This window comes from Rhinoderma darwinii, chromosome 1 (assembly GCF_050947455.1).
Source record: "Rhinoderma darwinii isolate aRhiDar2 chromosome 1, aRhiDar2.hap1, whole genome shotgun sequence".
In the NCBI taxonomy this organism is placed as follows: domain Eukaryota; kingdom Metazoa; phylum Chordata; class Amphibia; order Anura; family Rhinodermatidae; genus Rhinoderma; species Rhinoderma darwinii.
The window spans coordinates 447,830,830-447,975,008 of record NC_134687.1 but is presented as its reverse complement, the minus strand read 5'-3'; the positions used below and the strand labels follow the sequence as shown (position 1 = coordinate 447,975,008).

General features: G+C 42.8%; 3 protein-coding genes and 1 long non-coding RNA gene across 16 annotated transcripts; 2 read left to right on the top strand and 2 right to left on the bottom strand.

Moving 5' to 3' along the window:
• Positions 1 to 38,450: 38,450 nt before the first annotated feature.
• On the bottom strand, positions 38,451 to 40,936 carry YWHAH (tyrosine 3-monooxygenase/tryptophan 5-monooxygenase activation protein eta). The gene is made up of 2 exons (XM_075831700.1): positions 40,706 to 40,936; positions 38,451 to 39,936 (listed from the first exon to the last, which is right to left on the bottom strand). The coding sequence occupies exons 1-2, from the start codon at positions 40,790 to 40,792 to the stop codon at positions 39,280 to 39,282; spliced, it is 744 nt and encodes a 247-aa protein (XP_075687815.1). The 5' UTR covers positions 40,793 to 40,936; the 3' UTR covers positions 38,451 to 39,279.
• A 1,642-nt stretch (positions 40,937 to 42,578) lies between these two features.
• On the bottom strand, positions 42,579 to 110,426 carry DEPDC5 (DEP domain containing 5, GATOR1 subcomplex subunit). 10 transcript variants are annotated; one of them, XM_075831686.1, is made up of 43 exons: positions 110,334 to 110,426; positions 110,100 to 110,197; positions 109,238 to 109,325; positions 108,806 to 108,852; positions 108,642 to 108,727; positions 108,266 to 108,349; positions 105,470 to 105,519; positions 103,098 to 103,167; positions 102,926 to 103,004; positions 101,918 to 101,979; positions 98,986 to 99,055; positions 98,507 to 98,585; positions 96,513 to 96,616; positions 96,341 to 96,415; positions 96,101 to 96,235; positions 95,324 to 95,385; positions 92,555 to 92,628; positions 92,396 to 92,465; positions 92,224 to 92,260; positions 91,941 to 92,061; positions 90,004 to 90,218; positions 82,118 to 82,321; positions 81,840 to 81,975; positions 79,138 to 79,238; positions 79,000 to 79,059; positions 77,083 to 77,266; positions 76,778 to 76,938; positions 76,574 to 76,691; positions 64,344 to 64,511; positions 64,044 to 64,263; positions 63,825 to 63,946; positions 63,638 to 63,737; positions 63,398 to 63,460; positions 55,229 to 55,362; positions 55,063 to 55,146; positions 52,142 to 52,274; positions 51,950 to 52,058; positions 51,633 to 51,860; positions 50,303 to 50,472; positions 50,033 to 50,204; positions 46,255 to 46,315; positions 46,083 to 46,165; positions 42,579 to 43,723 (listed from the first exon to the last, which is right to left on the bottom strand). In XM_075831686.1, exons 2-43 carry the CDS (start codon positions 110,155 to 110,157, stop codon positions 43,428 to 43,430), a joined length of 4,773 nt encoding a protein of 1,590 aa, XP_075687801.1. In that variant the 5' UTR covers positions 110,158 to 110,197; positions 110,334 to 110,426; the 3' UTR covers positions 42,579 to 43,427. The 10 variants fall into 10 exon arrangements, with proteins under 10 accessions (XP_075687801.1, XP_075687763.1, XP_075687776.1 ...); XM_075831648.1 differs by having other exon boundaries at positions 51,633 to 51,863; positions 76,778 to 76,941; positions 110,334 to 110,415; XM_075831661.1 differs by having other exon boundaries at positions 51,693 to 51,863; positions 76,778 to 76,941; positions 110,334 to 110,415.
• On the top strand, positions 50,171 to 76,899 carry LOC142656797 (uncharacterized). The gene is made up of 3 exons (XR_012849754.1): positions 50,171 to 50,460; positions 72,834 to 72,958; positions 76,672 to 76,899. It is a non-coding gene; the product is annotated as an uncharacterized LOC142656797 (long non-coding RNA).
• Positions 110,409 to 139,254, top strand: PRR14L (proline rich 14 like). Of its 4 annotated transcripts, none has more exons than XM_075831614.1 (9): positions 110,409 to 110,503; positions 111,767 to 112,183; positions 118,758 to 118,842; positions 120,281 to 124,370; positions 124,706 to 124,783; positions 124,909 to 125,416; positions 128,305 to 128,414; positions 135,481 to 135,552; positions 136,857 to 139,254. In XM_075831614.1, the coding sequence occupies exons 2-9, from the start codon at positions 111,815 to 111,817 to the stop codon at positions 137,146 to 137,148; spliced, it is 5,604 nt and encodes a 1,867-aa protein (XP_075687729.1). In that variant the 5' UTR covers positions 110,409 to 110,503; positions 111,767 to 111,814; the 3' UTR covers positions 137,149 to 139,254. The 4 variants fall into 4 exon arrangements, with proteins under 4 accessions (XP_075687729.1, XP_075687752.1, XP_075687737.1 ...); XM_075831622.1 differs by having other exon boundaries at positions 110,484 to 110,553; XM_075831630.1 differs by lacking the exon at positions 110,409 to 110,503 and adding an exon at positions 110,567 to 110,920.
• Positions 139,255 to 144,179: the final 4,925 nt, after the last annotated feature.

Here is a 144,179-nt window from a genome sequence, read left to right as displayed (position 1 = left end):
GTTGTGGCAGCGTATACGTTGTGGCAGCGTATACGTTGTGGCAGCTTATACGTTGTGGCAGCTTATACGTTGTGGCAGCGTATACGTTGTGGCAGCGTATACGTTGTGGCAGCGTATACGTTGTGGCAGCGTATACGTTGTGGCAGCGTATACGGTGTGGCAGCGTATACGGTGTGGCAGCTTATACGGTGTGGCAGCGTATACGTTGTGGCAGCGTATATATGTTGTGGCAGCGTATACGTTGTGGCAGCGTATACGTTGTGGCAGCGTATCCGGTGTGGCAGCGTATACGTTGTGGCAGCGTATACGTTGTGGCAGCGTATCCGGTGTGGCAGCATATACGGTGTGTCATCATACCAAGGGAGGGCTGTGGCAGCATTTACAGTGTGGCAGCATTTACAGTGTGGCTGAATTTACAGTGTGGCTGCATGTACGGTGTGGCATCATACCATTGGAGGCCTGTGTCATCATACCAGCGGAGGCCTGTGTCATCATACCAGCGGAGGCCTGTGTCATCATACCAGCGGAGGCCTGTGTCATCATACCAGCGGAGGCCTGTGTCATCATACCAGCGTAGGCCTGTGGCATCATACCAAGGGAGGCCTGTGGCAGCATTTACAGTGTGGCAGCATTTACAGTGTGGCAGCATTTACAGTGTGGCAGCATTTCTAGTGTGGCAGCATTTACAGTGTGGCAACATTTACAGTGTGGCAGCATTTACAGTGTGGCCGAATTTACGGTGTGGCTGCATTTACGGTGTGGCAGAATTTACAGTGTGGCAGCATTTACGTTGTGGCAGCATATACGTTGTGGCAGCATATACGTTGTGGCAGCTTATACGTTGTGGCAGCGTATACGTTGTGGCAGTGTATACGTTGTGGCAGCGTATACGGTGTGGCAGCGTATACGTTGTGGCAGCGTATACGTTGTGGCAGCTTATACGTTGTTGCAGCGTATACGTTGTGGCAGCATATACGCTGTGGCAGCGTATACGTTGCGGCAGCGTATCCGGTGTGGCAGCGTATACGGTGTGGCAGCGTATACGTTGTGGCAGCTTATACGTTGTGGCAGCGTATACGTTGTGGCAGCGTATCCGGTGTGGCAGTGTATACGGTGTGCCAGCGTATACGGTGTGGCATCATACCATTGGAGGCCTGTGTCATCATACCAAGGGAGGGCTGTGGCAGCATTTACAGTGTGGCAGCATTTACAGTGTGGCAGCATTTACAGTGTGGCAGCATTTACAGTGTGGCAGCATTTACAGTGTGGCAGCATTTACAGTGTGGCAGCATTTACAGTGTGGCTGCATTTACGGTGTGGCATCATACCAGCGGAGGCCTGTGTCATCATACCAGCGGAGGCCTGTGTCATCATACCAGCGTAGGCCTGTGGCATCATACCAAGGGAGGCCTGTGCCAGCATTTACAGTGTGGCAGAATTTACAGTGTGGCAGCATTTACAGTGTGGCAGAATTTACAGTGTGGCTGCATTTACGGTGTGGCATCATACCATTGGAGGCCTGTGTCAGCATTTACAGTGTGGCAGAATTTACAGTGTGGCAGCATTTACAGTGTGGCAGCATTTACAGTGTGGCCGAATTTACGGTGTGGCTGCATTTACGGTGTGGCAGAATTTACAGTGTGGCAGCATTTACGTTGTGGCAGCATATACGTTGTGGCAGCATATACGTTGTGGCAGCTTATACGTTGTGGCAGCGTATGCGTTGTGGCAGCGTATACGTTGTGGCAGCGTATACGTTGTTGCAGCGTATACGTTGTGGCAGCGTATACGTTGTGGCAGCGTATACGGTGTGGCAGCGTATACGTTGTGGCAGCTTATACGTTGTGGCAGCGTATACGTTGTGGCAGCGTATCCGGTGTGGCAGCGTATACGGTGTGGCAGCGTATACGGTGTGGCAGCTTATACGTTGTGGCAGCATATACGTTGTGGCAGCGTATACGTTGAGGCAGCGTATCCGGTGTGGCAGCGTATACGGTGTGGCAGCGTATACGGTGTGGCATCATACCATTGGAGGCCTGTGTCATCATACCAAGGGAGGGCTGTGGCAGCATTTACGTTGTGGCAGCATATACGTTGTGGCAGCTTATACGTTGTGGCAGCGTATACGTTGTGGCAGCGTATACGTTGTGGCAGCTTATACGTTGTGGCAGCGTATACGTTGTGGCAGCGTATACGGTGTGGCAGCGTATACGTTGTGGCAGCGTATACGTTGTGGCAGCGTATCCGGTGTGGCAGCGTATCCGGTGTGGCAGCATATACGGTGTGGCAGCTTATACGTTGTGGCAGCGTATACGTTGTGGCAGCGTATACGTTGTGGCAGCGTATACGGTGTGGCAGCTTATACGTTGTGGCAGCGTATACGTTGTGGCAGCGTATACGGTGTGGCAGCGTATACGGTGTGGCATCATACCATTGGAGGCCTGTGTCATCATACCAAGGGAGGGCTGTGGCAGCATTTACAGTGTGGCAGCATTTAGAGTGTGGCAGCATTTACAGTGTGGCAGCATTTACGGTGTGGCAGCATTTACGGTGTGGCAGCATTTACAGTGTGGCAGCATTTACAGTGTGGCAGCATTTACAGTGTGGCTGCTTGTACGGTGTGGCATCATACCATTGGAGGCCTGTGTCATCATACCAGCGGAGGCCTGTGTCATCATACCAGCGGAGGCCTGTGTCATCATACCAGCTGAGGCCTGTGTCATCATACCAGCGGAGGCCTGTGTCATCATACCAGCGTAGGCCTGTGGCATCATACCAAGGGAGGCCTGTGGCAGCATTCCAGCGTAGGCCTGTGGCATCATATACAGGGATATTGGGTGTCATCATATACAGGGATAGTGTGTGGCATCATCTCAAATGAGCTTGTGTGGCATCATATACAGGGATATTGTGTGGCATCATATCAAATGATCTAGTGTGGCATCAAATACAGGGATAGTCTGTGGCATCATCTCAAATGAGCTTGTGGGGCATCATATACAGGGATAGTGTGTGTCACTTTTTGTACATCACTTTATCTAATCCCACCATGTGTGTGACTTTTTGTACAGCAGTTTACCAGGAGGAGAGGGAGCGCGCCAGTGAAAACACGACCGTGAGGAGTGTATTCGAGGAGCATAGATACTTTGAACAGGTGCGGCAGCAAGGGGACTACCCTAAAGTTACAATAATTGCTAATTATGGTCTTTTATATATATTATTGTAATTATTTTATTAGGAGGGAAAGCAACGCGATCAGATACAGACGACGACAGCAGCAACCGGAGCGGATTACCACCGTGGAGACGAACAGGCCATTCTGAGCAGCATAAGTAACGAATTATAGAAAGTAATACGCTGCCACAACGGATACGCTGCCACAACGGATACGCTGCCACACTAGAAATGCTGCCACACTGTAAATGCTGCCACACTGTAAATGCTGCCACACCGTAAATGCTGCCACACTGTAAATGCTGCCACACTGTAAATGCTGGCACAGGCCTCCGCTGGTATGACGACACAGGCCTCCGCTGGTATGATGACACAGGCCTCCGCTGGTATGATGACACAGGCCTCCAATGGTATGATGCCACACCGTATATGCTGCCGCACCGTAAATGCTGCCGCACTGTAAATGCTGCCACAACGTATAAGCTGCCACAACGTATAAGCTGCCACAACGTATAAGCTGCCACAACGTATATGCTGCCACAACGTATATGCTGCCACAACGTAAATGCTGCCACACTGTAAATGCTGCCACACCGTAAATGCTGCCACACTGTAAATGCTGCCACACTGTAAATGCTGCCACACTAGATATGCTGCCACACTGTATATGCTGCCACAACGTATATGCTGCCACACCGTAAATGCTGCCACACCGTAAATGCTGCCACACTGTAAATGCTGCCACACTGTAAATGATGCCACAGGCCTCCAATGGTATGATGACACACCGTATATGCTGCCACACCGTATATGCTGCCACACTGTAAATGCTGCCACACTGTAAATGCTGCCACACTGTAAATGCTGACACACTGTAAATGCTGGCACAGGCCTCCGTTGGCATGATGCCACAGGCCTCCAATGGTATGATGCCACACCGGATACACTGCCACAACGGATACGCTGCCACAACGGATACGCTGCCACAACGGATACGCTGCCACACCGGATACGCTGCCACAACGGATACGCTGCCACAACGGATACGCTGCCACAACGGATACGCTGCCACACTAGAAATGCTGCCACACTACAAATGCTGCCACACTGTAAATGCTGCCACACTGTAAATGCTGCCACACTGTAAATGCTGCCACACTGTAAATGCTGCCACACTGTAAATGCTGGCACAGGCCTCCGCTGGTATGATGCCACAGGCCTCCAATGGTATGATGCCACACCGTATATGCTGCCACACTGTAAATGCTGCCACACTGTAAATGCTGCCACACTGTAAATGCTGACACACTGTAAATGCTGGCACAGGCCTCCGTTGGCATGATGCCACAGGCCTCCAATGGTATGATGCCACACCGGATACACTGCCACAACTGATACGCTGCCACAACGGATACGCTGCCACAACGGATACGCTGCCACACCGGATACGCTGCCACAACGGATACGCTGCCACAACGGATACGCTGCCACAACGGATACGCTGCCACAACGGATACGCTGCCACACTAGAAATGCTGCCACACTACAAATGCTGCCACACTAGAAATGCTGCCACACTGTAAATGCTGCCACACTGTAAATGCTGCCACACTGTAAATGCTGGCACAGGCCTCCCTTGGTATGATGCCACAGGCCTACGCTGGTATGATGACACAGGCCTCCGCTGGTATGATGACACAGGCCTCCGCTGGTATGATGACACAGGCCTCCGCTGGTATGATGACACAGGCCTCCGCTGGTATGATGACACAGGCCTCCAATGGTATGATGCCACACCGTATATGCTGCCACACTGTAAATGCTGCCACACCGTAAATGCTGCCACACTGTAAATGCTGCCAGACCGTAAATGCTGCCACACCGTAAATGCTGCCACACCGTAAATGCTGCCACACCGGAAATGCTGCCACACCGGAAATGCTGCCACACCGTAAATGCTGCCACACTGTAAATGCTGACACACTGTAAATGCTGGCACAGGCCTCCGTTGGCATGATGCCACAGGCCTCCAATGGTATGATGACACACCGTATATGCTGCCACACTGTAAATGCTGCCACACTGTAAATGCTGACACACTGTAAATGCTGGCACAGGCCTCCGTTGGCATGATGCCACAGGCCTCCAATGGTATGATGCCACACCGGATACACTGCCACAACGGATACGCTGCCACAACGGATACGCTGCCACAACGGATACGCTGCCACACCGGATACGCTGCCACAACGGATACGCTGCCACAACGGATACGCTGCCACACTAGAAATGCTGCCACACTACAAATGCTGCCACACTAGAAATGCTGCCACACTGTAAATGCTGCCACACTGTAAATGCTGCCACACTGTAAATGCTGGCACAGGCCTCCCTTGGTATGATGCCACAGGCCTACGCTGGTATGATGACACAGGCCTCCGCTGGTATGATGACACAGGCCTCCGCTGGTATGATGACACAGGCCTCCGCTGGTATGATGACACAGGCCTCCGCTGGTATGATGACACAGGCCTCCGCTGGTATGATGACACAGGCCTCCGCTGGTATGATGACACAGGCCTCCAATGGTATGATGCCACACCGTATATGCTGCCACACTGTAAATGCTGCCACACCGTAAATGCTGCCACACCGTAAATGCTGCCACACCGTAAATGCTGCCACACCGTAAATGCTGCCACACCGTAAATGCTGCCACACCGGAAATGCTGCCACACCATAAATGCTGCCACACCGTAAATGCTGCCACACTGTAAATGCTGACACACTGTAAATGCTGGCACAGGCCTCCGTTGGCATGATGCCACAGGCCTCCAATGGTATGATGACACACCGTATATGCTGCCACACTGTAAATGCTGCCACACTGTAAATGCTGACACACTGTAAATGCTGGCACAGGCCTCCGTTGGCATGATGCCACAGGCCTCCAATGGTATGATGCCACACCGGATACACTGCCACAACGGATACGCTGCCACAACGGATACGCTGCCACAACGGATACGCTGCCACACCGGATACGCTGCCACAACGGATACGCTGCCACAACGGATACGCTGCCACACTTGAAATGCTGCCACACTACAAATGCTGCCACACTAGAAATGCTGCCACTGTAAATGCTGCCACACTGTAAATGCTGCCACACCGTAAATGCTGCCACACCGTAAATGCTGCCACACCGTAAATGCTGCCACACCGTAAATGCTGCCACACTGTAAATGCTGCCACACTGTAAATGCTGGCACAGGCCTCCGCTGGTATGACGACACAGGCCTCCGCTGGTATGATGACACAGGCCTCCAATGGTATGATGCCACACACCGTATATGCTGCCACACTGTAAATGCTGCCACACTGTAAATGCTGCCACAACGTATAAGCTGCCACAACGTATATGCTGCCACAACGTATATGCTGCCACAACGTAAATGCTGCCACACTGTAAATGCTGCCACACCGTAAATGCTGCCACACTGTAAATGCTGCCACACTGTAAATGCTGCCACACTGTAAATGCTGCCACACTAGAAATGCTGCCACACTGTATATGCTGCCACAACGTATATGCTGCCACAACGTAAATGCTGCCACAACGTAAATGCTGCCACACTGTAAATGCTGCCACACCGTAAATGCTGCCACACCGTAAATGCTGCCACACCGTAAATGCTGCCACACTGTAAATGCTGCCACACTGTAAATGCTGCCACACTGTAAATGCTGGCACAGGCCTCCGCTGGTATGATGCCACAGGCCTCCAATGGTATGATGACACACCGTATATGCTGCCACACTGTAAATGCTGCCACACTGTAAATGCTGACACACTGTAAATGCTGGCACAGGCCTCCGTTGGCATGATGCCACAGGCCTCCAATGGTATGAATCACTAGTCAGAATCCTGACACGTCTGAATCTTTTCTGTGAGGTTTACAGCAACGGATACGAAATCTCGTTTACCTCGTAATCTCGCGAGATTTCGTATCCGTTGCTGGAATCTCACAGAAAAGATTCATAAGTGTCAGGATTCTGAGTACACATGACGTCCAGGCTGGATGGTCATGTCTATTCATTATCAGGACACTGTAGTAATGTTAGGGTTTGTGTATGTAGCTGCACATAGTGATATAACTATATCGCTAGTGCAGTCTAAATGAATGGAGAGGAGTGCATGATGCCGATTGGTCAGCGTCATACACTCCTCTGTACAACGCCCACTTGGTTAAAAGAAAAAATACGCCCACTTGGGCATTAAGAAAGCTCATTAGCATAAACGAAAATCGCTCCTAACGTTGTGAAAATAGATCGTTTTTTAAAATAAAAAGCATTACTGTCACCTACATTACAGCGCCGATCTCCTTATATAGGAGATAGGGCACTTATAATGTGGTGACAGAGTCTCTTTAAGTGTCATAAACATTTCATTATTAGTTTTTCAATTAAACTCATAGATGGTATTGTGTCTTAGGGCTCTTTGGATCATTGTAATCAATCTCAGACACTTGTGATAATTAGTTTTCCAGGTGTGCCCAATCAAAGGAAAACTACTTAAGAAGGACGTTCCACATTATTAAGCAGGCCACAGGTTTCAAGCAATATGGGAAAGAAAAAGGATCTCTCTGCTGCCGAATAGCGTGAAATAGTGCAATACCTTGGACAAGGTATGAAAACATTGGATATTTCAAGAAAACTTAAGCGTGATCATCGTACTGTGAAAAGATTTGTGGCTGATTCAGAGCACAGACGGGTTCGTTCAGATAAAGTCATAATGAGGAAGGTTTCTGCCAGACAAATTAATAGGATTAGGAGAGCAGCTGCTAAAATGCCATTGCAAAGCAGCAAACAGGTATTTGAAGCCGCTGGTGCCTCTGGTGTCCCACAAACCTCAAGGTGTAAGATCCTCCAGAGGTTTGCCTGTGTGCATAAAGCTATTATTCGGCCACCCCTAAACAATGTTCACAAGCAGAAACGCTTGCAGTGTGCTCAGAAATACATGAAGACTAATTTTCAAACCGTGTTGTTTACTGATGAGTGCCGTGCAACCCTGGATGGTCCAGATGGATGGAGTAGTGGATGGTTGGTCAATGGCCACCATGTCCCAACAAGGCTGCGACGTCAGCAAGGAGGTGGCAGAGTCATGTTTTGGGCTGGAATCATGGGGAGAGAGTTTGTAGGCCCCTTTAGGGTCCCTGACGGTGTGAAAATGACCTCTGCAAAGTACGTAGAGTTTATGACTGACCACTTTCTTCCGTGGTACAAAAAGAAGAACCGTGCCTTCCGTAGCAAAATTATCTTCATGCATGACAATGCACCATCTCATGCTGCAAAGAATACCTCTGTGTCATTGGCTGCTATGGGCATAAAAGGAGAGAAACTCATGGTGTGGCCCCCATGTTCCCCTGACCTCAACCCTATTGAGAACCTTTGGAGCATCCTCAAGCAAAATATCTATGAGGGTGGGAGGCAGTTCATATCAAAACAGAAGCTCTGGGAGGCTATTCTGACATCCTGCAAAGATATTCAAGCAGCAACTGTCCAAATACTCACAAATTCAATGGATGCAAGAATTGTGAAGGTGATATCAAAGAAGGGGTCCTATGTTAACATGTAACTTGGCCTGCTAAGTTTTTTTTGATTGAAAGAGCTTTTGATTTCTGTAAATATGACCTCCTGATGCTGCAAATTCAACAAATTACCATTTTAGATCTCTTTACAACATTTAAAATATTTTGATCTCTGTTGTGCATAATAATTTGAAACAGTGCATTTTGAGTTTTTTTACTTCTAAAAAAAAATCTGTTATCATTAGGAGATTTGTTCAATAAAATTTTCATTATACTCCAACGGTTGATGGCTTGAAGATTATACTGACTGTCATTTGCATCGACTATTTAGGAAAATCAGCGAAAAATAACATTTGCATAATAATTTGGAATGCGGTGTATAACTGATTCAACTGGGAGATACTGCCCTGATAAGCAGCCCAATACTAACTCCCCCAGAAAAGGACCTACCTCAGATAACCCTCACGTAATGATCACAAAGATATGGACACAGATAAAAAGAATATTGCATCAGACTGTGAATAAATAGTAGTGAAGTGAAGTGTCCAAACAGAGGGGTTATGGAGGTATAAAGCGCCCCATGCGTATCGCCACAGCGTGGCTTCCTCAGGGGTACTGAAGTAGTGAAGTGAGGAGTATTATATAGGGTAGAGTTTTAATTATAATGATTGTAAGTTGTGTGATAGGAGGAAGGAAGGGGCGCACACACTTAACTCTTCCTTATCACTGCCTATTGAGAAAAAAAAAAAAACACAATGGAGTAAACAGACCTCTGTCCGTGCGCTATGCGCATGTGCAGGAGACCAGCGCCCAGTGCTGTTTGAAATTTCCACACTGCCCGCACACTATGCGCATGCACCAGGGCCGTGTGATCACGGCCCCACACGCATGCCCAGAGCGAAAGACAGGGGAGAGACCCAATAAAACGGCGACCATACTCCCACGCACGCGCCAGGGCCGCACCAAGCACTGTCAGTGTGATATTAAAATGTGTGAAAAAATAAAGATTATGGTGAGATAAAATGACTGTGAATAAATATACATATAAATTAATGTGAAACTAAATGGAAAAATTAAATATAATAATAAAATAAATAAATGTACAAGTGCTATAAATGAAAATAAACATATATAAATATATAGATATATATTGTGTATAAAAATTCAAATTCATACTCAGGCAAACCATGTATACCGCACTCATACAATAATACACTATAATGCAAATAAATCAAAGACATCTCAACGAACTATTGAAACGTAGATGCATGTGTATAAAATGCTATATAGAGGCGAGGTGTCTCGTGTAAGAGAAAGGAAGAGGCAAGCGTAATGACATGGCTAGTAGACAGAAGGCAAGTAACCAAAAGAAAAATATACATTAAATGGAAATATATATATATTATATATATATATATATATATATAAAAATTGTCAGTGTGTTTTGTGCAACTTTATAATTCGTTTTTATCAAAAAATCTTTTTACTTTTTGAGATGCAGCTGCTCTGTATCCTGTATACAGAGCAGCTGTATCTTATGCTGAATCCTGCACACGTCAGGGACTGACGGGTTCAGTGTCAGCGTGTCCTGTGTGTCTCTGACAGGCAGGTTCCACCTATAATAGATCACATCTAAGTTACTTAAATGTGATAGACAGTCGACTACTCTATTGATTCTGCCCAAAAATTTAAACCTTGCGAAACGGAGACAAACGGAAACCATTAGCAACGGAAGCATTACCATTGAAATCAATGGTATTTGTAATGGAAAGCTATGGTTTCTGTTTGGTTTTCGTTCGTGGGTTCCCCTGACGGAAAAGTCTAATGGAACCCTTGAACGGAGCCCCGACGCAGGTCTGAATGAAGCCTAATTATTACTGTATGATCTGTACAGATGATGGAGGGTACTATTTTTCTAGGGTATAAGCAACTCCCAGTATATCATTACCATTGTTCAGGTCATAGTGGAAGCTGCTAACCTGACTTTGCAAATGATCTCAGTACTGAAATGTATTTGTACTGAGCTTGGTCCTGGTGCTGTATATATGTATGAGCTTGGTTATGGTGTTTTAGATATGTACTGAGCTTGGTTCTGGTACTGTATATATGTAATGAGCTTTGTTCTGATGCTGTATATATGTAATAAGCTTGGTTCTGGTGTAGAGCAGATGGCATTGTTGCAATTCATTGTATGTTTAATCAGAACCTGTCTGGTAGTTTTAACCCCTTGAACCGCCACCATGTGGTAATACATGACCTGAAAATATTTCCAAACATTCCCCTGTATGTTTGTTTCAGATGCAGCAAAATCTTTAAAATCAACTTTTCAAATAGTGCACGCTATATGCTAATTACTCTATAAAGGGTCATGGGTCGGTGCCGCTATCCTGTAGACTCACACAGTCCTAACTGCAATCCCACCTTTCCATGCTTGGTTGACATCCCCCTTGGCTGTTATACATCACTGCCAGTCTCCTCCAACTTTCTTGGATGCACCATTGCCTTGTACTCCATGAACACGCACCGTTCAGCGAGTTGTACTCTGCCCGGCTTCATCACTGCACCGCGCATGCCAGGGGAGTACAAGGCAAAGGAGAAGGCTGGTAATAATGTAGAAAAGTCAGGGGGATGCCAATCAAGATCTGGGGGGCATCATTTCAATTTTCGCCTCAGGCAGCAGAAAAGCTAGAATTGGCCCTGGGGCGGTGGCGCCACTGAAACCAGCTGCCGCCACCCCCTCATGCACTAATTGTACCTGCCTTACAATGACGCTGATTGGCAGGGCAGAAAGACTTGCTCTGCCAATCAGCGCCTTTCAACGATGCTAGCGGCGCGATGACGTCATCGCACCGCTTCTGTTATTGAAAGGCGCTGATTGACGGGGCAAGTCATTCTGCCCTGCCAATCAGCGCCGTCATTCAGCCCCTGCAGACCTGCTCAGAAAAGAGCAGGCCTGCATTGACAGGATGACGTGGGAACGGGATCGAGGTGAGTATGTAAAGTTGTGTTTTTTTGGTCTTTTTTTTCCACTTAAAAGTGTGAGCGGCATTATATACGGGGGGGAGCTATATGTGGGGCACTATATACAGAGGAGCTATATGTGGTCCACAATCTGCAGGAGAGGCTATATGTGAGGCACTATCTACAGGGGGGGCCATATGCGGGACACCATATACAGGGGGCTATATGTGGGGCACCATCTACAGGGGGGGCTATATATACAAAAAAATCCTCTAGAATAAGGAGCATGTACATTATTCTCTTGGAAAAGCAGTGGATTAGTTGGAGTTGGGGCTATCAAGAACTATTCCTCTTTTCATTTACACCTGTTTAAATTAATCTCCCCATGTCTTGTATAGATGAAAGGTGGTCCCATGTACTCCAGCCCAACACTGGTGGCTGCGTATTGCCTGCAGTGGATGCCAGGGCTGATTATAAGTCCCAGCCTGGCCCTGAGTGCATGTATACTAATGCCAGAAAAATTGATAATGCTGGAAGAGAATTATGACATAGTGGGGATAAGTAAGACATGGCGGGATGATAGCTATGACTGGGCTGTTCATTTGCAGGGTTACAGTCTGTTTAGAAATGATCGTATTAATAAGATAGGGGGAGGGGTTTGCTTAGATGTAAAATCCTGCCTAAAGTCCATCCTGCGTGATGATATCTATGAGGGAAATGATCATGTGGAGTCCCTATGGGTGGAAATAAGGGGAGTGAGAAAGAATAATAAAATACTGATAGGGTTTTGTTATAGGTCTCCAAGTATAATGGAAGAAGCAGAAAATCAACTAATAAAGCAAATAGATGAGGCAGCAAATCATAAAGAAGTCATTATTATGCGGGACTTTAACCTCTTCACGCGCTGCTCCGCAACTGTACGTCCTGCAGAGGGCTTGCTTCCCGCATCAGGACGTACAGTTGCGGAGTAGTTCTCGATGCACACTGTCCTAACGGACAGTGTCCGGGAACCGGGACGTCAGCTGTCCCCAACAGCTGACACTCCAGTCTTGCCGGTCAGCGGACCATCGCCACCGATTTCGGCAATTAACCCCATAAATGCGGCGACAGATTGCATTCGCCACATTTAAGGGGTTTGAAGCACATTGGCAGCCCCCACTAAGTGATTGTGGGGGCTGCCGATGCTTGTCGTGGCAAACGGAGGCCAGACAATGACATCCGGGTTGCCATGTATGGAAGCCTCGGAGGAGCAGCCTCTGGCCGGTCCTCCGAGGCTTCCTGTCAGTGTGACTGTCACGTCACAATGACAGTTGGAATGCATTACACTATGTAGGTAGTGTAATGTATTCCAGCAGCGATCAAAGCTGCAAGTCTAAATGTCCCCTAGTGGGACAAGTGAAAAAAGTTAAAAAATAAAAATAAAAATGTTTTCAAAAAAAGTGTAAAAATAAAAGTTAGAAGTTACATAAACAAACACTGCTTTTTTTCCTATAATAAGACTTTCATTATAGGAAAAAAATGAACACGTTAAAAAAAAAAGTACACCCCAAAAAAAATCAATAAAAAACAAAACCGGAATCGCTATTTTTTTGGTCACCACCCCTCCCAAAATAGAGAATAAAAAGTGATCAAAAGTCGCATGTACCCGGAAATAGTACCGATGAAAACTACAACCCGTCCCGCAAAAAACAAGCCCTTACACAGCTTTTTTGACTGAAAATTAAAAAGTTATGGCTCTCAGAATATGGTGACACAGAAAAAAAATGATTTTATAAAAAAGTGATTTTATTGCGCAAACACTGCAAAACATAAAAAAAAAGTATATACATATGGTATCGCTGTAATGGTACCGACCCGCAGAATAAAGTAAAATTGTCATTTATAACACACGGTGAACGCTGCAAAAAATAAACTCAAAAACATTGTCAGAATTGCTTGTTTATGGTCACCTGGCTTGCAAAAAAATGTAATAAAAAGTGATCAAAAAAAATCGCATGTACCCCAAAATGGTACCAATGAAAACTACAGATTGTCCCACAACAAATAAGCCCTCACACAGCTCCGGTGGTGAAAAAATAAAAAAGTTCTGGCTCTCAGAATATGGCGATGCAAAATGTGCGGAGTGTCCAAAAGCAGATAAGATTGGGCACCATTTATCAGTGCGACACCGGCCACACATCTATGAATTATTATTTATTTACCGCATTATTATACGCCCTTATTATGCCCTGATGTTTTCTACACAGATTACATATACCCTGATGTACCCGCACAGATTACATATGCCTCCATATTATAAACTGAGATACCAGTAAAACCCCAAACAGAACAACTGCCAAGCAAAATCTGCGCTCCAAAAGCAAAATGGCGTCCCTCCCTTCTGAGCCCTGCAGCGTGCCCAAACAGCAGTTTGCGCCCACATATATGGCATCGCCATACCCGAGAGAACCAGCTTAACGCTTTTTGAGGTATTTGTCTTCATTGGCACAAACAGGGCACGACATATTATACACTAAAATGGCATATCAGTGGAAAATTGCAATATTCACACCATCCGCTGTGCATTAACCCCTTTGCGCACTATGACCTAATAGCACGTCACGGTGCGGGGGTTGATGTATGGAGCCGGCTCACATGCTGAGCCCGCTCCATACGCTACGGGTGTCAGCTGTGTATTACAGCTGACACCCAGGACTAACGGACAGGAACAGCGATCGTGCGGTTACAGAAACCTGTAAAGATAACAATATACTGCAATACATTAGTATTGCAGTAAATTGTACCAGCGATCCAATGACCATTGGTTCAAGTCCCCTAAGGGGACTAATAAAATGTGTAGAAGAATTAAACTTATTAGTAGTGAGAAAGAAAAAAGTTCAAAGTTAAAAAAAAACTTTTCCCATTTTTCTTCTAAAGTAATGTAAAAAAATAAACAAAATTGGTATCGCTATGTCCGTAAAAGGCCGAACTATTACAATATACTATTATTTAACTCGCATGGTGAACATTGTAAAAAACTTAAATAATTTAAACCGCCAAAATCGCTGTAGTTTTCATTTTTACCGCACGGCGAAAGCTGTAAAAACAAAAACCCCAAAAAATGGAATCAGATTTTTTTTCCTATTTTTTTCAGTCTCCCAGTACATTCTACAATTCCTCCCGCAAGAAATAAGCCCTCACATCACTCTACTGACGGAAAAAGAAAAAAGTTATGGTTGTTGTGGTTCTTGGAAGGCGTGGAGTGAAAACAAAAATAAGAAAGCAAAAAATAGATCAGTCCTGAAAGGGTTAATTAATTTTGAATGAGAAAAAACTTTTGACCACATGTGGGGTATTTCTGTACTCGGGAGAAATTGCTTTACAAAAATTGTTTGTTTTTTTTCTCCTTTATCCCTTGTGAAAATGAGAAAATTCAACATTTTAGTGGAAAAAAACTGTGATATTCATTTTCACGGCCTAATTCTAATACATTCTTCAAAAGACCCGTGGGGTCTAAATGCTCACTATACCCCTAGAAAAATTCCTTGATGGGTGTTTCCAAAATGGGGTAACTTGGGGGGTTTCCACTGTTTTGGTCCCTCCAGGGCGTTGCAAACGCGGCATGGCACCGAAAATCAATCCAGCAAAATCCGTGCTCCAAAATCCAAATGGCGCTCCTTCCCTTCTGAGCCTTGCTGTGGGACCAATCAGCAGTTTATTACCACATATGGGATATTTCCGTAATCGGGAGACATTGCTTTACAAATGTTGGGTTTCATTTTCTTGTAAATATTAAAAATTTCTATGTTTTTTCAGAAAAAAATTTAGATTTTCATTTTTACAGACTAATTCTAATAAATTTAGCGAAAAATCTGTGTGGTCAAAATGCTAACTATACCGCTAGATAAATTCCTTGAGGGGTGTAGTTTCCAAAATGGGGTCACTTTTGAGGTGTTTCCACTGTTTTGGCACCACAAGACCTCTTCAAACCTGACAAGGTACCTAAAATATATTCTAAAAAAAAAGGAGGCCCAAAATCCACTAGCTGCTCCTTTGCTTCTGAGGCCTGTGTTTCAGTCCATTACCACACTAGGGCCACATGTGGGATATTTCTAAAAACTGCAGAATCTGGGCAATAAATATTGAGTTGCATTTCTCTAGTAAAACCTTCTGTGTTACAAAAAAAAATGTATTAAAAATGAATTTCGGCAAAAACAATAAAATTTGTAAATTTCACCTCTACATTGCTTTAATTCCTGTGAAACGCCCAAGGGTATGTTCACACGCACTAATTACGGACGTAATTCGGACGTTTTTGCCCCGAATTACGTCCAAAAATAGCGCCTCAATAGCGTTGACAAACATCTGCCCATTGAAAGCAATGGGCAGACGTTTGTCTGTTCACACGAGGCGTATTTTACGCGCCGCTGTCAAATGATGGCGCGTAAATAGACGCCCGCGTCAAAGAAGTGACCTGTCACTTCTTTGGTCGTAATTGGAGCCGTTATTCATTGACTCCAATGAATAGCAGCGCCAATTACGTCCGTAATGGACGCGGCGTTCAAGCGCCTGCACATGCCGTTACGGCTGAAATTACGGGGATGTTTTCAGGCTGAAACATCCCCGTAATTTCAGCCGTTACGGACGCCCTCGTGTGAACATACCCTAAAGGGTTAAAACACTTTGTGAATGCTGATTCAAATACCTTGAGAGGTGCAGTTTTCAAAATGGGATGACTTCTGGGGATTTTCTAATATATAAGGCCCTCAAAGCCACTTCAGAACTGAACTGGTTCCTGAAAAAATGGCCTTTTGAAACTTTCTTTATAATATGAGAAATTGTAGCTAAAGTTATAAGCCTTGTAACGTCCTAAAAAAATAAAAGGATGTTCAAAAAATGATGCAAACATATAGTAGACATAAAGGAAATGTTAACTAGTAACTATTTTGTGTGGTATTACTATCTGTTTTACAAGCAGATACGTTTAAATTTTGAAAAATGCTAATTTTTGCTAATTTTTTTCTAAATTTTGGTGTTTTTCAGAAATAAATACCAAAATTATCGACCAAATTTTTTCGCTAACATAAAGTACAACATGTCACGAGAAAACAATCTCAGAATCGCTTGGATAGGTAAAAGCATTCCAACGTTATTACCACATAAAGTAACACATGACAGATATGAAAAAATCGGCTGTGTCCTGAAGGCCAAAACAGGCTGGGTCCTGAAGGGGTTAACTACCCTGTTTGAGGGATTTAGCATCAGTGGAGCGAGGCAAGCGAGTTCACAGCAGTATGAGCCAGGACGTGATGTCTATTTAGAATCCTGACACTAACGTTTGTGGTTGATTTACAGCACAGCAAGCGTAATCTCGCTGTAAATGACAGTTTACAGCGTAATCTCGCGATACTACGCTTGCAGTGCTGTAAATCAACCACAAACGTTACAGAAGTTTCAGGATTCTGAATAGACATCGCGTCCTGGCTTGTAGTGATGTCTATTCACTGTCCGGACACTTAAGTAACGTTAATGTGTGTGTATGTGGCTGCACATTGTGATTTATGTGCTGTGTAAATGAATGGAGAGAAGTGTATGACGCTGATTGGTCAGCATCATAGACTTCTCTGTAACACGCCCAGTTGGGTATTAAGAAAGTCATTGGCATAAAGCTAAAATAGGTCATAACTCCATCAAAAATGATTGTTTTTCTAAATAAAAAACACTGCTGTATTCTACATTACAGCGCCGATCACATTATGTAGAAGATAGGCCACTTATAATGTGGTGACAGAGCCTCTTTAACCCTTTAGGCGTTTCACAAGAATTAAAGCAAAATAGAGGTGAAATTTACAAAAAATATTTGCAGAAATTCATTTTTAATAAAAAAAAATCAGATGGGGGCGTGGCCAGCTATGAGAGAGTGAAGACTTGCAGTCCTGAGCTCCTCCACAAACTTCACTTAAATCGGCTAGCATCCAGCAAACAAAATGGGGAAAGCTCACAAAAAGACTAGGCTACCGGCCCCTCTTCTCCCCAAAGCGACATTGGGGCATATTTTCGCAGGATGATGCCTGTACAGCCTCCGGCCTTGCACCAGGACGAGGCCCAAAACCATGATGGCCATTCTGACTACATCTCTTCATCACCCGAGCGCCCCACCTATCCTGCCACACCGGCTGATGCTGTTAGCCTCATAGTACCGGCAGAACCGTCACCGATAACATGCCTTCCACCTCTGCCCGCCGCTGATGGAGCTTGTCCGGCGACAGCGTAGATCGCCATCCAAGATGGCCGCCGTAATCCTTCCGGGCCCGAGACTCTGCTTACACGGCAGACTGGAGCCACTCTGACGGCAGCCTTGCCTGGGGAACTCATGGGAGCAGTGACACTGCCTTCCACGCTCCCTTCAGACTCCCCGATGGAGGACGCTTTCTTCCCGGCCGCATGTGAGCCCTCACAAAATGGCCGCCGGCCCTTCACACCAGAGACTCAGAAGGGAATACCTCCCTATGCAGCCAATCTCCGCGGCCATGCGGTCCTCGTGAGGCGGCCTGTATGGTCGGACCTAGAGGGGGCAGCCTTTCCTCTGGCATAGCCACATCCATGGAACAGGACCTTATCGACCCTCCGCCACTGGCCTTGGCTGCTCCACCAACCATCATGCTGCAAAGCTCCCCCAGTCAGCTGGACGCTATAAACCGTGAGTACAGGGGTCACGGGCCCCATACTACTCTTACCACTACAGATCCACCCCAACTGCCCCCTCCAGCACCTATAGGACTCCGAGTGTGGTGCAGATTGGTGTCTCCTCTCCCTGGTCCTCCGGTTCCTCCTGGAGCAGCCCCCCTCAACCTCCCTCAACCACTCCACCCTTGGCCCACACAGGATTTCATCCCTCTCATTGGACTTCACCTCCATCTTGTGGTAACAGTTTCGGTCCTCCCTCCTCATCTACTAGACAGGAACTTCCTCAGAATCCGAACGATCTCCCAGCTATTTTCAGATTAAGTCCTCAGGTCTCTACAGCTCTACCTGTCTGTGAGACATCATATTCTGGAGAAAACAGGTCAGCTACTCTTTCTGATATATAGATGATGGTTCAATTGTTACCCACAAGGGCAGATATGTCCTCCTTTCCCAAACAGATTGTAGACGAATGTTAACAGGAGTTTACCCAGTTCCGGCTGAACTTTCCTCGCTCTCTGCCAGGGTAGACACACTTGACCACAACCGCATTCCTGATATGGCCGCCTTTACGTTTCTACAATCCACTGTCCAGCAACACTCTGCTCAATTATTTACACTTCAGCAACATCTTGACGATATTGAAAATCGCAACCGGAGAAACAACATACCTATCTGTGGTCTCCCTGAATCAATCCCTACATCTGACCTGTTCTCCACACTATCCGTCATCTTCAATAACCTCCAAATATACAACTCAGCTCTCTACTCACTGAAATATCTCAACAAGGAGATGAACAACCGGAGCAGGTAAAAAAGAGGTGAAATCCTCAACACCACAAAAAACAGAGACAAATTGATAGTTTTTTTTACCGCTCAGACGGTTGTAGATGTAAAGTCTGAAGTGTCCATCAAGGGTTTGACCTTCCCCCAGCTAGCATGCAGAAAAAACGATCCAAGTTTCCACTGGTGTGTGTATCTCGCTGGTACTTGTGGTTCCACACAGAAATGAAACTGCAGAAATGCAACTGCTTGCGGTGTATATCCTCGTACTTGATGTTCTAAATCTCCAACAAGGGAGAAAAAGAAGATAGTGCACTACCTTTTGCAAACTACAAATTCCACGAGTTTATTCCATACTTACAAAAACAGAATCACTTGGATAGGTAAAAGCATTCCGGAGTTATTACCACATAAAGTGACACGTCAGATTTGAAAAATCGGCTTCGTCCTGAAGGCCAAAACAGGCTCAGTCCTGAAGGGGTTAGGCTGGGTTCACACGACCTATTTTCAAGCGTAAACGAGGCGTATTATGCCTCGATTTACGCCTGAAAATACGGCTCCAATACGTCGGCAAACATCTGCCCATTCATTTGAATGGGTTTGCCGACGTACTGTGCCGACGACCTGTAATTTACGCGTCGTCGTTTGACAGCTTTCAAAAGACGACTCGTAAAATTCCAGCCTCGTCAAAAGAAGTGCAGGACACTTCTTGGGACATTTTTGGAGCTGTTTTCTCATAGACTCTATTGAAAACAGCTCCAAAAACGGCCGAAAAAACGGCACGAAAACGGCGCGAAAACGGCACGAAAAACGTGAGTTGCTCAAAAAACTTCTGAAAATCAGGTGCTGTTTTCCCTTGAAAATAGCTCCGTATTTTCAGAAGTTTTTGGCTCAGCGTGTGAACATACCCTTAAAGAGAACCTTTCACCTCCCCATACATGTGCAGCTGAGTGCAGCATGTAATGAGCAGGGCTGCACAAACCCTGGGGCACTTTACATTTTTCTTCTACCCTCCTTCGTTATTTAGATATCGGTGCCGTTATATTTGGTGCCCGATATTTAAATAACCCCATGAACTGTCAATGGGGTGTGACTATGGCTGTGACACTGTCCAATCAGATAGGGACAGTGTTACAGCAAGAGCGATGATAGAGGAGAGAGGGTGCGCGCGTGCACGCTCTCACTCTCACTCTTCAGCTTTCAACATCGGTCTTCTGCCGAACCAGCAAGGGGGAGTGTCACTGCTACGGACAGTTTAAGAGCTGTGGAGAGGAGAGCACGCACGCGAGAGATCAGTCTTGTACTTTGTCTGCCGAACTGGCAAGGGGCGTGTCCCTGCTACGGACAGTGTAAACACTGTTACATGCATCATCATTTCATCCTGTACATACCATACGTGCTATTCCTACAGGCCAATTTTTGAGAGCAAGACGGGTCTGTGATTCCAAATAAAATTTTGAAAATGAGGCATACCAATTGAAAAATCATTCTTACAGCGTGGTTACCACAGACGAGATATTGAAAAGGGATATCAAAGAGCATGTACAACTGATCGGAACAATATTCTGACTCAACACAAACTAAAACATCAGGATTCTGTGGTAAGACTGATCACTACATATAATACACAGTGGAGAGAAATGAGGGATATTGTGGCTCGTTTTTGGCAAATTCTGCTATCAGATCCTGATCTTAAAAAATGTATACCTTCAACAGCCAAAATAAGTAAAACCTTGAGGGATTATCTGGTCCAAAGCCATTACAGTGCTCCGAAACCAGATACATATCTATTTGGTTTTAAGGGACCAGTTTGGGGTTGCTTCTCTTGTGGTCGCTGTTCTATTTGCCAATAGATTGTGAAAACAAATACGTTTTCTGACTCTGATAATGAGAAGTCTTTCAAAATTGTACACTTTATTAATTGTAGCACTACGGGGGTGGTGTATATGGCGACCTGCCCCTGTGGTCTTTCATATGGGGATGACCACAAAGGAAATGAGACTATGAACTCAGGAACATGTGAGGGATATTAAGAAAACAGGCACAATTGATTGTAATGATTGGAAGAAGATTGACAAATTGAAACCTATTCACAAGCATTTTCGAGAACATCACAACAACAGATGGCAAGACCTAAAAGTTTGCGGCATAGACAAAATCATCATTGGATCTCGTGGTGGTGACACCTTTCGTAAATTGTAACGTAATGAATGTAAGTGGATTATCAAACTAAAGACCAGCTCTCTGTGTGGGCTAAATGAAAAGATGTCCTTTGCATCATTTCTTTAACGATGGGTTCCTGCAGTATCTGTGTATATGTCTTGTCTATATAATTATTTTAATGCCAGTGAGGAATATGCTTGAGGCACAGATTTGGAGCCCTTTTGGTCTTCATTTCTTGTATATCCTTATAGATGAATTTTGGGTCGTTGACTCATGTAAAGAAATTATTTTCCATCTTTGGTCATAATAATAATAATCTTTATTTATATAGCTCCAACATATTACCTAGGACTTTACAATTTAGAAGGAACATGAAACAAACAATATCAGACATTACATAGTGACAAAGATCATTTACAGTTCAAACATGGAGAGTGAGGACCCTGCTCGCAAGAGCTTACAATCTATGAGGAAATAAGGGAGACACAAAGTGTAACAGTGTTTGTTCTGTACAATGGTCCGGCCATTTTTATACACATGAGTGGTAACATAAAGCTGCATGAGCCGGTCACCAGCCAGTATCCGTGTATGACGGACATGAAGAGAAGGAGTGTGAGGGAATCTTATTCTGATGACTAATCTAGGAGGGCCATGGAAAGGAGTCAGATTAGGGAATCTTATAGGCCTGTCTAAATAGATGTGTTTTCAGGGCACGTTTAAAACTGTGGATATTGGGAATTAATCGGATTGTCTGGGGTAGCGCATGCCAGAGGACGGGTGCAGCATGAGAGAAATCTTGGAGACGGGAGTGGGAGGTTCGGATTATGGAGGATTTTAATCTAAGGTCGTTGGCAGAACGTAGAGCCCGAGTAGGATGGTAGACAGAGATGAGGGAGGAGATGTAAGGAGGTGCAGCACTGTGGAAAGCTTTGTGGGTGAGAGTAATAAGTTTGAATTTTATTCGGAAGGGGATGGGCAACCAGTGCAGTGACTGGCACAGATTAGAGGCATTGGTGTAGCGGTTGGTCATAAAGACCATAGGCCAGTCATCGATATATCTGCTTTCCAATACCTTGGAAGGACTCCGTTGGATGTACAAAAATCTTCTTGGATGTGGAATGCACAGTGTTACACTTTATAATATGAGAGAGGAGAGAAGAGAAGACAGAGGAGAGAGAGTCTTTGCCTTTATCCGTCTGTGATGCATGTGAATCTTCGTTCCCTCCTCTTCTCGGAGTGGCTGGTTTTTCGCGTCCGTCACAGATGGATAGATAGGTACACAAAGTAGAGTGAAAAAACACGGCGCCACATGTGTGTATCAATTATGAATTTGATGGGCAAAAGATCGTAACTGCTCACCTGTAAAGTTAAAAGTAATCCGCGAGTTCAAAGCTGCTGCCGATCCCAACGCAAAACTCCAAAGAGATGCCAAAATTGATTGATAAAGAATAAAAAACGGGATACTGAGGCGCTGCTTGATAAAGAGTTAATACATTTAATTGAGGTAGTATAAATAGACAATTGCTACGCGTTTCAACGCCGGACTGGCGTCTTCCTCAGGCAAGTTAAGATGACAGCAAGGAGGCACATATTTATACACATACGGAATGCAGGGCTAATTAAGCCTAATTCAGACCAGAGTCCTGAAAAAACCGCCAAAACCAGCGGGTCAGAGTTCAATCCAAACGTAAAGTGTTAAAACAATTCATTGTTGTCATATCTTAACAACATTAATGGAATTAAAATGATCAGACAGTACATAACCGCATAATTGCATAATTATATAGTAATTAAATCATTTAAACGAAATGGCATAAAATATTTGCGCAAAAAGGCAATGGATTATGAAATTGCACATTGAACATAAACTTAAAATAACACAAGAATTGAAGTAAAATAAATAAAAATGCATTTGCAACTGCTGGATACATATAGAAATAATTGTACAAAAATAATTAAGCAATATTAATATTCATAAGAAGAAGCTCATATGTAAAAGTGCTTTAAAAGGTGCATTTTTTAAAATTAGTAAAGGGTATCAGTCCAATGTAGATTCTGCGATGTCATTGAGGCCATTTGGATACAAGGTCCCCAATTTGTAGATCCAAAAATTTTCCCTTTGTTTTAACCTAATGAACCTATTGGATATATCTACAGGAATATTCTCAATAGGGGTGACAGTTATGAGATCAAAGTTACATTTGTGCTTTAAAGCAAAATGACGTGATACACTATGTTTGGTGTATCCACTTTTAACATTGAACCTGTGTTTGTTGATCCTGTCTCTGAGGGTTTGGGTAGTACGGCCCACATATAGGTACACAGTCCTGGCAACTTTGCCCTGCTGTAAGATGGTCGCACATGTCTACGTAATGTGTATGCGCCGCTAAGCTCTCTCACTTTAGGCGCCGTGTGGCGATGTAGTATCCGCCTCCCCGCTGCTCCGGGATGGCAGGATCATGGCAGCGCAGCATGTTGATATTACAGCTATTCATAAAGTGCGTAAACTTGGTTGTTGGCCTGTGTATCCAATTATTTACATGGCACCTGTTTGTGAGTTGGATGACACACTCTGATGGGAGTATAAGATCCTGTCTCTCCTATTTATGACCAAGATTCCTCATTGATCATTACCCCTTGAGAAAGCTGACGGCGAAACGCTCATCGGGGTGTCTGTTTGTGGTCTGTGGTTTGTTTTGCTGGGGGATCAATATGCAAAATACGGGTTGGTGTTTGTACTCTGGATCTATTGTGTCTATATATGTCTTTATAGGTATTCATACTCTACAGACTGCCTGTGTAGAACTGGTATCTGACCACTGTATGGCGGTATTATTGGTTATATTGGTGCTTGTTTAATGATAGCGTACTGAAATAGCAAGTGTCTGCCTATCTTTGGCCTGCTTCACATGGCCGTGTGCGGTCTGTGAGATACGGACCGTATGTCAGCTTGTATTTACGGACCAAACATGGCCGTATGAAGCAGGCCTTTGACTGTGTGATAATATATTTTGATGTTCCACTTTTATTTTCCATCTTATATTGAAAATATGTTCTGTAACCTATTGAAGGGAGTGGTGTGGCCAAATAAAGTAAAATTTGCCACTATTTTTCCACCTCCCCTTAGATTACAATCCGGGATTCGTCTCTGGTCTTGTCTGGGGTCTGAATAAATTTCGGGCTATGAATGAATAATAGGTTATAACATTTTTTAACTGTTATTCCAAAACAGGTAAGGGCACACTGAGCGGTCTATCTTCATGCAAGACTTGGCTTTCGTTTATAGATATTGGGGTGGGCAATATTGTATGTGGGCTGGTGGGGGCTGCTTTCTAGTCCCAGTCTTGCCCTGATCCAGCCCCATCGCGACCTCTGGAATGTCCTGAACAGAATGTAATGTAATAAAATCTAAGCAATCTGAAAACAGGTCCTTCTCTGCGTTGCCATGAAGGGTTTAGATGTTATTTCTAACCTCTCTTCTGGCAAGTGCAGAGAGACAACAGATAAGGTATCAAGGATATATGTTTAGTTCACAGTTTAAGTTTCACTGCAGCGCAACTCCATAGGAAAGCAGAAGGATTGAGCCGTGCTGCTAAATGCAATAAATCATTCAAGCTGCTCTGTCACTGATCAGTGTGGAGCCGTCCTATTCAAGTCTGGGTGAGTGCAGGACGTAGGCCAAAAGAATGCACATGCTCAGAAGCTGTGCTCAGTTATTTAAATCGGAGCCGTCAGTGCACATTAAAGTCCTGCATCTGTCTGCACTGCAGGTGGACAATTCCACAAGCAACCAATTCTACAAACTCTCCACCATTGGCTGGAAGTGCTACTTTATTCATGAAAGGACACATTTAAAATAATACATTGCATTTAATAAAATTAAGTTTGAAGCATAATGCACCATCTGAGATGAATTCACTGGGACGAGACAACCCCTTTAAGTTTGTAAGCACAAAAAATTGCCCCCACGCCTCTGGAAAAAAAATGTTATTTCACGGATTGTGTTTTCTGCAGCAGTGTGAACCAACCTGTGCCCAAACACGGAATGGAGCGGTCGTACTCTGTGCTCTCTTGATGTCATGTAGGTGTAACATCTATGGCCGCGGACCGTCGTCCAGACTGACCCCCTGACGGCCACAGACAAGTGATGCCGGGCGGCATCTCCCTCCTGGGAGACATCGGCACTCTCATCTAGTACCCGCATCTAGGTACTGGCTCCCGCAGGGTGCACGCGCATGCTCGGCCTTAAAGGGCCAGTATGCACACATGCAGAATATCTGCAAATTTGCCCAGAATGCCTCAGGACTAAAAAATGGCTATGCCCTTCTATTTATTGCCTGAGCGTTGTTGTTGTGTTACTTTAGTTTGTCTCTGCAAATGGTCTCCTAGTGTCTTCCAGTTCCCAGTGTGCCCGTTCCCTTGTGCCTTAAAGTGTTAAAGTCATGTAGTGCTCTCTGCTGCATCTGCTGTGTTGCGCCCCGCCTGGTGCCTGCCTACTGCAGGAGCCTCATCTTAGCCTGAAACCACCGCTACTGTCTACGCTGCCTCAGGTATCCTTTCCAGAACTATAGACATTGCTTATACCCGTTTGGCCAGCTGCTATCCCGCTACGCAGTACGGCCCAGTGAGTCCACAGTATGTATTTTTTTTTATATGGAAAGAATGATGGACTGAATTCCTAGACAGAAATATTCAGGTGCTATAAGGGTTTGGGACAGATATCCCACAATATAGTATAATAGACAAACCCAATCACTCTATAGTAATGATGGACGTAGAAATAGTTTCTCAAATAATGTTTTATTTATTCAAGGTAATTCAACTTTTTGTTATGTCATTTTTTTGTCAGGCGATTTTCAAATGACGTTTCGGCCCATCCCAGGCCTTTGTCACAATTGCTGTATAAGAGAAGGTTGGATATGTCCTGTTATGGCGTCACTTTGGAGCGTCTATCAGACGCCATAACAGGACATAGACCTCCTTCTCTTATACAGCGATTGTCACAGAGGCCTGGGATGGGCCGAAACGTCTTTTGAAAATCGCCTGACAAAAAGCAAACATAACAAAAAGTTGAATTACTTTGAATACAAAAAAACAATGATTTGAGAAAATCGATTTCTACGTCCATCATTTTTATATAGTGTTTGGGTTTTTCTGCTATACTGTATTTTCTGAATAGGCAATTTTGGTGACGTTTGGGAAGCCGCGCTTGTATCTTTGTCTACCGTCTGAGAGGTGGGTACAGGCACCACAAATAAAAATATTACTCATTCTGTCTTATTTCTAAGCTGCGACACATAAAAATATATTTCCCTCGATAACCACTTGACATTTTGCAAGAACGAAAAAAAACAGCCCCATAATTCAATATTTCTGGGACTTGCTAATGCTTTCATTGAATATCTTTGTGCCGCAACTCACATTATCCATACAGAATTAAAAAATGTTGGAACCTCTGGAAAATGTTCTATGAACAAGTGGTTTTGTCCAGCGTTCAGCCCTGGCCTTGCTGTTGTGAAGCAGGATAAAGCGTAGATATCATAACTGACCTTCAGCAGACAGAACATTCCTTTCTGACCTATCACTCTGCTATCTCTCATTGCACCAGATCGTGAGCAGCAGTGAAGGGGTAAAACATATATTCGGCACATCATAATAATTATGCTTCAGAAAGAAAGACATATTTTGCTGCAGTATGAAAATAACACAAATGCGTTTCAATTCCTCAACTGCCAGTAGCCCCCCCTTCCATTACCAGTTTCATTTTTATTATTACTAAAGATGGAAGCACAGCAAAAGGATGAAAAGACAAATAGAAAAAAACAAAAAACATCACTCTCCTTTAGGAATGTTGTTCTTTGTTCCCCAAGTTGAAACCCAGTACTTTTTTTGCCTGGGCCTTTCATTATCAAGATTTTTCTTACGAGTATGAAGCCCTTCATATAATGAGTAGATATGTGTTTTATTCATCAAAATGTACATGCTTTCACTTTCTTTTCATGCTTATGAAAGCAGAATAGCATCTTCCCAACTTCTTGAAGGGCACAGGGTTGCACTGTTGTCTTGCTGGTTTCTACAGCGCTCCCCTAGAGGTTGGGTGCTCCAACTGGTCCTGAAAGGGACATTCCACCCAGAACTAGTTTCCCACGCGTTGCGTTAAGGAATTCCATGTGTTTGGCTCTTACTTGGTTTTTTTTTGCTGCTTCTATCACTATAGATCACATTAAAGCCGTTGCATAGTAACAGTCTGAATCAAACGTCAGTGGCATTTTTTTGTTTCGTGGAGTCTATGGGGATCTACATATCACCCATACAGGCACCAGAACTTCCTGTATGATGAAGTTGTGTGGACTGTTCGGGTATGTTCACACGCTGAGCCAAAAACGTCTGAAAATACGGAGATGTTTTCAAGGGAAAACAGCACCTGATTTTCAGACGTTTTTTGAGCAACTCACGTTTTTCGCACCGTTTTTTTTAGCTGTTTTCAATAGTCTATGAGAAAACGGCTCCAAAAACGTCCCAAGAAGTGTCCTGCACTTCTTTTGACGAGGCTGTAATTTTACGCGTCGTCTTTTGACAGCTGTCAAACGACGACGCGTAAATGACAGGTCGTCTGCACAGTACGTCGGCAAACCCATTCAAATGAATGGGCAGATGTTTGCCGACGTATTGTAGCCCTATTTTCTTAAACTCGTTTTATTGAAGGAGATACATAAACACCATGATACAAGACATTTCTGGGCCCCCGCACAGCGGACATGCCCTACATTAAATACAAAAGTGCGTGTTACAATATCATATCAGCAATGCATGGCATTACAATCTCTTTCAAATTTAAACAGGTAATAAACTAAAACATAGTATACAAAAAACCTTTTCACAATCGTTCATAGTGCATGGTGCTCCATATTTTAGAAGCAATAATATATCACCATATGCAGAAGACAGAGATCCCACAAATCTCGATTCCATCTAAGCGATCTAGGGTACCTATAATATCGCATCTCATCTTAAAGCTTATACATTACCCAAACAGATAGGAGAGGCAACCTCCTCCCTTCCCTTTACAACACACATTAAGTGGGGGCTGCTTCAAGAGCCCTAGATAAAGCATTGTTGGAGTAGGATGTGAGTTCAGAATTACACCACTGATCCCACACCCTATGAAATTTATCCGGACATCTTCTATTAACATACACAATTCGTTCATAAGGTATCATGGAATTAATCATTTCTATCCACATAGATTTAGTGGGAGTACGAGGATTCATCCACCTAATAGCAATAGCCTTCCTAGCTATAAATAACGTCTCTCGAAGGCACGTACGTGTTGTATGAGCATACATCCCATCCTCCACCAATCCAAATAGACAAACTCCTGGTTCCAGTCTAACTGGAACTTCCAATACCCGGGATAACAGGTCAGTAACTTCAGTCCAGAAAACCTGAAGCAGAGGACATTCCCATATCATGTGATGAAAATCCGCAGGTTCATAAGGACACCTATGACAACTGGGGTTAGGCCGTCTACCCATTTTAAAAAGACTGACCGGGGTAAGATAGCTCTGGTGTATGATGTAGAGCTGTATAAGCTTGTTGTTAATAGCAGGAGAGACGAATCTATGTGACTCTAGTAGATCCAATCTAGAATCCTCATCTAGGGATGGGATCAAGGTCTGCCACCTGCCCATTGCTGGGAGATCCGCTTTATTTGCCTTCGCATGTATAAGGTAAGAATAGATAGATGAGATTAATCCTCCAGGTCCCTGTGATCTAATAACCCCAATCAAGGGATAGGTGGAAATAGGTGTTTCTCTTCCCCTATACTGGGTCAGTAGTGAATGGCGCAATTGTAAATACTTATAGAAAGCTCTTCTCGGAGCTTGATAGGTTTCCTCAACTTGAGTAAAGGACAGCATCACATTATTCACAAATAGATCTCCCACCGTATTTACCCCTAGTGTCGACCAAAATGTATCATCCTGTGAGGAGAGTAACTGATCTAGTGCCTCATTCTGCCATAGGGGTGTTTCCGCTATTATTTGGTCTTCTCCTGAGATCTTAAGTGCCGCCGACCAGACATTACGAGCCACCCTATGTATCGGTAAAGATTTCCTACTAAGGGGAAGTGAGGGTTCTAATACAGGCCAGAGTTTAGGAATATCTAAGTATTTTGCCAGACATAGTTCCAATCCTTCCGGTACTTCAGGTGACACCCAGGCAGCCATATACTTGAGCTGACCCGCCAGGTAGTATAAATATAAATCAGAGAGGGCCATTCCCCCTAGATCTCTGGGTCGTTGCAATTTTGCTAGCTGTAGCTTAGATCTAGAAGATCCCCATATGAATTTAATTAGTTGCGAGTCTATTTCTTGGAAAAATGCCCTTGGGATATATACAAATATGTGTTGCAGAATATAAAGACATTTAGGCTGAACCACCATTTTGATAAGATTGATACGTCCTGCTACGGAAAGAGGTAATCCTGACCAAATCTTAAATTTGTCTCGAAACATCGGTATTAGGGGAGCAACATTTGCCTGTATCATGTCAGCATCCAATCTCGTGATTTGAATTCCCAAATACTTAAAACTAGGAACCACCCTCAAACCCCCTACCAATGATCCCACCATACCATTTCTGCGCGGGGAAAAGTACATCAGACACGACTTGCCCCAGTTAATGGACAGTCCAGAAAAATCTCCAAACCTATCAATTATGGTCATTGCTTCATCTAGGGACTCATCAGGAGATGACATAAATAGCAACAGGTCGTCAGCATATAATGCCACTCGGTGTTCCGCAGAGTCTAGGGGTATACCCCGGTAAACCACATCCGATCTAAGTCGAATAGCTAAGGGTTCTACAGCGATTGCAAATAATAAAGGTGAAAGCGGACACCCCTGTCTGGTACCACGAGCCAAATCAAAGTATGGGGAGAGCTGTCCGTTTAAGAACACCGCTGCTCTGGGATGAAGATACAATAAGGAGACCCAATGACAGAACACAGGGCCAAATCCAAACCTCTGCAGAACTTGAAGTAGATATGGCCATTCAATAGAGTCAAAGGCCTTTGCTGCATCCAAAGATGCCAAGGCCCAGTCCGCACCCTGCCGCGATGCAATCTGAGAAACAATTTGGACTCTGCGTAGGTTGTCCGACGTACTTCTCCCCTGTATAAACCCGGCCTGATCAGGATGGATAATAGAGGGCATAATACCATTAAGTCTATTTGCCAATACCTTAGTTAAAATTTTATAATCTACGTTAAGTAATGCTATAGGCCGATAGGAAGAACAGTCCAAGGGATCTTTATCTGGTTTAAGTATCACCACTACTGTGGCTTCATAGAAGGAGTCGGGCAGGGACCCCGCTAACAAGGATTTATGGTAGGTCTGAAGGAGTTCTGGGAGTAACTGCTCTTGGTATTTCAAATAAACTTCTAAAGGTATTCCATCCGGTCCCGAGGCTTTCCCCTTAGACATATCAGTCACTGCCTCATTCAGCTCTTCTATCGTGATCATACTATCAAGTAGGAGACTCTGTTCATTAGTTATAGAGGGGCAGGGGACAGATTCACAATATACCTGCAACTCTTCTGCCGTTTCCGTAGTTCTAGAGACATATAAGTCTTTGTAAAAATCAGAAAATGCAGAAAGTATATCTGACGTAGCAGTGAGAATAACCCCATTAGGGCTTCTAATTTTCAAGATAGCTGGGGAGGAAGTATTCTGATGGATGAGGTGTGCTAACAGGCTGCTGGATTGGTTTCCCTGTTCAAAATACTTCTGGTTTGCAAAGAACATTTTACGCTTGCTTTTTTCCGTCAAATACAGCAAATATTGTCTTCCCGCTTTTAACCAGCTGACCCTATTGTTCTCCGATGGGTCCGAGACATAAGTGGCCTCTAGTACCTTGCAGAAGTTAGCTAGTTCCTGTTCCCTTTTAACCGATTCCTTTTTAATATAAGAAATGGAGGACTGGAGACAGCCCCTCAAATAGGCTTTTAATGCATCCCAGTAAGCTGAGTGATTTGTACCATTTCCGTTGCCCTGTGTGTAAATATGAATTTGATCGGGAATGCGATCCTGCTGGGTAAATTGAGTTAACCAAAATGGATGTATTTTCCTACAGATATGGCTCCTTCTCTGGGACGTGACCAATTTAACCATCATAGGGGAGTGGTCAGAAAACACCCGGGGTAAATGTTCTACAGATGAGAGCATCGAACATGCTCGTACATTACCGCAAATGTAGTCAATCCGGGACAATGCATTTCTCCCCGGGGTATAACAAGTATATTCTAGAACATCCGGCCACATATACCTCCATAGATCATGCCATCCCACCTCTTCCAGAAATAGCAATAAAGAAGGGGGTCTAGCTATACCGGGGGGATCTGTCCCCACATCCGGACGAAATCTGTCCAATGTAGGATTTGCTACAGTATTATAGTCTCCCATGCAGAGGACCGTAGCTTGGGGATACTCTGATGCAAATTTGGCTGCCTCATATAGTACCGCTAGGGATTGTGTCGGGGGAATATAAATACCCAGTATGACAAAAGGATGACTCTCTATCCAGGCATGTACAAAAATATATCTCCCATCTGGGTCTTTTTGCATAACTCCTGGCTCCCACCTTAGGGACTTGTGAATTAACAAGGAGACCCCCCTGGAATATGAGGAGTGCGTGGAGTGAGCTGACCATTGTATCCATGGCTTCCTCATAAATTTAATAGTGTCTGACATTAAGTGCGTTTCTTGCAAACATATTATTTGCGGGCCTCTTGCCCTGATCTGTGAGAAGATTTGATTGCGTTTACGTGGCTCTCCCAGTCCCCGCACATTCCAAGACATAACACTTAGAAACATCATGCACCGCTAAATGAACGATCCTTAAAATACAAAAGTAGAAGATTTAACAAAACAACAATAGTAGGAGGGTGAACTCAGTCGCCCTATCAAGAAAATCTTCCGAACTAGGGGAATATATCCCTTCTGAATCACGGGGGTAGCCTGTGTGAGACTGGAAACTCCACACAGACTATTACTCCAACTTCCCTCCTCCAGCGTCTCCAACCCACATAAGACAGGCATACAACCCGTCACATTAGAACCCGCAATAATATGGAGTATCTAGTCGCCTCAGATCGGTCTAGCAACCCATTCATGGACAATCCCAATCCAATATCAACAATATAAGCAAAAGTAAAATACAGTGGTTAGAGAGAGCATACATTCAATGAAAACGTATCAGATATGCATATATTATACCACAACGCAGCAACCTGGATCAACGTCAAGAGAAGAGGATAATAAAAGTTCCCGGAGCAGTCCTCAGCTCCACAAAAGTCCCAGAGTCTCCGTGTCCACGATTCTAGGTGTCGGATAGTAAAACCACAATCATGGTCTGGGGCCTAGGTTATTTCGGCTGTTCAGCCATTCGTCAGCCTCTCCCGGAGTATTGAAAAAGATAGATTTATCATGATGTACAACTCTGAGCCGTGCTGGGAAGACCATGGAGTATTGAATCTGAAGATCTCTCAACCGTCGTTTAATGCCGACAAATGTAGCTCGAGCTTTCTGGAGTGCTGCAGAGAAATCTGGAAAAATCGTGACCGTAGCGGCGTTGTGTGTGATCTGGCCTTTTTGGCGCGCAGCTCTCAAAATGGCGTCTCTATCTTTGCTGCTGAGTAAGCGAACCAACATAGGCCTAGGCATGGCCCCTGGCGGTGGTGGTCTGGCGGGAACGCGATGTGCTCGTTCAACCGCATAGGCCGCAGACAGTGTAGCATCAGGCAGCGTATCTTTGAGCCATTGCTCCATAAATGTCCCTGGATCTCTGCCTTCAGCACGCTCTGGCAGGCCCAGGATACGAACATTATTCCTGCGCATCCTATTCTCAAGATCATCCGATCTTTGCGCCCATGCTTCTGCAGCCCTTTCCAAGGCCCCGATTTGCCGCGCCACAGGAGCAGAATCATCCTCTATTTGCGAGATCCGAGTTTCGGTATCACGAACCCGGTCTCTTAGCTTCTGGAGATCCTGACGCATCAATCCAAGGTCCACCTTAACCTCATCTATTTTCCCAGTAAGAGAAGTAGTAGACTCACGTATAGCAGTCAGGAGCTGTGCTGTGACTTGTTTCAGTGATGGTTCCGGATCCTCATTTCCCTGAGGGTCCGCCTCGTCATGCTGCTGTCCAGGAGTAACGGCGCCATGATGGCTACTTGCTCTGGCGAACTCTTTAAGGCGGTCAGCGGCCGCCGAATTGCGTGTCTTGCTCATTTTGAGCTCTCCTCTACTGTGCCTGCGATTGCCCCACGTTCAAGAAGTTTTTGCGGGAAGTTTTACAGCAGGATTAATGCAGAAACACCGGAGCCGGGACGGAGCTCTCACAGCATGCGACTGCTCGCGGCGGAAGTCAGCCACGCCCCCCCTTGTAGCCCTATTTTCAGGCGTAAATCGAGGCATAATACGCCTCGTTTACGCCTGAAAATAGGTCGTGTGAACCCAGCCTTCCACTTAGACTATCCACAGGGAGGGGCACTAGCTTCTACCATAGAAACTGCTGATGATTAGACAGGCTCCTATAGTACTGTTATAATGGAGAAGTTTTCTGAGGCATCATGGGATTGATAGCATAGAGGAAGAGAAAGGAGGGTGAAAACTAAAAAGCAAGATGGTGTCTGATCAGAAGCAGACAGGAGGCTGGACTGCAGGGAAGGGAGTATAATATACAGGGAAGTCCAGAGTGTGATAGACCATATGGTGGGAGATGTACCGATAGAAAGTTGTGTTTCTGCTGGAGGTCTTCCTTAAACTCAAGGGTTCTGAATAATACAAATTCTGAGTTGACCAAAGATAACTAGTACCCAACTCGAGAAGCTGCAACCTAGAACAGCCCCTCTTCAAAACTAGTGTTTTTTTTAGTGGCCCATGAGGCCTCCACTGTACTTCCAATTTCATTCAGAGGTTTTCTGATGATTTTTTTTTAATTTTTTTATAGAGTAGCTAAACGTTTGACAAACTTCTGACGTGTCATAGTGACACGTCAGGAGTTTGGATTGGTGGGGGTCCGAGCACGGAGACCCCCACCAGTCACTAGAACAAAGCACCTGAAGCCCTCGTGTGAGCACTCAGTCGCGAACGCTTCACGTCTGTTCGGCTTTTTCCGGAAATAAATGTATCGGTGTACAGAATCAATACAAAGTCTATGAGCCCGTACTCCGATACATCAGCTTTCCAGAAAAAGCCGAAAAGACACGAGCACTTCAGATGCTTCGGTCCAGCGATTGATGCGGGTCTTCAGTGCTCAGACCCCCACCAATACAAAAACTTCTGACATGTCACTATGACATGTCAGAAATTTGTCAAATGTTTAGCTACACCTTAATCTGATCCCGGTTTGGCTGAAGGCGAAACAGAAAAAACAACCACCCCCATCATTAAGAAATTGAAGTGAGAATAAGGCCTGAAGGTGTTTTCCAGGCAAAAACACCTTTGGGCTCCTTCAATATGTAAGGCCTCATGCACATGGCCGTGCCCGTAATCACAGCCCGCAATTGCACATTTTCTTGCCGTACTCCTGTCAGGGATCATTACCATGTATATTGTTTGAAAAATATTATCCTTACACATATGTATATACATTTCAGTTCTTTGTGTAATATACTGATATATATAACAAGTTCTTTGTTCATGTTGGACACACCTATGGAAGACACCGCCCCCTGGAATGCAAGATGAGTGTACAGAAGAATTTGCAGCTGAGAAGCGGTGGGGGCTTGGGCACTCCCACATCCCTGGGGAGGAGGCATGTGTCTCCTTCTGTGTTCTGAATAAAAGTTTTCAGTCTTCCTCCTGGCTGACAGAGGGAAAGATGTCTACCGACATTTGTCTGTGTGGTGTACTTCTTTCCAGGCATGCCTTCAGCTTTCAATTTACAGAGGTGGTTATTCGGTGTGAAATGCAGACCTGACGCTCCCATACAAACTATGGGAGCAAGGCCTGTAAAAATCGAAATGTAGGACATGCTCCATAATTCCCGGCACAGACACCCTTCCGTAGAAATACGGAAAGGTGTCCGCAGCCAAATAGAACCGAGCGGGTCCCTAATTGCGGACCGTATTGCAGTCCACAATTACAGAGCTTTTTTTTTTTTTCATGGTCGTGTGCATAGGGCCTAAGTTAGCGTTACTTACATTTAGAGGGACACTCCTGCAGTCAGATGTATTGTTCCGCTGGTTTCACTGTCACATGATCTTTTAAGCCTTTTCTTTATGAGGCCAATGAAACAGGCAGGTCATGTAAGTCACAAGGAAGCCCAAAACCCTCCCTCTCCATCATGCTGCCTACACCCCTCCCTCTACTCCTCTTTTCTAATGTCAGCAACAGGAAGAGGACTGTAAGCAGGGAGATGGATTCCAATCTCATGTCTGGATGACGCGCTGACCACTGAGGGCGTTTAGACGCTACTACGGCAGAGGATACAACTTACTACCAATGAAGAAGTGGAGCTGGTGTTATGACGTGACTGTTAGTAAAACCAAGTGGACTGGCACATCTGAGACCCGGATCGACCCTCTCTATGTAAGTAACACTAGCTAACATAAAACAAGCCACAAGTGGCATTTGCCCAGAAAAACCCCTTTAAAGCCTCAAACTGCAGTTTTGGTGAATTCTTTTTTTTTTTTTTTCGGCCACTTAAGAAAATGGATAAGAATATCTGTGTTTGCATAGTGCACACAACTTTAAGCTAAAACCATGAGTAGTCCAGAAAGGACGTGTATCCAGCAAACATTTCATGATTTTTGTAATAAAAATACTACACCAGAACTGAACACAACCTAGCAGTTACTCGCTCTAGATTTTTTTTTGACTAAGATTACTTTCACACTAGCCTATTTTTCATTCATATTATGTTCCTAAAGCAGAGTAAACGTTCGTCACATACACTTACTTGAAATACTCAGCCTGCGCTACTACTTTTATCCATTTTACGGTTCTAAAATATCCATTGGAGCCTAGTATTAAGACTACAATGCATCCGTATTTCAAAAGGTCTCCTTTTTTCTGCTCCTCCCTAGGAGTTAGCCTACCTGTATATTATGAATGCAATACGGATTATATACGGTTGCTATATGATTGGTAAACACAACCGCATTGCTGAGCCATATTATTCATGTTGACAAATACGCTCAGGTGAAACTATAAAAACACATAGAAAACTCAACTGTCTAAACAGAATGTAGCAAAATTCATGGACTTGAAAAATAAACTAAGAAAGCAACATAAATAGGATTATTATGCAAAACCCAAGATAAAAAGCAATAGATAGGTCTTTAAGCAAAATTATGTTCATTTAACATTTCCCCAAATTTCTCTTTCCTATATGAGACCTTAAAAAAAAAAAAAAAAAAAAAAAAACCACAAAAACAAATGCTGCACTTTATCGAAGATGATCACGGCATTGCGTTACCATGGAAAAATGTGACATCATTCTATCCCCAAGGCAACATCTCATTTCTAGGAGAGCATTGATAAGGAGTCTGATTGGAAATGTATGGTCGTTGTTGAAGCACATTACAATGCTCCAAGACCTGAACGCTGTAAAACATAGGCCAGCCATTAAGATCTAGAATGGAGAACGTGTGTGTTGTATGGCCATCAGAAACACCTAACACCACCTTATACTGAGCAAAAAGCATTCAGAAGCAAAACTTACTCTAGTCCTGTTACCATGGAAACAGAAGCTTCTATAAATCTTACTGTTGCTGTGGAAACTGCAATAGACCTTCCCCGTTTCACCCATTACAGTAAGAATAATTCAGGTCGCATTCAGGAACCGCTCCGCAATACTGTACTTCTGTGCGCCACGCAGAATACGTCCAGGCTTTTTTTTTTTGGGGGGGGGGGGGGGGGTTTGGGTTTAAGAGATGGGTTGGAAGTCAACAAGCTTTTATAAGTTATTATTTAACCAAACTATCCATTTCAGCTGAATAGAACTGTACTGACCACTGTGAATCAATATTAAAAAATACAAAATCACTTAAAAACATGTATAGGACCAAATATTGGCTTATGAAGAAAAACAAAAAACAAGCCAATGTGTTAAACCGATAACCACAAGGCAGAGGCTGGTCCTACACCGGCTTCCCCTACGGTCATAGTGGGAATGATTAATGTTGCACATATAATATGCATAAATTACAGAATAATAATAAAATGTGTTTGGTCTTCATAGACACTAATGGTACTCTAACATATGCACACGGGGAACTGCACAATGTTGTAGGGTGAAGTTGCATTCTCGGGGAAAGACAACTTAAAGGGGTTTTCCTGTGAGTGACGTTTAGGACATATCCACAGGATATTCCAACAAAGCAGTAAGCTTGACAGCGTGCACCGCACCAGGAACTCGGGACTTGAGCTGCTTCAAAAATTTCCTATTTTTGGCTCAATATCCACACGATATGTCAAATGTCAGATAGATGCGGGTTCCAGAGGTGGGACCCACATCTATCTCTAGAACGGGGCCCCCTAAACCCCATCCTACCTTTTTCTGCACTTGCGGTCTCCCGGCCACTTCATGGTTATATGGTCGGAAGTTACGAAAACAGAGTAACTCGCTGAGCTACGCGGTTTCCGTAAGTCCCATAATAGTGAATGGCAGTTACAGAAGCAGCGTAGCATGCGAGCTACACATTTTTCGTATGTCCCATAGTAGCGAATGGCAGTTATGTTTCCTAATTCATGGTCGGAATCCAGAGGTGGGACCCGCATCTATCGGACATTTATGACTTATCCTGTGGATATGTCATAAATGTCTCATGGGAAAACCCTTTTAACCCTAATCACCACAATTTTTCCACAAATGGAAAAAATTATTGAATTGGGAATGGTAACCTCTGTAGTAAATTTGCAGGCATCACTTTTAGACCCTGTGTACCAGTGTCAGATGAATAAAATGGAAGTTACAGACATCTCGGATTCTTCCATCTTGCCTGCAATGGAAACCAGGGCTTATTGCCATGCGGCTCACACCTAGAAGATAAGGAACAGGAAATGCTCAAGTCTATTTCAACAAAGAAACAAGAAGCTTAAACAGTCATAATATCCTCAAAGCAGCATTTATTTCATCCACAGAATTCCAAAACATTTATATTGGGTTTCTGGCATTTTATTGGCATCCATCATAACAGGCTAATACACACTGTGCAGATGCAGTCAGTCCTGAGAAGGACTGGCCCACACGGCTTACAACCAAAAAAAGGACACCCTTGAAATTTTACCATAATAATTAGAATGATTAGAAAAGAAAACCAAAATAAAATAAAACCACAGGTACTTTCAGGGCATTCAAACTCATAGGAGGTGCAAAGTTATCACGACATAAGTTAAAAGGGCAAATAGAAACTTCACAAAGCTCACATTTAAACAAGAAATAAAAATCTACTGTTCGCTAACAAAAACAGGTGGACCCCCATCCTCCACTTTATCTGCAGCCAATCACAGTCTAATCTGTGAGGTGCCTCTGTGGAAAGAAAGTGGGTAGTCCTTTACATGCACAGGGAATGCTGCACAAATGGAAACTAAAACCAGTTTCTTTACTAAATAAAACGGGACCTCTTTGCATCGTTCCAGCCCGTATGTGCCCTATCGGCAAGGAGAGCGCGGGCGCCTCTCTGCAACTGCAGCTTACCTAATCCCCTGATCTACGCGAGGGCAGCCCGAGAAACGGCTGATGCACCAACGCAATCCAGCAATGCCCAAGAGGACGCCACGGTAACCCGTCTCCCCGGGCACGTAGCAATATGAGCAGTTGTGCCAATGATACGGCTATGATAAGCACAGGGACATGTCATGGGAAGCGGTGTGGGGTGGCATGTGGTGGAGGGGAGCGGGTAAGTAATGGGCTGTAGCAAGACGCAAAACCCTCTTTAATTATTGCCTTCTCCGGTCTCTTCATCTTGTTGATCACTTGTCCACAGGGTCAGGTTGTCACGAAGGAGCTGCATGATGAGAGTGGAGTCCTTGTAGGAATCCTCATTTAGCGTGTCCAGCTCAGCGATAGCATCATCAAAGGCCTGTTTGGCAAGGAGGCAGGCCTGCTCAGGGTTACCCTGTATCTCATAATAGAAGACAGAGAAATTTAGGGCCAAACCCAGGCGAATAGGGTGAGTTGGCTGCATGTGTTCCTTGCTAATCTCAAAGGCCTCCTTGTAAGCCGCTTCAGACGCTTCTGTCACGCTTCGCTTCCGGTCCCCAGAACCCACTTCTGACAGGTACCGGTAGTAATCCCCCTTCATTTTCAGGTAGAAAACTTTGCTTTCATACTGGAAGTCATTGCAATTCTTGACGAGGAACTTGTCAAGCAGGGCCAGCACTTCGCTACATACGCCTTCCAGCTCAGCTTCTATCTTCTCTCTGTAAGCTTTCACCTTCTCTAGCTTCTTCTCATTACCGTCAGCCAGCGTCTTCTGCTCAATGCTGCTGATTACTCGCCATGAAGATCTTCGGGCGCCAACTACGTTCTTGTAGGCGACGGACAGCAAGTTCCGGTCCTCGTTAGACAATGGTTCGTTAAGTTCTGTAACCTGCATAGAAGGATGAAATGTTCAGCTCATCAGGTAGAGTCAATATCAATCATTGAATGTTAGCGGAGGACACTAGACCACCATCCAGGCAAGGTCAAGTTAGGACTAGTTGTTAAACACATGGGTAAAAGTAACAAAGAGTAAAAAGAAAAAAAAGAAAATAAAACACCTAGCTCTAGATTCCAGATAATCACACAATCCACCCAGACGAGATAGACATGCAAATATGAAGCAATGGGCAGACGCAGCCAGACATATATGCCCTAGGCACTGGCATACACGCTAGTCATCTCACAATTATACATACAGCAGCCCCCAGAGCCTGACACTCATATTCCAACGTCATCCGATAATCTTACAGATATACACCAAGTGCCCACCAGTGCCATACCAACGCCACCCTACAACTGGGCACTTAATACTTATGCAGTCAGAATCTATGTCCATCTGTAAATATTTATTACGTTACTGGTGTTTTATTTGCCCAGCTCTGCCATACACTGTATTGATATGACCTGATATTCAGCGATCAGCCAAGATCCAGTTCGGGTGATTCATGAATGGACTGTTAATTTTACAATTACACCATATTGGCAGCTCTGATAGGAATAAATGGGACTAAAGTAAAATATCGGGCGCAGATTTAAGATGCTTGTCTATCCGCAGTTATTACATGGCTTCAGAAGCCCTCGCGTAGGGAAACCTGCAGAGGGCAAGATAGTGTGCCCACACCCTCCATTCCGTGCCCCTTCTTCATATGCACACTCACCGATCTCATAGCTGCTGCCATATCTTCATATCTTTCCGCCTGCTCTGCCAAACGGGCTCTCTGGAGCAACTGCTCCCGGTCCGCCATGCTGTCCCTGGGCAGATCTGCTCGAGGTGCCGGTATAAGTAACGGGTTCTGCTTTCCCTCAGCCTCGTCGCGTTGCACCCGATTCTGCTACTTGCGGCGCTGCAGCCGGGACGCACTATGGAGAGGCGTGGTCAGAGGGCGTGACTTTCGTGGCTATTTCTAGCTGACGTCATGAACTATTTATAGCCTATACTACGAGCATGCGCATTACAATTACTGCAATGCACAGCAAAGAGGTGGAGAGTGGAGGAAGCGCGGGAGGGGCGGCTAATCGCACTGGAGGAGACTTGGGGTCGGGAACGTACACACCATTCCTTTCTGCAGACAGGGCATTGAAAGTTGTCGCTTCCTATAGCGAAGCTTGCTTTAAATTAAGTAAAAACAAACAAACAGTAATTGATTGTAATATAATTTTATTTTCACGAAATCCAACTTTTTGCTAGCTCACCCTGAAGAAGAGGTGAAGTCACATTATGTACAGTGGTGGTTTTGGCACACGTTATCCCAGCTACACCTTAACTTCGGCCATGCAACAATACAGGATGATTGGGAAGAAGAAAACACACATCATACGACCCTGTGCGACCTTGACGGGATAGAAGTTACCCTACATTCGCGCAGTACAATACTTTCACATGATGCACTCCAGTACAAATCAACATAAAGAATATTGGCGAAGATCAATCAAAACTAGTGCAAAGAAAAGGGGGATTGGTTGCCCATAGCGACCAGATTCCAACTAATTTCTCTAAAGCCATTTGAAAAATGAAAGCTGCAATATATTTGGTTGCGATCGGAAACTATTATCCCCCCCCCCCCAATGATTTATACTACAGTACAAGGCGCCATGCACACAACCGTAAAAACGCCCGTAATTGTGGGCCCATAGTCTTCTATTGGCCACGGGTACCTTCCCGTTTGCGTAAGGGAAGGTGCCCGGGCCGTTGAAAAATATAGAACATGTCCTATTTCAGGCCGTAATTACGGCACGGGCAGGCCCATAGAAGTCTATGGGGATCCCGTAATTACGGGTGGCTACGTGTGTGTACCCGTAATTATGGGAGCGTTGCTAGGCGACTTACATTTTTGAATAAAGAGAAGCAGAGAAAATGGCGTCTGAGCAATCATGTGACTCTTTTAAGGGGTTTGGACATGATTGTGACATCATTTCCAGCCCCCCGTTTTTTACGGGTCCGTAAATACGGGTTAAAAACGTGTGACAAAGGACCCATATTTACAGCCAGTATTTACGGGTGGGAAAAAATACGGTCGTGTGCATGGGGCCTAAGGCCTCATGCACACGACAGTATTTTCATCTATCCAGAAATACTGTCAGTAAATACGGATCAGTAGGCATCCGTATTTCATCAGTATATACAGGTCTGTGAAAAAAGAGGGAGGATGCAAATTAGGTCATCATCATGTTGCATAACAACAGTTACATAAATACGGACGGTATACGGATGCACATCCGTATACCATCCGTATTTACGGAAGCTCCCATAGACTTCTATGGGAGAGTCCTTGCCGTAATTACTGACAAGAATAGGACAAGTTCTATCATTTTTTCAGCCCGGACACCCATCAGTAAAAATACTGAAAGGTGTCCGTGGCCAATAGAAATGAATGGGTCCGTATTTACTGATGAAAAATACGTTCCGTGTGCATGGGGCCTTAGGCCCCATGCACACGACCGTGCCCGCAATCACGGCCCGCGATTGCGGGCACGGCCGGCCGCTGACTGACAGCCGCATTTTCGGGCCGTGCTCCCATACAAAGTATGGGAGCACGGCCCGCAAAATGCGAAAGAACGGACATGTTCCATAATTCCCGGAACATTTCCACGGCACTGACACCCTCCCGTAGTGCTACGGAAAGGTGTCAGTGTTCAATGAAAGTGAATGGCTCCGTTTTTGCGGACCGCAATTGCGGTCGGCAAAAACGGAGGTTTTTTGCTGTCGTGTGCATGGGGCCTTAGTCAAGAAAAAAAAAAAAAGAAGCTATACAACCCACTTTATGCTGGGCATCACTGACAGAAGTTGTTGAGCACTAGCGAGGGGCAACCATTCCCCATAGGGGAACAGGCTGACTTATGACTGCACGACACCGGTCAGCACTAGGTTGCATGTGAACTGTCAGAGCAGATAGGTAGTCCTCACAGAGGGTAAAGTAGTGATCTTTTATTAGGAGATTAGTTACAAAAAACTTGTTTCATTGCAGCGAAGATGATTTATTTTTGTTTTAAACTGGCCGTACACATAAGATGGCTGCTGGCCGTCAACTATGTCTTCCGACCATAAACATGCACACTCAGCCAAGTTTATTTAAACGGGGAGAGCGGTATATACCCCGGAAGAACAAAGGATCAGGCTTGTTGACTTCCAACCAACATCAGGGGACAGTTGTTAAGCCCTCATACACTTTAGATTGTCGCAGACTTTAAAGGGGTTGTCTGGGCACGGGACCGTTTTTCATACTGATGACCTATCTACCGGATAGGTCATCAGTATATGATCAGTGGGGGTCCGGGTGCAAAGCTGCAATAAAACTAGTACCTTATGTAAGTCATCACCCAAATCACACATCCTATACATCAAAAATAAAGAAAATATCAGGTACAGCAAAGCAAAGACATTCAGGGTTCACTCATATTCATCTTCTCCAGGCAGCTGGCCCAAAAGGCTGCAAGTCTATTATCACGGTTGGCACAAAAGTCTGTAAAGTCCTTTAGCAAGCGGTCAGCAAATCGCTCGTCTCCTGTGCCATTAGAGCGCCAGGTTTTAGTGAGCATGGTATTATAGGCCCAGTTATATCCTATTCTATCTTCACCAAACAGGCTTTGTGTTGAGGAGCTTGTAGAATTTCTCCTCCGTCTTTGTTGGCCAGAAGTATATTTACGCTTAGAATATGGTAGTTGTAAAAACACAGTACCTTGGAGGGGTAAAAATGAAAATTAACCTGTTAAAACAAAAACTGAGTAGTGGATAAGTAAGGCTCTGTTCACATGTTAGATTTACACTTGCGGAGGTATATGTCGGGAGGACGTAAACTTGCGTCGGAAGTCTGCAACGTATCCCAAAGTAAAGTGATACAGTGGGATATGTCACCCATGCAGCCCCCTCCCTCTCTCTATAGCAACACTGCCCCTCCTTTCTCCCAGCTGCCGGACTGTGAGGGGACAGGAAGGTGAGCCCCGCACATCAAAGCCAACATAATAGTGGAGACAAAGTACAGATTTCATTCTGCACTAACCATAACATTTCCCAAGGACTTTGCCTTAGTGTGCACACAATGGGTCTGGAGGGTCCTAGCTGCCGTGGGACAAGGAGCAGGCTTTGATCTGTGTCCGTATTGCTTTCCCTGGTGTTTACCAGATAGTATGAATGAATGAATCAGTACATCAGTAGAGATGCAAACGCGCTCAGATCTCAAACCTTGCCCTTCCTCAGAACCTGGGTGCTCGATAGCCCTGATGGTGAATCATGTAATAACACTGTGCACTGCCCACGGTCCCCACTATCCTAGCTTATAGACAGCGGCATGGGCAAGTTGAGATATGCACTGAATGACAGTAAAGCGCGGTGCAGCTCTATATGTACTGCACTTAAGGAATTCCAAAAGCGGCCCACTCCTTTCCCCTCTCTCCTGAGACACCGCCTCCATCTAGCAGGTAGCATAGAGAAGTTGGAAATGTGGATTTCCGCCTGGGGAAGCTCCAGTGATAACGTCCATATATATGATTTCAGACGTGGTATCCGTCACCCATAGGATCTCAGTGTAAAAGAAAGCATACGTTTAACGTATACTTTATTTACTGGACACTGTTGTATGGAATGGCATAGTCTACTACGCTATTCCATATTTTTTTAAATTATTTTTTTAGGTAAGCTGACATATATCGGGCAGATGGAGGCCAAAGGGGACACTCCTTATGGCTGGCTGTTACCCTATGAACACTTTTAGCGTGTATGTGTACCCGCTAAACGTTGGGAAATAACGTGATGTAAACGGGGCATAAATTAACCCCTTCCCGACATTTGACGTATCCATACACCAAAGTCGGGGAAGTATGGAACGGGCTCACGGAGTGAACCCGCTCCATACGATGCGGGTGTCGGCTGTTTGTTACAGCCGACACTTCAGAGTAACGAGCGGCATCACGCTCGAGCGCGATCCCGCTCGTTTAACGCGTTAAATGCGGCCGTCAATAGCGACCGCAGCATTTAAATCGTTGGAAAGAGGGGGGCGATCTCCTCTAACAGCTCATCACGCCCCCCGCAATGCAATCGTGGGGAGGGGTAATGGTTGCTATGGCTGCCTGGGGGCCTAATGAAGGCCCCCATGTCCGCCATCTTTCTGCGCCTATTAAGCCCTGCCTCCGGCAGGGATTAATAGATACCTGTCAGAATCACAATATACTGCAATACATTAGTATTGCAGTATATCGTGCAAGCGATCTAACGATCGCTGGTTGAAGTCCCCTAGGGGGACTAAAATGAAAAAGTAAAAATGAGTTGAATAAAGTTTTTTTTTCCCATTTTCGCCCTAGAGCATAGTAAAAAAATAAATAAATAAACATAATTGGTATCGCAGCGTCCATAAAAGTCTGAACTATTACAATATATCATTATTTAACCCGCACGGTGAATGCCGTAAAAATAAAAAATTCTAAACGCCAATATCTCTATTTTTTGGTCACCTCATCTCCCACAAAAAAATTAAATAAAAAGTGATCAAACCATCGCATGTACACCAAAATGATATTATTAAAAACTACAGCTTATCCCGCAAAAAATAAGCCCTCATACCACTTAATCGACGGAAAAATAAAAAAGTTATGGCTCTCGGAATTTGGCGGCACAAAATAAATTTTCTTTTTTACACTTAGGTTTTTACTTGTAAAAGTAGTAAAATATAGAAAAAACTATATATATTTGGTATCGCCGTAATCGTATTGACCCACAGAATAAAGATAACGTGTTGCACAGTGAATTCCGTAAAAACGGCGCGCAAAAAACCATGGAGGAATCGCTGTTTTTTTTTTCATTTTCTACCTCACATATAATTTTTTTCCTGTTTCCTAGTACATTATATGGCAAAAATGGTGCTACGAAAACCTACAACTTGTCCCGCAAAAATCAAGCCCTCATAGTACTATAGCGACGGAAAAATAAAGACGTTATGGCTTTTGGAAGGTGGGGAGGAAAAAACTAAAATGAAAATCTGAAAAAGGGCTGTGGCGGGAAGGGGTTAAAGTATAAAGCAAATGTAGTATTATGTCTTAATTTACCTGTCACATGGATATACTGTGGTTTATTCTCGGATGGGAAATTGAATGCAGATGCTGAATATTTATCTTGAATAAAGCCAAATCTATAGGATAAGAAAATGTAATAGAACATTGTAGTGAGAAGGTAAAAGAAAAAAAATGAAAAACACGTACAAGTAAAAAGTATTATTACCGATATGCAATCACTTCCTGTAACAGGTGCATTCGCTCCCAATACGTCTCTGGTTCAAAACCTAGAAAAAGTAGAACATATTTGTTTCTTAATATGGCACACAATATAAAGCGGATGTGTGAGTCTTCTGTCCCCTCACTATCGTAATTAAATGGGTTGTTTAGGTTTACATACCGTCATATTAGAAATAGGTCTTTTAAAACAGAACCGTCAGGCTAGCCCAGAGGCGTAGCTAGGTTCTCCAGCACCTGGGGAAAAGATTCCGTTTGGCGTGACCACCCCCCCCCCCCCCATTTCTTTCCCGACATCGCCCATCGCCTTCCTCCTCGCCATGTTTGCTTTCTCTACCGATCAATGAGGAGTAATTTGTTTTCACATTTTTTCTATGTATCTCGGGCATAAAACCATTTGTACATTATACAAGCAATATAGTTATATAAGGTAGTTAACATAGCAATAAATTAAAAGAAAATAAATTAAAGAGGTCAGTATCTGACTAAAACAGATTTTTATAACTGAGGCCAGTGAGACTATATGGTGACTTAATGAACAGCCTCCTCTTGTAGATAATGCCACACACGCCCCGTGTAGTTAGTACTAAACACCACCCCCAGTAGTGCCACACCCTCTCTTGTAGACCGTGTAGATACTGCCACAGCCACCCCTTGCAGATAAAGCCACACAGCCCTCCTTGTAGATAGTGCCACACAGCCCCCCCCCTTGTAGATAGTGCCACACAGCCCCCCCTTGTATATTGCCACACATCCCCCCCCTTGTAGATAGTGCCACAATGCCCCACCATGTAGATAGTGCCACACACACATCCCCCTGTAAAAAGAGCTACACCCTTCCCCCCTCCCCATAGATACCGCCATTAGGGCTCCCTCTATTAGTGGAATCCCCAGCCAGAACGTCGCCAATGCTCTGGCCGGGGATTTTGCTCCAGGAGGAGCTCCTGAAGTCACTGTCCATATATGGAAAGTGACGTCAGGGTCTAACTCTAGGAGCGGAATCCTCGGCCTGAGCGTCAGCAACGCTCTGGCCGGTGATTCCGCTCCTGAAGGAGCCCCTGATGTCACTGTCCATATATGGATAGTTACATAAGGTGCTTCTCCAGGAGCGGAATCCCCAGCCAGAGTGTAGGCATTGCTCTGTCTGGGGATTCTGCTCCAAGAGGAGCCCCTGAAGTCACTGTTCATATATGGATAGGGATGTCAGGGTCTCCCTCTAGAAACAGATACCCAACCAAAGCATCGGCGCCCCCCCTACCTTTCCTACTAGTTGTGCCCCTCCCCCCCAGCTACGCCCCTGGGCTACCCTATGCTTTTCTTTCTGAGGAGTACAAAGGATAGAGCTAAAGTTGAGCATGGGGGGTATATAGTTTATAGTTTTTCTGTAGGACTTCCCCTGCCCAAAGGCTAATTGACAGCTTTCGCTGTATGATCATGCATCAACTGGTGCCTGAGGGTGGGAAGGGCACACACACATGCTCATTTAGTGAGTTCAGCCAGCATTTAACAAACTTTTTACAATAAAAAAAGGTGCATAAATATAATAAACTATATATTCACAGCTCTATGTTGCTGCCCTAGGTATCCTGAAGGTTCTGTTTTAAGAGGCCTATTGCTTAATAAGACACTCTATAAACCAATACAACCCATTTAATCATGATAGCGAGGGGAGAGAAGACTCTTGATTTTATATATATATATATATATATATATACACACATATATATATATATATATATAGCATGCTGATAAAAATACAGTATGACATTTGGTTTTGGTAGTGTTCCACACAGCAGTTACTGGTACATTTACACTCATTTTTGATCTGATCCCAGCAAAGAAAGAACATGGGCAGCAAATGCACCACAACTGTTGTGTAAGAGAGCAGCCTTAGGGCTTATTCAGACGAACGTATAATACGTCCGTGTGACGCGTGTGATTTTCACGCGCGTCGCACGGACCTGTTAGTCAATGGGGCCGTTCAGACTGTCAGTGATTTTCACGCAGCGTATGTCCGCTGCGTAAAACTCACGACATGTCCTATATTTGCCTGTTTTTCGCGCATCACGCACCCATTGAAGTCAATGGGTGCGTGAAAACCGCGCACGGCACACGGACGCACTTCCGTGTGCCGCGCGTGCATCACGCTACAGTAGTCAAAACTATGAATGAAAACCGCGTGCTTTTCTGTTTACAAACGAAAAAACAGTGTCATAATGATGGCGGCTGCGCGAAAATCACGCAGCCACGCATCATATGCTTATGACACACGGAGCTTTTGAGGAGCTTTTGCGCGGGCAAAACACCACGTTTTTTTGCATGCGCAAAACGCACACGCTCGTGTGAATCCGGCCTTACAGCTACTCTAGCTAGCAAAAGCAATAAAGTCTTTTAGCAGACATAAAACATGAACACCTCTTTAAGGCTCTGTTCACATCTGACGATGTGCCGGATCCTTCGCGCAATGAATCTCAACGGCGCCTGAAGTATCCAGTTGAACCCTTGGGGGTTCGTCATTTTGACGGCAATAATAGTTCTGAAGGCATTGCTATTCTTTAGTCAAATCTGATGGAATTGCCGACGGAGCTCTAACGCAAGGGGGAATAAGGCCTAAATCTCCTCTCAGAAACCAGACAACTCATTTGAATTATTCCCTCCTGGTCATACAAAGAAAAGATATACATATTTCTAATAAACAATCTGTATCAATTCTTCATAGTTTTCAAGATCTCGGCTTGCAGTCATTAAACGGGAGCTTTATTTATTCTCATGTGATGAACACACAGGTGCAGGACTGAACAGTTATTAGAGCTCTGTCTGGTAACAAGCCGTCGACCTGTGTGTCCGTCAAATCACCTGGACACATTTTTAACCTCTTGGAGTAAACAATAATGTTCCTATTGAATGATTGCAAGCAGGGATCTTGAAAATTAGGAGGAATTGATACAAAAAGTATATTGGAAAATTGTATAGCTTTTCATAAAACAAAAAGTAAAATTGTTTTTGCTGAAACCCCTTTTAAGGAAAACTAAATATACAAAATTAATAAAAAAAATTATAAAAAAAAAAATAGTCCAGCAATTCCTCCCTTAATCTTTTCCTTAGATCCTATTTTGTCTCATGTTGCAATTAATTCTGGGAAATATATAAAGAATTCTCATGTACGTGTTCCAGGTGATAAGCCATTGCCTCCTTCTAAGGCTTCGTTCACATCTGCGCTAGGGTCCCGTTGCGACATTTCATCGGAGCCTTCCGTCGGAACGGGCCGCTGACTGACACAAACGGAAACCAAAGGTTTCTGTTTCTATCGCCATTGATTTCAATTTTGACGTAGTCGACTACGCTATTGATTCCGTCAAAATAACGGAACCCCTGCACAACTGAGACAAATGGAAACCATTGGCACCAGTTCCGTCATTGAAATCAACGGTGATGGAAACATTTGGTTTCCGTTTGTGTCAGTCAGGGTCCTGTTCCGACGGGATGTGAACAAAGCCTTACTGTCCTGTGTCTGGCTGTAAGACAACTGGCTGCAACAGGAGCCTCCAACCTCTGCTCTGTCTGCGGTACAACACAAAGGCAAATCCTGCAGACTGACAAACGGAATGACTTTCTATCAGTTATTTCTAGGTTTAGTGTTAAACAAGGCTAAAGTTGGAATGCAAAGTTTGAATAGACTATTGCAATAATACGATTCCAAAGGACTTTACATGCAAAGTGATGGACAATGTAAAGAACATATATAATATCACACTGCCATTACATACCCTCAAATAGATGGTCACTCTCTGCTTTTATCATGCAGTTAATGTTGAGAGGAATAAAGAGTTGAGCCCTCAGTGGATCACCATACAAATAACTTGGTAGAGCAAATGGACCCTCTAGAACTGGCACAAGGAGGAAACCGCAGGAAGTGGCCTTTCTGTGCCACCCCTGCACCTACATGGAAAAGAGGAAATAGATTAAGTTTTATAACTGATAGGTAGAACAATATGACAAAGAGAAGGAGGCCTCTATGGGCAAGTCAATCTTTTCACCATCTCAAAGAGCACAGCAGCGGTTACAGCCATCCAGTGCAGCTTAACCTCAAAGGCAGCGGTCAGGGAGAAGTTTCCATGGTAATAACAGCTACACCACTCCAGCCGGTCAGTACGGTTGTTAACATCGACATCCAAAGTTACAGTCCTCTGCTCAGGTACAGTAGCAGCTATGCAAGGCAAAGACGATAAGATATGATAATGGTAGTACTACATTATTGAAGCTGTTATACCTGGTGTACACCACCAAAGAATCATGCAAGTAGTATGGGAAGCGGGGGGAAGAAGGAGAGCAGGTATAACACTAAACTAAAACACCCAAGCTATATTCTTCAGGCTTATAAAATTCATCCCTGGGTACTCTTTACATTTTATTAATACTCATTAAAAGTTATGTATTAGTTTAGTGACCAGCTCTCCTTCTTCCCCCCGCTTCCCATACTACTTGAAAGACGATAAGATAACCTTTTATTTCGGGTGAAATAGACTATTACGGACTAAAAAAGAGGCAATAAAATTGTGAAAAAAAAAAGTGATTAGTAGACAAGAAGTGAATTGCTACATGCAGCTTACTCTCTAAAGCATGCACTAATCAAAGCAAGCATGCAGAACAGACAACAGCCCGTATGCTATCATCTAGATTATTTACAGGTCACAATCAAACATGCAGTGAGTCATATTTATATGGTAGAAACACCCAGAAGTAAGAGTGTGAGACAATTGGTAACAGAGCTTGTTCCAAGGCTTTGGATGAATGCATTGTATGCGGTTACATGATACCCGCTGGGGGAGGAGCTTGCTGGAGATGGGATTACAGCCAGTCAACCAAGAGAGGAACCAATGATGTCACATGGACACAGTAATGCTGGGGGTCTAGTTTGCTTTCCATCAATAGTTACGTGAGAAAATAGACCATGTAGAAAAGATATTGATGAAGTTTAACCAGAGTCCTGAAATATGTTAAATGACGACAAAATCAGCTTTTAAAGACAAAACAATACTACTCTTTTTTTAAAGAGCTAAATCCCTGCTGAACATCTTTTGACAGATCGGCTAGACTTTGAATGCATACATTCATAATCGTGTGAAGTCTATCAACCTAATCGATAATGAATCACTTCTTGGAATATTGATGCCGCCTTGCCATTTATGGAAGAGGGCCTTTCTTATACCACTTTTTATTAGAACTATTTGAAAAATAAACAATATAGGATAATAAAAATGGGTTTATGTTAGCTGTGCCACATATTAAGGCCATAGATGGTCCACGGGAGATCATTCTCTTGGACCTGGCACTCCATCAGCTCCTCTGCCCTATACGGGCAGCTACCTAGCAGTGCTGCGGCCTGGCTCCTTCCTCCGAAGCTGCGACTGAAAGAGCTATGCCTACTTGCATAAGAGGCGGGCCGACTGGGCAGCCAAGGCAACAAAAATGGTGGGATTTCAGAATGTAGTAGCTCCTCTTCCACTAGTGCCACCTCAAACCATTTACGTTGGAAAGCAGTAAAATCTTCCATTGCTGCAGAATGCCATGTGCTGGGCTGTGTCAGGTTTGGTGCTGCTAGGACAAGGAAAAAGTAAATAAATGTTAATTTTGGTGGAATCCGCTATAGGTTTCTTACTAAAACACAAGTGCGTGATTCCTACCTTTATCAGGATCCTTTTCAGGAGAAATCCTATAAAGGTAAAATCCATAAATGAAGGTTCTTAGCGTTTCTCCAGAAGCATGCATTATGTACTGTTCCTCTAGCATCTTCTGCAAAACATAACGTGGAGGTTTGATACATAGATCATACCAAAATGACGTTACTTGTTCCTATAGAAAAACAAGTTTCGTACTTGCATGATGTCCATGGCCATCAGTTGACTCTGCACCCAGCTTATGTTATTGACCAGCCAATGCACAACCTCAGCACTGATAAAGCAGCATGGAGGCAGTCCCTTCTGTTCAGACAGCAGCGGAATACCTGTACTGCAAGAAAAACACACACACAATGCCATGCTTTCCACCATTAAACACTATTTCTTGAACAATGAGACAGCTCGTTGATCGGCGCTCGTTTGCTCCTTTCACAGGGAGCTATGTAGGGGATGATCGCTTGTCCCCATACACTTCCATCATGTCGGCAGCACGTCTACGTGTTTACACAGGGAGATGTGCTGCCGACAACGATAATATTTTAGGCTGCCTAAACTATACAATCAGCCGATGAACGAGCAAACGCAGGGCAATGATCGTGAACGAGCGTTTTCTGAACGCTCGTTTGCCTGATAATTGGCCCGTGTAATAGGTCCTTTAGTGTTTTCAATCCCATAACTCCATTTATCTATCTTCGAATAGATAACAACATTAGATGGCTTAACTACTGTGGGCAACTGTATCTCATGAGTAGGATTGGCTATTTGTGAGAGCAGAAAAAAAGGAGACATGTATGTATTTGTTTTAGTAAATGATCTAACTGTGCAGTACTCATGATATCCTAAATTTAATAGGATTGACTAAGAATGATTGAAAAACATTTAGGTGAACATAGCATACTCTCTGTGATACTTTAGTCCACAACGTATGATCACTGGATAACACCATATGTCCCCTTCATCCTTATTATTGCATATATTGACTTTATAACACGAGGGGGCTATATTATAAGAAAGTTGTTTTTTTTAATATAGGATTATTTTCCTTAGTAAGTCATCATAATTAGCAGATTTCAGCCATTAACTCTAGCATGTAAGTATTGTATGAAGCACAATTTTCGTTTCGATATGTTATCTAAGCCACAGTGACCACATATTTAGAAATGATGCTTGGAATCTAAATACTTTTGACTTTCACTTAAAGTGATTTAATGAGACAGTAATATTGATGGCCTATCCTTAGGATAGGATATCTGATCCAGCAGATATCTGGCCAGCAGAAAGATGCAACCGATTTATTAAAAGGCATATGCCTCTTAATAAATCTGTCGCATCTTACCCCCGCGGATCAGAAAAATTATACTAGTGTAAAAACCCCAGTCTTCAGAAATCTGCCCATTTATTTTTTGTGTCGTTTATTCCAAGCCGCAAGGACATTTGTTAAGATAAATTACAAGGTCAGAGTTATAGGTGTAATGTCCACCGATTTAAAAAAAATATTTGTCCAGTCCGGGGGTGTGTACATCTTGGGCCTTTCTGTATATTATTGCACTGGGCACCTCCAAGACATTGAAAAGTTTGGGGATTTTGACTCAGTATCATTGTAGAGAACGAATGGAGTGCCGCTCCATCTTTTTATTTTTTGTATACATGTTTGGAGGGGAAGTGGCGAGCCCACCCGGAACGCACACCCGAGCATTAGAAGTGATGGCAGTTCTCTACATACATTAGAAGTTCACTGTGGCACCACTTCCACTTGCTGTGCAAGATCTACCACTTCTAAATACCCCTTTGCACCACTCCAGGCTGTAATGTCTCCTCAGTCCTCCCCTTCTCTCTGCTGTGTGACATCTGAGAGCGGATGAAGCTGCAGGATCAATTACTAGAGAACAGTCTGAGTGCTGGGAGCCTAATGGTAGCTTGTACTGATAGTCCTAGGCGTATTTGATACTGGTGTACAGAATTCTGTGGTTAACTAGTAGACTGAGTCCTCTGTAGTCAGGTTCTAAGTATTCCTAAGCTCGAATTTGTCCGAAGGTGAACTTGAGCTTTAGGGTATGTTCACACGCTGAGCCAAAAACGTCTGAAAATACGGAGCTGTTTTCAAGGGAAAACAGCACCTGATTTTCAGACGTTTTTTGAGCAACTCACGTTTTTCGCGGCGTTTTTTCGGCCGTTTTTGGAGCGGTTTTCAATAGAGTCTATGAGAAAACGGCTCCAAAAACGTCCCAAGAAGTGTCCTGCACTTCTTTTGACGAGGCTGTAATTTCACGCGTCGTCTTTTGACAGCTGTCAAACGACGACGCGTAAATTACAGGTCGTCGGCACAGTACGTCGGCAAACCCATTCAAATGAATGGGCAGATGTTTGCCGACGTATTGTAGCCCTATTTTCAGACGTAAAACGAGGCATAATACGCCTCGTTTACGTCTGAAAATAGGTCGTGTGAACCCAGCCTTAAAGTCTATGTTCAGTGCCCCTGACATTTGCTAAATGCCATTTAAAACATCTCTCAGAAGCTTTCCAATGCCTCCTTGGCCACAGACTACAAAATGCCAGGTAGTCTGCACTCACTATAAAGTAAAATAAGCAAACAAGAGAAAAAGGACAGTTTGTACTCGGTTACGAGATATGATATTTGGCAAATCTCAACAATAATGAATCTATTTAATCCATATATGTCAATTTTGGTGCGAAAAACTGGTATCACCTAATCCAATCATTAGGAAAGTGTCTATTATGGCTAGCTAGATACACCAAATTTATCATACAGCATGCAACACTTTGATAAATTTGGCGCTTCCTGACTGCCTTGTCTAAGTTCACACTGTCTAAAACTTTGACAGTATTCGTAAATCTGCCCCAATGTGTGTCCTCCCTTATCATTGTAAAATGCACCATGTAAATAATGTATTGCTATCACTCTTGTGTTCAGACTGTGTTTGTCAAGTCTAATAAACTGTGCCTTTCCAAGTATGGCCCTCCATTTAGCCAAATCAAAACAGTTGTACATAGACATCTATAATCCTTACATTCCCTTTATGGATCGCCTTCTATTCAACACAAAGGCTTCTAAAATGATAAGAAAATGATTGTCTTAATCCCCCACTCCAGGCACCTACTTGGGGTGTTTCATAGCTTCCATGATTTCACTTAAACTGGCACTGGAAGGCAATGTGCTTGGACCACCAGACACCGGGGGCACACTAAGAAAGAGTGAGTGATCGGAGTTAGAAATCCGTTTTACAAGACCCTTGAATCACACATAATACAACGGTCACTTCCTACCTTGACTCGGCTGAGGGAAGCTGCGGCTCTCCAATGTTTCCAACTTGGTTAAGTGCTCTCTCCTGAAAGGCGTTGTTTGTCACAAGAGTATTATTCGCATCAAAGTAGGGAGATGCACTCTGGTCAACAGAAATCTGCGATACATGGAAGGGTTCCAGTTTTAGAATAAGCAGTGAAAATATAAATATAATTGGTCAGATTCAATTGCTAAAGAGCATGATAATCGTTTATTTCCTTTTCCACCCTGCGCCATATGTTTATGCCAGTGGGCGGGAGTTCCTTAACGCGAGCCGCCGTACATGTACTTTGCTCACATGGTGCAGGCTCAGCTCCTCAGCAGTTCTCATCAGCAGTGGGTTTAAGCTGCAATATACAGCTGACACCCTGCTGCAAAGACCAAGATGAGAGCTAGCTCCAATCCTGGCCGTTTATCCCCTTAACACAAATTGAAGGGACTCTCTTCTCTCGGTCAGCCCATCGGTACCTCTGCGATGTGATCACGAGGTGCCGATGAGTTTCCATGGCGGCAGGGGGTCTAACAAAGACCCCCATGTCTGCCATGGACGTGAGACTATTAGGCCTGCCAAAAGAATAGCGACAGGCAGGCATAATACACTGCACTATGTGAGTACTGTAGTGTATTATGTAAGCGATCAAAAGATCGCATGTTCAAGTCCCCTTGCGGGACTAATAAATATTGTAAAAAAATTAAATAAAAAAAGGGTTTTGAAGCCTAATAAAGAAAAATCCAAGTAAAAAATAAATAAATTGAGGGGCATGGCCTGCAGCCAATATGGAAGGATGTGTTTGAACTGAGCTCCCGGAGACCCAACTTCATCTTGACATTATCCTGAACCGACCTGGCACTGCCCCGCCGCTGAAATAGTCAGATTACCTCTCCTGCCTCCCTGGACCGTGTTGTGAAGCGCTCTGCTGTGGAGAAGTCCCTCAGGCGCCGTTCGCGTGAAGACCACGTGGCGATCTGCGGCCTATCAGTGGCGCTACATACCTCCATCCCCGTCATCTGTGCGGAGGTGTGCCTGAGACCTGGGTGAGCTATGGACAGCGTACCTCCAATTACCCCTGCTACTTGACTACTGTAACTGTGACAGAGCCGGACTGAGGACGCCTGGAGGGCTTCCTCGGAGTATATGCAGCGAGCCCACATTACTTAGAGCTGATAGCTTCACATCACGCTGTATTGGAACTCTGCCTCATGGCTGCTGGGGGTAAGCGAATTAGCTGCTGGTGGCGGCCATTTTCTGTAACTGTATTACAACGCACTGTTCTGCCCTTCTGCTGTGCACCTGCCTAATCATCTACTGATATAGAAGGATATTGAGCCTCATCATATCCTATCTGCCCATATGTATATACCATATGCAGAGTGGACGAGCTCTACCACTAGATATATCCTTTCTGTATACTCTATACCACGCATAATGCACAGATCTAAGCATCTGCGGTTGACAAATTTATAGACTTTGCTTGTAATGAGCAGGATGAGGACAATTGAGATCCTTACAATCCAGATATAGGGAGGATGACTCCCAATCACATAATGCGTTAGACCCTGATATTGAACTGGAACCCTCTCTTCGTCAAGTCTCTATGCAACTTCTGATGGCCATAGATGCATATAAAACATCTCTGACGGTAAAATCGATTAAATTAAAATTGACGTTAGTTTACTCCGCCAGGCCATGCAAAATATTAGTCCAATCCAATCCTCAGGTAATCAGCTTGCAGGAAACCAACCTCACCGTTGACAAATCCGACTGCCTCAAAAAACCGTGGATCCAATGGGTATGTCATTCTTATCACACCACTTACGCTAGAGGAGCTTCTTCATTAATACATAGGTCTGTACTCTGGAACCACATACAAATTTGCAGAGATCCTGTAGGCAGATTCGTGTTTGTGTATGCTGAAATTGATACCAAACCATATATCTCATTTTATGTGTTTACAGCCCACCGCAAACGAATAGATACATTCTCCAAGCTGCAATTGCATTTGCCCACCAATTCCCTACTTCCTCTGTATTGTATATGGGCGACTTTAACCAAGTTATGAACATTACTATGGATCGCTTCCCACAAGGCACTGTCCCCTCTTTGACACCTCCTACTCCTTTGTGCCGGCTGGTAGATGGTGTGGGTTGGATCGATCTATGGAGATACCACCATCCTCAGGTTTTAGAATACACTTGCCACTCAGCTGGGAGGCATACTCTCTCTCGAGAATCGATTATATTTTCGGCTCTCCTAACCTATCACTGTATGTCTCCTCGATTTTCAGATGACCGTAGAGAGATTTCAGACCATAGTGCAATTCTCATTAAATTGGAATTTCCAGGGCAGCGCTTGTTACCTAATTGGAAGTTACACCCATTCTGGTTGAAACTGATTGGCCCCTCTGATCGTATCCCAGACCAAATTAGTCAATTATTACAGGTTCACGATCTCCCTATTTCACACGCCTTGAAATGGGACACCTTTAAAGCTTACCTTCGTGGCTGTCTGCAGTCCACGATATCCTATATTAAAAAAACTACGGCCCACTCAGAACGAGATAAGGAAACATTTTTAGCTCCTGCGGAATCACTATATGTTTCTGACCCCTCAGAGGCCCATAAATCTGACTGGTTAAGCTTATCTCGCTTATACAAACATCAACTTCATCTGAAAAAGCGTAAACTCTTCTTCACAAAACAATATTATTTTGAAATGGGCTATCAATCCGGTCATTTATTAGCCCACTTAATCAGACAGGAAACGGCTAATAGCTCCATTTTAAAAATTAGAGACTCCTCTGGCCGTATACTGACGGAGGGAGATGCCATTGCCACTAGATTTAGGGAATATTACGCCAATCTATATAGCTCCTCTACTGATTTTGTCATGACTGATGTCCTAGATTATCTACATGACCTGACCTGCCCCACCTTATCACCTGAACAGGTCACATTACTTGATGCCCCTATATCTGTGGAGGAATTCCAGGAAGCCATACGAGACATGGCATCCCATAAGTGACGGACTCCTTATTGAGGTCTACAGAAGGTATCAGGAACATATTGGCCCGCTATTACTGGACACTCTTAACCATGCTCTGCTCTCTCCCCTCCACCTTCTATGATGCCTCTATCATAGTCCTATTGAAACCTGGTAAAGATCCAGAGTGTTGTGGTTCAAATAGGCCAATTTCCTTAGTCAATGTAGACTATAAAATCCTAACAAAAATTCTTCCTAAGAGGCTTATTATCAGGTTATTTTGACAATTATTCATTCGGATCAAACTATGTTCATGCCTAGGAAATCTACCACCATTAATATTAAGCAAGTACAAACAATCATACAGGTGAGCAGAGCTCATATTATGCCATGGGCTACCACCTCATTAGATACCATGAAGGCATTTTACTCTGTTGAATGGCCGTTTCTGTTAGCCTGCCTTCACGGTTTTGGCTTTGGACCAATTTTTACAGCCTGGATCCAACTACTGTATAAATCTCCCAGGGCTAATGTGGTAGTAAATGGCATCCCCTCCGACTCTTTTCCCCTTGCCAGGGGAACGAGGCAGGGTTGTCCCCTTTCACCAGCCTTGTTTGCAATAGCTATAGAGGCTATAGCGGTTCGCTTACGGTCTACCCCCACAATAACGGGTGTGCAATGAAGGGGGTAAACTAGTATAGTGGGTTTGTATGCAGATGACATGGTTCTTTTATTACGTAATCCTAACGAGTGCTTTGGCCATGCCATCAATCTACTCGATTCCTTCTCAAGGTTTTCAGGGCTGAGAGTTAATTGGCAAAAATCAGCTATAATGTATACAGCTTCTAATCCAACTCCAGATCCGGTAGTGTCTCAATGTGGTTTGGCAGTAGTTTGCAAGTTTATGTACTTAGGGATTGCAATGGTTCTGGAATACAATGGCGTGAAAACTGAAACTATTGATCCGTTATAGACTCATATAAGCCTGAAATTACAATTATGGTCTAAACTACCTTTATCGATTGCTGGACGTATCAATTTGATTAAAATGGTCATCCAACCTAAATGCCTATATATATTACAACATATGCCGATTTCAGTCCCCCAATCAGATTTCCGCTCCCTGAATTCCTTACTTATTAAATTTATCTGGGGCTCCTCTCGCTCAAAACTGAAACTCGCTACCCTACAACGCCCCCAAGACAGATGGAGGAATGGCATTGTCAGACTTGCACACTTATTACTTAGCGGGCCAATTGCGAGGCATAAGAGACTGGTTTTTGGATGAACCTTTGTTGGACTCGACTAGTTACCTGGTCTCCCTGGTGGCTGGAAACAATCTGGTTAGTTATTTAGAATACCCTCAATTTACGCGACCTACAGCATTACTCCCCTTGCATACAGTAGATTTAACAGTATGTCGAATTGCTAAAAACACGTTGCATTTTACAGATATTCTCCTGGACCTGCCTTTATGGAATAATCCCACCCTGCCATCCCTACATAGTATAGCAGACCCTCAATTCTGGCAGAACTTGTGAATAGGGAGGGTTGTTGATGTATTTGATCAGGGCTCCTTTCTCACACTCACAGTTACAAGAGACTTACAACTTCCCTCGCCTACAATGGTATTGATACCTCCAGTTTCGACAAGCCATCCACTCTCAGTTTCCGCCCAACAATAGTATTATATCTGTCTATCCTCTTATTGGTATTTTAAAGTCACAAGGACCTAAGGGCCTCATATCAGCGCTTTACACTCATTTACTCTCTTCTAAGATAACCTGGATATCCAGATCTCACCCCAGATGATAAAATTGCAGTGTTCAGTTCACATGGCAATTAATAATAAACTGATTCAGCTTTATATTATACACCAATCCTATTTGACACCCACTACATAAAATGGGTAGAATACACACATGAGAATGTCACAGATGCCATCGCCTGGATGCAGATTTCTGGCATCTTATTTGGGACTGTCCATACATCTCTGCCTTTTGGACACGAGTATGTGACTTCCTCTACTCCCTTCTACCCTCCCCTGCACCCATCTCCCCTAAGATCGCTTTATTCTGTATCTTAGATGAGGAAATATGGCCAAACTTCATGCGAATATTCTTGAAGGAAACTTTGTTTTTGGCCAGGAAAGCTATAGCTATACGCTGGATGGCTGACAACACGCCCCCTATTGCACAGTGGAAGGATTTTGTAATGCAGTAGTAATCTATGAACGACTGGTATACCAACATAGGGGTTGTCCAGATAAATTCTTTAAAATATGGAGCCCATGGTTGGACACCTCGAGACCTTTGATGCGGAAGAACCTTAACTTATGTCTTACAACACATGTGGCTAACCTTCTTCGCTTTATTGTTTTAACTATCCCCCGCTCTCCTCACACGTATGTAACTTTCTAATGGCTTAGACAACAGGTTTTATTGTTGTTTATCAATTTGTTAAAGTACAAAATGTTTGTATGTTGCCGAATGCACTCCTTTTTTGTGTTCCATGTGATGTAACATGATTTTATTTGAGCATTTGCGATACATTATTGTTTGCCATTCCATTCTGTCTGCAACATTTTAAATAAAACAAATTTTAAAAAAAATAGCCTTTTTTTACAACGAAAAATATTCATATATCATGGAAATAAAAAAATAATAATGAAAAAAAAATAAACTTTACAAAATTGGTATTGCCGCATTCAAAATGACCCCGTACTATAAAGTTCTGATGTTATTTATCCCGCACGGTAAACGCCATTACAAAATAACAACTCCAGAATTGCAGTTTTTTGCTCCTCCCACAAACAGAATAAAAAGTGAACAAAAAGTCGTATGTGCCCCAATACGGTACCAATGAAAATCACAGGTCATCCCGAATAAAACAAGCCCTCATACGGCTCTGTCGATAAAAAAATAAGAATGTTATAGGCCTTTAAATGCGGCGACACAAAAACATAATTAAAAAAAAAAATTGTAAAAGTGTTCTTATTGTGCAAAAGTAGCAAAACATTGAAAAAAACAATAAAAATTTGGTATCGCTGTAGTTGAAATAACGCAAAGAATAAACATGTCATTTAAACCGCAGAGTGAACGACGTAAAAACAAAAAACAATGGCTGTATTTTATTTTTTTTTTAACACCCTCGCCAAAAGTTTTTATATAAAAGTTATACAATACATATGTACCCCAAAATGGTGTAGTTGAAAAATACAACTAGATCCACAAAAAACAAGCCTTCATGCTGCTATGTTGACGGAAAAATAAAAAAAGGTATGGCTCCATCAAAAAGAAAAAAAAAAAACGCTAATAAGGAGTACTTTTAGGTGCATTTTCGTTTGTGGCACAACTCCTTAAAAGTGGATCGGTCACCTCTCCTGACATGTCTATTTTAGGAAATACTTGTATTCCCATGAAATAACAATTCTGGAACATATTTTCTCTACGTTATGCCACTCCTCTGTTGTTCCTCCTAGAAATTTATGAATGAATTGACAACTGGATGTTACAATTCAAAGGGGTGTGTCCCTACACAGTCTCACTCGGTCAGCACCGATTGGACATTGTCAGTATGTGTAGGAACCCCCCCCCCCCCACTAGTAAAACCCAGTTGTCAATTTAAATTATACATTTCTAGGAGGAATAAAAGAGGAAAGGCACAAAGAGAGTGCTAAAAAACAATCCTCCAGAATTGTTATTTATTGGGGAATACAATTACTGTATTTGCTAAAACAGACATGTCAGGAGAGGTGACAGGACCTTTTTAAGGCCAATACTGGCTTTGTTCTTAAAGGGGTTATCCGGGAGTTTTAAAATTTTGCAGGAGGGCAGAAAATAATAAACTAACAGGTACTCACCCTTTGAAGCACCCCCTTCTTCAGTGCTGGCACCCCATTTGCCGCCACTCCGGTACCGGAAGCTCCTGCAGTGGTCACGTGCCGCTGCAGCTGATTGATGGCCTCAGAGGTCACATGCTGTTCACGGCAGCATCACTGCTGAGTTCAGTGATTGGCTGCAGCAGCAAGTGACCGATGAACAGTACATGATAGCAGCAGAAGTTCCGGGACCGGAGCTCTGGCAAATGAGTTGTCCGCGCTGGAGCAGCAGGCGTTTCTAAGTGTGAGTACCTGTTAGTTTATAATTTTATACCCTCCTGCAAAATTTAAAAAACTACCGGATAACTTCTTTTAATAAATATGTGTAGCGACTGAACAAGTAATAATAAAACGCTTGTTAATATGTGTAAAACCACAACGGGTAATTTAAATATGTATAGTTTGATTGATAGACATGAAATTATTAAAGAGGCAAACTATTCCAATTGTCTTCTAACATACTACAGGTGTGTGAGTGTAGAGAACGACATTCGATTAAGCGATCAAACGATGAATTTAGAACAATTCTTTAGCCGATAACATTTAGTGTATCTGTAATCGTTGTTAGGTCGCTAACATTTATCTTAACAATGACTTGTAATACGAATTTCTGCTCGTGTAAGTGAGCCTTTAGTGAATAGAATACTAAAATAAAATACCTAAATGGATGTAATACAACCTACAAATGCTATGCAATGTGCGCAAGAGTAATAAGGTCCAACTTCAATTCTATTGCTATAACAAGTCACAATCTTTAAAATTACACTAGATGCAGTTACACTAAATTTTTTTCATTACTTGGAGTCTTTTTTAACTTACAGGTGGGGGTCAAGTTTATTTTTTTACTGGACAAAGTCATTTATCAAGGATGGACTCTGTCATGACGTCGTGCCTTATTTGGCGGAGGAGTACAAAAAGATCTAAGGCTGGGTTCACACGAGCACATTAACGTCCGTAATTGACGGACGTATTTCGGCCGAAAGTCCTGGACCGAACTCAGTGCAGGGAGCCGGGCTCCTAGCATCATAGTTATGTACGATGCTAGGAGTCCCTGCCTCTCCGTGGAACTACTGTCCCGTACTGAAAACATGATTACAGTACAGGACAGTTGTCCTGCAGAGAGGCAGGGACTCCTAGCATCGTACATAACTATGATGCTAGGAGCCCGGCTCCCTGCACCGAGTTCCCTGCAATATGTAACAAACTTAGGAATACTGTATTTCCTAGGCAACACATATACAAGTCCATGCAAAAACTTGTACTGACAAACAGTCCTTCTACTCAGGCACTAACCTGTGTGTTGAAGGATGGTGTGGTTCGTGGACTGCGTACAAAATCCATAAAGAAGGCCCCATCCTGAGAGGGAAGCGATAGTGCAGACGGAGGCATAAAGAAAGGTAGTGACAGATTGAGCGGACTACCATAAGTTTAAAGGACAAACAGAATTTGGACAAATAGACGGACCCAAAATGTCAAAGCAGTGGCAAAAGATATGCAAAACTCTTTTTTCATACATTACACCTTCTTACTTACTTTGCGGGGGCTATCCACATAGGTTGGAGTGACAACAGCTTCTGTGGCCTGACACAATGCCTTCCCAGCGTGCACCAAAGCTTGCTGCTCCCCATAGCTCCTGAAAATAAATGTCACAATTATTTATGCTCTCTTTGTGCACAACTTATGGGTTAGATATGATCTACAAACTAGGTGATGGATCTACTTTTGATTTGCCTCCATCTCCAGTAGAGCGGATAGTGCAGATGTTCCTTTCTTTCCAATTGGTGGTCCAGGAGGTTCTGGTGGATGAGGAGGGAGCTGTAATCCTTTCATACCTGCTCCCTTCTATTAAAAAAAAAACCAAAAAAACAAAGCAACACATCACAAAAATGTCCGTCATGTGATTATGGAATCTTTGAGGGGGAGAAGAGTTGTGCATTACCCTAATCATTCGGTCTGATCTGTGACGCCTTCGGATACGGTTCAGTCCCTCTACAAAACGTAAGAAACCATCCAACAACTGACCTTCCTCTTGTTCAGATCTAGGCCGATCTCCATACAGATCACACCGTTGTTCCCCTTCAGTGATCCGCTTTGTAGGTCCCACACAAGAGGGGAGGAGTAGGAAGCGTGTGCGCCAAAATTTTAGTGACTCAATCAGACTGAATAAAATAAGGACATTATGAGTTCATTAACATTTTCCTTACAGACAAAGTAAAAGCCTTTATTACATACGTTTTACCTGAAATCTTCTGACCCTGCAGAGCAGATGTATTGGTCTAAATAGTTCCACTTGTAGTCCTCCAGCCGCTCATGGGAGAATTCTACCCAGCTAGACACAAAGTCACTTCCAGAGTGAGAGGGACACAAGTTGTATGTATAACTGATTTGGGCGGATTCATACGGATATCTGCAAAAATAAGAACGAAAATATATAAATCACACGTCATATAATGTACACCCCTGAAATGTATGAAAACAAATAATAGTTTAGTGCAAACTCCCATACGTCTCGGAAAGCTCATCTGTAACAATTTTTGGATGCCATAAAAGTGGCTTTCGCTCTGGCGGACCTGGCCCGCCCATGTTTTAAATCATTGCCTCTCAAACGGTGAGTCGTGCCTCACCATTGCGACACCCTCTGGTTGTTTGTGGGGTGCATTTAAGGAGGCAGTTTTCACAGAAGTGATCATACCCTACGCAGTTTTCACAAAAGTGATCACACCCTAACTGCACCAATCTCTAATTTAGTAACATAACTGACTTTTTGTGCTTATTTTAATGTTACACTGGGTTACGAGATACACGAAAGGTATATAGAGCAATATTTTTTTATTTGGCATAGGTTTCAACCATTGATAGTGAGCCCCAGGCACCGCCATGGTCTGGTTGGTGAGGCCCCAGTAGAAAAAGTTTGAGAAGCGCTGTTTTAAATGATTGGTAATTCATTTTAATGGTTGGCATGCAGTACTACATTTCCCCAGCAGGGAAAATGTATGGCCAGCCACATCTTCCCTCTTGCAGTAACAGGTTATTGCTGGTGGTTTCTGTAGCTGGACCAAAGGCGATCAGCAGATCTGAAAAGGGTTACCTTTATGAGACAACCCTTTTAACCCTTGAGCATAACAACACTGATCCCTATTGCAATTTTTTTTGGGCAATGATCCCAGGGATTTTTCTTCCACCAAGAAAGTTTATTGAGTGCAGTTAATATCATTGCAAGGGATGTATTTTCTGCAGATGACTTCACAGACTCACGCTTGATCCATCAGTGTTAACTTGCCCACTGACATCTTTTCGAGTATGAACTCTAAGCTAAAATCTATATTTAATTTCAAGGATCTTCTGGGAAAATTCTCATTGTTTTTCAAGTTTATTTTAATTTCAACCATTATCATCTTGCAAGTGACATTGTAATATTGATCCTTGTACATTTTAGCTTTTATTTCATTTTTTATATATATTTTTTGCAATTTCTATACTGTTTCTCAGGTTAACGTTTGAGAAAACCTCGGTCTTTTATCCCCAGCACATTTGGTTTTCTTTAAGCGAAGTCTAACATTGGAAAATGGACTGTCATGTTTTATTTGACAGGGAGTATACATTTTTTAAGTCATACTTAGAAGTACATGACCCATTCTAAAATCTATTATAAGGAATATATTTTCCATAAAAAGTAAGCCCATTCATCATTTGGAGCAGGGAACATAGCAGAATTGATTTATGTGAATTCCATCTAATGATATTGAAATGTAAAGACGATGCTTTGGTTGAAAATTGTAGTCGCAATCAAAATATCACTGTATTCACAAAAAGCAATTAGTTGTTCCCTTGCTTCATTCCTGCCTCAAAGACCACGTTGTCCAATTGTATTTCCTTTGAAACCTAAAATATTTCCGGCTGCCAATACAAATTATGCTTACAGGAGGTCCAGACAGGGTCAGTGTCATTCTATTTGTCATGTCTAGTATTTCAGCCAATCATATGATAAGTAGGGTAGCCTAATGATCACCTAACTGGCTGAAAAGCTATACATGACAAATAAAGTCCCAGACCCAGGGCCGGCCTTAGGGGTGTGTGACCTGTGCGGCAGCACAGGGCGCATCACTCCTCCTAAGTAAAGGGGGCGCCGTCATTGACAAACATGCTGCCTGATGCTTCCGTAGATTAATCCCTCTGCAGCCCCTCTGCAACACCATATCCCGTCTCCTCAGCCTGTGGACTGCTGTGAATACAAACTACGTCCTCTTTCTCTCGTCTGAAGCAGTCGGGACAGAGAAGAGGGGGAGGGGAGAGTTCACGGCCTGAGCGTCTGCAGAGAGGAAACTCCATTTCTAGTCCTCTCCTGTATTCCCCTCCTCTCCTGTGTGCCCTTGCTTCCCTCTCCTGTGTCCCTCTCCTCTCCAATGCTGGGTCCCCCTATTCTTCTTACAGACCAACAGACCAGCTACTCTCTGCAGCTGGTAATATCTGCTGTCCTGGGATGGGGCATGTTGTAAAGGGCCCTGCTGCTTCAGGAGACTGTCTGCATGAGAGATCCTACATAGAAGGTAAGTGTGTGTGTGTGTGTGTGTGTATGTATGTGTGTATGAGTATGTGTAAGTGTGTGTGTATGTATGTGCGAGTATGTGTATAAGTGTGTGTATGAGTTTGCAAGTGTGTGTATGAGTTTGCAAGTGTATGTATGAGTGCGTAAATGTGTGTGTATGTGTGTATATATATATATATATATATATATATATATATATATATATCTCTATCTATCCGTGTGCATGTGGATATATATATATGATACTGTATGGGCATATTAACACATTGTAGTTTTGCAGCAATGGCTTAAAAACAGTTTTTGCTGTGCTTTTGTGTAAATAGTGGCAAAACTGATGTGTACAGTATATAGTGTTTATATAGTGGTATTATGTGAGTGTAGACTGTATAGCAGTATTTTGTCCATAGTGTATATTGCGATATTATAGGTGTATGCAGTATATAGCGATATTATGTGGGAGTATAGTATATAGCAGTATAAGAGGTGTGTAGTGAATATAATGGTATTATATGTGTACAGTATATAGCAGTATTTTTTTTTATACAAACAATATGTAGTGGTGTTATATGTGTGTAGAGTATAAAGTGATTATTAATTATATTTACAGCATATGTTGGACTTTATATGTACAACATATGTCAGAATTATATATATATATATATATATATATATATATATACATACACACACGGACACACAGTGCATGGGGGTATTATTTATATGTACAGTATTATTAAGGTGTACTGTATATGGCGGTATTATATATTTATATATATATACATAGATTGTAAGCTCTTGCGAGCAGGGTCCTCACTCCTCTTGTTTGAATTGTAAATTAGTTTTGTCAATATGTAATGTCTGATTTTGTCTGTACAATGTACCCCCTGAACTGAAAAGTGCTGCGGAATATGTTGGCGCTATATATGTATAAAGTAAATGGTAGCATTATTTATATGTACAGGACATACCGGTGTTATTTATGTGAACAGTATATGGTGACATTATTTGTGTGGAAGGTATGTACTATGGGAGGGGGCGGCAAAAGTATTCCGCTGCACAGAGCGCCCTCTAGCCTAAGGCCGACCCTGATCAGACCCACAGGGTATTCTCATGCAACTTTCTAAATTTTATCGGAATTTACATAATTCCCCAAAAAATTATAGACCCCTATCTCGAGGATATTCAATTCCCCTCTCTATCAGAGATACATGCTCAACTACTTGATGCCCCATTTACACTGAATAACATCAAGAAAGGAATGGCCACGAAAAAGGCCTGAGCTCAAAATGGGTTGCCCCTAGAGATTTCTATATTATTATTTGACACCCAACTCCTATCAATATATGATATATCATTTACTCAAAGCTTTAGGACTGAGCCAGTTTTGGCCTTGTGGACACAGATGATTTTTTCAAAACTGACGTGTTAGTTTATGTGGTAATAACTTTGGAATTCTTTAACCTATCCAAGCGATTCTGAGATGGTTTTCTCGTGACATATTGTACTTTATGTTGTGAAAAAATTTGGTCGATAAATTCAATATTTATTTGTTGAAAACCTCAAATTTTAGAGAAAATTAGCAAAAATTTGCATTTTTCTAAATTTAATTGTATCTGCTTGTAAAACAGATAGTAATACCACCCAAAATAGTTACTAGTTTACATTTCTCAAATGTCTACTTAATGTTTGCATCGTTTTTTTTCATGTCCTTTTATTTTTCTAAAAAAAATAATACATCCCTTGCAATGTTATAGCATTGCACTCAATAAGCTAAAAAAAAGTATTTGTGGGCTGAAATTGGAAAACTGTGATTCTTCTATTGTTCTTGGGGTTTTGTTTTTACGTCTTTCACCGTGCGGTAAAAACGACAACTTCATTTTATTCTGCGTCTCAATACGATTACACGAAATTTATATAGTTTTTTTTATATTTTACTACTTTTACAAAGAAAAGACTATTTGTTAAAACAAATTTAAATTTCTATCATCACATTCTGAGAGGCATAACTTTTTTTGTTTTTTGGTCGATTGAGCAGTGTGAGGACTTATTTTGGCAGGACGAGCTGTCGTTTTTATTGGTACCATTTTATGGTACATACAACTTCTTGATCACTTTTTATAAAATTTTATTTTAGAGCTAAGGTGACCAAAAAACAGCGATTTTGGAGTTTTAAATTCGTTATTTCTTACGGCGTTCACTGTGCGCAATAAATTACGTTTTACTTTATTCTGCAAGTCGATACTATACCATATGTATATTGTTTTTTTTTATGTTTTGCAGCGTTTGCACAATAAAATCACATTTTTATAAAATTATTTATTTTTTGTGTTGCCATATTCTGAGAGCCAGAACTTTTTTATTTTTGAGTCAAAAAAGCTGTGGGAGGTCTTGTTTCTTACGGGACGGGTGTTAGTTTTTATTAGTACTATTTTGGGGTAAATGCGACTTTTTAATCACTTTTTATTCTGTATCTTAGGAGGGGGGCTGACCAAAAAATAGCGATCCTGGCATAGTTTTTCATTTCTTTTTTTTTGCGATGTTCACCGTGCGGGAAAAATAACATTATAGTTTTATAGTTTGGGTCGTTACGAATTGGGTGATACCAAATATGTGTACTTTTTTTTAACGTTTTCATTTTTTTCCTATAATAAAATACTAATTATAAGAAAAAAAAGAAACCTTTTTTTTACTTTTTCCACTTTGCCTTTGTCTGGCCTACGATTGCCATGGCAACCCCCACAATTGCATGGGGGCTGCCGATGTGCTACAAACCCCCTAAATGCGGCGAATGCAATCGATCGCTGCATTTAAGGGGCTAATTGCCTTAATCAGCGGCGATGAGCCGCTGATCGGCAACACTGGAGTGTCAGCTGTCGGCGACAGCTGACCTCCCGGTTCACGATGCACACTGTCGCCGACAATGTGCAATCGGGAATGACACAGTGACTTCCTGTCACTCTGACAGGAAGCCTATCAGGACCAGCCGAAACCTATCATCGCTTTTAAGGGGTTAATTGCCGAAATCAGCGGCAAATGATCGCTGGCCGGCAAGAGTGGTGTATTAGCTGTCGGAGACAGCTGACCTCCCGGTTCCAGGTGCACACTGTCGCCGACAGTGTGCACCGGGAACGACTCCGTAACTATACGTCCTCGTGCGGGAAGGAACCTCCCGAGACAATGTATAGTTACTGACTCGTGTGGGTAGTGGTTAATGATGCTACAATAGTTGTCAATTTTAAAGTCAGGGAAAAACCTGGAGGAGTGTGAGTCATATAGGCCGATCTAGGTATCAAATACGTACTACAAAATCTTAACTGAATTATTAGCCAACAGATTATGCATAGCAATACACCATATAATTTATCCGGATAACATACAAGGGGTGCAGATGGCCTCGCAGATTGGCTGGTGTGAACAACAGAATTGGACCTTTGACTCGCTAGATGTGGCCGAGGCTTTTGATTGTATAGAATGGCCTTGTTTGTGGAATTATCCTAAAATTCAGCCCTTCTGGTTCTCAGATCCGTGAAATGACGGATGCTTTGTGGCAGATATCCTTGCCAGTGTCCCCCACCCTTTTCCTTTTTCATTATTGGGAGGAGGAGGAGGCGGACAATGGTAGAGTTGAGGGGAGACACCTGCCCTTGTTTCACCTGATATGTTCGGTTGCGAAGCGTTTATTATTGCAGCACTGACTGTCCTCCACTGTACCAACTATGCAAAACATATTGATTCAGTTGAAACAATGCTTGCACATAGAAAGATTAGAAACAGAATGGATCAAAACCAAAAACACTATTAAATGGAAAGCATTCATGGTGAAGAACCTGTCTGACTCTGAACTCACACAGGCGGTGTCTCCTTTCACGCTCACCGAATGGTACTTATTGGAGACATTGAAGGGCACATTGGGTCGTCTACATATTACGTGATATATACACTTTATTATCAATATGGAGTACAACTTTTCTCTTATTTTTATGGCATTGGCAGAATACGATGTGTAATTTTTCTTTTTTTTTGTTTTAAAATGTTTGTATTTTGGGTGTGCGTACCCATGTTTGTTGTATGGTTCTTAATAATTTGGTGAAAATAAATAAAAACTTTTTTTAAAACAAAACAAGAATGGCCTTTCCTCCTCAGGATTCCCAACAAATTTGGTTTTGGTGAGCGTAAATAAATCTCCATAATATACAAATCACCCTATGCCTGGGTTTAAGTGGATGGGGTGCTTTCCTCCTCCTTCTGCCTTCATAGAAGCAAGAGGCAGGGTTCCTCCAATTCACCCTTGTTAACATTTCTGTTATGAAGTTGCCATCAAGCCTTTTGCTTTGTGTATTCGACAAGATAAAGCGTATGGGTATTAGAATGGGAGCAAAAAAACGGTATGATCCAGCACTTCAGGAAGAAATCTCAGGACAATGGCTATGACTAAGAACGCAGTTGGCGTTTGAAACGCATAAGTGTACTGGTCCTTTGTCTTTATGAGCTGGGTGGATTTTTAATGTTTATACAATAAAGTCCTGAGATTTCTTCATGAAGTGCTGGATCATACCTTTTTTTGCACTGGATCACTAAAGACGCTGGACACCAGTGAGCTGGAAAAATATTTTCATTTTACTATATGTATTAGAATTGGCTCTAGGGAAGATCTAATTTGCCTTTATGCTGGCAAAATGGCCTTATTTATGGCTAACCCCAAGGCCAAACTCCCTTGTGCAATGTCTATCATAGACTAATTTGGGCTCTTCTCGGGCCTTCCTACTAACTGGCAGAAGGCCTTTCTTATGCCACATAACAGAAATGATTGTGGCTGGTTAGAAAAGTTTTATAGACTTAAAGAGGCTCTGTCACCACATTATAAGGGCCCTATCTCCTACATAAGGAGATGGGCGCTATAATGTAGGTGACAGTAATGTTTTTTATTATAAAAAAAACGATCTATTTTTACCACTTTATTAGCGATTTTAGATTTATGCTAATGAGTTGCTTAATGCCCAAGTGGGCGTATTTTTACTTTAGACCAAGTGGGCGTTGTACAGAGGAGTGTATGACGCTGACCAATCAGCCTCCTGCACTCCTCTCCATTCATTTACTCAGCGCATAGGGATCCTGCTAGATCCTTATGTGCTGTCTTATACTAACACATTAACAATACTGAAGTGTTTAGACAGTGAATAGACATTCCACGGAATGTCTATTCACAATCTATGCACTTCGTTACTCTGTCTATTGTAGTTACAGCAGAGGAAGCGTGATCTCGCGAGATCTCGCTGTAAATGACAGTTTACAACGAGATCACGCTTCCTCTGCTGTAACTACCACAGAGAGGTTAAAAGTCCAAACTATTACAATATAACATAGTTAACTCGCACGGTGAACGGCGTAAAAAAAGAAAATGTAAAACACCAGAATCATTGGTTTTTGGTCACCTTTTTTGCTCGTCTCGCAAAAAATAAGCCCTCATACCGCTCAATTGATGAAAAAATAAAAAAGTTACGGTTCTCAGAATGTGTTGACACAAAACTATTATTTTTTTAACAAATATTTTTTTCTTTGTAAAAGTTGTAAAACATAAAAAAACCTATATAAATTTAGTATCACTGTAATCTTATTGAACTGCAAAATAAAGTTAAGTTGTCATTTTTACCGCACGGTGAATACCCTAAAAACGAAATCCAAAAAACAATGGAGGAATTGCAGTTTTTTTCCAATGCCACCCCACAAAGAATTTTGTTTCTGTTTCCCAGTACATTATATGGTACTTTAAATAATAATAATTTGTCAATACAAACTACAACTCGCCCCGCAAAAACTAAGCCCTCACACTGCTCTATTGATGGAAAAATAAAAAAGTTATGGCTCTTGGAAGGCAGGGAGTAAAAAACTAAAACGGAAACACAAAAAATGGCTGGGTCTTTAAAGGGTTATGGTACATAGCTGAATGGGAGCTCTATGATCTTCACTTTTGTCCCCTTCTACTTGCAAAATCTGTGACTCGCTTCACGAATATGGTTGCTGAAAATCCTTTATGGTATAATCCAGTCCTATTTAATTTGCATGGATTATAAAACCCCTTATTTTGGTCTGAGCTTAATGTAGGGCTGGGTAATCGAAAAAAAAAAAAGGAAACCGAAATTCAGCGCAATTAACCGACGTCAGCTTTTTTATTTTTTTTCCCAGTTTCAACTCTATTTGCGTCTTCAGCACAGGCACGAGGCAGTGAGGTCAACGGGTCTGTCTGTGCCGAGCCACACAGAGTGTAGGAGCAGCAGGATCTACTCCACTCGTCGTTGGAACGGGGTTAGGTGAGCATGTATTTTATTGGGGCTGTGTGGGGGCAGCGATGGGGGGCATTATACTGTGTGGAGACAGCTATAGGGGCCATTATAGTGTGGAGGGCAGTTATAGGGGCATTATACTGTGTGGAGGACAGTTATGGGGGCATTATACTGTGTGGAGGGCAGCTATAGGGGCATTATACTGTGTGGGGAGCACAGTGGGACCAGCTATAGGGGCATTATACTGTGTGGGGGCTTTATACTGTGTGGAGGGTAGCTATAGGGGCATTATACTGTGGAGGACAGTTATGGGGGCATTATAATGTGCGTGGGCAGCTATAGAGACATTATACTGTGTGGGGAGCACTATGGGGGCATTTGTATTGTGTGGGGAGCACTATGGGGGCAATATAATGTGTGGGGAGCACTATGGGGGCAATATACTGTGTGGGGGTAGTGTCAGGGCGTATATTATATACAGTAGAAAACAGCAGGCTCAGTCAGGATATGTATAAATTCAATGGTGTAGCATGTGATTAGGGGGCGTGGCATGCAAATAGGGGTGTGGTCTAAATAATTGTTCATTAATTCTAATCGAGGCTACAAGTTCACTTAATCGTGATTCTGATTTAGGTCATATTCGCCCATCCCCCACCTCAACGTATACAGTGAAGGAAATAAGTATTTGATCCCTTGCTGATTTTGTAAGTTTGCCTACTGTCAAAGACATGAACAGTCTAGAATTTTTAGGCTAGGTTAATTTTACCAGTGAGAGATAGATTATATAAAAAAAAAAAAAAAAAGAAAATCACATTGTCAAAATTATATATATTTATTTGCATTGTGCACAGAGAAATAAGTATTTGATCCCTTTGGCAAACAAGACTTAATACTTGGTGGCAAAACCTTTGTTGGCAAGCACAGCAGTCAGACGTTTTTTGTAGTTGATAATGAGGTTTGCACACATGTTAGATGGAATTTTGGCCCACTCCTCTTTTCAGATCATCTGTAAATCATTAAGATTTCGAGGCTGTCGTTGGCAACTCGGATCTTCAGCTCCCTCCATAAGTTTTCGATGGGATTAAGGTCTGGAGACTGGCTAGGCCACTCCATGACCTTAATGTGCTTCTTTTTGAGCCACTCCTTTGTTGCCTTGGCTGTATGTTTCGGGTCATTGTCGTGCTGGAAGACCCAGCCACGAGCCATTTTTAATGTCCTGGTGGAGGGAAGGAGGTTGTCACTCAGGATTTGACGGTACATGGCTCCATCCATTCTCCCATTGATGCGGTGAAGAAGTCCTGTGCCCTTAGCAGAGAAACACCCCCAAAACATAATGTTTCCACCTCCATGCTTGACAGTGGGGACGGTGTTCTTTGGGTCATAGGCAGCATTTCTCTTCCTCCAAACACGGCGAGTTGAGTTAATGCCAAAGAGCTCAATTTTAGTCTCATCTGACCACAGCACCTTCTCCCAATCACTCTCAGAATCATCCAGATGTTCATTTGCAAACTTCAGACGGGCCTGTACATGTGCCTTCTTAAGCAGGGGTACCTTGCGGGCACTGCAGGATTTTAATCCATTACGGCGTAATGTGTTACCAATGGTTTTCTTGGTGACTGTGGTCCCAGCTGCCTTGAGATCATTAACAAGTTCCCCCCGTGTAGTTTTCGGCTGAGCTCTCACCTTCCTCAGGATCAAGGATACCCCACGAGGTGAGATTTTGCATGGAGCCCCAGATCGATGTCGATTGACAGTCATTTTGTATGTCTTCCATTTTCTTACAATTGCACCAACAGTTGTCTCCTTCTCACCCAGCGTCTTACTTATGGTTTTGTAGCCCATTCCAGCCTTGTGCAGGTCTATGATCTTGTCCCTGACATCCTTAGAAAGCTCTTTGGTCTTGCCCATGTTGTAGAGGTTAGAGTCAGACTGATTAATTGAGTCTGTGGACAGGAGTCTATTATACAGGTGACCATGTAAGACAGCTGTCTTTAATGCAGGCACCAAGTTGATTTGGAGCGTGTAACTGGTCTGGAGGAGGCTGAACTCTTAATGGTTGGTAGGGGATCAAATACTTATTTCTCTGTGCACAATGCAAATAAATAGATATAATTTTGACAATGTGATTATCTTTATTTTTTTTTATATAATCTATCTCTCACTGGTAAAATTAACCTAGCCTAAAAATTCTAGACTGTTCATGTCTTTGACAGTGGGCAAACTTACAAAATCAGCAAGGGATCAAATACTTATTTCCTTCACTGTATATGTCTCTCTCAGGTGTTGAGCTCTGACAGCACTGTTAGCGTTATAGAAAATATGATGAATCCATTTCAGATCCCACAACAGTATATCTAACTTAACATTGCCCTCAATAGTTAAATCTTGGCTCAGCACCTGCCTATCTCATCATATCCACTCAAGGTCCTAAGGGATTAATATCTATTTTTTATATATACCGGTTATCTGAAAAACCTGGTTTACTTAAAGAGGCTCTGTCACCACATTATAAGTGTCCTATCTCCTACATAATCTGATCGGCGCTGTAATGTAGATAACAGCAGTGGTTCTTATTTTGAAAAACGATAATTTTTTAGCAAGTTATGAGCAATTTTAGATTTATGCTAATGTATTTCTTAATAACCAACTGGGCGTGTTTTTACTTTTTACCAACTGGGTGTTGTACAGAGAAGTGTATGAGGCTGACCAATCAGTGACCAATCAGCGTCATACACTTCTCATTCTTCCAGCGTGATTGTGCAGTGAAAGAAGCGGGGCTGGAACAATGAGAAGTGTACGACGCTGGTTGGTCACTGATTGGTCAGGCTCATACACTCCTCTGTACAACACCCAGTTGGTAAAAAGTAAAAACACGCCCAGTTGGTCATTAAGAAACTAATTAGCATAAATCTAAAATTGCTCATAACTTGCTCAAAAATGATCGTTTTTCAAAATAAAAAACACTGCTGTTATCTACATTACAGCGCCGATCAGATTATGTAGGAGATAGGGCACTTATAATCTGGTGACAGAGCCTCTTTAAATAGAGAGCGTTAATACCCACATTGACTACAAAAGATTAGGTTGAAGCGATGGGATCACATCTATTAGTCTCCCAAGCCAAAAATAACAGATTTATACAATTATTCTATCATCCATCAATGCTCTCTCAGCCCGATAAGATTATTTCATATGGGTAGATGCACATCTACTAAATGCCATATATGCCCTGTTCAACGGGCAGACTTCAATCACCTCATATGAAGCTGTTCTTATATTAGCTCGGTTTTGTCAAAAGTGGTAGACCTCCTTTCTGAAATTATTAGAAAACCTAATCCCCTTACTCCAGAGGTCTCTCTAGTGGGCCTCCTTACGAAAGATGACAGGTCCCACTATGAGAAAATTTGCGTTTAGGAAGTATTATTTTTGGCTCGTAAAACAATACGTACAATTGCAAGACATGGGTAAAATAGTGAAGCAAATGTTAGTGGTTTTTTTTGTATATAGTATATATTTCTTTCCCAAAGTAATAATTCTTTAATTATTTATGTCACCCTACATGTGGTACCTCAGAACTATGGTATACTATGGAAGTTCAGATATACAAATGATAGTAATGAATATCATCAATTCTGCTCTTACTTTGGCAAATATCTTGTAACCGTGATTATCTTGTCTTTGAATGTCACCTTATGAAACGTCCGTCCTATACTTAGCCAGTATTGATTTTCTTCTTCTAGGCGGTTTCGGGACACCAAACCTAGCAACGGTAAATCAAAAATGAAAACTAGGCTTCTTGTGATAAAAGACAATTTGCAATCCGGAACAAATTTAAAATGTCCGTACCTCGTCTATAGAGTGGGCTGCTACTTAGTGGAACTTGAGCAGAAGAGCTAGGTTTTGGCTTCTTTGGCTGAACAATTATTTGGTAACCCTGCATGAGCCGTTGGCATATAAATTCTTCAAATACTTGGTGTGCTGTCATCTGAGTACCTTCTTCATCACGTCTACTGAATATCAAATAATAAAATGTTACCTAGGTACTGTATTTAATGCTGTTCACCCATAACTGTCCAAAAATACACAAACACTCTACTGTACGGGTGATCGCTATATTATATAAGTAGATTTTTTCTCTCCTACATTCTCACCTGTCCAAATCAGCCTCCGGTAGCAAGTCATAGCATCCTTCCATATAATCATTTTGTAGGCTTTGCCTGTCCGGAAAGTAGTCTGTGGTGAGCGGTAGGCAAGCTGGGGTAGTGAGGGATTTCCAATCCACCCCAACTGTGCAGCAAAAGCCAGGCACTATGGGGGGAGCAGACAGCATCAAAACTGCCCAGAGACCATATTGTGTGTGTGTGGAAAGGTGAAAGAGAACCGTAGCCATGAAGGAGGTAAGGAAAAGTAAGAGATATATTTCCCATTTCCCAAGAAAAAGAATGGGAACAACAAAAGAAAGATGGAAGTCAACAAAGGACAATAGTGTGCAGACAGCAAAATAGACAGATAGAATTAAGAAGTAAAATATAGGGTGAAGAAAAAAAAGAGATCATCCAAACAAATGGCACCATGAGGTATTAGAAACAAGTGTAAGAGTTTGATTGTTGTGTAATGGGAAAGTGAGGTAAATATATGTGCAAATGGTGTTAGATTATGAATTGGTGAGAAAATGTAATGGAACGGGAGACATTTGGAGGAAGAGACACAAACATTGGGAGAAAAAAGGAAAAGAGAAAGAAAGAGCAGGTTAACAATGCCATGCTTTAGCTACATCATTTCCCATCATGCATTGGGAATATTTTTTGGCGCTTAATTATAATCACCAACTGAAATTTACTCGCCACAACTTTAACAAGACCAAACACAATACTATTGAAATTAGGCAGTCAGAATAAGTTATGCAAATAGAGGGCGACAGCGTAAGCAAGACATGTGCACAGCATAGTGCAGAAAAGTCACTGCAGGTAAGAATATTACAATTTGTACTATAAAATATGATCAATTTCTTTCTGTAATGAGGAGGAGTTAGGCCCTGTTCACACAGAGTTTTTTTGCAGGAGGAAAATGCTGCCTCAAAATTCCGTTTGGGATTTTGAGGCAGATTTTGACCTGCCTGCACACCGTTTGCTGCGATTTTCATTCGCGGCCATTGAGTACTACGGGCAAAAAATGCAGCGAAATACGCTTTCTCTGCCTCCCATTGATGTCAATCGGAAGTCAGAGGCGTAAACGCCCGAAGATAGGGCATGACGCTTGTTCTTATCGCGAGACGGTTTTTCCGCTCGCAGTAAAAAAAAACGCCTCCGCCTCCCATTGAAATCAATGGGAGGCATTTTCGGACGTTTTTTTGGCGCGGTTTCCGAGTCAAAAAACGTGTCAAAAAACGCTGTGTAAACAGGGCCTAATGATCAGTTACTCCAGGGAAACACTACAATCGTGTATGCACAGCAACCCAACTCACTCATGATCATATTTTCCCACCAAACATAGTCACTACCATACACTGTACATTAGAGTATAAACAAAAAAAAACAAAAACTTAATTTATTGATGATCTATGAAATTTTTGTAATTTACTAAAGCGGTCTATTAAATACTAAACGAGTAATTAGTGTACAGTACATCACCTATAAGCAGTCAACACTGTTAACGGGCATTGTGCGGAGAAACATGTCATTTTATTCGATGTGTAAAAGTATCAAACAAACATTGTGCAGTATAAACATGTTCAACGATTGCACCATCAGCGAGAATTGACTCGTTTGTGGTTGATCACATCTTTAATGATGGCAACAAACGATCATTTTTATGCCGTTATATCGCCTCGCGTAAAGCGGCATCTGCTAGTCGTTGGCAGACGAGACAGGATGGAAAAACGAGCGATCTCAAAAGCGATTAAAATGACAAAAAACATCCGATTATTGTTACATATAAATGCATATCTTTTAAATGTTGACAACTCGCTACATCATCGATCGGCTCTCGTTAAATTTATCTTCACATGTAAAAGGACCCTAGGTCCCCCTTGCTGTCCCATAAGACGTCCTCCCATCCCCCCCACTCACTAGGTTCAGGACAGCAGGGCAGGCTCTCATCGGGAGATTCCTTCTCTTTAAAGTTAGTGGCTGTAGTAAGAGAATAGGAAAGCATTAAATGCAAATAGTTATTAACACTGTAGGTTTTTATTTCGATTCTGTGGTCACCTGTACTATGGATCTTTTGCCCATTCATTGTTATGCACGCAGAGAATTCCTCAGTGCTTCCACAGGAACTGCTGTCGAAGGGAGCCCGAGGACCTCCATGTCTGCAGGCAACAGACAGGCATCAATAAGAGATTATTCTAGTGGCTATGCCGAGAACACAGATTTCAGTTAAAAATTCCTCCAGACGTAGCTCACCAATCTGGGCAAATCAGCAGGGGATGAGCTCCAGTTTTATTTGACAGTTTGTAAATTTCTTCAATTGTGCCCCAAATTGCCACGAGCTCTTGAAAGACCTACAGTCTGACAAAATCTGAATGGTGTAACTACAGAACCTGGGTCTAAACTGTGTAATTGACCTTTAACAATCCTTTCTTTAACCCCTTAGTGACCAGCCTATTTAAAACCTTAAAGACCAAGCTATTTTTTACGTTTTTCCGTCGTCGCATTCCAAGAGCTAGAACTTTTTTATTTTTGCGTCGACATAGCTGTGTAAGGTCTTGTTTTTTGCGGGACAAGTTGTATTGTTTAATAGCACCATTTTGAGGTACATATTATTTATTGATGAACTTTTATTAACTTTTTTTTGGGGGGGGGGAATAGAAAAAACACAGACATTTTGCCACTATTTTTTGCATCCTAAATCTACGCCGTTTACCGTGTGGTATAAATAACACAATAACTTTATTCAGCGGGTTGTTACGATTGCAACGATACCAAATTTGTATCGTTTTTGTATGTTTTACTACTTTTACACAGTAAAAACGCTTTTTTTTCAAAATTATTTGTTTTTGTGTCTCCATATTTGAAGAGCCATAACTTATTTTATTGCTCCGCCGATGCAGTTGTACGAGGCCTTTTTTTTTGCGGGACGACTTGTAGTTTTTCTTGGTACCATTTGAGAGTAGATTCGACTTTTTGATCACTTTTTATCACATTTTTTTTAAGTCAGGATCAACAGAAAACAGCAATTTTTCCATTGTTTTTTATTTTATTTTTTACAGCGTTCACCGTGCGGATTAAATAATGTAACCGCTTTATAGTCGGGGTCGTTACGGACGCGGCGATACCAAATATGTGTAACTTTTTTGCTTTATTGTGTTTTTTTTTTAAATAGTAAATCATTTTGTAAGGGGAAAAAGTGGGTTTTTAATTTTTTTTTTCACATTTTTTTTATTGGTACCATTTTGGAGTAGATGCGACTTTTTGATCACTTTTTATCAAATTTTTTTTAACTCAGGATTCACAGAAAATTTTTCTATTGTTTTTTATTTTATTTTTTACTGTGTTCACAATGCGGGTTAAATAATGTAATAGATTTATAGTCGGGTCGTTACGAATGTGGTGATACCAAATATATGTAACTTTACTTTATTTTGTTTTGTTTTTTTAATAGTAAAGCAGTTTGTAAGGGGACTTTAATATGCGATTCTACGATCGCATTTATAATACACTGCAATACTTCTGTATTGCAGTGTATTACTGCCTGTCCATTTAAAACGGACAGGCATCTGCTAGACCATGCCTCTGGCATGACCTAGCAGGCATTCACTACAGGCAGACCTGGGGGCCTTTATTAGGCCCCCGCTGCCATCGGAGACACAGACACTCGGTGATCTTATCGCCGGGTGCCGGTGGGATGAGGGGGAGCTCCCTCCCTCTCTCCAAAACAACTCAGATGCGGCGCTCGCTATTGAGCGCCGCATCTGAGGGGTTAAACGGGTGAGATCGATACTAATATCGATCTCACAAGTTCGAGCAGGGATGCCCCAGCCCTCAGCTACCTCTGGTAGCCGAGAGCATGGACATTTAACGGCTCCCTGCTCTGTTTATTTATTCTGTTGCAGCCCCGTGAAAAGGCTTATGCATCAGAATAAAGCCCGTTAGTGGCCGCCGTGAAAAAGGCGTATTGGCGGTCACTAATGGGTTAATAGATTACATGGTAGTGGTCATGGCGACAAAAGTGGCAGTGACTAGCAGACTGCCCTCCCTCCAGTGGCAATACAAGGGAAGTCGTAGATGTCGCCATAGTCTAGTGAAAGGAGTGCCAGGTACACCTGGTGATGTGTATGCCTTACCACTGCATTCTAAAGCAGAGTTTGGAAGAAGAGATTGGACAGTCGCCTTCTTGACAATGATGTTTTTTAAGTTCATAGCACGCGAGTTGTCACATGGAACATATCAGGTATACACGTTCCATAGACAGCCTGGATCTTTAATATAAAATATTTAAAGGGGGCTTTATATGCTTCTTCCAGTAATAAAACTTCTTGTAACTTCTCTGTCAGATCATCCGCAGACAGAGGCTACTTCGCAATGGCAAGTGTCTGCCTCTAGAAGTGTGTTTTGGTGGTTTTTTTTCCTTTTGATAAACCTACACTTTATGTGATAGCTGTATAAAGGTCTAATCATCATGAGTACCTTGGTCGTGAAAGAATGAAGCAATCCTACAAAGTGACAGTCACGTCACTATTTACAACATGAGAACCAGACATATTCAATAATACAATATAAGCAGGCACCAGGATCATATGTGTCCACTGATAGCCAGCTGAGGTGTTAGACAATTTTGATGGCTGGACATAACGCAATGCAATGACGGTTTCTCACAGCTAATACAAACACATTTAGTGACAGTTCAGAGACAAGTTTGAAAATGGACTCGCCAATCTATACAATCTTCTGTACTGCTTTAGATCACTCACCTCCCGGTGGCTTCATGGTATGCCAGCTCAAGAAGTTCTGCTGAGGAGTGAACGAATTCTCTCTGTCCATTCCCCTGTAGATCTACCATGTTCTGACGGGTTTGGTGATGTATTTGTATGGCTTCTCCAGAAGGTCCTAAGGAGAGTACAAAAAGAGTTATGCGTTGTTATAGATATAGTAAGTAAGAATCCAACCCAAATGTCGTTTTAAAAAGACAGGGACAGTAGCAGTGATCAAAGATACAAACAATACAGAAAACAGTAATGGGTTGACATACCCACAGGGAATGTATGCATCCATCTCCGTCGATTAGAAGTTAACTTCATTGGCATGCGTGAGGGTGCAAAAGGGTTGATAAGAGCCCTCTGCGGATGGTATCCTCCGGGTCGGATATGCAGCATTGATTCTGCACTCCCTACATGGAATCTGCCAGGTGCACTCGAATCCCGCTGCTGAGATTCCATCATCCTCTCTAGAAAATCTGCAGGATGAAGACAAGAAAAATGAAATGCAAGAACCCCATATCTAGTTAATTGTCTTTTCACAAATGAAATAGATTCATTTTTAAATATTGAATAAGGTCCTGGGATAGTAATGCCCACCCCATGTCCAGGGAAGGACAGGGAGAAGAAACAGGAGAGTGCTGGCCATGTGGCTCTCTCTATGGATCTTCCATAAATATCCATTATCCTGCTACCCCTTTACAGGGGTTTTCCCTTCATACAAAATGATGGCATATCACGTTTAGGATATATAGAACAATTTGTTCCTGCACAGTTGCCATCCCTGCCACCCTGAAGCACTGTTGTGCAGGGGATCCCCACTGATCAGGATGTTATGGCACATCCTAGTGTTGGGTTCTCACGTTACAGTTTAACCCCTTCCCTCTTTGGCCGCTTTTGACCTTCCTGACAGAGCCTCATTTTTCAAATCCGACATGTTTCACTTTATGTGGTAATAACTCCGGAATGCTTTTACCTATCCAAGCGATTCTGAGATTGTTTTCTCGTGACACATTGGACTTTATGTTACTGGCAAAATTTGCCCGATACATTCAGTATTTAATTGTGAAAAACACCAAAATTTAGCGAAAAATTGCAAAAATTAGCATTTTTCTCAATTTAAATGTATCTGCTTGTAAGACAGGCAGTTATATCACACGAAAATGTTGCTAACTAACATCCCCCATATGTCTACTTTAGATTGGCATCGTTTTTTGATCATCATTTTATTTTTCTAGGACATTACAAGGCTTAGAACTTTAGCAGCAATTTCTCAAATTTTCAAGAAAATTTCAAAATGCTATTTTTACAGGGGCCAGTTTAGTTGTGAAGTGGCTTTGAGGTCCTTAGATATTAGAAACCTCCAATAAGTCACCCCATTTTAAAAACTGCACCCCTCAAAGTAGTCAAAACAGCATTTAGAAAGTTTCTTAACCCTTTAGACATTGCGCAGGAATTAAGGCAAAGTAGAGGTGAAATTTACAAAGTTCATTATTTTTTTCCAGAAATTCATTTTGAATCCATTTTTTTTGTACCACAGAATGTTTTACCCAAGAAATGCAACTCAATATTTATTGCCCAGGTTCTGCAGTTTTAGGAAATATCCCACATATGGCCCTAGTGTGCTACTGGACTGAAGCACCGGCCTCAGAAGCAAAGGTGCACCTAGTGGATTTCGGGCCTCCTTTTTATTAGAATATATTTTAGGCACCATGTCAGCTTTGAACAGGTCTAGTGGAACTAAAACAGTGGAAACCCCCCAAAAGTAACCCCATTTGGGAAACTACACCCCTCGAGGAATTTATCTAGGGGTGTAGCAAGCATTTTGACCGGCCAGTTTTTTTGCAAAAATTTTTGGAACTAGGCCATGAAAATGAAAATCTACATTTTTTCAAATAAAATGTAGGTTTAGCTAATTTTTTTTCATTTCCAAAAGAACTAAAGTAGAAAAAGCACCACAACATTTGTAGAGCAATTTCTCCTGAGTAAAACAATACCCCACATGTGGTAATAAACGGTTATTTGGACACACAGCAGGGCTTAGAATGGAAAGTGCGCCATTTGGCTCTTGGAGCTCAAATTTAGTAGGAATGGTTTGCGGAAAAATGTAGGTTTAGGTATTTTTTTTTCATTTCAACAAGGACTGAAGGAGAAAAAGCACCGCAACATTTGTAAAGCAACTTCTCCCGGGTAAAACAATACCCCACATGTGGTCACAAACATCTGTTTGGACACACGGTAGGGCTCAGAATGGAAGGAGCACCATTTGGATTTTGGAATGGTTTCTGGGTGTCATGTCATATTTGCTGAGCCCCTGTAGTACTAGTACAGTGGAAACACCCCAAAAGTGACTCCATTTGGGAAACTGCACCCCCTGAGAAATCATCTAGGGGTATAGTGAAAATTTTGATCCCAAAGGTTTTTTGCTGAATTAATTAGAATTAAGCCATGAAAATGAAAAGTAATTTTTTTTTCCAACAAGATGTAGTTTTAGATACACATTTTTCATTTTTACAAGGAATAGAGAAGAAAAAGCACCCCAACATTTGTAAAGTAATTTCCCCATATGTGGTTATAATCAGCTGTTTACGTATATGGGAGCATTCAGAAGAAAAGGAGCGGTATTTATGTTTTGGAGCGTAGATTTTGCTGGAATGGTTTGCGGACGCCGTGTTGCATTTGCAAAACCCCTGATGTACTAAACAAAAGTGACCCCGTTTTAGAAACTACACCCCTAAAGGCATTTATCAAGGGATGTAGTGAGAATTTAGACTCCACAGGTGTTTTTCAGAAATGAATACGCAGTGGATTGTGCAAAGTGAAAATTGCAATTTCTCCACTGATCTGCCCATTCACCGCACAAGATGTTGTGCCCCTAGAAAATCTTACCCAATAAATTGTTAAGCGGGTTCTCCCGGGTATGGTAATGCCTTACTTGTGGCCATAAATTGCTGTTTGGGCACACTGTAGGGCTAAGAAGGGAAACACCGCCATTTTGAGCTTGGATTTTGCTTGGTAATAGTTCTGTTTGGGGTTTTGCTGGTATTTCCGTTTATAATGTGGTGGCATATGTAATCTGTGCGGAGAACATCAGAGTATATGTAATCTGTGCGGAGTATATCAGGGCATAATAAGAGGGTATAATAATGGGGTAAATAATACAATTATCCATAGATGTGTGTTATGATGTGAAGCGATCCGTTATGCACAGGCTGGTGTCACACTGATAAACGGTTTTCTTTCTTATCCCCCTTTTGTAACGTTCTGCACCTTTTGGGGACTTTTTCTCCTTCGTAGTTTGGGAAATATTGCTGGGAAAGTTTTGCGCTGGTATAATACGGGCGCCCTCGCTTCCAGCGGATGTGCCGTGTCCATTCCCTTTCCTAGTTCCTAAATACTAGGGCCCTGAAAATTGAAGGAATGTTCCCCTCCGGCCTGGGCATTGAGATGTTTTTTCATCACCGCATTACTAGTGCCATAACTTTTTTATTTTTCAGTTGATTGAGCGGTGTGTGGGCTTATTTTTTGCGAGACGGGCTGTAGATTTTATTGGTACCATTTTGGAACACATACGACTTTTTGATCACTTTTTATTTCATTTTTTGGTAAAGGAAATTACCAAAAACAAGCAATTCTGGAATAGTTTTTTATATCGGCATCCACAGTGCTCCCTAAATTACATGTTAGCTTTATTCTGCGGGTCGATACGATTACGGCGATACCAAATTTATATAGGTTTTTTTATGTATTGCGGCTTTTGCACAATAAAATCACTTTTTTTATAAAATCATTTGTTTTCTGTGTCGACATTCTAAGACCCATAACTTTATTATTTTTGTGTGCACAAAGTGGTGTCAGGGATTATTTTTTGCGGCACGGATTGTCGTTTTTATTAGTACTATTTTGGAGTAAATGTGACTTTTTGATCACTTTTTATAGCATTTTTTGGAAGGAGATGTGACCTAATAACAAAGATTCTGGCGTTGTTTTTCATGTTTTTTTTTTACGGCGTTCACCGTGCGGGATAAATTACGTAATTGTTTTGTAGTTTGGGTCGTTACATACGCGGCGATACCAATTATGTATAGTTTTTTTTTTTACGTATTGCGGCTTTTGCACAATAAAATCACTTTTTATAAAATCATTTGTTTTCTGTGTCGCCATATTGTAAGACCCATAACTTTTTTATTTTTGCGTGCACGAAACGGTGTCAGGGATTATTTTTTGCGGGACGGATTGTTGTTTTTATTAGTACTATTTTGGAGTAAATGTGACTTTTTGATCACTTTTTATAGCATTTTTTGGAAGGAGATGTGACCTAAAAACAAAGATTCTGGTGCTGTTTTTCATGTTTTTTTTTTACCGCGTTCACCGTGCGGGATAAATTACATAATAGTTTTGTAGTTTGGGTCGTTACGGACGCGGCGATACCAATTATGTATAGTTTTTTTTATTTTTCCTGTTTTTCCCATAATAAAAGACTTACTATGGGAAAAAAGTCAGTTTAGCTTTATTTTTATTTGAAATGTGTGTGTTTTTATTGTTTTACCACCTTTTTATTTACTTTTTTTTACTTGTCCCACTAGGGGACATGAGGGCCTGATGCCCCGATCGCTACTCTAATACACTGCACTACATACGTAGTGCAGTGTATTAGCGCTGTCAGTTATTCACTGACAGCAAGCCTATGAGGACTCGCGGCAGGCGGGTCCTCATCGGCTCCCGTACAAGGCAGACTCGGACGCCATTTTCTGGCGTCCGATTGCCACAGCAACCCAGCGATTGCGTCACTGGGTTGCCGATCGGGTGAAAACCTATCAGATGCTGCGCTCTATTGAGCGCAGCATCTGAGGGGTTAATCTGCCGGATCGGAGAATAGCTCCGGTCCTGGCAGTTACAGGAGGGTGCCAGCTGTATAATACAGCTGTCACCCCGCGGTGATGGTGCCGGCTCTGCTTCTGAGCCCGCACCATCACTGCGCCGTACATATACGGCGCTTTGCGGGAAGCACCTCCCGACAGCGCCGTATATATACGGCGGATGTCGGGAAGGGGTTAAATGCTTTTGTGCCACGAAACGAGGCAAAACCTGACCATTTTGGTGCGAATTTTGCAAAATTGTATGCAACTCACAGCAAAAACGCATAAATGAGAACCCAGCCTAAGCAATTGAATAGCGATTCCAGACAAGTATCTACGCAGACACAACATTGTTTCACTAATCATCAAAAATGGATCCTTTGTTTGCTTGTTTAACAAGGTCACATATCTGCTATCAATCGCACACACATCTCCAGTTTTGATAACCTCCAAACACATATAAAGGCTATGTACACCTTTGAAAGGCAAATTTTTTTGTTGATCGGCACTCTCGTGCTATTGTCACACGGAGCTATGGATGGGGACGAGTGGTCGTTACTCCAATCGCTCGTCCCCATACATTATACATTATTATTATTGTTTACACAGGAAGATGCGCTGCCGACAACGATAATATCTAACATTTTTAAACCGATACGACCAGCAGATGATCTAGTGTTTGATCGTTTATCTGCTGATCGTTCACAATGGAGCTATATACAGAAAGGGGGGGGGGGGTGCCATCTACTGGGGGGGGGTGCCATCTACGGGGTGCTATGTACAAGGGGGCTGTGTGGCACTACCTACAGAGTGCAGTGTGTGGCATTAGCTACAGAGGGCAGTGTGTGGCATTAGCTACAGAGGGCAGTGTGTGGCATTAGCTACAGAGAAATGTGTGTGGCATTAGCTACAGAGAAATGTGTGTGGCAAAAAATTGACAAATTAAATTCATCCGTTTTTAAAACGGACAGGGAAAAAAACGGCTGCAAAACGGGTCAAAATCTGACATTAAAAACTGAAAAACGGCCTGGATCGGAAATGGAACGGATGCAAAACGGCTGAAAAGAACTGACCAAAACAGACATTTTTATCGGCCGACACTCGGACCCTGTCGTGTGAATAGAGCCTAGTGAATCATGAATCAACAGTACAAGTGAAGATAAGAAACTTGAAGAAAAGTGCCTCTCTCAAATTATAAGACCCCCCCCCTCTCCTCCTACACTGATCAGTCTGAATTTACTGGTAAAATCCGTCTTCAGTGAGGTAGTATTTGAAATGTCAGAATTTTGTTGCAGACATCTGCTCCATTGCCCAGTTAGTTGTACATATATTGTGACAGGTTGTGCTTTAACCCTTTCCCTACCAAGGACGTATCATACGTCCTTGCAGGGAGACACTTCACTAGACAAGGACGTATCCGATACTGTACTCAGGCTGGAATCTTGTCATTAAAACAAGACTAGGATCGTGGCTCAACGGCACATCAAGACAACTGTAATCGTTGGGTTGTCTACTTTCGACTACGCTATTGTTTCTGCAAAAAAAACGGAAACCTTACAGAACGGAAACAATCGGAAACCAACTGCAACAGAAGCATTACCATTGAAATCAATGGTAATACAAACGGAAGCTATAGTTTCCGTTTGGTTTTCCGTTCATCGGTTCCTCCGACGGAAAGGTCAAACGTAACCTATGAATGGGAGCCCAACGCTGATGTGAACAGGCCCTTAAAACCAGATTTTTGGCCCCACAGTTCTGGTGATTTTGTGAACATATTTAAATGTAGATATAGGCCTAAGTTGTATGTATGAACTCCGCCTATCTTTAACTTTTATTTTTAGGAGATGTTGGACATCTAATTTTCTGCTTGGTTCCCACTTTTAGCCACGAATACAAATTTTTATGCATTTTAATGAAAAAGTACACTTTATGCACCGTCATGCAATTTTGCGTCAAAGTGTTTTAATAAAAAATATAGGTATGGGATTATAGTATGATTTTTTTATTTTTATTATTTCTACATTTCAAAAGTATATAAATGGTTCTGGCTACCGAAGGTGCAAAATGTCCAAAAAACCCAGGCATCGAAACGGTTAAATAAAAAATACAGTTGGTTGTGTATTTAACCATTGTTGGTGGCTTCTTCAGGAACCATAATAAAATGATAAAAAGCTAAAAAAAAATAGCAGATGACCGTAATAAAATGATGAAAAGCTGAAACACTCCTACCGCATTGCTTAGGTAAGCCCTGAATGCATAAACCGCATGCATTGGGTCATAATGAGTGGGCCGAGGGGGTGTAAGTGACAATGTAACTATGGCAATGTTGAAGAACCTCACATGACAGTAGTGAATACAAGGTCAAAACAAACCTGGTAAACAATAATAATTTACTACTATAACTATGGGACTCAGACAGTATTTATGCAAATAATACATTCACACAGTGACGTTGAAAATGAACAGAATAAGGTTTGGTTTAATTATGTGTTATTTCACTAGTATTGATGATGAAATCACACCGGTTGGAATAGGTCTTCTAGTTAAAGGGTCACTAACCCTACAGTCCATAGCTTTCTCAGACCTAGAAACACGTGAGGTATATAAAGTGATTATTTGGCAGATTTTTCTGTAACAGTAGTTAGCCTCTCCTCAGCCTAAAATTGCTTATCAAACAGAACAACACACTTGGGGGAGACGTATTAATACGGTCTTAAAGTTAGACAGTATAAAACTAGACCAGAGAGGCAGAACTGCGCCAAATTTATCACAGTGGCATAAGCTGTATGATAGATTTTGCTTACACCACCTCATGACTGGCATACTTTACATCAACATTTTGACCAACAAAAAATGGCGCACTGGATTAACAAATCCGGTGCATTTTACAGCTCTTCCTAGCAAAGTTCCTTTTTCTAGACACTTTTGAAAACGGTCATGAAGGAGAAAAAAAGTGTCTAAAACACATAATAAATTTGGTGTAAGCCATGTACTACACTTTTTGGCACAATTTGCTGAGTAAATCTCCCGCATTGTGTTAAGGAGTCTCCTTACAGTGGGTCATTTGACATCCAAGTACATTCAAATAATGTAGGTAGATTTTTGACACCGGTAAACAATATACTGAAGGTAAGCTAAAAATTTTAATTGATCGTAGATGTACTCAGATAGTACGAAGTTAAAAAGCAGTTGACTGAAAAAAAAAAAATGGAATGTGACAACCCCCTCACCCAATCATAATAGTAATTTATAATTTTTAAGACCATGTCCACACATTGAAGCATTTATGCTTTAGACTTTACCTCTATTACTGGTATAGCCCAGAGAGCTACTGGCTTCGTACTGATGGAGATGCGGTCGAGGTATGAGCAGTATGTTGGAGATCTTGCCTAGAGAACTTTCATCTGATGTTTGACTACGTCCCTCTTCATTTGGAAAGGGACGACTCTGCTGAGATGGACTGCAGGATGCATCATAGGAGCAAGAGCTTTTCCGAGTCTGAGTCTCTCTTACAGGCCTGTGCAAAAGAATGGTCTAGAAATTAACACTTGCATTAATCATCAGAAAATGAAATGACAGATTTGACTAAGGGTCCTTTTACACAGCTGGATATGGGCCGTGAAAACGAGCGCTGATCAACGCGACAGCTTGTCGAAGGGCACTTGTTTGATCCTTTCACAAGGAGATATGAGTGGTAATGTATGTAATATATAGTTTCTACGATCGTTCATCCTCATACATTTTCATCATGTCGGCAGCATATCTCCCTGTTTACAGAGGGAGATGTGCTGCCCACTAGCGACCATTTTATTGGCCAAATAAACAAGCAGATCAGCTGATGAACAATGCTCATTCATGGTCTAATTGTTGCCCTGTTTAAACAGAGCGTTGATCAGAAACAAGTGTTCAACTTCTGCATTTATATAACATGCATTGTAAAATTTCACATAGATTTAAATATTCCATTAAAGCAGGGGTCAGCAACCTGTGGCACTGGTGCCACAGCCGGCACGTGAGGCATGGTTTGCTGGCACTTACCTCTCCATCGTTGTTGTGTGTTTGTCGGCGCTGAACACAGGGAGAGAGAGCGGCGCTTCATTATGCGCTTCTCAGCGCTGATTGAGAGGTGAGAGAGCAGGGCTTCATTGTGTTAGTTGCCGTTGAACACTTGGCAAGCACACAATACAGCACTGCTCTCTGTTCTGGTGTTCAGCATAATGAGGCGCTGCTCTCTCCTAGTGCTCAGTGCCACAAGCACGGAGCTCCTAAACCGGAGTTAGCAAAATTTGACAGTTCTCGGCTATGTGCAACCCCCACCCCCTCCGCCATGTTGGTGTTCAGTAGCCGCGGTCTCTCCTTTGCGCACTCCGTAATCTGGTATTCAGTAGCCACAGTCTCTCCTACGTGCACCACCCCAAACTGGTTTTCAGAAGTCGCTCGCTCTCCTGTATGCAGCGCCCACAAGCTGGCATTCAGTAGCCGCGGTATCTACCGCGTGCAGTTCCCCCTAGCTGGTGTTCAATAGTCAGCAACTGGTGTTCAGTAGCCTAATAACCCCTGCACTACACTAACAGATGGATCATCTTTGTTAAGAAAGTCGGAGACAAGGGTCACACTAAAATGTAATATTAATTAACTGATTGTTTTATGTCAAGTACCTTAGGGCCTGTTCACATCAGCGTTCGCTTTCCGTTCCGGGGTTCCGTCGGAGGTTTCCCTCGGGTGGACCCTGCAACGGAAAGTGAAACCACAGCTTCCGTTTCAGTCACCATTCATATCAATGGTGACGGAAACGCCGCTAATGGTTTCCGTTCGTCACTATTCCGTCAGGTTTCCGTTTTAACGACGGAATCAATAGCGGAGTCGACTGCGCTATTGATTCCGTCGGAAAACCGGAAACCTTCCGGAATGGTGACGAACGGAAACCATTAGCAATGTTTCCGTCAACATTCATATAGATGGTGACTGAAACGGAAGCTGTGGTTTCACTTTCCGTTGCAGGGTCCACCCGAGGGAAGCCTCCGATGGAACCCCGGAACGGAAAGCGAACGGTGATGTGAACAGGCCCTTATATGACTTTCATGTTCAGCTGGCACACGGAGCACTTCACCGTTGAATTTTTTTTTTCATCGACACTCCATACAAAAATGCTGTCATACCCCTGCAGTAAAGTGATATTTTGGAGGTATTCGCTATTTATTTATATTATCAATCAGAGTCAAAAAGTTTTATTGTTCACCTAAAGTTTGTAGTGCGCGGTGCTCTAGATGGACCAGGCAATCGAAACACCATAGAATCATAGGCATCATAGTCCACTTGTATGGGTAGAGCATTCTCTGTCTCTTTGGGGCTTCCTAGTGCTTCAAAAGAAGAGGAAATGATAAATATGAAGGGAAAAGGGGACAGAGTGTGTAGATAGAATTCAACCGGACATAATAAACCAAAGAATATACAAATCTAAAATTCTTACAGCAATAGTAACATACATAAATCTGCGAGAGGAAGTCAGATGCAAGACTTACAAGACTCTCTTCCAATCCTTCCCTTCTCAGTGACCACCTAAAACATAGAGACACAAAACTCAATGTACCCAGAAAAACATACGTTATATAGATCACAACAATCATATATAGAAGTTATCCACAACATAACATCACCACAGACAATGTTTATGATAAGCCCTTCGCAGGTTACCTTCCGAGCTGCCAGCTTGATGCGTGGGGTAAAGTTGTTATTCATGGGTTGACTCTGTGATGTGTAAAAGCTGAGAGGGGGAACAAGGTCAGAGAATTTCCAAAAGTCAGAAAATGCTTGAATGTGAGGCCACATAATCTCTTTATTTATGCCCTTTACCTGTGATTAATCCAGTGTGGGATGTTATAATCATCTACAAGGCGAGAGTCTCCAGAACTACTCTTATTGTGCAACTGTAACATAAAGCATGCATATAACACATTCAGAAAAAAACAAGAAGCTATATCTTAGCTCAAGGAAAAGTGTTGTCTGAAATGAAAAAAAGAAAAAAAAAGCTCTCCCAGAAACAGCGCCACTCTTGTCCATGGGATGTCTGTTATTGCAGCTAAGGCTTCGTTCACATCTGCGTCAGGGCTCCGTTCCAAACGTCGACTATGCTATTGATTCCATTAAAACTATGGAACTCTTGCACAACGGAGACAAACGGAAACCATTGGCACCGGATTCGTCACCATTGAAATCAATAGTGATTGAAACGGAAACCAATTGGTTCCGTTTTTGTCAGTATCCCATTCCGACGTAAAACTCTGGTGGAACTTTGGAACGGGACCCTGGCACAGATGTGAACGAAGCCTAAAGGGGGTTTTACATTGAGCGATCATCGGGCAGACGAGTGTTCATAGAACGCTCGTTCCCGATAATTGCCCTGTGTAAACAGGGCAGCGATCAGTAGATGAACGAGCAAAAACTCGTTCATCTGCTGATCGTATCATTTAAAAAAAGTTAAATATTATCGTTGTTAGCAGCGCATCTCCCTCTGTAAACAGGGAGACGCGCTGCCGACATGATGATGACGTATGAGGACGAGCGATCGGAGTAACGGCTGATCGTCCCCTTCCATAGCTCCGTGTGACAGGAGCAAACGAGCGCCAATCAACGATGCCTCGTTGATCGGCGCTCGTTGCACCGGCCAATTATCGGCCCTTAGACCCATACAAGTGAAAGTCAGGCACAACCCATAGACAAGAGTCATTGTTTCCAAAAACAATAAAAAAAATATTTATTACATAAAATGGAATTGAAACAATAAGATGTGATTGAAGTGTAGACTTTCAGCTTTGATTCAAAGAATTTAACAAAAATATTACAGTAACCATTTAGGAATTACAGCCCTTTTTTGGATAATTCCTCTATTTTCACAGACTGAAAAGTAATTTGACAATTGATTGCACTTTCATGGCCGGATGTGGCCTGTTCCCACTTCATTTAATGACAAATTAGTCCAGGGCTATACAGAGATGTTTTGTAACGCTACTGATTTATTTTAACTATCGAGCTACAGCTGCAGTCCAAAGCAATACATTGAGTTGCATGCAATTTTGAGGACTGCAGCTGTCATTCGATAGTTAAAACCTCATCTGTTGTACTACAAAAAGTCTCAGTGTAGTCCATGTCTTAAGAAGATAAAAGGTCTGAAGTTTATTCCAAGTGTTAAATTTGCAATTGGTAGCAGTTCATGGAAACTCTCAATATGTAGTCCAAAGAAGTGTCAATGAAAGTGAAGGAGGCCATCATTAGGCTAAAAAAATAAAACTAACCTATGAGAGAGATGGCAAAAATTTTAGAAGCGGCCACATCAGCAATTTAGTACATTCTTAAAAAGAAGGAATGAACTGGAAGTACACGGAAGACAACTAAAGTGGATGATCTCAGAAATATTTCCTTGGTTAAGAAAAATCCCTTCACAACATCTAGTCAAGTCAATAACACTCTTGAGTGGGTAGGCATATCGTTGTCTACAATCAAGAGACGCCTTCAGGAAAGTTCATACAGACTGGTAACACTTAAGAATATAATTTATCGAGGTTTAGCTGGCACCAGGTCCTCAGGTGGGTGCATACATAGGGGCCCAACCCAGTAATATATGAAGAAGGTACAATGCACACCAATGGTGATTTTCAAAATTAGATATTTATTATTGTAATATGCTGGTTCCTGCGAGATGGCGCTTAGGTAGACGCGGCTGGCCGCAATGAGAGGCGCCTCTCATTGCTGCCAGCCGCGTCTGCTTAAGCTCCATCTCGCAGGAACCAGCATATTACATGCCTAAGGAAGGTCAAGGATATGACCGAAACGTTGCACTGATACTGGCTAAATAATAAATATCTAACTTTGAAAATCACTCCCATTGATTCTGGGACAAGATTATTTGTAAATATGAAACCAATATGAACTTGTACAATAATGATAGGAAGAGAACAATATGGAGTAGGAAAGGAAAGGCTCATGATCTGAAGCATACCACATCATCTGTCAAACATGGAGGAGGAAGTTATGGCATGGGCATGTATGGCTGCCAATGGACCTGAGTCACTGGTGTTTATTGATGATGTGACTGTGGATAGAAGTAGCAGCATGTATTCTGACGTGTATAGAGCGAGACTTTCTGCTCAGATTAAGTCAAATGTTGCAAAACTAAAAGTACAGGTCTTCACAGTACAGATGAAGAATGACCCAAAACATACCGTGAAAGCAACGTAAGAGCTTCTTAAGGCAAAGAAGAGGAATATTCTTCAATGGCCGAGTCAGTCACCTGACCTCAACCCGATCGTGCACGCTTTTCACTTACTGAAGACAAAACTGAAGGCAGAAAGACCCACAAACAAGCAGCAACTGAAGGCGGCTGCAGTAAAGGCCTGGCAAACCATCTCAGGGGAGGATACCCAGCGCTTAGTGATGTCCATGGCATCCAGGCTTCAGGCAGTCATTGACTTATGTTTATAATTATGTTAGTTTTGTCCAAACACTTTTCAGCCCGTGAAACAAAAGGGACTATGTAATAAAAACAAATTGCTGTAGTTCCTAAACGGTTAATGCACTGTAACAACGACCTGATAGAAAATGCTTTTTGATTTATACAAAAATTACCTTGAAGAGTGGTACAGCATGAAGAGGCTGCTCTCCCATACACACTAGGTCTACACCGATACCTAGATAGAAATACAATTTGAGGTGAGTGATATATAACCATAGTTTGATCATTTTTGTATGACCCTAGGTTCGATCCACGCTCATTAAATACATTTTCTCACTATTTTTGGAAGTCTTAGAGTCATCTATGAAAGTATTACAAGAAGAACCTTGATGAACATGAAATCCAACGGATCATGGTTCGACTATTTTAATCTGGACGGACATCCCCTAACATTTCGAAGCCTTCCATTTCATGTAGATCAGTCCTCATCCCTCCTTCCATCTATACAACATCCCTCCTGTCCTGTCCATCTTACTAGCTTCCTTATTTATACACATTTGTAGTCTCTTCCCTCAAGTGCCACGTTTTTTTGTTTCAAGTTCTTATTTTACTCCTATAACAGTTTCACCCACAATCTTTTGTTTTTCTACAAATTTTTCCCAGCAATAGAGGACAAATATTGTCCTGTCCTGATAAAATTCAAATGTTGTAATCTTTGTTCCGTTAAGGCTCATTCAGACGAGCGTATACGTAGTCTGTGTGAGGCCGTTAAAACAACGGGCGTCACACGGACTCATGTACTTTCAACTAAGCTTGTGAAGGGTCAGTGAAAAAATAGGACATGTCCTATTTTACTGCGTGTCATGCATCCCTCCATAGACTCTAGAAAAAAACGTAAGACTACATCTAGATAAATGTCTCCCAACCAATCACTGTATTTGCCATCTTACCATTATCAATCATGCGCTGCTTGGTAAGAATCATGAGGGAACGGTCAACCTGGAATACTCCAACACCTGGAGTGATGACAACTGACATTTGCCCTGTCCGATCAAAGTTTCGGTTTATATAATGCTTGTCAAACACTGGAAAATAAAACGTAAATGAGAAATAGTCAAGTATGAAATACAATGAATAAAACATACACTACTTTTATAGAGAGTTTTGCTTTAATAGAAAGCCACAATTACCATTGAAGGATAGATTAATGGCTTCAAGGTAGTTTCCCTGGTCAGATGTGGAGTTGTATCCTGGTGGAAAGGATTCTGAAAACAGAGAATTCAGGAGACAATCCACAATACTGTTTCTGTTTGATTGCATAATAGAGGTCTCAGATCAAATGTTATCTATACAATCAGCTACCTGCATTTTCCAGTCGCACCAGCACAGGATACTGGATAAAAAGTTTCTTAACAGTTACTAGCAGTGAGGTCCATTCCTCTCGCCTTTCATTCTGCACCACCACCCTGAGACAACAAAGACACATAGCAGGGGTCAGCAACCTTCGGCAATCCAGCTGTTGTAAAACTACCATTCCCAGCATGCCCTGACAGCCTTTGGATTAGACTAATGAAGCCTTTGGCTGTCAGGACATGCTGGGAGTTGTAGTTTCACAACAGCTGGAGTGCCAAAGGTAGCTGACACCATGCAGTGAACTTATAAACATTAAAAAAACAACACATAACATCAACATTAAAAAAAAAACTAATAATTCTTAGCCATTATGTCAAATGTGTAATTACATAGTCAATCTGCGTTGATTGTCAAAACAGACGACGGTAACAGACATGTAAAAATTTCTTGCCAAAAAGATAAAAATCGACTTCTACGTAAAATCTTTTGTGGGCGGAAAATGTATACGAATTAATTTATGACGTGGGCTTGGCCATGCCAGCGACCGAACTTGTGTTGTTTGTCTTCATTTTGTGATAAGACATTTGTCCGGGAGCACACATTTGTTTGGTTGTGAACCCTCATTGGACTCTGAACCAATTCATTCCAACATGCCTTTACATATCATCGGTTGTACAAACAACGATTTCTGTACAGTCTCAACAACTGTTCATGACTTATTTACAAGAGCTGAATTCACAGTATTACTGGTTACCAGTAGGAACAAATCGACAGGTTGCTAGACAGATATCGAACTGCTAAGCGGAGCTTCTAGAATGCATTCGACTATTTTAACGGTCAAGGTGTAAGACTACATATCCTAAACTACAAATCATGCTAACTCTGTGCAGACATATTGATGGAACATATTGACCTTGAAACCTGCAGAATTATGAATGCAGATCTGAAGTATATTGCAGGCTGTAACTCAGGAATAATGCAAGATAAATAATACAATGTACTTAAACAGTTACTTAATTTATGAAGATAAAATTTACATGTACATTGTAAAACGGTGAACATAAATATTTTTAGGTTTTGTTTTATGCATGACATGTAATAATGATTTTATCATTGATATTTTTGTGCATTTAAACTAGGCAATTATTTTTTCTCGTTCACTAAATTGTGACAAATGTTGCTCCGTGTACACTGACGAATAGCCCGAGGTTAATTGCTGGTCAAATTCTAGTAATTCTATGATATCCCAGGTGTCATTGGTGCTCAATAGTATGAACAGCGGGTTGGAGAACACTGCTTTAGGCCGGGCTCCCACATAGTGTAAACGCTGCGTAATTTTCGCAACGGAATTCTGTGTGGAAATTTAGCAGCATTTACAATAGCAACAAAGTAGATAAAATTTAGAAAATGCCATGCCCACGCTGCGGAAAAAAACCACTGCATAAATGTTAATAAATTGACCTGCAGTGCAGAATTTAATTCCGCAGCATGTCAATTTATGCTGTGTTTTTGTTCATTTTCTGTTGCGGGTTTTCCCCCATTGAATTCAATGGGGATACAAAACCCGCAACAGAAACCCAAGTGCTGCGACTTTTGTGGCGTAATCGCAACTCCGGGGAAAAAAAAAATCTTACCCAGAAAGCCGCCTACCTGCAGTCCAGCCTCCTGGGATGACGTTTCATCCCATGTGACGGCTGCAGCCAATCACAGGCTGCAGCGTCACATGCCTGCATCATCATCGTAGGAGGCCGGACTATGCGCAGAGAAGACTGAGGGGGTAAGTATAAACGGCTTTCTTTTGCAGTGAAATTAAGTTCGAAAAAAGGCACCACAATGTGGTGCGATTTTTAGGACAGAATGTACTGCGTGTTCCAGGTCTTATAGTGTTCAGTAAGAATCAGAGCATTAAACAACTATACTTAGGTCTCCTCTACTAAACTACTAAGTGATAGCTCAAACATTCACTGAAAAACGGCAAAAGTGATTTTATGGGGGTTATATACTTGTAGAAGTCTTCATAGAATCTGCCCATGTGATCCTGTAAAACGGTAGCATTATTGCGATGGGCTTCTGGAAATTCATCTAAAATGAAAAAAATACGAGACTCAGCTGTTTGCATCGAAAGGGAACATAGTCCGCAGCAGTGAGAAAGGCAACTGGTAGGTAGATACATTCAAATACATTAAGATATTAGACGGTAAGTAGAGCATTGCTAAAATAGATGGGTAAAGGCTAGCCAACGAAAAGAGGAAGCAAAAAAAGAAAAAATTTGAGGAAAGCAAGACAAGGGTTTGTCAATTGCACATGCCATAAAAGCCTGATCGTGTATCGAGAGCAATTGATCATGCGAATTTTCAATGAAGAGTCACATGTGCGGACACCTCCTTACTGATCACACTTTTATGGCAAAGTTTCTCACAATGACCTGTTTAAATATCATTTTCGGGGGATACATATTGAAAATATTTAAGTTTGTACATACCTAGGGATTTTGCATCATAAAATGTTCTAGAAAAGAGTACAACAGTGACCTCGTGACTACAGTTCTTCTCCTGGGGAATAGAAAAATGACAATCATAAAACGGACATAAAATCCCCTACTTCTTTTTTTTTGGTTATGTTATCTTTTCCTATCCCCTCCACCTGGATTTGACTGTGATATTCTGAAGAACTGCGTTGCCCTACATGACTCTATACCATGCTTTTTTATTTAGCAGTTTCCTTTTTCTGTATATCCTGCCATTTTCCTCCATCGAGGAGTTTAAGGAATATTAATAAAACATTTATTTATTTATTTTTTAAATCTTCTGGTTTTCACACTAAAACCAATTGCTAATTTATTTGCTCACCAAGCCATACACACGACAGCTATCTTTTGGGTTTTGTTTTTTTTTTTTAAAGAGGAAAAGGAGGTAAGCCACTGCCAGACATCTCTGACAGCAGCTTACCTCTTAGCACAACAAAGGCTCGGCGAAGTTGAAATCCGACATCTCCAAACGTTATTTCCTGCACACTAGCCGATGGGAGGCAATTTCAGCAGGACCCGCCAACATAAAAGTGCTTCATTAAGACTATCCCTGTCCTTCTGCCGTATTAGGGTATAAAAACATCAGAGGGGGAGTCTCTTGCTCAGGATTTACTTCTATGATCATGAACGGAGGGCCACTCATCAGGATGACCAGAGTGGCCACTGCAGCGGAAATGTCTGGCTGGGCGCAGAATCCCCAGCCAAGATAAGCTGTTAGCTAGGGGTGTCAGGAGCTGGAATCCACAGTGATCAGGTGATCGACGCATTGGTTTACAAGAATGGGATGGTCTTTAGTGAGATACCGTTTTTTTCGAATGTGTATGAGCAGCTGTCTTCATGCTTTCAGCGTTGATGATCACATGATTGCAAGCCCTGCTCACTTATACCGAGCAGTGCAGGACGCGGAGTAACGTAGTGCACAATACTATAAGACCTGGTGGCACTGAAAACTTGGCAGCCAATTTGTATTACATTTTTAGATCAGGGTGGAAAAATGGCTGCATTATAGCCAACTAAAAAGCTTTTGCCATTTTATTGCATTTACTATTGCAATTTACTTTAATGTCTACTTTTCTAACAAAGCTAAACATTTTATTCAGATGAAATTGATGAATTAATTCGAGCTACAAACTACACTACTTTATGATCAAACAATGTAAAATACATAAATCATCAAAAAGGGAGAAAAAAAAATGAAACACACCTAGAAGCAGCACAGAAGGTAACAAAAGAAAATACAATAGCCTTCCGATTGCAACAAATTAATGTCCACAAAAATTATACTGCAGATTTTGAAAATTAGTGATGACAAACTACAGATACAGTCGATATAATTTGGTTCATACCAAAAATTATCTAATGTCCATGGCCAGCTTTAGCCTACTCTCTCCTAAGACAGAACAGGTGCCATTCATACAGTGAACACTATGGCCAAGTACTGTGCTAGGAAAGAAGCAACATCTATATAGAAGGGGGAATATAGAGAACTGAAGGAATCTATAATATCCTAGAATAAAAATCAGTCCGGAGCAGATTTCCTTGTATTATGCACCACATGTTAAAGCAAAATGGGAACATATCTTTAAACCTGACCTCCTCAGGACTAGTATTCATATATAAAACACCATTCAAGTCTAAACAAATGAGGCTACAAAGTACTGCTCTATCTAACACACCAACAGGAAGGGTCAGTTCACACTGCCTTTTTGGTGCCGATTTAGACGTGAAAATTGTGTCGGAATCGGCATCAAGAAATGTCAGAAATCGCCCCCCATTGATTTTGCCTTTTACAATTTGTGCAGTGTGGCAGGGCGCATTATCCTGCTGAAAGAGGCCACTGCTATTAGGGAATACTGTTGTCATGAAGGGGTGTACTTGGTCTACAACAATGTTTGACATGTACCACCTACAGTAAAGTAACATCCACATATTGCTCAAAACATTGGCCAGAGCATTACACTGCCTCCGTCAGCTTGCTTTCTTCCCATAGTGCTTCCTTTTGCCATCTCTTCTCCAGGTAAGCGTTGCACACGCACGTTTTAAAATAAAACGTAATTCATCAGGCTGGGCCTCCTTCTTCCATTGCTCCATGGTTGGGTTCTGATGGCTGTGGTAAAGAGGAGTACCGTGGCCAGATAAGAGGAGGCGGCGTCTGGCAGGAGCTGCGGCCGCTTGTTGGGACTCATCACTTAGGTGCCATAATAACAAGATAATCATGTTTATTCACTTCACCTGTCAGTGGTTTTAGCGTTATGGCTGAATGGTGTATATATTTTACATGTCTGTTCACATCAGCTAAACGGTATGTTATTCCTACGGAGGGAGCGGGATAAGAGGCCACCATACAACATGTTGCTGCTTATCTTAGGGATCGGATTAGTTAAAAGTCAACTTGATGGCCAATATTGTGGGGTGGTCTGCCAATCACCAGACACGAGATTGTGTATGGCCGAGTTTAGGTAAACACGCATGTATTCAGTCCATAGGGACGAGATGTATGGAAACAAACCATATTAGGAAGTGCAAGCACTAGACATCCTGTTATTTGATGGATATTATCGTAGGCATGGAGAAATTCTGTCAACGCTAGATCATTGCTTGCTGTATGTTTACTTTAACAGCAGATCGCATATGTACTGGTCTTGTCCTTCTTTAGAGAGAATTGTGACTTTTAATATGGTTTCGCTTCCAATAACGGTATTGTGGGCTATTTGATGACTGCTGACTTTACATACAATTGTAATAAACACTAATAAGATTCAACAACATTTCTAATACTTTGTTATGGGCCTATATAAGTATGCGCTGTCTTTCAATTTGTAGTCGATTTTCTACTATTGAGTTGTCCTGGGTATTTGTTATATAAAAGAACATTTCAGGCTGTTACCTTCCATTTGTTGAAGAGATCAGCAAGAAATCCATTGACCGCCTTTTCAAAGTATAGATCCCCTGCAATAGTGAATTAATAACAGCTGAAGCTAGCAAATGAGAACAACGTTAACATTATCATCAGAAGAAGGCCCAATATCTAGTTGTTCCCACAGTTCCTAAGATAATTTATTTCTAAAAAATTCCTAAAAAAAAATAAAACTCCAGGTATTGAAAATATGGTATTTCTGTCCATAAGAAAGCAGATGCAACTTATGAAATACAGTATGTTCTAAAGCGAAAAAAAAAAACTAGAAAGGAACATAGATTACTTTCTTAGCTCATATCATAGGCAGTAGTCTATGTGGACAGGACCACAAAATCAGATTAGTTACAGATTAATAAACCTTAGAAAATACACATTTTCACATGGCAACAAAACAGCTTTGGAAGGCTATGGACACCTTTATATAATATATATCATTGAATATATTTTTACATATGTTAGTGGTTACACAGCCTGTGTGATTCGCCCCCTACACCCTGCAAGCTGCATTGTGTCTGCTCTCCTCCCTATTGCCACACTAATACCTTCAACCTGTGTGATCTGCCCTCGCTGAAGACTTGGATGCTTTCCTCCCTCTCCACACTCTGATCTGCTATGTACAACCTCCTCCCCCTACCTGCTTTTAACAAGGAGAGCGCGGAGGGTAGAGCAGATGACGTCAGCCCCCCACAGTAGTAGTATGTTGTCAAATTTATGTCAGACTTTGCAGCACAGCCAGCTATGTACAGGAGATATCGCAGACTCTACAGCATTGTTAATGAATACTAGTTAGAAAGTTGTTTAAGTTTAGGAAGCAAATGAACAATAAAAAAAAACTGTGTAAAGGTGTCAATAGCCTTTAGGTAAATGGGCTCCAAGACAGAATCATGGCCAAAGAGGTTAAAGATGGAAGAAGGCTTTATCTGAAAACAGTAGAGTGTTGGTCCAATGTTTTGTCCATGTTTATAGAAGTCTTCATACCGTAAATATCAAAGTCCCACATCTCGCAGCTCATTTGTATAAATATATAAACCATGGCAGAGGTGGAACGGAACACTACCTGCAAAAAATGGATTGGATTTGGGAGGGGTAGATTAGTTACATTAAATAAACAGAACAGAACGAGAGAAATATATTGAGATGAGATGCATACCCGGGAATCTTCACTGATGTATCCACATGTGACCTTCTCACTCTTCACCCATAACTCTCCTGCCTGGGCTCTACAATGCAGAACATGTAACACTCGAAATTGCACTTGTTTGTCCGAACAATAGCAATAACAATATTTAGGGTACTCCGATTATTCAACCTAGGGTTCCTCTATGTTAAAGGACAACTACATCCAAACTATGCATTGTTTCCACTGCTTTGTCAGTTTATCTTATCTAAACCTTAGCAGATGGTGAAGACCATGAATTCAAAATTCACAACATGAACATTAAAGAGGCTCTGTCACCAGATTTTCAAACCGCTATCTCCTATTGCAGCAGATCGGCCCTGCAATGTAGATTACAGTAACGTTTTTATTTTTCAAAAACGAGCAAGTTATGACCATTTTTATATTTATGCAAATGAGCCTTTCTTATGTACAACTGGGCGTGTTTAAAGTTAAGTACAAGTGGGCGTGTATTGTGTGTGTACATCTGGCCGTTTTTACTTGTTTTACTAGCTGGGCGTTGTGAATAGAAGTGTATGATGCTGACGAATCAGCATCATCCACTTCTCTTCGTTAACACCCAGCTTCTGGCAGTGCACAGACACACAGTGTGTTCTCGCGAGATCACGCTGTGACGTCACTCACTTCCTCCCACAGGAACTTCATCGCGTCAGATGAGCGAGGACACGCTGTGTGTCTGTGCACTGCCAGAAGCTGGGTGTTAACGAAGAGAAGTGGATGATGCTGATTCGTCAGCATCATACACTTCTATTCACAACGCCCAGCTAGTAAAACAAGTAAAAACGCCCAGATGTAACACACAATACACGCCCACTTGTACATAACTTTAAACACGCCCAGTTGTACATAAGAAAGGCTCATTTGCATAAATATAAAAATGGTAATAACTTGGCCAAAAATGCTCCTTTAAAAAAAAAAAGAAACGTTACTGTTATCTACATAGCAGCGCCGATCTGCTGCAATACGAGATAGGGGTTTGAAAATCTGGTGACAGAGCCTCTTTAACGATTTATATTGTATCATCTAGAAGGCATGACATCCACTCTTTTGTAGTTGTCGCAACTCATGCCCATGGTAATTAACATACTCTTGTTCAGAATCCCAAATACTGCATTACATACATGACATGTGTGAATAACTACCTAAAGGACCTCGGCAACTGACTTACCAAGACATTTTAAATCTAGTGTCGTCACATAAGCCACACGTCTATGTTGAAGTAAAAAATGACACCGCAAACTTATCACATCTATGCAATTTAGAGGTCTACCATATTCTAAAACTTTCTTCTTTTCCTTAGAGGAAACCGGTTAGCAAACTTGACATTTTTATTTTAGTAAATACTTTAATTCCCCATAAAATAACAATTCTAGAGCAAATTTTCTTAGAACTTTGTCCCACGGTTCCTCTGTTATTCCCCTTGGAAATTAATTAATAAATTGACAACTGAGCGCTACCCTTCTATTATCAAAGGGGAGTGTTCCTACACATTTTGACACTGTCCAGTCGGTGCAGACACTGTCAGGGATACACCCCATTGACAAAGAGGAATGGTAACACCCAGTTTTCAATGTATTCATACATTTCCAGTAGGAATAACACTCTGAATGCAAATATTCTGAAAAATAGACAAGCCAGGAGAATTAATTTAGTTAGTTGAAAAATGTCAAATGACTAAAAAAGTAATAAAACTGGATAAAGATGGTCATGCAATATGTACATATTACGCAGAATATATGTTACATTAAACACATAAAATTATCCATAGGCAACCAATTTAAGTCTGATCTGTCTTACAGCAATATGTTATTTTTCTAAGAAAATGTTTCTGTACCTGGATTATTACACATGTGCAGGGCTATATCTAATTGCCATCAATATGCACAGTAGAATTAGAAGACTGTGAGAATATGCAGAATGCAAAAGAATAAAAATGTATTTGTTTCTTCCCATTTTTTTCTGAGAGAGCGAGAGAAAGATAGAGAAAGAGAGAGAGAAAGAGAAAGAGAGAAAGAGAAAGAGAGAGAGAGAAATAGAGAGAAAGAGAGATAGAGAAAGAGAGAGAAAGAGAGATAGAGAAAGAGAGAGAAAGAGAGAGAGAGATAGAGAGAGAGAAAGAGAAAGAGAAAGAGAGAGCGAGAGAAAGGGAGGGAGGGAGAAAGAGAGAGAGAGAAAGAGAGAGAGGGAGAGAGGGAGAGAGAGAGAGAGGGAGAGAGAGAGAGGGAGGGAGAGGGAGAGAGAGAGAGGGAGAGAGAGAGAGGGAGAGAGAGAGAGGGAGGGAGAGGGAGAGAGAGAGGGAGAGAGAGGGAGAGAGAGAGAGAGAAAGGGATATAATGGTTACCAACCTGATTCCAGCAAACTCCACCTTCTGGGTAATGTATGCGCATGAGCTGACCTACAAGACAGTGTAATGTACAAAGTAGTCACTGTGAACTCCCCAGAATAAATTATGGAAGATATATATAGTTTTGAAATGTTAAGTTTAACAAGTTTGTTAAAGGGGTTGTCCTGTTTGAAAAGCCCATTCTGAGTTAATAGAGGGGGGTCCTCTGTTCAGGATTGTCATCTCTCGGCCAGAGAGGAGAGCGGTTACAGAGTGTCTCTTTTTTTGGAAGACATGTCCTGCCCTGCATTACACAGACAACCTGTTAATATGAATTGGCACGGAGTAAAGCTAAGTTCACACTAGCGTTGTCCCCTGTTTAGGTCTCTTCTGTCAGAGGAAGAGATTACCAAAAATCCTAATTGGAAAGCATCGCTTCTGTTTGAATTACCATTGATTTCTAAAGTAATTATTTTGTTTCAGTTGGACTCCATTTGCCTCAGTTCCGCTATGTTTTCGTTTTATTCACGGAAGCAAAAGTGCAGTCTCTAGCACTTTTGCTTTTCGTGAAAAAAACAGAAACCTAGCGGAACTGAGGCAAATGGAATCCAACTGAAACAAAAGAATTACTATAGAAATAAATGGTAATTCAAACAGAAGCGATGCTTTCCAATTAGGATTTTTTGTCATCCAGATAACCTGACAGAAAAACCCCTCCATAAGGCTTCGTTTACATCTGCCCTGACTGACACAAACTGAAACCAGAGGTTTCCATCACCATTGATTTCAATGGTGATGGATCCGGTGCCAATGGTTTCCGTTTGTCTCAGTTGTGCAGGGGTTTCGTCGTGTACCGTAGTTTTGACGGAATCAATAGCGTAGTTGACTACGGAACACGATGGAACCCCTGCACAACTGAAACAAACGGAAACCACTGGCACCAGATCCATCACCATTAAAATCAATGGTGATGGAAACCTCTGGTTTCAGTTTGTGTCAGTCAGGGCTCCGTTCCAACGGAAAGCTTCGACAGAACGTAGCCCTGACGCAGATGTGAAAGAAGCCTAAGGGCCTGTTCACATCACCGTTCGCTTTCCGTTCCGGGGTTCCGTCTGAGGTCTCCGTCGGGTGAACCCTGCAACGGAAAGTGAAACCACAGCTTTCGTTTCAGTCACCATTGATATCAATGGTGATGGAAACATCGCTAGTGGTTTCCGTTCGTCACCATTCCGGCAGGTTTCCGTTTTAACGACGGAATCAATAGCGGAGTCGACTGCGCTATTGATTCCGTCGGGAAAACCGGAAACCTGCCGAACGGTGATGTGAACAGGCCCCAACCCTGTAACATTTTCCACCACTTGCTCTGCTGAATGATGGGGCTTGTTGAAAATGTCTGCTCACTTATGTAGTCAAAGATTTCCACTTAACCCAATGATGATCAGCAGCGCCTGGAAATGTATTTTTCTTCTCCAGACAAAGCATCATTATCATGTCATATATAAGAAGCAGCACTGTGGGATTCTTTCAGTCACGTTACCTGGGGCCATGTCATGAACTGTGCGCCTTTTCCTGCACCATAGCACGGCACTTCCAGGAGTCACTACAGCCAATCAGCTGCTTGTCTGCTCGCACGTTTGGCAAGCGGCTGCCACAAGGATAGTGCCATAGCCAGGCGCACCCACTAGAGCCCAGCATACAGGCTCATAAGTAGAAATACAGATAAGGCTTATTTTAGAACAAAAATATGCCTTTACTTTACAGGCGTCAATGACGTCTGTAGATGCGTTATTACGACCTCTGCTCCTCAAAATGTAAACACTGCCCAATGTCAATTATACACAAATTTCATACAATCTACAAGAGGAGACATAGCAGCATGCAGCATGGGCAGCAAACAGGTGGTGGACCTTCTGGGTTACTAACAGATTTAGTGTAGGTTAGACCAGGGAACGGAGCCTAAGGGTATGTTCACACGCAGTGAGCAAAAACGTCTGAAAATACGGAGCTGTTTTCAGGCGAAAACAGCTCCTGATTTTCAGACGCTTTTTTAACAACTCGCGTTTTTCACGGCCGTTTTTTAAGCTGTTTTTCAATGGAGTCAATGAAAAACACCTCCAAAAAGGTCCCAAGAAGTGTCCTGCACTTCTTTTGACGAGCCGTCATTTTACGCGCCGTATTTTGACAGCGACGTGTAAAATAAAGGCTCGTGGCAACAGAACATTATAATTCCCATTCAAAGCAATGGGCAGATGTTTGTAGGCGTATTAGGGGCGTTTTTTCAGGCGTAATTCGAGGCGTAAAACGTCTGAAAACACTGCGTTTGAACATACCCTAAGGGTATGAACTTTCCCAGAAAGAATCCACAGGTCGCTAATACAGAATAGTCACGGTTAGCAACCACTGACTTGAAGACAGGCTGGAGAGGAGAGACAGATCCCTAGTCGTGCGTGAGGCGGGGTCAGGGAAGGCAGAATTCAGCAAAACCTATTGCTCAGAGAAGAGTCCCAGTCCCCTTAAACTAAGTCTGTCAGCTTAATATCCTGCCCTAGGAAAAGGCAGCAGCTACACATCTGTACTCCTAGCAGCCAGAATGGTTTTGTGCCATTTTTGCAATAGGAGTGCTGAAAGAATACACGGGACTGTATCCTGACAGCGCTTCAAATAGCCAAACAGCATAGGAGTACGAACCTGTAGCTGGAATACGCTGTCCTTAAATAGGACAGAATATTAAGCTGACCTTTTTTACAGGTTTTTCTAACCCCAATAAAAAAAAGTTATATACATTTTAAAATCTGATACATATTTTCCCACAACTTACTAAACTCTTCTTCAGCCTCCACATGTCTCCACGTCCTATGTATTGATCCTTAAAGGTTAGCTCCACTAGGTCAAGTGTAATATCCTAAGATAACAGTCGTGTTAAAAGAAAACATACGAAAAACATTAGAGTGGGTGGAAATAAACATGTTACATCTCAATAGGACATCTCCATCAATCTACTGACCAATAACCATCCCAATAGGTTTGACAAGTGGAGTCCACATGGAGCGTCTACTACAATCAGTTTGCGATCAGTTACTATGACAGAACCGTAAAGCCCATGCTACAAATCTAAGAAAAAGCAAAATCTACCTTTCAATGTTTTCCTGGAGCACATTCTCCAGGTTCTGACCTAGTACTACGAAGAATTTTACCTTTGGGTCCACCACATTGACGTGAACATCTTGGTAAGCCCGGAGCCGAAAGACTTGAGCCACTGTCTGATCAACACTGACAGTCTCTGCGGGGAGAACAAATGGTCAGTTATAAATCCAAAGAAGAGGGGGAACATGTCGAGACCGATAAAAGACAAGTATACCTTTCTGCAAATCTTCCTTTAGTGACTTTACCTGCAGTAAAAGAGGACTGGAGACACAAAGAACATGATGAAGAATCTTCGCACATAGCAAACAGTATCAGCCCACCCAATTCATCACCCTCTGGAACGTAAATATGTCTAACGTGACATTGTATACATTATTCACCAGCTTCGTCACCTCTTCAGTATGAGAACCTGCTGCTCCCCGGGCCTTGCAAGTATGACTAGGGGGAGGGGATACACTGGCTTTAAACCAAAATTTGAAGGTTTGACTTGAAATGTGCTTTAAAATCCCTCATTTATAGGGTTCAGAAAACGTGGTTTGGGACGTTCCACACCCAATAGAATGGCTTTAGGAATGCCACATTTCTGTGGCTCTGTCACTACTGGCTGATCTGCCATCATATGTCACATTTGCACCTATTTTCTCACCTGTACTCATCATTGGGATGGGCAATCTCGACAATATCGCCTAGCTTGATATGTGGGAAAACCTTGGGGTTTATTACCAGTTCATCATCTGTAAAATAAAGTGGAGCACAGTTTATAAAAGCCGCCAGCGTAGTCATTTCTTTACTACAGCCTGTGCCTGATGCACCATATGCAGAATACAGGTTACAATACACAGGGCTATATTCTGGTGATGAATTCTCGGTCATCCAATTGACTGAGCTTTGTCCCATTAGTTACCATGTGACAGCCCAAACTTGTGGCCCTTTAATAACAGCCCCATGCACATACTAACTTCTGTTAGCTAGGGCATTACCCTAAGAGCATGGGCTTTGTCAAGTAACAGACGTCCTTTACCCAGATCATTCCCTGCTGCAGTGAGAACTACCAAGCAAGTAAGACACAGGTACTTGAGATGTCATCGTGTTACTGTGGTCTTATCTCCTCTCAGACTGTGGTGTTCTTACTATTCACTTATAACGGATCAGTCGGACAACTTCCATTTATTCTAATGGAGTGTGACCATGCATGCACAGATTACAATAAAACTGAGGACTGGATTGGAATGGAGATCATTACTCCTTGAGATCAGCAGGGGTTCCAGTTGCTGGATACCACTTATCTGACAATCATGATGTGATGGACATCATAGAGTAGTTCATTATGGGAAACTGTATCACTCCTGCTGTCCATCACTTGTCATTAAAGATGACAATCGCTTACGTCAATGGGAACATGGAATTATTGATACCACCAGCATTCTGATCTATGCATTTAACAAGTGGAATGGTCATTTATGTGGAGATCTTCCCTGACAAGTCCCCAGCAAGTTGTGTGCTCTCACCGCTGCCACCAAAGCCCTTCTTGTGGATAACCAGCTTGTACACTCTGTTGGTTCTCATGTTGGATTGCACCCTGATCCTGGGCACAGGTGACTCCGACCTGCAGAGACATGGAAACGTGAGAGGTGACAGCTGTCACTCAGGAGGTCAGAACTGACAAAGGGGCGTTTAGGGCGGTCGTGTAGGCGACAAAGAATTGCAGTCAGCCCGCTCATTGTACTGAACGTATCACCTACCGCTCTCCAGCCCGGAGCGGATACAGGGCTACATCGGCGGAAGCCCCGGGGAGCACTTTAAAGCTCACACGTGACGTTCTGCCGGAGGTGACGTCGGGGAAGTTGACAGGAAGTGAGGTAATTGGACGTTCGGGAGGAGATTCTGACGGAGCCATGGAACGGCTGAGAAAGTGAGAGCCAGGGGGAGAGCGAGAGGCTGGATGGGAGGAGTGATAGTCGGGTATGGGGCTCTCACATACCGGGGGGAGGGTTTGTTTACAGCCGGAGACGCAGTCAGACATCTGGGCTGTCACGGCTGAAGATTAGGAGTCTGGGAGTGAGCCGGCTGTACTATATAGAAGTGGCTGTGATCAATGACAGGCTCTATAGAAGTTCTACAGAACTCCTATCCTGCTGAGCATGGCAGGCAGAATGGGCACATGCCAGGCAGAATGGGCACCTCGTTCCCAGCGTCTCACCAATGTCTGTCAACGGCGTTCCTATTTTTTATAGTGGCAGCCCTCGTCCTCTGCGTGTTCTGCGTCTTGGTTCAGTCTTCTAGAAAACTGGATGGAACTTGAGTGGACGTTCCGACCGTAAAAACGACAGTAAGCGGTTATACACTGTTCACTTAATTTTTGAGGCTTGCGGTGGAAGTATATTCCCAACAGAGGCCTCATATGGCACCGTATGGGCGTACAGTGGCATGCGCAACCCGTGGGCTCCCATGATTAAAAATAAATAAAGTTACGTGTTTTGTTTTTAATGTAATTCCTCTTTATATGAAAGGGCAGCATACTATTCTTTCCTGTACGGCTTAAAAAAAAAAATTAAAAAAAAAGATATACTACTGTAAACCTGCCCGGCGGATGCTAATAGAGGGCTCTTGGCATCCATGTGGTCATGTGGACTCTATAGATAAGCTTTGACGTATGCGCTAGAGGCTTTTTCGTCACGTATGCTGAGCGTTATGTCAACAGCGCCTTTACCATTGTTTACGGCACTGAAGCAATTGGGTCTAGTCATTGGGAATTGTTCCATCAGTAGTTAGTGGTTTAGGCAATGCTTCTAGGGGAGAATACCACTGCATCGCCTGTAATTACGGGCCCATTCAGTTGTATTGCTACGGATGGGTGTCCGTGCCGTAGAACTGTGCTGGGAATTATGGAGCATGTCCGTTTTTTCCGTGTTTTACGGGCCGTGCTCCCATACTTTGTATGGGAGCACGGCCCGAAAATGAGGACGCCTGTCAGCAGCCGGCCGTGCCCGCAATCGCGGGCCATGATTACGGGCACAACCGTGTGCATGGGGCCTCAGGGCTTTGCTCCTTCTACTGCTGTCCTGTAAAATATACATTTATGGGTCTTGCTGTTTATGGTATTCTATAATGTTTTATGCAAGGTAAATAAATGAACATTGGAGTTACTACGGTTTTTTTCCTTCATTTGTTTCAGGGACCAGCAGGCAGATTGGCTAACTGCCCTTCAACCGAGCATATCATAATGTTGGAACTTGATGTTCTGGAGCAGAGACCTCTTGAATCTTCTGTGAGCAGGACTGTCACACCCTGGTGGCCTGTACTACATGTCCCCTTCATCCTTGATCTCAAAATTGGTCCCGATCCAATTTCAGATCTGGGTAACCTGGATCAGCTAGCACTGCAGGCTAATGTGCAGGAAACACGCGACTCACTAACAGAAAGTAGTGAGGACACCAAGGATATCTCGGCGCCAGAGCTTGTCTCTTGTGCTAGCGAAAAAGACACCGGAGAGCTGTTTATTTTAAACTCTGCTGTGATGTTGGATGTGGTGGAGAAAGTGACCCCAATGGAGATCTGTGATTCTACTGAGAACATGATGCTCCAAGAAGCGGTACGTAATAATTTATATATTCTCTACTTTATTTTATAAGTTAAAGGGTGTCTAATTTCAAACTTGCCCTCTTATAGTAGAGCATCTATAATATGGTGAGGGGGCTCTTATTTTAATGTATCACAATAAAAGACCGCATCACAGAATTATATATTTGTAGTGACCGGTCAGAAGTTTTGATCGGTGGAGGTCCGAGCACAGACACCCCCACCGATCGCTAAAACAAAGCGACAGAAGCGTTCGGGTGAGCGCTGTGCTGCTTCATTTCTGATTGGCTCTCTTCGGAATGCCGAGCCAGCAGTGTAGAGGCTCATAGACTTTCTATTCAGCCTGTACACCGTTTTCCGGCTACCAAGAAAGGCCGATCAGAAACAAAGCGGCACAGCACTCACCCGAACGCTTCTGTCGCTTCGTTTTAGCTATCATGGGGATCTCAGTGCTCAGACCCCCACGGATCACTACTTATGACCTGTCAAAGGTTTTTTAAAAGTATAGTTACCCTTTAAGATACCCTTTTTATAAGGTGCATATGCACTTTTTTTTTTTAATCAAACAAGTTTTTATTGATAATACAACATCTGTTATACAGCCTTTACATTTCTTACAGTACTTTACAAAAAACATATAAAATTAACATAACATCACTTAAGTAGTGCAAAATTTCTTCAAGTACTTTATGGCATGTATACAACATCTTTGGTTATACCATCACCTATTTCTCCCTCCAACTGAACTACCCCCCTCCCTTGCAGTACTCCCTCTCTTCCCTGATTTTTCCACCACTCCTCCTCCGTGTCTCTTTCATAGTAAACCGATATTTCACCAGATCTTAAACATGTATATGTGTCATCCCCCCTCCAAATCTGATCTAGTGATCCGCATTGCCATAGGCTTGTACCCATTTACCCCATTGTTTCTCGTATTTCTGAATTGTCCCTCTTTTCAGATATATCCGCTGTTCCAGTGATACCGTGTGGTTAACATACCCAACCAGTTCAGCTATCTCCGGGGGATCCGCCTGCAGCCAATATTTTGCGATTAGTTTCCTAGCATGATACAAAATCTTTTTAATAGACATTAGCTCCATTCCATCCCCTCCTTCCTCCCCAATGCAGCCCAGTAAGAATATTTTAGGTTCTATTGGGAAATCTCTCCCATATACTTTAGACACCACACTTTTAACTTCCTTCCAATAGCCTTCTAGCAGCGGGCAGCTCCAAAACATATGCTTTATGTCCGCCCCATCAAACATACACCTGGGACATTCCTTAGTTGATCTAATGCGCATTTGCCATAGCACCTTAGGCGTCCTATACACCCTGTGTAATAGAAAAAGTTGTGACCTCCTGTGCGTTACACTAATAGAGAGTTGTTTAGATGATCCCAGTATCTCCTCCCAGTCTTCATCCCCTATGGGTCCTACATCCTCTTCCCATTTACGTCTGATTTCCACCAACGGGTCTCCCAGAAAACAAGAGAGTAGCGTATTATATAGCACCGAGATAATCCCTTTAGTGTCTTTTGCCCCTAGTACCTGCTCCATCCCTCCCATGGTGGAACAGCTCAAATCCACCAGTCTCTCTTGAGCCTGCGCCGCATGCCTTAATTGAAGATATTGGTAGAACAGTCGGTGTGAGAGTCCAAACTCCTCCTGTATTCGAGCAAAGGGCTTAAGAACACCTCCCTCATACAGCTGGTACACATATCTAATCCCCGCCTGTTCCCAGTCTTGAAATCCTTCCAGCATATTAAATTCCCATAGGTATGGATTGCCCCATAAAGGCATATAGTTGGAGCATCCCGTGGCCCCCAATAATTTCTTACTTTCCCACCAAACTCTATGTATTAATAGTAAAGTCGGCTTTCCTCTTGCCTCCCTCCTTAATTTATGAGATTCCATGGCCTCTAATACATCCGTTCTCTGACCCAGATAATACACCAGTTTCCCACTAGAATCCCACTCCTCCCTATTCTTCCAGCCCTTAAAGTGTTGTAATTGGGCCGCTAGATAATATATCCATGCATTCGGAATAGCTAACCCTCCCTGTTCCACTGGTAGTTGTAGTTTATCCAGTTTTATCCTGGGGATCCCCCTTTTCCACACCAAGTCCCTAAACAAGTTGTGGATTCTTCTGAACCAGTATTTAGGCAACCACACTGGGGCATTGTGCACCACATAAAGAATCTGGGGCATCAGAATCATTTTGATGAGATTTGCTCGACCCAGTGCTGACAGTGGTAGCCCGAGCCATATTTTGGTCTTATCCGTGAGTTTGTTCAACAATGGTATCACATTTAGTTCAATAAAGTCCTGCACCCTCGCCGATATCATGATTCCCAGATACTTAAATTTCTGTACGCACGGTACCTCAATTCCTCCAATCACCAACGGCGTATCTACTGGCTGGAGTGGCAACAACACCGACTTATTCCAATTAATTTTTAGTCCTGAAAATCTACCGAAGCGCTCCAATACATTCATTATTACTGGCAATGAGTAATTTATTTCCCCCAAGAACATCAAAATATCGTCCGCATATAATGCTATGCGCTCCTCCAGCTCCCCACAACGAAACCCTTCTATCCCTGGATGCTGTCTTACCATATTGGCTAGGGGTTCAATTGCCAACGCAAATAGTAGTGGCGAAAGTGGGCATCCCTGTCGCGTCCCCCTCCCCAGTCTGAAGGAATCTGACATCCTTCCATTTGCTCTTATCCTAGCTACCGGCTCTTTATATAATAATTGTATCCATTTTATAAATTTCTTTCCAAAGCCAATCCGTTCCAAGACAGCCCACAGATACCCCCACTCCACACTATCAAACGCCTTGGCGGCATCTAAAGACAGCACTGCTCTACACCGTGCATCCGGAGCATCTGTCTGCAGATTCAGGAAAAGTCTACGTAGATTAACTGCCGTAGAGCGCGATGGCATGAATCCCGACTGATCCGTCCCCACAATTTTAGTCACTACTCGCGACAGCCTATTAGCCAGTACTTTCGCTAAAATTTTAATGTCCGTGGTTAATAGAGATATCGGTCTGTATGAGTCAGGTTGTTTCCGATCTTTCCCTTCCTTGGGGATTACGACTATAACAGCTTCATACATTGTCTGCGGTAAACGCCCCCTGGTGAAACTATCCTGGAACACTTCCAATAACTCCGGCAGAACCGTCTCCCCATATGTTTTATACAATTCAGTTGGTATACCATCTATCCCTGGAGCCTTTTCGTTTGCCATAGAAGTTAACGCTTCCTGTATTTCCTCTAGCGTAATTGGCTCTTCCAATCCCTCTCTCTCCTCCTCCCCCAGGGTAACCCATGTCATTTCTGCCAGATATTCTGACAGCAGATCCTCCGAGTAGTCCACCTTAGTACAATACAGTTCCTTGTAAAATGATGTTAACACCTCTAATATATCCCCTGTTTCTCCAACCAGAGTCCCATGCACTGTCTGCAGCTGATGAATGAACGCACTTTCCCGCATCGGCCGTGCCATATTTGCTAACAGTCTGCCCGCCATTTCACCCTCCTCATAGTATTTTTGTTTTAAGAATAGTCTTTTATTAGCCGCTTGCTCCAGCTGATGTTCCCTAAGCAATTTCTGAGCAACCTTCCATTGGGCTAGTGTTTCCGCAGTGTTATTAGTAACGTGCCTCTCCTCTGTTACTGTGACCCTATCTGTCAAATGTTGACCCATTTGTCGCGACTTAGTTTTAATGAGCGAGATCTCCCGTATATACACTCCCCTTATAGTCGCCTTCATAGCATCCCATAAAATATCCATAGGGACCGTACCTTTATTAAATTCAAAGTATTCTTGCAGACTCATATTTATTATCTCCTCTCCCACTAACCGTATCCAGAACGGATTTAACCTCCAGTGCATTCTCAACCCCCCCATCTCTGAGCTTGTTCGGAGCTTAAGTAACATTGGGGAGTGATCAGACAGTGCTCGTGGTAAGTATTCCACCCCTTCCACACATTCCATCCCCATTCCATTATTAAACATTAGATCTATTCGTGATAATGATCCATATGTAGATGATACACACGAATATTGCGTAGCAGAGGGCCATTTTGCCCGCCAAATATCTGTAAACCCAGCCTCCATCATGTACTTTCCGAATCTCGTCAGGCCAATATCTCCCACCCCTCCCCCTTTTGGAAATTTATCCCACCCTTTATTCATTATGTTGTTGAAGTCTCCCATCAATATAGTCGGTATCATAGGCCACCCAGCCAGTTTCTCCAGCACCTCTCTCATCGGACCCACAGAGTACGGGGGAGGCACATATAACACCACAATTATACATTCCCAGTTAAACAATTTACAGTGCACCCCAACATATCTACCTGCCCTATCTTTAAAGGAATCTATACAGCTAAAAGGCACATCCCTATGAACCAGGAGGCTAACCCCCCTTGAGTATGTAGAATGAAAGGAGTGAAAACTATGTCTAATCCAAACCCTATGCGCTTGCTGCACCGTGTCAGTAGTAAGATGAGTTTCCTGCAAACCCATCACTCCAGCAGACTGTCCTTTCAGGTATTCAAAGATAGCTCGCCTTTTTGTTACCTCTCCCATACCTCTCACATTCCAGGACAGAAGATTTACCCTACCCCCCATCTGAATCTTTTTTGCATTTGACAGTGGCTATTTCCATTACTCCCAATGACAATCAGAGCGTACTGCGTTTCAAACTCCCTTTCCCTCCCAAACATCCCCCCTCCCCCCACCCCCTCCCACTCAACTTTCCATAAACCTACCCTCCTCAGAGGGCCTGGGCTGATGAAGAAAACTCCACCACTATGACCATACAGCTTCTCTTTCACATTATAGAAATCCATCTGTTTCTACAATTTAACCTCCAAAACCAAGAACCTCCCGCCACCTTCTCCTCAATAAACAAGTAACATTTTTATGACTCCTACATTCAATTCTGCCTTTAGACTGACAGCATCTTTCCTCTCCTCCCGCCAACAATGAGATATAGACATCATCTTAACAAAAATCAACATATAAATGCAGAAAATAATGCCTTATATTCTTGCGCAAGTCCTCTTCCTTCCACCATAGCAGAGTCCCGACTTCACCCATCCATTTGTTGATCACGCCGCCGCTTCCTCCGGATCATGTCGTAGTCGAGCCTCGTGACTATCCAACCACCGTAACGCATCTTTCGGATTTTCAAAGAATTGTACGGATCCTAATGCCGCCACTCGGAGCTTAGCCGGATACAACATGGAGTACTGAACTCGAAGATTCCTCAGTCGTCTTTTAATGTCCAGGAATTGCATCCTCCGTTTCTGTATCTCCGCAGAGAAATCCGGATAGAACGACACTTTCACCCCGTTCACTCTTATATCTTGCCTTTCTCGGGCCTGTCGAAGAATCAGATCTCTGTCCTTATAATGAAGCAATTTCACTAGCACCGGTCTCGGTGGCCTCCCAGGTGGGCCCGGTCGTGTGGGCACTCTATGAGCTCTTTCCACCGCAAACAGTGGGGTCAGCGATTCCTTGCCAAAAACCTCCAGTAGCCATTTTTCAAAGAAAGCATCTGGATTGGACCCCTCAACTTTTTCAGGGATGCCCACCATCCTGACGTTATTTCGACGCAAGCGGTTCTCCAGGTCATCGGTTTTTGCTAAAAGATACGTAACATCCACCGCCACAGCATTCACGTCTCTTCTCATAGGCAGCATACTGTCTTCTATTTCGCTGACTCGACCCTCCACCGCTGTCGTGCGTTCCGACACTTTCTGAAGATCATGCCGTATTATGGACAAATCTTCCTTAATTGCCCCCACCTGGCAGGTAAGTTTAGCTAGCGTGCTATTGCTCAGGCTTACCGCCGAAAAAACATCTGCCAGCGTTGGGCCCGGTTTGTCCAGGGTCTGTACACCTCGATCCAATCCTCCTCCTAAGTCATCTGCAACAGTCTCCCCATTCTCTTCCTCCTCTGCCTCCATTTGCGCTCGCAGCGGTTCAAATCTAGATCCAGAACGGCCAGCCTGCTCCTTCCCTCCATCCGCCATCCTTTCCCTCTTATCACTGTTCACAGGGGTTTTTCTGGCAAAGCGTTCCAGCCGCGATGCCGCCGCCCCTCTCACATCCCTGTTCCCTGCATATGAGCACATGTCAGCGCCATCTTGCGCCCCCAGCTCACCGTCCTCTGCCGTCCTGGATCTCCTGGATCGGGTCATCACAGCCTCCGATGCGTCCAGAATTTTGTCTCCCTGATCACCACGATTTCCCCTCTCTCCTCAGGTATGTCTCCGGTAGGAGAACTGAGTCTTTAGGATGGTTCTGTAGGATATCGGCAGCGGGAGCTCCGGTTTATGCTTCCTTTCACATGCGCTGCTAAGCCACTGCATATGCACTTTTTGATATCAGCACGGGGACTTTAAGATGTGCAACTCAAGACTTGCTGATAACTTGTTTATACTCTAACCTGTGGTGTTTTGTTATTTTAATGTGTATGTATTCCTAATTTAGGGAGCATTAGTTCATAATGTTTTCATCTATCTGAATTGATTGCTTGAATGATGGTTATACTGTCCTTGTTTTAAGGGTGAGTCTTCAAATCTTCGGATCAGAGAGGACTTCTTTGAGATCACAATCGCACGTGACCTTACAAACCAGCTACCAATGAAAGGTACAGGGTTCATGGCATTCAACCTTTTTAATTAGATTAGTCTTAGTATAAATTAAGGGGAACAGATCTTAGTGTGACTGTAATGTGAAAGTGGCACTTAAAATAAGGGCATTTGAAATATTCCAACAAAGGGTTAAAGCAGGCAGTGCACAGAACTGGATTTCTGGGGCGCTGTATAGTCCGTCTGATATAGACGTGCAGGTGGCGCATGGGGTGGAGAGCGCTGTCAATCAGCAGCTCTCCTAGTTCTAGCCGGTTAGAGCGCCCCTTTCAGAAAAACTGCCGGTCAGTTGTTGTGCGCCCTTGGTGGGTTAACCCTTTTAAATATATCAAATCGTTTCTATTGATTAAAACGTCACTGGGTCATGACTGTTTCGCTTGAAAAACTTGACGATCCTTTAATGGACAGCTCTACCATTATCCAAGGCTAAGTCATAAATCACTAAGACTCTCTTCACACTGCCTTGTTTGCTGGTCCGTCGGGCTTTTCGGTATCTGACAGCAAGAATAGCGCACTCTACAGCGAAATGATTGCCGCTATAAATACCAGAACCACGACGGAAACCTGGCAGGCCTCCTTACAAGTCAATGGGATCAGTCGATATCTTATTCTGTTTTGTTTCTATAGCGTATTATTAATAAAACCGTATGGTCTCAATACATGTATGTGTGCCCAGTACCCATGCCAGGTAGTCTCTTCACTCTGCCTTTTGTTTTTTTAAGACTTCAAATATGCATTCCCATTTCAGTACCAAGTAGTACAGTTCAGCACCATGCACACGCTATGGAAGAAATGTTGCTGGTAGAAGCTGACCGCTTATGCCTTTGACCGTATAAAGCATTGGTTGCATTTCATGGCATCCTTTGTGGTCGTTTAAAAAAAAAATCTAATATTCTATGGGCAAGTTGGGAGAGTAAGGGTGTGAATAACCATTGGATGTTGGTCTTTTATTTAGACCTTGTTCATTATATTTTTCTCTGAACTGTATTACTACAGGGCTGCTGGTTCTGTACAAAATTCTATATGTCATCGTAAGGAATGCCATGGTGCCGGGAGCTGACATATTCAATTTTTTCAGCACGCTATAAACTGAAATGCACCTTTAGTGGATTTGAAACAGAGACAATCTGTTTTATCAGTTAATCTCTAGGTAAATGAGGTGCACCTATCTCTTAGAAAGGAAGGCGTTTTTTTATACAATGAGTTAAACTACTATTCTGTTATTATCCAGGAACATTATATTCTAGTTATGTGCAGCTGGACTGTATTGTTCTATCTTGTATCCAAATCCGGCATCATGCCAGGCGACACAGAAGCAGGTGGTGTAAGAATGGTAGGAGGTTCTGTTGAACACCTTGGGGAGAAGTAGAATAAGATGTTGTGATCACTTGTCTTGTTTCTATATCATTGTAGCTATTTTTCTTTTGGATCTTGCAGATAATACTTTGAGTAATCCTGTATCCAAGATGAATGATAACGCTGCAGGTAGGGAAGTGATGGGCACTGGGGCAGTTTTACAATCAGAGCAGAGTGAGAGAATGGGTAATCTGCCAAATGACCCCAACAAAGTTGAGTCCTTATTTTTAGCAGCCATAAAGCCCCAGACATTAATAGAGGAGTCGACTGAAGAATTTCTTCATGGTGAATGTACTATGTCAATGTCATCAAGTTACCAATGCACAGCTTATAACACCAGAGATGGTGATTCTGTGAAGTGCCTTGAAGCTGAACACTTGCCATGTCTTCAGAGTACATCGACCCAGAGAACTATTGACCCTGTTGATTTTCCAGTCCCTGCCAGTCTTCAGGAAACATCTGTTTGCAAAGATCCGGGGTTTTCCTGCATAAATGAAGTCGGTACAGCATCTTGCTTTTTGCAAAGACTGGATCCAAATACATGTGATGATATAAATGCACCTAAAGAAAATAGCTTGCAGCGTAGCGTGCCAAGAGATACGGACTTGAATATGAGTGTAGAGTCTATTCCGCAAGAATTTGAGACCACTGTAGTTGAAAAACAAAAGAATACAATCTCCACCGCAAATCTTACCAAAACTGATTCTGTCGAGACGGCTAGCACAAGACTCCAAGACGTTCAGTCTGACACCTCCAAGGTTGATTTGCTGTTGTGTGATAAATCTATGCTTGAAAATTCTAATACATCATCAGAGAACTTCGAAGATGATCCGTCTTTCAAACCAAATCTTCCACCTTGCATTGAAAATTTGACTGGTGCCAAAGCACTTGACACTGAAGAATGTTCTTTTTCCTCAAACATGAGTGATTGTAACACCTCTCTGAGTGACGACGCACCTGATTGTCAGACAAAATATACATGTGCCAATAATTTGGAAGACCGCTCCGATCCAAGTCCACACAATGTATTGTTTTCAGCTCCACCGTCAGGCACATTTGGGGAGTCTTCACGTGCGAACTCCTCCATCGGCTCTTCAGATTGCGTTAAAACATCTTATATTGACTTTAACTCTGATACTACAGGTTCGGGGCTAGATGGTGAAATTAAGGAACAGTTATTTAGGTCTGGAGCTCCATTGAATGACAAAAATGTTAGGATTACAGAGCATGATATAAATTCCCGTCTGTCTATGGAGACAGAAGAAAAGCAATGCACCATCCCACAGAAGTTACATCAATCAGAAGGAACCGGGAAACTTGTTTTCATACAGTTACAGGGGCTTTGTGACAAGGTGCCAGCGCTAGCAAAGGATTCAATCACATCCCTTAAAGTTGTTGAAGAGTCTCCCTGTTTGGTTGACACAGATGAAGATTCAAGTGGTGGAATCTATGATTCAGATTCTGTTATTCATGATGTTACCAATTGTGATGGGACTGTGAATTCTTCTCACATGCAGTCAAATTTGGCAGCAACTATTAAAGAAGCAGTCCTAACCTCCGATTACTTGAAAGTTCCTTGTCCGACAGTTGGCTACTTTACTGATGAAACACCGTCGTATGCTCTTGTACCTTATATAGATATTTGGGGTTCTTTCTCAAATCCTGAAGTAAATTCACTGTTGTCCTCGAAGGAGCCCAAAAATATTATCAGCCAAAAAGTTGAATCCCCAGAACTGAAGAAAGATGAAGATGAATTTAAAGGCAGTGATCAAGAAGGTCACCTCTTAAATGAACCACCTAAATTTGCTATGAAAGATCGCTGTATTCTGAAAGCACTCAAGAACCCACAGGAAGTCGATTTGAGCCACTGTGGTGGTAAATATAAAGTAGATGAGACCGTTCTAGATTCTTCCAGCAAAATGGACACATTATTGGCACAAGAGGTCAAGTTTAATGTCTCAGCCGTTTCCTTTCCTGAGTGCCATAGTATTAAAATGCATGACCACAGAATATCGAAGGTTCCCTCCACCATTAACCAACCAGAACGCATTTGTTATTTTAATTCTGGTGCTGTATGTGATTCTTCGGTACCGCTAGATGTGTCTAATATGTCTGTATTACCTCAATTAGTTGATATCAGAAGTGGAGGTGACACACTTCAGAGCCAACATACAAATGTGTGCTTCCTAAAAGAATATACACCCCGTTTGTCTGTGTCTAATAAGCATCTTGGTGACTGTTCTGCTTTATTATTACCCACTTCTTCACCAGCCTGTGCTGTAGCCCTGACTGACTTCAAGAATAGAGAGGAAAGCCGCAGTGAAGTTTGTTTAGGCAACTTACACTTACATGTTACTAACAATGCGGATCCATCAGTGCAAATACTGGATGATACAAGTAAATCTTTTACCCTAAAGCAAGATACAAGACACATTACCACTCTTGAGTCTTTTAATAATCCGTGTATGCAGACCTCGGCAACAGAAGTTAATGGTCCACAACAAAGTATGCAGCCAGATGTTCTAGATGAAAATACAGGCCCATTTATGATGCCTATGGATCGTTTTTTGACACATGAGAGAGAGCCCTCCCCAGGGAAAGCAGTTGCCGCAATTCAAAGTAAAGCCACACGAGTGAAGTCCCAGAGAAATGTGCTTCGTTCCGAAATTAAAATTCATGAGAAGTCGCTAAAAAATTACCAGTTACTAAAAGAAAGACCTAGACAATCTGCGGGTTGCCACCAAGAGATGTTGAGTGGTACAACTGTAAACAGGGAGAAGTATAATCTAAGACCTGCCCCTCAAAGCCTTAATTGTTCTACATCGCAGGAAGCAAAAAGACCAAAGATTTCTAATGGAAAGGATGTCGTTCCTGGCAATTCTGGACTGTTGAACTGTGTTGAAGAGTTTTCTCAGAAGTCAAAAAGCCACCATCTCGCCCAATCTAGACAAGCTTGCAAAAGAAAGGAACCTCCATGTGCCATCGGAAATAGCTCAAGCTCCTCTTTGGGTACTGGCATCTCTATAAAAAGACAGCCCAATAGGAAATGTAAAGGTTTTCCTGCCCGAGAAAACTTGCCCACAAACATCGAGACTCAGACCTGCGAGAGTTTACCAGTTTTGGAAATGCACATGTCCCATGATATAAGTGTTGAATATAAACCCCTGCCATCAAAATATGTAGATTTAAATCGGACTTCAATGCCTACTTTTTCCAAAATGTCTCGGGGAAGAAGTGTTTCTCAAAAGTCCACACATTTGCTGATACTAAACAAATTATCTAGAATTGCTAATAGACTGACTGCTCCATCCAAAGATTCCTGTACATCCAAAACTTTCTCCAGCAACTTGAAAGTTATTCCCTTTTGTGGTGTGAAAATTCAGGCGAGAAAATTGCTGAGCGTCTTTACATGTGTTAATATGAGCATGGACTCCCAGCCAGGACAAATCTGGCAAGAAAATGTGTGCCTTCCATCGAGTAGAGACCGCCTTGTTTCTCAGTCTATGAATCTTTATCCTACATCTTTCCCTAAAACTTGCTCAAGAAATCTAGGTGATCCTTTTTCTTTAAACTCTTGTGGTAATCTAACATTCCCCGTCTCTTTTCATGTAAACCTAGATCCTATCTGCCTGTCAGACTTTCTCAAATGTAATCCCCCAGACTATATTTTAAGAAGCCCTCCGACTACTGCTCAATCGTCAGAAATTTCTGAATGGACGCTATCACTTTTCCTATCCTCTCACGTGCCAACAGACCCTGAGAATGTCCACCTCCTCACACAGTGGAACCCACAGTTTAGGTCTTTGTGGGGTTCAGAGTCCAGCCACACAAGAAGGTCTGTCAGAAAGTCTGGATGCTCGATGCTTGGCCTTCACACAGTACTTGCACTATCATCACCTGGATGTTACAGGTTGTGGACTAGGAGAAGGAATCTGGGAAGCCGCATTCCCACCGTCCAAAAACTTTCCGTGGCACAATTTGCACATGGACTTAAGGGATCACCACCACAGTTTTCAAGAGAGAACGAACAATTTTCCTCATTGGCATTTTCTCTGGGTCGTGTTCTTTCCACTTGGAGTCGTCATGGCTTATCTGCCTTCTCATCTGATTGCGCCAACACACGTCCAAACTGCAGTGTTTGGCTGCCATGCCAGAGCCGAAAAGTCATCAGGTAAACTTCTGTTTTTATTTTACAGATTTTCATCTCCTAGGGATAAATGTAAAATGTGTATTTATTCTCTAGGTTGTTTTCGCTGTACTTACGTAGCTGGTCTTGAAGCATGCCACCCAACGGTTGACTGACTGTGTTCTATTAAAACTAAAGGATTTCTATTTGTGGCTTTGTAAATATTTTCTTGGGGAACGTTGACATTCACTAGGCTAGTTTGTTGTTCACTTTCAACATTTGGTGTTTAATAATTGGTAAGATAAATGTAGGTCTTTATGTTAAAATAAACTCCCATGTTTCCCACATTTTGATTTTTGTTTTCTTTGCTCTCTGGATAGTTTATGTGGAAGTCCAAAACCATTGGTTTGTGTTCCTCAACTGCCTCTGGACATTATTCCTCAGTTTAATTCCTACAAGTAGGTTAAAACATACTATTCCCTTATGCCGCAAAACCATTTAATCATTATAGCAATTAAATAACACTTTTTTTATTTTTTTTATTTATTCTTTTGTCCTCTGTGTTTTTGTTTTGTTTTTTCAGTTTATTTCAGAATCTTAATCTTCCCTTGAAACAGAGGATTTGTCATCAAAAAGATCTGGGGCTTCCATTTTATTTGTCCACTCAACAAAAGGATGATCCAAGACCTCTGTGTTGGTTGTCCTCTCCGTACAAGAAGGATGTAGAATTGTCAAGCTGTTCCTTCAAACAGGAAGATGGCCCTAGGCATTCCTTCATTTTCTCTACTGTGAAAGAGTATAATTCAAATCTGCTATTCGACCCCTTAACTCGGCAAAAGAGTAATCCAGAACATCCACTTTGTTTGTCTTCTCTGCAACATGACCTAAAGCCTGTAATTAATATCTCTTTGAAAAAAGATCAAAACCCTACAATTTGCTTAGACTCCCGGTGTGATGTGTCAATTCAGAAAGATGTTGCTCTGGATCTTCATTGCCCTGTAACACCACCGAAGGGCCAGGCATGTCCTTTTGAACAGAGAGAGAATATCCTAATTCCTTGCAAACAAAGTCAAAATAAGGAGGGAGACCAGGTAAGTGGTAGAAATAAAACACTTAAATGAAGTCCAAAGCATTTCAAAAAGTGTCATTGGACCATTCTAAAATCATATGCTAAATATATTCTGCACTGTGATTTATGAAATTCTTACGGTAACTTACACTACAGCTGTACTTCATTGTTTATACATATCTATTTTATCTGCTAATGATTATTCTTAAGGAGAATTTTTGTCCAACCTTCTTAAAATGCAGGATTTATAAGCGGATTGGTCGATCGTGTGACATCGCAGATTCTGCTAATCTAGACGGAATTAGATTGCTCAAAACTCTCAATTTAATCCAAGTCTTTAGACTCATTCAAGTCGAACTGTTAGACTTATTCACTTTAAAATGAAATTGAATGACAAGTGGCAAAAAAAGTTAAATCTGAATTACCTGAATGCCAACAGTTCAATATTTCATAAACTGATAAGGAATGGTCACCAATTTTTGACATGCATTCATCAAGGCATTTACTAGTCTAAAACTTATTTATTGCATTATGAAAAGTTCAAAAATACTTAGTATTCTTCGCTATTTAAGGTTGATTATAGTTGAAAGGAATACTAATATAATACCTAATATGCTACACCCAGGGGCGTAACTAGGAAAGACTGGGCCCCATAGCAAACTTTTGACTGTGGCCCACCTCCCCTGGGTATCACACAACCCCCCCCCCCCCTTGTAGTTAGTGCCTCCCTATAGATTCCGCCACACAGCACCCCCCCCCCCCCCCTACAGATGGCGCCGTATAGCCCTCCCCCTGTGGAGAACGCCGTACAGCCCCCCCAACCCCCACCCCAAAAAAACGGCCTATAGTTTTGTCCTACAAAAGAAATGTATCCCCTATCCACAGGATAGGGGATACATGTGGGATCGCTGGCAGCGATAAGGCGAGCGGGGGACCGAAAGTCCCCCCGAAGTTCTCCATGACTAACCTCAGACTTTCGGGGTCTGCCCGGTTCAATAAAAATGAAAGGAGCGCTGGTCACGCAAGCACGACCGGTGCACAATTCATTTCTATGGCGCTGTCGACAGACCCCGGAAGTCCGAGGTTTGTCATGGAGAACTTCGGGGGACTTTCGGTCCCGTTCTCCTTATCGCTGGGCGTCCCAGCGATCCCACATGTATCCCCTATCCTGTGGATAGGGGATACATGTCTTTTGTAGGAACAACCCCTTCAGTGGTGTCGCGCTGTAGCAGCCATATCGGCTGTTAGCGGAGCCTCCGGCCATGGGGAGTGGGGGGCCGTGCCGGCGGGCAGCACGGGCCCCCCCTCATTCTGCGGGCCCCGTAGCAGCCGCTACAGCTGATACAGCGGTAGTTACACCACTGGAGAGGAGTGACCTGAAGCACAGCTGATCCAGGGGAAGATCCGTTTCTCCCAGCTGCCCTATCGGCGCAAACGGGCTGCCTTACTGGCTGACCGTACTGGCATGCGTTTTACATCCACAACAACCTCGATTTTTGTGGATGATTTTGCATTGTAATATTAGGGAATTTGATTTTAATCTCCCTATCTCGCTCTACAACCATATCACTCCTTGTCTATATACAGCGCTACGGACAGTGTGAGCTGGAGAGGAGCACTCAGCTCTTGTGAGAGATCAGTCTTGTATTGTCTGCCGAACTGACAAGGGGGCGTGTCGTCAGACAAAGTACAAGACTGATCTCTCACAATAGCTAGAGTTGAGCGCTCTCCAGCTCACTCTGTCCGTAGTACTGACACGCCCCCTTGCCTGTTCAGATGAAAAGGCTGCAATCGCACACTCTCCTGCTGTGGCACGGTCCATAGCTGATTGGACAGTGTCACAGTCATAGTAACACGCCCCCTTGACATTACACTTGACAGTTGACTGTTCAGGTGGTTATTTAAATATTGGGCGCCAAATATAACAGCACCGATTATCTAAATAACGGAGGGAAGTAGAAAAGAAAATGTGAAGTGCCCCAGGGTTTGTTCAGCCCTCCCCATTACATGCTGCACTCAGCTGCACATGTATGGGGAGGTGAAAGGTTCTCTTTAAGCTGGCCATACACTTTAGATAGCTGTGTGCCAAATGTTCTTTTGGCCGACCGCTATTCCTCCCGACTCCCCCATACACCGGCACGCATGGCTAGGTTGGTCATATGTTTTTTTGGTAGGGAGGAAGCCACTGACAGACTCGTTTGGCAGCGGCTTATCTACTAATGTACAAAAGAATCGGGCATGTTGGCTCTCAACATGCCCAATTCTTTTGTTCATTAGTAGATAAGCCGCTGCCGTTTTGGGAGAGTTGGAACACCGCCACAAACTTTAGATTGTCAGACAGTCTTGCTCTAATCTACAGGTTTGGCCAAAATACATCTAAAGATATTATGGCCAGCTTTTAGAGTAATTATTTCTGAAGGCTTTACCAACGTGTATAGGCATTATTACATGTAAGGGCTCATTCACATGAGTGTGAATCTCGTCCGTGTGCCGTGCGTTGAAACCGCACACGTCCCCATTGATTTCAATGGGGCTATTTACACATGCAGGAGTCTTCACGCAGTGAGTGTCTGTTGCGTGAAACTCACTGCATGTCCTATATGGGTGCGTAAAAACCACAGACCGCACACGGATGCATATCTGTGTGCTGTCCGTGTTTTACGCATTGATTACATTGAGAAAAAAAAAGTGCTTGCGAGTGCGTGAGAAACACATGCCACACGCAAATCTTACTGATGCAAAACGCAACGCACACTGACAGATTTACGCATGAAAAATCTGTCGCGCTCATGTGAATGTAGCCTAAGGATTCTACCATCTTTACCATTCAATTTCTATATGTTGCACTCTCAAATTGTTCTATTTTCCTGTGGTTCCAAAGATACTTTTGTCATTTTATTTTATTTTCAGAAAGGAGCCTTTAAAAGGGAGCCTCAACGAGTCTCTCAAATTAGAATCAGAAAAACTATTCCCAAGCCAGATCCAAATCTGACACCAATGGGTCTCCCAAAACCAAAAAGGTACGCTGTGAAATATTTTAGGATTTAAATGGAGTGTGTGGTTTTTTGTTTTAAAGCTAAAAAAAAGAAATGCTATTAGCTTGCAATTCAAACATGAGACCTTTCTTCTTTATACTTGGCAACACTTAGAGGGTTGTCCCATCACAGAAGCTGCAGCCAGCCGGACGTTTCCCCTATATCAGCACTTTGCTCTGGCTCAGAGGGACCACCCCTCTATATAATGTCTATATGCCCTAATAGGGTATATGGACAGGTGTTGTCTTCATGAAACAAACCATTTATAGTCAAAGTTTAACTTTGATGGACCTGTACCTTCACTTCTCATGATTATTTAAAGGGGTTGTCCACGACCGGTCAACTGATGACATGATCGGCGGGGGTCCGGACTCTGCACCGATCAGCTGCTCCGGCTGCCTGTGGGCACCGGATATTCTTGCACAGTATGCAGTGTACGGAGCCGGAAGCAGATGGCTCTGTACACTGCATAGCGGCCGGAGCAGCTGATCGGTGCGGGGTCCGGGTGTCAGACACCCAATCATCATATAATTTTGACCTATCCTGTGGATAGGTCATAAATTCGGTCGTGGACAACCCCTTTTAAAGTAGTTACCTCATATACTCCTATTGCCCAAATTTACAAAGGAATAGGAAAAAGCAGTTACAGGAAAATGTTTGCAGTCACGTTGTCTCCCTGGTGCCATCAACAGGTTATAGTTGCTACTTACTGGACATTAACACTCAGCATGTCATGATCGCCCCTCTCTTCATTGCGAGTATATAGCCATCGTCAACTATACCTGTTAATGGAGTCAGGGAATCTTATTTCTCTTCTCCCCCTCCCCATCACCACAATCACTCTAGCACATGAAGGGAACAATTTGTATAATAGGAATGTATAAAAGTCATTGCCAAAAGTGAAACTTCGCTTTTAAAATAAATCTGTCATGGGATGGATAATCTTTAAACGGGGGCATCCAAAATATGGCCATGTCTGCATTCTTGGCTATATCTTCAGTAAGTAGAGAAAATAGCTGGAGACCCTAGTAGTTGGCAGGTATATGATTGAAGCTGAAAAAAACCTAATGTGCCAGGGCACAATGAACCCTATTTCCCAACTACTAATATGAGAAGAATAAATTGAAAGTAAGATACAACCTTTAATAATGAAGTTAAAAGACCAAACAGAAATATCCGCAGAGCTCAGGTGGTGACCCAGATAGGGTGGTGGGAGCAGCAGGACTGGGCATTGGCCTCGTTGGACGCGGCTAAGGCCTTTGATTCAGTAGAGTGGCCTTATTTGTTTGAGGTCCTTCGCAGATTTGGTTTTGGAGAGAGCTTCCTTAAATGGATTAAAATCCTATACAAAGATCCGAGAGCATCGGTGTTTGTCAATGGGATTTTGTCTCCCTCCTTTTGTCTCCATAGAGGCACGAGGCAGGGATGCCCCCTGTCCCCTCTTCTGTTTGCAGTGGCCATCGAGCCCCTGGCTATCCGCATCCGTCGGGATGCGGCTTTTCAGGGTATCCGCATAGGACCACGGGAGGATCGGATCGGTCTTTATGCCGATGACATGATTTTGTATATGGCTAATCCAAACGCCTCCTTACCTAGAGCAATGACAATACTGGAAGAGTTCGGACGGTTCTCAGGCCTATATATCAATTGGAGTAAGTCATTTCTTATGCCCCTTAGACCTGATAACTGTGGGTGGGATACGGACTTCCAGGGCCTGCAGGTGGTCTCCTGTTTTAAATACTTAGGGGTCCATATAGTTAGGGATAGTGGCGCTTCATATGATCTTAATATATATATCCCCTGTTGACATATCTGAGAGATAAATTTGCTGTCTGGAAGGCGCTCCCTATATCGACAGCAGGAAGAATAAATTTAATTAAGATGATAGTGCTGCCCAAAATGTTATATCTCCTAGAACACGCGGACACCCTGGTCCCTAAACGATTTTTCAACCTGGTAAGCTCTTTATTTTCCTCATTTGTATGGGGGGAGAGTCGCCCCAAGCTTAAACTTAGCACGCTCCAACGCCCCAAGGAACAGGCGGGGGCCGCTCTACCTGACGTGTTCCTGTATTACTTGGCAGGCCAATTAAGATATATTAAGGCATGGGTGGCTGAGGAACCAATGCCTAATGCAGAACCCCACTTGGCCCACTTTCTTAGGATCCCCTCTTTGTGGCCCATACTTGAGCCACATGGATATAGCCCTAGGCATTCCTTGCCAATAATTAAACTAGCCAGACAGGTCTGGTCACATGTTAAGAAAGTTCTGGAATGGGAGGACATAGTTGCAGAGCTGCCACTTTGGTCTCATCAGGGTCTGTCTCATTTTAGGGGGATGCAGGATTCTGATTTTTGGATTGAAGTAGGTATAACGCAGGTGCAAAACCTGATAGATGATGAGGGACATATGATATCCGCCAGAGAGATACAGGATACATTCCGGGTCCCTGAGAGAGATGCATTCCGTTGTGTACAGATTAGGCATGCTTTACAATCCCAGTTCAGGGAAGATCAGAGATCCATTTCTTCACTTCCACTCATTGGTATTCTGAGAACACAGGGACCAAGGGGGATGGTATCTGCCCTTTATACTTACCTTCTGTCGCAGAGGGTCGCTCACGCTGAGATGTCGGTTGAGGTTGGATGGAAGGGTCTTATTCCCACACTATCCAGTGAGGACTGGGGGGAGGCCATGGGGTCACATCTCTTGGTCTCGCCTGCAGCGAACAATAAATTGACGCAATTGTACATCATACACAGATGTTATATTACCCCTATCAGATTATATCGGATGGGAAGGGTGCCTAGCACACGATGCCCTAGATGCTCTCAAGACCAGGCTGGCTTTGATCACATGATGTGGTTATGCCCAGTCATAGCCAACTTCTGGAAAGAAGTGACGCAAATACTGTCCTCAATTATGACCAACCCAATTCCATGTGAACCAGGTCTCTGCTTATTGGGGCTGTTGGGAGAGAGGACGCGGACACACTATGAGGGTATCTTCCTGCGAGAAGCCCTGTTCTTAGCCAGGAAAGCGATAGCCATCCGATGGATGGGGGACACTTTTCCGGATACATCACAATGGAAAAGCCTGGTCAATGCTATTCTCCCATATGAAAATATAGTATATAAACATAGAGGATGTCAATATAAATTCTTGAAAATCTGGGGAGAGTGGTGCTCCTCACCTCTTGCCTCCTTCAGCGTGGGCGACCTTAGAGAATCCTTACCACTTCACGTAGGAAGGATTTGAGATCTACTTGACCAGGTATTAAATACCCTAGATGTGAGAATGGAGCATGGATCTGGTAAATAACTGCGACCTGTGTCTGCAGAATCACACATAAGTGGGACACTGACCTGCCTGCGTGCAGTGAATATTTGGAGTCTCCTGTGACTCACCTTCATGTATAAATGTAAATTGCAAACTCTTGTTTCTAATGTGTATTCATGGTATGCAGGAACGTTAATGTTACTATTTTGTCTTCAATTGCTGATGATTTTTGTATGTACTTTTACAATAAACCGAGTTTAAAAAAAAAAAAAAAAAAAAAAAGACCAAACAGAAGACACACCACATATAAGGGGTTAAAATGTACAGAGTCGGCTAGCACACCATTGGATTGAGGAATGCGTTGTTATAACGTGGATGAGTGTCTCATGAATGAATGTGACTGTCACGGTCAGCAACTGCAGACTGCTGTGCCGTCCGCTATGTCACAATAAAGTTGAGGTGTAGGTGCTAGCCAGACAGTGATGTTTAAAATTACGATAGTTCCCCCCCCCCCCCCCCGACAGCGTCCTCAGGGGATCAAATTGGGCTAGTAAACGCGCGTTCGATTTCCACTTCCTTTGAAATCTCGGGCGTGCATCCCGAAAAAGGGTTCGCCTGTATGGGAGCCAATGAGATCTCCTAGTGAGAGACAAGCCTCCATCTAGAAAGATTGGCATACGGAGTAACCAATAGAGGAGGTCGACAGACGTTCCAATCAGGGCGCATGCGTGTGTATAGGGAATGGGATTAATTCCCAACTAGAAAAAAGTACACTAAGGCTATTTGAAGCGATGTATGGGGACACTATGAGCAACCAAACCAAGTGACTATATTGATGATGAGTAGATGGATATATGTATATATCTCGATGTACGATCTTAAGAGGGCAGCTGGCCCGTGCACTGCGATTCCTCTTCCTATTAATACTAAAGAGGATACACCCCTCTCGAGACATGTTAGATCCTTCCACCATGGTAATGCCAGTGCCCACCAATTCTGGGGTATTACCCAAATCAAATTAGGCCCTAGGGCTGGAAACCTGGACAAGAAGTTGTTACAAGAGGAAGCCCGATGGATTCATAGACTAAGCTCTTAGTCCCAATGGGCTAAATGAAGGCTTTACCTTTGTATAGAGTCCCCATTTTAGTATTTAGCGATTTATATATCAGCTTTATAACTACTACTTTACTGTTACACTATATAATTGTTGATACCAATGTTAACACTTCCAGTATTCCTTATAGTTACGCAATTACTTTGCCACCATACACATGGTACTCATTTACATATTTATACATGGTATTTTAATCTTAATATTTCATTATAAGCACATGTACATATGGCTTGACATTGACTTTCAACATAAATTTTCCTCTTCCTTTCCTGAACATTAGATATACCAAACTACTATCGATTCTTATTACAGATGCAGCTCCATATTCTGAGACCCTGCAGTCTTCTATCGCAGTGCACGGGCCAGCTGCCCTCTTAAGATCGTACATCGAGATATATACATATATCCATCTACTCATCATCAATATAGTCACTTGGTTGCTCATAGTGTCCCCATACATCGCTTCAAATAGCCTTAGGCCTCATGCACACGACCGTGTTTTTGCGTCCGCAATTCCCCCGCAAATCCACGGGAGAATTGCGGACCCATTCATTTCTATGGGCCCATACACACTATCCGTGTTTTCACGGGTCTCCGCATGTCCGCAAATCCGTGCCGCAGAAACTCAGGACATGTCTTATTACGGGCCGCAAATGCGATGCGGACATTCCAATAGAAGTCAATGGGCCCGTGGAAATTGCGGATACACCTCCGTGTGTCATCCGCAGTTTTGCGGATTTGCGGAAGTGTTGCTAGGCGACGACCGGGAATGAGTTCTGTCGTCATCCTGTTTTACCTAGGCTTTTTTTTCATCCGCATTTTGCGGATTACATACGGATGAACTGCGGATGACATTTCACGGAACACGGTCCTGGAATTTGCGGACCAGAAAAACACTACGGTCGTGTGCATGAGGCCTTAGTGTACTTTTTTCTAGTTGGGACTTAATCCCATTCCCTATACACACTCACCACCCATTTGACAGCTCTATCAAACAATCCAGGCACTTTAGTTTCTAAGTGCCCGGACATACGTATACTTACCGCCCTGGAGACAGTTACGAGATCGGCTATCACTAGGTTTTGACGTGATGCGCACAGCATGCGCCCTCATTGGAACGTCTGTCGACCTCCTCTATTGGTTACTCCGTATGCCAATCTTTCTAGATGGAGGCTTGTCTCTCACTAGGAGATCTCATTGGCTCCTATACAGGCGGACCCTTTTTCGGGATGCACGCCACTTCAAAGGAAGTGGAAATCGAACGCGCGTTCACTAGCCCCATTTGATCCCCTGAGGACGCTGAAACATGTCGGGGGGGGGGGCTATCGTAATTTTAAACATCACTGTCTGGCTAGCACCTACACCTCAACTTTATTGTGACATAGCGGACGGCACAGCAGTCTGCAGTTGCTGACCGTGACAGTCACATTCATTCATATGAGACACTCATCCACGTTATAACAACGCATTCCTCAATCCAATGGTGTGCTAGCCGACTCTGTACATTTTAACCCCTTATATGTTGTGTGTCTTCTGTTTGGTCTTTTAACTTCATTATTAAAGGTTGTATCTTACTTTCAATTTATTCTTCTCATATTAGTAGTTGGGAAATGGGGTTCATTGTGCCCTGCCACATTAGGTTTTTTCGGTTTCATCTTCAGTAAGTAAACCCATTCTCAATTAACAAATGTCCGTTGTCATCAGGCCACATTTATTCATTTTTGCTTTGAATGGATTTACATGGCTTAACTCAACTGACAGTAGAGCTCTGGGAAAATATATTCGATAGGAGGATAAAGCAAATGGTCAATCTATATCACCACCTCAACATTATCACAAGTATAGCAAGCAAGTTATGGCTTTGTTTAATAAAAATACCAGTACTCTCCTAAGGTATTGGTTTTTGACAACTCCTACCTAGACTTGGAGATGGTTGCCTGGAGCAACTGCCTCAACCCCTGTGCATTTCAGTATAGTGTCTCACTAGCTGGACTTAAGGCGCTTTTACACGGGCAAATGAGCGTTCATGTGAACGCTCCTTCCCGTTCATTGCCCTCTGTAAACAGGACAAAGATAATCGAATGAACTCGTTCATCGGCTGATTGTATCGTTTATGCTGCAAGAAATATTCTCGTTGTTTGCAGCACATCTCCCTGCGCAAACAGGGAGACATGCTGCCGTCATGATAGAAGTGTTTGGGGACGAGCGATTGACAATCGTCTCGTTGATCGGCGCTTGTTTATACCGCCCACGTTGGGCCATGTAAGAGGACCCTTAGTCATATGCCTTACAATTAACAGGTGTGTTACAGATGGGAGAAGAAACCAGCACCGCACTCCTGTGTTTGCTTTGTATAACTTATTGGCAGATCTCCGTGCATTCCCTTGTTAGCCAGAATCGGCATCCAAGTGGTATGGAACAGTATAAGGTCTAAGGCCATGTACAGAGAAATCTGCAGCATGCTCTGACATCGGGGACACAACCGTCATGTCCGAATGTGGCCCTTAAAACAGCGGTCCATGTTCATTCCCAAATTCCAGGAATATCTTTAGGATTGATTATTCAGGATGGGTTCAGCAGCTGAACTTTTGTTTTATTTTCCAGACTAATACGTTCATATTTAATGTTCAGTTACCATCATTTTTATTTATATTGCAGAGTGAACAAGAAAGAGTTCAGTTTGGAGGATATTTACACCAACAAGAATTACAAGTCCCCCCCGCCAGCTCGGTATGGAACATCAAATTGGAAATTGTGGCAAAATACTTCTCCTTCTCTCTCCTCCTCCTCTCACTGTTAAAGGCTATAAAAACTTTTGATGACGTTTGTGTGTTTTTTGTTTTTTTCTTATGTAATATGTGTTTGGGCATACTAAATATTTTTCTAATCTAGTTTTATTAAACATTTTAGTTTGTTTTGGTGCTGGAGCTTCTCTGTATTCATTATTCACAGAAGCTGCTGTAAGCCTAGCCAGTCAGTTGGACTGACTGCTCAGACAGGAGCCACTTTTAGCTGACACACTATCTGACCCTAAGGCTAGAGTCACACGAGCATGGCAGATTTACGTGCGTTAATCTGTCTGTGTGCGATGTGTTATTCCATCAGTGTGCTTTGCGAGTGGCATGTGTTTTTCACACACTCGCAAAGCACTTTTTTTTTGTTTTCAATGGAATTGATGCGCAAATCACGCTCCGCGTACGGATGCGTGATTTTCATACGCCCATTGACTTCAATGGGCGCTTACGTGCGTGAAACCGCACCAATATAGGACATGCAGTGAGTTTCACGCAACGGACTCTCGCTGCGTGAAAACTCCTGCATGTGTGAATCACCCCATTGAAATCAACGGGTCAGTGTGCTCTGAGTGATTTCCACGTACAGCACACGGACAAGTTTTACGCTCGTCTGAATAAGGCCTAATACCGATCAAGTTAGATTTGATCTGTATTGGGGTTAGATTGTGTGTCGGAGGCAGACAGGAGCTACCTTTCACTGAGCCGTCAGTCCAGCTGTCTGACTGATTCGGCCTACAGCGGTGTTATGCAGCTTCTAGGTACAGTGGATACATAGGCGCTGCAGCGCTAAATCTAAAATACATTTTTTAATAAAACTATATTAGAAGAATGTTTAGTAGCGCACATTATCTCAAGCCATGATGTGACAAAGTGTATGGAAAGTTTCATTTGAAAACTGTTCACTTCAGCATGTCACTGGACTAATGCTTGTATTTCTTGCACTGATCCAATGTGATTTGTGCTTTTATATTCCCCCTGTCAGAGGCGTAACTTGAAGCTCCTGGACCCCGATGCAAATCCTTTAACAGGGCCGCCCAACTACCATGTTCTATTTATAATACTGTTGTCACAAGTAATGTGGCAGTACGGCCTCTGGGCCACTCGGGAACCAGGGCCCGGGTGCGACTACTACCTCTGCCCTCCCATATCTTTGTGCTTGTTCCCTATGCTTTATATGAATGCTGGATACTTATATGCATACTGGATCACTTATATCTTCTTTGTCTTTCTTTTGTACAGTAGTCTAGAAACCATATTTGAAGAACCAAAAGAGAAGAATGGGGTCCTAATTTCTGTCTCAAAGCAAAAGAGGAAACGTGTGCTGGATTTCAGGGACTGCACGGTCCCAAGACTCAAGCGACCAAAAGGCAAAGTGAAAGTAATGTCAAGCTGTAAGCGGGGCAGGAAAGCTGCTATAGAGGGTGTACAGCTCGATGCACTTCTGATACAGAAACTCATGGACCTGGAAAACTGTCTGTTGGAGGAAGAAGCCAGGGAAAGGGGTTCAGCAGCTTCCGAAATGCCAAGCTGATAAAGATTGAGCTCACCGCTAGGTCAACCATCATAATAAAAGTTTAGTTTGGACAGTTAAATTAAGTCTTTTATCTGCTATGCTCTGGAATCTGACTTTGGTGGCTTTTCCAATATCTGCCACTGAAAGACTGAAGAGCTTCTCAGATTTTCACAAAATAATATGGTCTGTGTTGTTATGACCTCACCAAAGTAGCAAGAGGTGCAGAGATCTGAGCTTTAATTTAAAGGACTTGCATGTTCACTTGGGTTGTAGTTCTATACTGTTTTTGTTTTGCCAGATGGTCACAAAAATCCATCTAACTCTGCACTGGAAAGTGAAGAATAGCATTAATGCACTTAAATGATATTGTCTATATTTATACATATATATATATATTCATAGTTTTAATGCAAAGGAAAACAGATTTTAGCATTTTCGAGTTCTAATCAGGTTAATGCTTGATGCAGGTATGTGCTTTATCATATGACATAAGCTGCGCACATGCTGTAGTGTTCAGGATTTGTGCAGTGCTAATAATTTCAGTTTTGTTCCATGATTTCTTAAGTGTTTTGTTCTTGTAACCATGAGGGTATGTTCACACGAAAAACGGCTGATTTTCAGCCGTTTTTTAAGCATCAAACATTTTTTTGATGCGTTTTTTGCGGTCGTTTTTGGAGCTGTTTTTCTATTGACACAATGAAAAATGGCTCAAAAAACGGCTCAAGAAGTGTTATGGACTTCTTTTTGCGGGACGTATTTTTACGTGCCATTTTTCCCATTGAAGTCAATGGGCAGATGTTTGGAGGTGTTCAGCTTCCATTCTTTTTGGGCGTTTACCGCCCGAAAAATGACAGAAAATAAGCGGTGTGAACATACCCTCACACAATACTTTTTGTTTTGGTGTTTTTACGCTCCTTATCCTAGTTAACACTTCAGTTAAATGATACAGATACTGTGATGGAAGCTGTGGTAAACCATATTTCAAACAAAAGGCTTTAATCTATATAATCAGGTTTGAAAATGGCTCCTGTCTGCAAAATCACTTCTGGCTTGTGGTTGTTTTTTTACACGTGTTTCAGCACCCGGACCCATTCATTTCAATGGGGCCATGCACACTTCAGTTTTTTTTTTTGACGGTCCCGTTGCTTCGTTCCGACAAAAGTAGAGCATGTCCTACTTTGGTCCGTGACCGTGAGGCCCATGCAAGTCAATGGGGCCGTCAAAAAAAACTGAAGGCACCCGGAAGGCATCCATGTGCCATCCGTGTGTGACGGAGCCGTTGCCTAGCAACAGCCGGGCGGGCAGAAGTACATTATAGATATTACACTAATCGGCAGCCACTTCTCTCTATCCATCACTGATAGAGAGCAGAGGCTTCTGATAAAAATAAAATAAAAAGCAGTTCATATGTTTCCCGGTCGTTGTCTTGGTGACGAGTCCCTCTTCTTCCTCCAGTCTGACCTTCCTGTATGATGCGGCAGTCTATGTGGCCGCTGCAGCCTGTGATTGGCTGCAGAGGCGGTCACGTGGGATGAAGCGTCATCCCAGGAGGCCGGCCTTCTGACGTCATCCAGTTTGGCGGGACCGCCACTACAGTCTGATTGGCTGCAGCGGTGATATGGGATGAGGAAAAAGCAGGGAGTTCTGGGTAAGTATGAACTGTTTTTTTTTTATTTTGTTTAAATTGTATTTTGCCAGTGCCGAGCATGGTCATTCTTTCGCTAATCACTGTCCAGGGTCCTGAAAGAGTTACCGCCGATCAGTGCATCCCACTAACTCTTTCAGCACCCTGTACAGTAACTAGCGCTGAACAGCCATGCTCTTTCAGCACCCTGGACAGTACCATGCTCGGAAACACGGAGTGCACACGGACAGCAAAACGGGCACACGGATCTGTCCGAATCGGCCGATAAAACGGTGAAGGACGTGTGCACGAGGCCTAAGGGTTAATGGTATTTCTCAACCTGTGTGATGGTGATAAGCAGCGTGTGCTCTTGGTGTGTTCCTTGGACCTTACGTTTCTGAGAATTACAGATAAGTTTGTTGTTTTGTGTGTTTTTAAGTTATACGATTTTAATAAATACCAATTGCTCTCACTAAAATAAAATTGTTTATTGTACAGAAGACATTTAATGAACTTTTATATGTTGGTAAAACGTCATATTCAGGTGTCTGATCTAGATCAACAATGCCATTTATTTCAAGGTATTCATTATAAAATGAGTACTCCCTATGGTGAAATTATTGTAAAGTGTGTATGTAAAAGATACATATATGCGGTAACAGCATTGGATATTTTGGAGTGTTATGAAATGAATAAGCAGCTGCACACAAGCCTAAGATCACCATGTGCAATACCGCGGTTGAACTGGAGTGGTGTAAAGCATGCTGCCCTTGGCTCCTGAAGCTGGGAAAATGGGCAAAGAAAAGTCGCAATTTGTGCAAAATTTGACTTCAATGGGTGCGTGATGCGCGAAAAACGCACATATATAGGACATGTCGTGAGTTTTACGCATCGGACTCACTCTGCGCAAAAATCACTGCACGGCCCCATAGACTAAAATAGGTCTGTGCGACGCGCGTGAAAATCCCGTGCGTTGCACGGATGTATCACACGTTAGTGTAAATAAGCCCTAAGTACAAGCTGATTACCTCCCTCCAGGACACAGTGACGGGTGTTCGCTACACCAAGACCGAGGCGATTGGGGAGCTGTTGCACGCTTACTACGAGGATTTGTAAAGGGCGATCCCATCGGATCTAGATGGTCTGCATTCCTTGCAAATATTACGCCGGCCTGGCCTGTTGGATAAACAAGTGGCTGTTCTGGATTCTCATATTATGGAGGTCAGGAGGGTTGTCATGTCTTCTGTGAACGCCAGGACCGGATGTTTTTATTGATGGATACTACAAACTCTTGTAACCTGACATAGTTCCTACTCTTATTTCCTTATATACTGAGGTGTATATAAATAATGCCCAGGTGGATCTTTTTCTGGATTCTAGGATAATTTTACTCCCGAAACCAGACAAAGATTGTACTTTACCACATCCCTACCGACCCATAACGCTATTAAATAGCGACTATACATTTTTAACAAAAATATTGGATAATTTTGTCCAAACCTTTCTCCCGGACATTATGCACCCCTCACAAAGGGACTTTGTGAAGCACCGTCAAGCGACTAAAAACATTAGGGATGACATTTTTGCCACTATAATGGCACAGGAATTGGAACAACCCCCTATGTTGCTCCTGAGTCTAGACACGGAAAAGGTCTTTGATAAGGTTTCCTAGCCGTTCTTACATATTACCTTACAACAGAGGCGCTTTGGCCCCAGTTTTAGAACCTTTCTTCACTACATACAAACGGACGCTCAAATGCGACTCATGGTAAATGGACCGAACACTTATCCTCTAGATATCTTCAGAGGCACTCGTCTAGGCTGTCCCTGTTTTTCATTGACTCTCTAGAAAAACAGATCCAAAAACGGACGTGAAAAATGCGACTTTGATTAACTGGTTGCCGACACAGGACGAGTATGCTCGTCCTGAGCTGCAAGCACTTCGCGCATTAGGATGAGCATACTCGTCCTGTGTGACAGCAGTCTCTGCCGTCTCTGTGTGCGCGATCGAGAGCAGGACAACGGCTGTAATACACAGCCACGGCCCCGCTCTGACAGCGGAGAGGAGAGAAACATCTTCTCTCCGCTGTTAACCCTTTGAACGCCGCGATGAAAGCTGATCGTGGCATTCAAAGAGGGGGGACTGCACATTGATCGCGTCACAGAAAATAACTGTGACGTGATCAAAGCCCACAACTCATATGGCCAGACAGCCCAGGGTCCAGTGAAGGACCTCAGGGCTGTCTGAACATATTTCCTGTTGTTAGGGTATACTGAGGTCTGCCCAAACAACTGCCTGTGTACAATCAGTAACAGGCTAATATACTGGCATATAGATCTATGCGAGTACATTACAGTTACAAAATCAAAATGATAAATCCCTTTATGGGATTAAAAAAAAAAGTTAAATGAATGTAAAAAAAAAATAATGGTAAATAAATAAATAAAAAGTAAATAAAATACACAGAAACACACATTTTTTATAATAAATAAACTTTTTAAAATATAAGTCCCAAAACATGAAATAATATAGACATATTTGGTATCGCCACGACCGTAACAACCTGTACAACAAATGTACAAAGTCTCATACAACTACGTCGTACAAAAAATAAGAGTTATGAGCGTCGGGATGCAAAGAGGGAAATGTAAAAAAAATTGTTCTGTCCTCAAGGCCAAAATTGGCCGTGTCCTTAAGGGGTTAAAAAACGTCTCAAAATCAGGAGCTGATTTCCCTTGAAAACAGCTCTGTATTTTCAGACATTTTTGATTTTGTGTGTGCACATATCCTAACTCTTTAACCCCTTCCCCCTCCTGGACGTACTATTCGGTCATGGTAACATTCGCGCTCCATGACCAAGTAGTACATCACGGGAGGAACGGCCATTTCGGCTGTCTTCCCGACACATACAGGAGCTGTGACAACTGCTGTCTCGTACAGCAGTTGCCGCAGCTCCTATAGCAGGGACCGATCGCTGTGTCCCCGCTTATTAACCCCTTAGAAGCCGCGATCACGGCTTTTTAGGGGTTAGACCACCACCGACGGCCCGCTACATGATAGCGGACAGCGATGGTTGCTATGGCAACTGGACGCCTAACAATGGCGTCCGCCTATGCCATCTATGGAAGCCTAGTGGGTCCTGACAAAGTCAGGATCCACTATGCTTGCTGTCATTGAGAAGCTGACAGCTCTAATACACTTCACTACGTATGTGCAGTGTATTAGAATTGCGATCAGGGCCTCCTGCCCTCAAGTCCCCTAGTGGGACAAAGTAAGGCCACACGACCGTAAAAAACCTCAGACCGCAAAAACTGACCTATTCACTTCCATTAAATGCGGACACCTTTCCGTATCGCTACGGATGAGTGTCCGTTCCGCAGAACTGTACCGGGAGTTATGGAGCACGTCCGTTTTTGGTCCACAACTGCGGCACGGACTCCTCCATAGAAGTTTATTTGCGGATGGCTACGGAGGTGCGTCCGCAAATACGGATAGCCATCCGCAAATACAGAAGTGTTGCTAAACGACACAAAGGGGATTTCCCATCAATCAGACCTCTTTTTTTTTTTTGCGGCTCCGTATATACGGATGTAATACGGATGCACTACGGACCGTATTTGCGGATACCATTCAGCAGAAATGGGTACGTTGCTGATGATTTGCTGGTGACTATAAAGCAATACGGAACTGTATTTGCGGTCAGTATTTGCATATACGGTCGTGTGCATGAGGCTTATGCTCCATGCACACGATCGTGCCCGCAATCACGGCCCGCGGGCACGGCCGGCCGCCGACTGACAGCCACATTTTCGGCCTGTGCTCCCATACAAAGTATGGGAGCACAGCCCGCAAAATGCAAAAGAACGGACATGTTCCATAATTTCCGGAACATTTCCACGGCATGGACACCCTTCCGTAGTGCTACGGAAAGGTGTCCGCGTTCAATGAAAGTGAATGGGTCCATTTTTGCAGACCGCAATTGCGGTTCGCAAAAACTGAGGTTTTTTACGGCCGTGTGCATGGGGCCTTAAAAAGTGTAAAAAAGTTTTAAAAAGTTGTGTAAAAATAAGAAAATAAAAGTTTTAAAAGTAATAAAAGTAAAAATCCCCCTTTTTCCCTTATCAGTCCTTATTTTATTATCAATAAAAATAAATAAACTATACATAATTGGTATCGCCGTGTCCGTAACGGCCTGAACTACAAAACTATTTCGTTATTTATCCCGCGCGATATAAAAGAAAATAATAAACCATACCAGAATCACAATTGTTTGGTCACTTCACCTCCCAAAAAATTGAATAAAAGAGATCAAAAAGTCGCATGTACCTAAAAATGGTACTGATCAAAACGACAGTTCGTTACGCAAAAAACAAGTCCTCACACCGCTTTCCTCAAGAAAAAAAAACGTTATGGCTCTTAGAATATGGCAACACAAAAAGTAAATGATTATTTTACAACAAGTATTTTATTGTGCAAACAATAGTAGAATTGCTGTTTTTTAGTCACCACGCCACCTATAAATAGAATAAAAACTGATCAAAAAGCCGCATGCACCCCAAGAAAACTACAATGGATTCCTCAAGGGGTCTAGTTTCCAAAATGGGGCAACTGCTGTACAAGACCTCTTCAAACCGGACATGGTGCCTAATAAAAAGGAGGCCTCAAAATCACACTAGGGCCACATGTGGGATATTTCTCAAAACTGCAGAATCTGGGCAATAAATATTGAGTTGCAATTATCTGGTAAAACCTTCTATTTTACAGAAAAGGAATAAAAAGGATTTTCTGACAAAAAGAATACAATTTAAATTTCATCTCTACTTTGCTCTAAATTCCTGTGAAACACCTAAAGGGTTAATAAACTTTCTAAATGCTGTTGTGAATACTTTAAGGGGTCTAGTTTCTAAAATGGGGTGTTTGATAGGGGTTTCTAATATATAGGCCCCTCAAAGCAACTTCAGAACTGAACTGGTACGTAAAAAAAATAATTAGGCAATACTTCGCTTCTTACATTATACTGATAATGAGCCGTGCCCATCCCGAGATTACCCCAGTTTTGTCCGTTTCTATAAACGGAGACTCCTATTAGACCATTTCAGTGCCCCACTTTCCCAAGCATACACCCACAAGAAGTGTATTTCTATTGATGAGTCCTTGGTACATTTTAAAGGGGGGCTTCAATTCCGCCAGTCCCCTGCCAAGTAAGAGGGCAAGCAGGGCCGCACCTGCCATGCGGCGCCACCGAGCTAAAAACGGGGGGCGGCATATTGTGGCAGGGTCAGGGGGGACGCGTGGGGAGGGCAGGAGAGAGTACTTTACCTAGCAGACGTGCAGCACGATAGGCGCACGTCTGCTAGTACACTCCCCCTCTCTGACGCTGCACGTGCCGCGAGAGAGGAGCATAGAGAACCTGGAGGTCTGCGG

What these genes read in the sequence shown, in the direction of transcription:
- DEPDC5 (XM_075831648.1), bottom strand. Translation starts at nt 110,157, where the DNA reads ATGAGAACCAACAGAGTGTACAAGCTGGTTATCCACAAGAAGGGCTTT. An exon ending in GTGGAGTTTGCTGGAATCAG is followed by an intron (nt 103,168 to 105,469) that starts GTTGGTAACCAT and finishes TCTGCATTGTAG; the next exon opens with AGCCCAGGCAGGAGAGTTAT. An exon ending in ATCTCTTCAACAAATGGAAG is followed by an intron (nt 99,056 to 101,917) that starts GTAACAGCCTGA and finishes TCTATTCCCCAG; the next exon opens with GAGAAGAACTGTAGTCACGA.
- PRR14L (XM_075831614.1), top strand. Translation starts at nt 111,815, where the DNA reads ATGTTGGAACTTGATGTTCTGGAGCAGAGACCTCTTGAATCTTCTGTG. An exon ending in ACATGATGCTCCAAGAAGCG is followed by an intron (nt 112,184 to 118,757) that starts GTACGTAATAAT and finishes CCTTGTTTTAAG; the next exon opens with GGTGAGTCTTCAAATCTTCG. An exon ending in AAGTCCCCCCCGCCAGCTCG is followed by an intron (nt 135,553 to 136,856) that starts GTATGGAACATC and finishes TCTTTTGTACAG; the next exon opens with TAGTCTAGAAACCATATTTG.
- YWHAH (XM_075831700.1), bottom strand. Translation starts at nt 40,792, where the DNA reads ATGGCGGACCGGGAGCAGTTGCTCCAGAGAGCCCGTTTGGCAGAGCAG. An exon ending in TGGCAGCAGCTATGAGATCG is followed by an intron (nt 39,937 to 40,705) that starts GTGAGTGTGCAT and finishes CCTTCTATGCAG; the next exon opens with GTTACAGAACTTAACGAACC.